This window comes from Arachis hypogaea, chromosome 9 (genome assembly GCF_003086295.3).
Source record: "Arachis hypogaea cultivar Tifrunner chromosome 9, arahy.Tifrunner.gnm2.J5K5, whole genome shotgun sequence".
NCBI classification, from domain to species: Eukaryota; Viridiplantae; Streptophyta; class Magnoliopsida; order Fabales; family Fabaceae; genus Arachis; species Arachis hypogaea.
Window position 1 is genome coordinate 59,309 of NC_092044.1, and position 144,179 is coordinate 203,487.

Consider the following 144,179-nt stretch of genomic DNA (forward strand, 5'->3'; position numbering starts at 1 on the left):
AGCGTGAGTCCATAAACCTTCTTCCTACCAAGTTTGTCACCCAACCAGCCGAAGAAGAGCTGGCCTGCTAGAGTGCCGCAGAGCGCAACGCCGTTAACTGCGCATGAGACATTCGGAGGCAGAGTCCCGGGCTTTGGCGCGCCTTCATGTGTGTAGTATATGCGTCCGAGCAACTTTGTGACGTTGGCTATGCTGAAAAGATCGTAAGCATCGGTAAAGAATCCCATGCCAGCGATCACGATGGCCGTGAAGTGATACCATTGCGTCTTTGCTGCGTCAAGTGCAATAAGCACTCCCAGTTGATCTCCACCTCGAGCCATCTGCGTCCAAATTCAACTGCTCAACTGCTTCTCTTAACACCTCTGCAAAAGTAATATCAAGTTACACAACATATATAACTTTGGAAAAATATAAAGTCCTGTTCAATATATAATCAGCAAAAAAAAATGAGTAATTTTACACTATTAAAAATATCATTAGTAATTACTTGATGACTATAAATCGTAAAAATTACTAGCCTCCTAGTGCTTCTCTATAACTTTAAAGCTTTCAAGTCAAACACATCCTATATAAGTTAAAATATGTTAGATATATGAACGATAGTTTTGCATATGAAAAAGTATGAGGAGCCAATGGAATACTTATATAATGTGTACAATGGAGGTTTATGGAGTATTAGAAATATAATTATTAGTGTTATTTTTTTCCATCAGCTAAAACTTTTGAGACGAGTGGTATCATGACATGCTATTAGAGCGTTAGATCCAAAAGGTCAAGAGTTTGATCTTTAGTGAACCCAAAATTAATTTAATCTTTTGGGAAGATGTTTATTATTTTTAGTAATTGGATGGTTATTCTAAATAATATGGGATGTTCATTTTGTAACTTAATAACCCAGTACATATTGTATAAATAGTTCATTGTCTCCCTACAGCGAGATCCTTTGCATATATATCTCTTTTATTTTTATATTAAAATCAACAATAAAAAATAAAAATAAATTATCTTCTATACCGGAAAAAATTATGTAGGAGCATCTTTTCTCTAAACTCAACACCTCTAGCTAGTAGCTACCACCTGCTGCTGCAGTCTTTTGGCTTTAATTGAACCACTTGCACTGGTATCACACTATTACTAAAAAATCCAATTAACCGGCTACAATACTTCAACTCTTATTTAATTATTTGGTCTTTTAGATCTTTATGCTCAAAATAGTTTATTCGTTGCTGACCCTACTGCAATTATTTGATTTTTCCTGTATTTCTACGTCGCTTTTGAATACTGATTTCAACTTAATTATTTATTCAACTATGTCCGCTTGTGTTCAAATTTTCTAAGCAAGTTGTTTTCAGTATTGTGACATCTATACTAATGTTCAAAGCCTACTAGAAACTTGTGTTATTCACTTATTTGAACTACTTTTTAATATATTTTCTAATTTTAGATATAAAATTAAATTTGGTGGAGGAACAAATTAAAAACAAAAAATGTAAATTATTTTTGAAAAGAAAGATGTATATTTTTAAAATTTGCTTGTATTCTTTGCCTTATCTTTATAGAAGGAAAAGGGAAAAAATGGAGGAAAATGTTATATGGGAAATAGTCATTTGTTGATTCTACATGGAATACAAATAACAATTCAATTAAATAATTTTTGTAATAGTTTTAGAGGAATAAACTATCATCTCATCCCCTTTGGTACCAAGTCAGTTTATCAATAAATGACTAAAGTCACTAAACTGTTTTGTGTGAGTTCATAAGAGGGACTAACCTGTTTCACTTCATGAATATGAATACATAAAGAAGTTACGTTTGGAGCAAAGAATTGAATTGTCTCTGTTATGCATGAAAAGGAATCGGTTGAAGTGGTTATATATATCACATATCACACATTTATAAACAGCAATCAATCTCATCTTCGTCAAGGTGATAGAGTCTCGTATGGCATCTTTGGTATATACCATGATTCTTTAGTGGAATAAAATAATCAAAGTCGACGCTTACACAAAATGTTGAACATGGTGTATTTTAAACGCTAATTAATTTTCTATCTGCGTTCCATTACATAATGGTAATGTGAAACTAGGAAATTAAGATGTCAAAATTTGAAGGTTAGACACAAAGACTTGTATCTTGTTGCTTCTCATTATTTTTCTTTCAAGTTTCCACCGATGTTAACTTTTATTGGCTTCTAACATAAGAAAAAATATAACTCAAGCCTTTGGAATAGAAACATGTGTAAATTTTTTTTTTCTTTTCATCTTTTACTCTTTTTCTTCTCTTCTATGTTTTTATTTCGTTTTTATTGATTTATTAGCATTTCTCTTCTTTTTCTCTATCTTCTTTTCTATTCATGATCATTATACACATACTTTTATCTTAAAAGCAACATACACTCCGTTAAGATTTTATAGAATAAACTATGATCATGATTTTAATATTTTATAGTCACTTTTTTTCGTACTCTACAGTCACAGTTGTTAAATAATTCAAAATTGTGACGTTTATTTTTTTAAAATTTAATCATATACAGAAATTATGATAATTAATCACAAAATAATTCTAAAACAGACATAAATTCAATCATCTAAGTTTATATACTAAATAATGTTTTAGTCCAGACAACATGAATCAAAACATATTATATTATCCATTACATGTAATATACAATAAAGACCCATAATAAAAAAAGTTAGAAGACATTAAAATATTACAATTAGATAACTAGAATATATATTAGATTTGTCCCATCTCATATAATTATCAAAAATAATATTCTTCACATCACATCTTTTTATTAGTAAAAGAAATAAATATTTTAGTAATTTTTACATTCACATTGTCTGTTGTTAAATGAAAAAAAAAAATTAATTATAAAATATGATATAAATATCATTTGTTAGCATAACATTTGATTTAAATAACTAAATGAATTTTGAAAGAACCTAATGAAAAGTGATATTCACATTCACATTTTTATACATGTAGAACAAGCAACGTCTCATATTTTTGTCTTATTACCACAACAAGAATTAGGCACTACTAATTTGTATAGTATTTATTTTCAAATCTTTTGGCATATCACTCGATCCCGATAAAGGAGGAATGTTTCGTCGCGCGTAACTTGTTCCACTATTTGCGTCAGATGGAGATTATCGAGAAGTTTTTATTATAACTTGCACTTGTTATGTACTCAGACTATGATTAACTTGTTGCAACAATACTTTAACTAAGTTTATTAAACCATCCAACTTGCAAGTTAAGTTATTTTTATTTTTGTTCATAGTTGCAACCACTCAGTATACTGTTATTGCATTTGTCGGATTTTTTTTTCCTTTTTAAAAGAGGATTTGTTATATTTGTTGGATTTGTTGAATTGGTTTCCGTGATGAATTGATAAGTCGGATCAATAAAGAAGAGTCTATATCTCTAGAGGTGTTGTCGTCAGTTGAAGAAGTAAAATAGACAGTATGAAATTGCGAGTCAATTAAGGCATAGACAGTAATGATTACAATATGAATTTTATCAAGAAGTGTTGGTAAGAGATTGGAAGTGAGGTTGCTGCAGCTGTGATAAATTTTTTTGAGACAGCAAAGCTACTAAAGGATTCAAACGTTACTTGGGTAGCTTTGGCACCAAAATTTATTGAAGTAAAGGAGATTAAAGACTTACAGCCGATTAGTATGGTTGGTTGTGTATATAAGGTGATATCTAAAGTATTATCTAGAAGGCTGAGAAGGATAATTTCTGGATTAATCGGAGAGACACAAAATACTTTTGTAAAAGGTAGGAAAATAGATGATGGGGCTTTGATAGCCTCTGAGACTGCTCAACGGCTAAAGTTGAAAAAAAAAAAGCTTCTGTCATCATTAAGTTAGATTTTCAAAAAGTTACCAGAGGATATATCAAACTATAACTTTACCAAAACTGTTTGAAAGGGGCTGGTTCCACCTCGAGTTAAAGTTTTTACTTAATTTGTATTAATTGGTAGAATTAATACTAAAAATAGGTTGAGTATGTTTGGTGTAATTAAATTTACCGACAATTTATGTGTGTTATGTGGTAAGAATGTAGAAAGTGTATACTATTTGTTTGTTGTTTGTGAGTTTGCGTGGCAAGTGTAGTGTGTTTGGACTTGTGATGGTGGCTCTTCATAAACTATCTCAAGTTCAATAAAGAAACATTTTAAAAGTTGGATAAAAATAACAATAAAAAGGATTCTAAGAAGAAGTGATTGATAAATTTTTTTGTTATTGTTTAAAATATTTGGTAAAAAAATCAAATGAACTTTTAGTACAAGACATCAGAAATTGTTGATGTTATTTAATCTTTATTTAAAAATTACAAAAAATAGAATTATACTGATTTCTTTAGTTATTGATAATAATGTTAGAGATGATAAAAAAATATAAATTATAAATAATTTTTTTATTTTTATTATTTTTTATTACATTTTATTGTGCTGAGTTTTGTGTTTAAAAAAAGAAATTCAAACAATTAGATTGTGATGTTGGTCAAAACCATGTATAATTGATTAATTGTCCTCCTATTCATAATTCATTAGTGTAAATCAAGACGCAATCTTATCCGTTTGGGACACCTGTTTAAATTGTTTAATCGGCATCATTACATCAACACGGCTAATAGCCTAATACATGGGATTTAAAAAAATTATGGCACGCGCACAATCGAAGACTCCAAATATATATCACATTGCTTCTAAATAATTGCTCAGATACAATTATACAGTATACACACAAATTAAAGAAATAAAATAATTAGAAATTTATTAATTTTCAATAAATTAAAGTGAAAGAACTATGCGCATCAATTAAAAAAGTAATTATTTTATCTTTTCACTTACTTTTTAATTGTAAACAGAATTAGTAGTAAAAATAATTAATTAATGTTCTATACTATATTATAAAGAGAAAAGTATTTGAAAATAAAAAGTATTTTGTGATCTTGATTCTTCATGCCCAACAAGTCTACCTGTTCTTTTGTGACAACATAAGCCCGTCTATTTAGATTAACTTCTCCGAATTGAACAAGAAATTATTAAATTTCAATAAAATATTTTCCCATAGTCATCTTTTCTGGAAACCCTTTTTGTTTGTTGAAAAGAATAATACAATAGAGTCAATGGACCGTGATGGATGGTTACTGAATAACGATCTGATCTAACCTAATATAATGTAATATATGAATAGCAAAAAAGTATGTTTATTCCCCTAAAAAAAAAATACTCGTATAATTACTTTTAAAAAGTATAACTAAAAAGGATAAAAAATAATGTTTTTGTTAAAATCTACACTCATTTAATTTTAGAGACGTTTTAATAGATATTGTCTATTTAAACATTGTCGATTCTTAAAGACATTATTTTTCTATATTAAAAATTAGAATAATCTACGCTTTAAAAGTGATACGCTAAAGAACCAAACACTATATACTTTTTATCACTTATACTTCCATAATTAAAAAAAGTAGGTTATATTTATCTTTACTAATGCATCACCTTTAAAACATAACAATATTATATACCTATAACTATTTTATATAAATATATATAGTCTTATGTTTTTTACTTTTTTTATTTTAATTATATATAAATATAATCTTCTTTTTTAAAATCTAATATTTAATAATATTTAAACATATATCTTAGAAATATGATTATATATATAATTCTGTATTTTTAATTAAATTAGTCAAATATTATAAAATAAAACTAAATACATAATAATACTATATATTTTTTAAATAATAAAGTTATCCTTAAAAAAATATATTTATAATGAACTAACAATATTAGGATTATGATATAATTTTAAATACTCATAAATCTCACACTAAAATAAATATACACATATTAAAATATGCATAAGATTACTTTTAATTTAAGTATCTTCTAATTAAAGTCATTATCAATAACCATCTTTAATATTTCCAAGCCAAATATATAAAAACATTAATTAACCATCTTTTAATTCTTAACACTTAATCTTTGTCAATATAATATTATGATAAATATTTTAGATTTGAATTCTCTAAAGTTTGAATTTCATTTTAAAGAGTAAGGTGTGATCTTCTACCCTTGAACAATTTCTCTTTCATATTTATTCTTGGTCCTACCTATGAAATAAATGGTGAGAGATAACACTTTACTCTCTAAAGTGAAATTTAAACTTTAGAGAATCCAAATCCAAATATCTTAATCTTCATTAACGTCTTTAAAATTATCCTGTATAATTATATAAAAAATAATTATAATGATATGTAAGCATGATTATAATTAATCTATATATAATTAAATTATCTTTTTACTATTTTAACAATCATAATTAATTAATTAATAATTAACAAACTGAAATTGTAACTAAGTGATGAATTGTAACAAATCAACAACAAATGAAATTAGATTTGCCATGCTTAAATGTATAAAAAGTCATAATCATGCTTAGTGTTGCTGCCAAACTTTATATATTGTATGTGCAGTTCCAATCATGTGCCATTCATACTTTTTAAATAGACAATATACAGGAGCAAAATCAATGTGATTATTCTTATATTAACGGCTACCATATTTATATTTGGAACATGAGTTGATCCATGATCATTATTTATATAATTATATCAACTAGAGAGCGTTGAGCAGTTTATAACAAAATTTCGATTTTTTTGGTCTCATTTTAGGTTCAGATTATTAAAGTAGTAATTTAACTATATTTCGTAGTTAATGAATCTCTTTTTTTGTACTGTTGTCACTATTAAAAAAATTATTTTTAGCAGCTATTTATTTTATTTTTAGTGACAATAAAAATAGACATTAATATATTTACTGACAATTAAACATTAGTCGTCTTATGTTTTATGGCAAAAGAAGTTTTAGCAACAATTATATAATTATCGATAAAGATATTTTTAATGGCCACTAAAAATTATAATTTTTTGTTATTATTTTCTCAAAAATTTATATATCCACCAAAAATAATTATAAGATTATAATGTTATTCATTTTTAACTGTTGTTAGTATCACTAAAATCTTAAGTTATTTTTTAATTATATTATACTAATTTAGTTATAGCTAACAACCTATCTCTTTTTTCTAAATCTCAAATTATTTTTATGACATTTATTATTATTTGTACGGAATATAAAATATATTAAAATTAATTACTATAAAATAAAATATTTTATTAAACAAAATATCAATAACAAGTCTACATATCTAATCTAAGAAGTAAGTTTTAAAATGTAGAAAAATTGAAATAGTAACCTCCAAAAAAATATATTTTGTAATTGCAAAGTTACAATTAGATGTGATTGCATATAATATTTGAGTTCTAAATCTTAATATTTACAATGATAATAAAACCTATCACAAAATTTTAGAGAAGAACTATGATAAAAAGCATGTTGTCTTCATTTTTTTAAACTTCCTCATAGAGAAGTCTTTTGATCAAAGTGCCACATATATGCAACAAATTTTTTATTATCAATATGTTAATAATGACTAAAGACTTTACTAGATAGAAAATTCAAACTTATTTTAAAGACTAGTTAGTATTGGTTTACAGGAATTTAATAATAAATACAATGATATCAAATAAAAAAATCTTGTGGCATTTTCAAAAAGATTATATGTAAATTTAAAACATGTACGATGAAATTCTATGAAAGCTTACTAAGGATAATTAACTGAATGGTATGTTCACTAATGATATTATTCCAAACATGCTCGACTGTAGAAAGCATACAGCACCATACTGGAGGTATATCTAATGGAAAAGTATATGAACTAACAGTTTACCAGCAAAAAACTAAACAAAACTACATTAATTTATATTAATTTATTAATTTTAAATTTTAAATTTAAAAAATTTAAAATTGATTAAGTAAACCTAACTAAAACCTATAAAAATCTTCCTCTTCTCTCTTACATTAACCTACCCACCTCCAACAATTACGCACACTGACCTTTCTCTCTCACCAATACTATTGGAAGCGCCGGCTACTTCCATGCTCTCCGCGATGTCCTCAACAAGCGCATCCAAGACAACTGCTTCAACACAAAGTCCACCTTCGACTTTGTCACCGACTGAAGCAACGTCCGAAGCGAATTCACGCGCTTTGGTTCCCGTTCTGCCATCTTCGTCGTTGACCGGCTCCTTCGAAGCGCGTGAGCAAGAAGAAGGAGTTAGTGAGAGTCTCCGAACTCAGCCTTCACGAGCAGCTTCATTTCCGTGAGGTCGTGAGGCGAACGAGAATGATCTACGACTCGATCCGCGTTCTCTGCACCATCGAGGAAGAGAAGCGCGTCCAAAAGGAGAAAAGAGCTGCCGAGAAGAGAGCTGCCGCCGCGAGGAGGAGAAGATATGTTGGCGACGTGTTTCTCTTTCGGATGGAATTGTGTGTCCTTGGATTGCACTGTCAGATCCAAGCTGGCATTGATTACCTGGCAGCTTCCATGAGCCCCATTGTCCCAACAATGAGCCAATTGTAATGAGTGTTATTGTCTCCGATGGCTGCGAGGATGATATGGACGAAGGAGATGTCATAATCTACACTGGACAAAGCGGGCATGCCATGAATTATTAAAAAAGTATTTATTTAATATAAAAAAACATCTTAATACTTAATAAAAAAAATATTCAGTTATATTTTAGTAAAAATAATTAAATATTTATAAAATTTAAAAATAATATGAAATTTTTAAAGAAATAGAGACATTCACATTTACAATATAAAAAATTTTGAAAAATATATAAAAGAACATCTATTTAGTATGAAAAAAAAATATTTTAATACTTAGCAAAAAAAAATATCCATATATATTAACTTGTAGAGATTTTAGATTCATCCAAAAATATTTGACTAATTTTTTACTAATACCCCTTTAGTTCCTAGCATTGTTGATATCTAATTTAGATTACGGTTGAAAATTATAGCATGCCTATATGTACACTAAATAATAATTAATACAGCATATAGGTTCCTGCCTGTTATATGTGCACTTAGTCAAACCCACATTTAATTTGTTGAATATAATGAAAGTGAATCTATATTTTCACATATGAAATGTGTTGGTTCCATTAAAAATTTACTTGTATAAAAAGAATATTCATCGACATCTTGAGGTATACATGTTAAAATAAATTTACACAAAATTTATCTTAAAAGATAATTCAGCTAATATTTTATTTTAATTTTCTTTCATTAACTTTATTTTTTTTCATATTTCTCGTTTAGTACCTTAATTTCTTGTTTTAATTTTTGAATAATTTTATTAGCTAAACTATCTGAAGTGAATTTATCAAAAGATAATTTATTATCCACAATAACAAAAATATTAGACCAAATCTTAAACTACGTATATAACTACTTCTATCACTTCTTAACACTTGAGAATAAACATCTCCTTTTCAAGCAATACACAAAGTGATTATAAGTCATCGTCTAATCCACTACTAAATAGTGTAACACAATTTTTTTACAAAAATAAGTAATTGGTTTTCCATTATTATGATAGAAGGCATGATCTAAAAACTTTTTTAATTCTTCTAAGATCCTTTTTCAAATCTGCTCCCATTTCGAGTCAAGAGATAGATAAATAGACACATCCCATTGCATTGATCGGGGGCGTTCGTAGTGACTGAGGGGGTCGAAGACCAAGAAGTGAGTTATTTATCAGCCAAGCATTCTATTCTTCTTACGGCTAGATCCAATCTCCTGGTCCCTGCGAAAAATACATTGCATTTACCATTTATTTTTAAAATTGTCCATCACTTTTTAATAGATATTTTACATCCTAATTAAAACAAATAAATTAAAAATATATACACATCAAACATTAAATACTAGAAAATAAAATAAGCATACATATCTAACGTAGATAAAAATAAAAAGAAAATATTATTTGTACACTAAAATTAATCACTAAAATCAACTATCAATATATTTATGTATAAATACATGTATAATTTAATTTATTTTCAACGTATATTTATATTTCAACATATATTTTATACCAGTAACTAACTTTAATAGCTGATTTTAGTATACACTTAATATAATTCAAAATAAAATACTTATTTATTACTGATCTTAAAGTTGGCAAAAATTAACGCCTGAGTATATATAGCATAAGTTTTAGGAATCAATATGCGATAGATGCTGTGGAATTAGTGCCTAGCTCATTAAAACCAGCAGTTAAAAAATAAAAACCCAACAATTTAAAATTAAAAACAGACTAAAATTCATTAAGATCAACAAAATTTGATAACATTAGCAGAACATTACACAAATAAATTACATAAGAAAGTGATGATAATATGTATTATGTTAGACTAAATTTTTCATTTACAGTACAAAATTCTTTATCATAAAAGCTATATTTATTTATTTATAATGTTGATATTAATTATTAGAATCAATTACTATTAGAAAAATAAGTCTTCTTAATAAAAAGTCATAAAATAATACCCATATTTAACGGATATTTTCAGTCTTTTATATAAGAGTCTTTTTTTTATTTTTTTATAAACTTATTTGCATATTATTAAAGCTACCTAGCAAGCTAAGTGATACTCAAAAATAATATATTTTATTTTCAACTTACCATTATATTAATACTAACAAATAAAGCCAATGCCAAATAGATGAATTAGTGAACACGTAATAAACTTCAACTGTGGTTGGAACACTAACCCAGCAGGACTTGTTTTCCTATTAGGCCACCAAACATTTAAATGAGATGTAAAGACTGGTAATGTTATTCACTATTACACAAAGTTTGTTAATTGTCTTCAATTTTAATAATGATAAAATCAGAAAGTAAATATACATAAGTCAGCATTATATGAAAGCTTAAATGTTCTGTAATGTTGTTTAGTGAGATTATAGAACATTTTAAACTTTTCTATGGAGACAAACATCGTTATTATTATGATATGGTTAAATGAACAACAAACTACATTATCACTATAAATATTAGGAGAAAAACTATCATTTATATCTATAAATTTTATAAACGTTGATAAAATTATCCATACAAGATGGAAAGTGACTTTGTATCCAATAAAGGCTAGGTTCGTTTGTCAAAAGTACCCAGACGTTATTAACTCATTTGCTCCGTTAACTTAAAGGCTAATATGGCACGTTAAGTGCTTACTTGACTATGAAATAGCAATGTGACATGTCCAAACATGTTGTTATTGTTATAACATCACTCATTTTCTTAATTTATCTTCAATTGTTTTCTAAATTTGAAATTGAAAATCCTAGAATATCTAGGAGAAGCAGAAGCAACCATTGTTCTTCGAATGGAAGCTTCAGCGGAGAAGGGGCTTTGTCTTCCAAGAAGGATGAAGAGAAGATTCTGTCTGGAAAATGCTTCTGCAGACAGGATGTAGTGTTGCTACAATCTAGAACCTTAACAAATTCTGGAAGATGGTTCGTTAGGTGTCCTCTATGGAAGGAAAGTCTTTTTGTTTTTGTACTTCTGTTTAGGTTTCACGCTACAGACGATGGATTGTAAATATTTTGTATGGGTGGATGAGATTAACGGAGATTGCGGGAGGGATTGGCAAGAGTCCTTGTTAGAAAAAATCAAGATAGCTGTTATGCTACCCATGAGGTTAATTTCATTGGGCAAAAAAGAGAGATTTTAGAGAATAGTTTGAAGATCTTGTCAAAGATGGGGAAGTTCCAAGATGAAATTAGAGCTATTAGGTCATGGACTATAACAAATTTCTTTGGTTTATTAATTTGTGTAGGCTTGAATCTGTTCCAGTTAATGGATATGTAATAGTGCGTATGGTGTATGTTGTTCTAGGGTCTTTTGTGGCTATTTGCTTTCAATGACGATGAACTTTAAAATTCTGTTAACATCTTCACTTGCTGTGAAAAAGTCAAGTTGTGTTATGATACTAATGCCCATAATTGTTGATATATTTGATATCTGTGACATTGGATGTAATACGTTTTTGACAAAATAAGACATATAAATGTCATGAATTGATGAATTTACCTGGGAATCTGGTAGTGTACACTAAATAACGAAAATGTGACCTGAAAACAGAACTAAATAAAATATGTTCATTCCATACGCTATAATAAACTTGGAAATAATTTTAACATAAGCATTTATCAACAAAACCCTCAAAACAATTTTATGAGTTTGATGTCAAAGTAGCAAATCCAAATTATTTAAAAGTACCAATACAAACAATGAACATGAAAGCATCAGGTAGTGCAATATAAGCACTAAGCATAAGTTACAAAAAAAAATCATAGTATCATAGTTTTAAAACTCTCATTACAGTAAGTCCTTGATAAAAAAAAAAGTCACACTAGAAAATCCTATTTATTGGATGTGGAGTTTCTGCTACCACTAGAACTCCCATTATTGTTCCCACTTGAAGATGCTCCTGTTGGTAGACAGAATCCGGGTATTAGCCATCTGCCTGCTGTTTGAATTGTGGATGATGGAGTTACCATGAATTGTATAAGCCTTGAACTGGTCCCTCAACTTGCACCATGCATTGTTTGCCTGGTAACTCTTGGAGGAGGTTGGTTAGTTGGTGGTGTAGGCCTAAAATGAGATGGTTTGGTGGGGCAGGTCTGGGGGAGAAGGTTGTGAATTGTGATGGTGGTGGCCTCTTAACATTTTTTTCCCTAATTGGTCGCTTGGATATGGTTGGCTTCATGATAGGTCTAGGTGGCACATGTGCAGTAGAGGACCTGGAAGGTGGAGGTCTTACTACCATAGGTTCTTTAGTAGGGTTAACATAGTTCACCACATCGACATGCACATATGTAGGATAATTAAGTCAAATGTTTAATGCGAGATAAATTGATTTTCATACTATTAATTGGAATAAGAGAGTGAATATAAATAACTCACATTAGGTGAATCTGAAGTTGATGCTTCAGCATCTGCAGCCTCCAAAGTCTCTTCTCAGTATATCTCCTGCTCCATGGCAGCATCCTCATCAAGATCATCAACAGCCATACCTTCATTTGTTGCTGTTGCACCCTGATGCTGACTACCACTACCTGCTATAGTTTTTCCGCTAGCCATAGCTTCTTTCTTCTTGTTACATCCTTTGCTGTTATGACCAGTTTGAGAACATATGAGCAATTTTTACAATTTTAATTTTTTAAAAAGACAATCAATATGCACAAAGTAAACAAAATGAAACATGGAATGTTAGGTTATACATTCAGATAATATTTACATTTAATGGGACTATATCTCTTCTTTGCCCTATGAGGATCAGGATTCTCTCTAGGATCATCTCTATGAGTATCTCTTTTTTTGGTAGGTCTCCCAATACATTTCCTATACACAGGAGGCAACAGTGGATAGTGATTTTTATTCTCCCAGTATTCCTGGCTTGGGACAGGTTGACCATTCCACTGATATGCTAAGTTGTATGCTCCCATAGTAAGCCAGTTGTGTGCAAACTCCTCGGCCCTGCAATTTTGGTATGCAATGGTAGCACAAATATGCCTACATGAAAGCCCAGTAAGCTACCATAACCTACATGAACATGTTCTTCTGCCTAAGTCCACACTCACCTTCAAAAGTAACCTTTGAACTTCATACACATTTCCAGCTTCATCACCAGATGAAAAGGGCCTCCAATAGTTGCTCTCTTTTTTCTCCCTTTCCAATCAGCTTTGTTGCACATGGGTTATCCTACCATGATATTCGACAAGTGCCTTTTTGTTTCTTGCCAAAATTCTCATTACATAACCTCTCATTTTTCTCTAACATGGTAATAATTGGCTTTCTCCGCATCTTTTTAATTTTGCCATTGAAGATTTCGCAGTTGTTATTTTTATAGAAGTCCACTTTAGGGTACTAACTGAAGTGAGACCTTGACCACTGTTGTGGTGAAATTTTGTTGAGATACTCCCAATCGTGCTGGTTTAGTCTCTTGACCCTCCTCATTGCACCTTCAAATTCTTGTAGTGTAGTAGCCTTTGCGCATGCCCACGTTGCAGCCTTCATTTTCAAGTCTGGCCATTATTTTCTATAGTTCTGATATATATACATGGCGCAGAATCTGTGATTTGCATCCCACATGGTATCCTTTACTGTTATAATTAGTCCCTGCCTATGACGAAGATGAATGAATTAACTAAATGAAAATCAGACTAATCTTACTGAATGAAATCAATTAAAATAACTAAATGAACTATAGTACTTGCCAATCAGACTATACTATTAAATCAGATCAATTAAAATAGCTAAATGACTAAGAGTACTGAATAAAAACAAACAATTAACCTTACAAAATGAAAATCACACTAAAATTACTAAATGAAATCAATTAAAGGTACTAAATAAAAATCAGATAAATTAAAATAGCTAAATGACTAAGAGTGTTAAATGACTAAAAGTACTGGATAAAAACAAACAATTAACTTTACTAAATGAAAATCAGATTGAAATTACTAAATGAAATCAATTAAAGTTACTAAATAAAAATAAGATCCATTAAAATAGCTAAATGACTAAAAGTACTAAATAAAAAAAAAATTAACCTTACTAAATGAAAATCAGACTAAAATTACTAAATGAAATCAACTAAAGTTACTAAATAGAAATCAGATCAATTAAAATAGCTAAATTACTAAGAGCAGTAAATAAAAACAAATAATTAACCTTATTAAATAAAAATCAGACTAAAATTACTAAATGAAATCAATTAAAGTTACTAAATAAAAATCAGATCAATTAAAATAACTAAATGACTAAATCAAAACAATTTGAAATGAAAACAACATAATCAACCATGGTTACCTTTTGCATGTCCGACATCAGGTTAAATTCATTTGCTGCATGGTCACTAACATCATCTTGTAGGAGCTCCAAGAACCACTTCCAACTATCCTTGTTCTCGGACTCAACAATTGCATATGCTATTGGGAATATATGGTTATTTTCATCGGCTCCAATAGCAGTAAGTAGCTGGCCTCCGTAGTATTTTCTTAGAAATGTGCCATCTAATCCTATAAAAGGTCGACAACCCTCAACAAAACCTCTCTTCCATGCATTTAGACAAGCATAAACTCTCCAACCCAAGCATAGAAGAAGTATATATCTATCTTTACTATACTCGATTTGTCTTCAATATCTCAATGGAATAGTCACGAATTCTAAGATATTGTGTGGCCTTTGAACCCTCGATTCTTTCTCTTGCCCTTGCCATTGACCTATAAATTTTTCTCTCATTTACAAGCACATCAAACTCAGTTCTAAAGTAGTTTTCAGCTTTCTTTACTGTCATATCAGGCTGATTCCATATTCTATCTTCTAACTCATCAACTATCCATTTTTCATTGGCAGATTTGCAATGCAAGTTTCGAGGGCAAGTATGCTCATTAACAAAGGTTTTGACTTGATAACTCACCGGATATGATCTCTTGGCACAGTAAATTTGCTACAGGCATTTTTCATCATAGTAAATGGCTTTGCATCTAGTTGAATCAACTCTTGAAAAAAAATACTTCTTCCAAGGTCAATATTGAACTTTCTTATGACTTTCTTAAACTGTTGCAGAGTCTTAAACTCCATTTCAAGCTCCAGCCTCACCTCCTTAATAGGTGCATCAGTATTGCTCTGTGGAAATGATCTCTTTTGATCATCTTCATCACTTGCAATGCTGTGGAGATCCTCTGACTCATAGCAGTAAACACCAAGTTCATCATCTGAGTATTTTCCTTCATTTACCGGAATAAATACTGATGGAAGTTGATTTGGATCCTCATAAAATGTTCGTCTAGTTGGAGGAGGTCTCTTAGTAGATCTCCTTATTTGTTTTCTCCTACTACTTTCAATAGCCTCTTTTGTGTTGTTATTTTGTGTTTTTGGATCATTGACTGTGGCAGATGGATTGGTAGAAGGAGTATTTGTTGGGGGGGGGGAGGGGTTGGCTGTGGTTTAGGCATGGTTTGAAAGAGGGGCTGATTATGTGGTAGAGGGACATATTGGGTGAGCAATTCATCTTGTGGATTGTCAGAATTAGAGGATGGTTTTGTGTATGTTGATGACTTTAGTTAGGAATTGTTGTCAATGTCAAACTATACAGATATGTCCCCTAAGTTGCCATGGTCAAAGGGAATAGATGTTGTTGGAAGTATGTTTGGTGTAACAGATTCTTCAGACACAGGTTGTGTAAGGGGCTGCACATTTGGTTCAGGGGGTTGGGAAGGTGTTTCTAAAGGATGGGAAGTGACGTTTGGTGGTGGTTGTCTATTCATAGGGTCTTCAAAATTCTGCTTGTTAGGTTCAGGTATGGTAGCCAAAGCTGATAAATTTGGACTGGCATCTGATTGGGACTTATCTGTAACATGGGTCTCCTCTGCACTTTAGGCCTTAGTTTGTACTCCTCCCAATTGAAGAGTTCTTCCAGGACCTTTTGCTTTCTTTGGAGTTAGAGTTCTCCTAGCACAAGTTTTCACCCTCTTCTTTGATGCAGTAACGTTAACCTCATCAGCTGCTTCTACACCACCTTTGTCATTCCTATCTATAATATTTGCTTGGCTGATGGGGTGCTTCGTGTATAATTCAATCCTATGCTCATTCTCCACAGCAACTTCATACATCTTAACAATATCCATGTCAAATCGTGGAAGTTCCAAACCACCGTCAATTTCCATTCTAGGTTGTCACCAGTAGAAATCAGAGATAATTGGATATCCAATGTCTTTCAGTAGGTCACTAATGAAGAAGTCATTCAGGGAATCCATGTTAACTCTCTCCACGTCAGTAGTTTCACCTTGTACATAACACAACTTGCCATCTGATCCCCTTTTAAGTCTACCTCTATGGTGTATCACTAACATGATATGCATGGAGGTGGCCAATTATGTGAATAACAAAAAGTTAATAAACCATCAATAAACATAATTAGTTTATAACATTACCCAACACCTAATTTTTTTAAAAATTAAAAAGACATGAAAAAACCATAAAAAAATGAACAAACCATAAAAATACACCTACTATTTCCCTAAATTTTTTAAACTGAAACACAACCTCCACAATGAAAAAACCCTAACTTCAGTTAACAATTTCATGGTGTATGAGTTCAGTGAAAGGAAAAATTGGTAACTAAAATGAGAAATTGGGCACCAGAACTATAAGAAGTTGGTTTACCTCTCACCATGAGAGTGATGACTGTCTTCCAATCGTCTTGGCATACTCACACGACGAAAGGATCACCACCGGACCACGATTGTGGATTTTGGAGTGGCCACCTTCAACCTTCTGATCAGTTTTGTTAGAGCCTAGTAGGTGGTTCACGTCTCTCTCTTCTAGGGCATGCAGATATGTGGTGAGGAAGAAGATGGAATGGCACGAAGTGAACTCTAACTTCTCTCTCTCCCTTTCTTATATCCACCTGGAACGTTTTTAAAAAAATAAAAAGTAAAAATCAAAAGCCAGGTAAGCACTTAACGTGCCATATTGGCCTTTAAGTTAATGGAGCAAACGAGTTAATAATGGCCAAGTAGTTTCGACAGACGGACCCAGCCTTTCATTGGTACAAAGTCACTTTCCGTCTTGTATGGACACTTTTGTCATCATTCGTAAAGTTCATGGATACAAATGGTAGTTTTTTCTAAATATTACTACTTACTCAATCAAAACAATTAAAAAAGGCACCTTTAAAGTTGAAGCTCACCAAATATTTATTCATATAAATATGTTCAATTTGAGATGCGAGCTTTTGAAGATTCATGATAAATACCTTCCTCCTCAGGACCTTTGACAATAATGGAATGGAGTTTAATTACTTGTGTGAATGGAATATACAGCAGAAGTTGCTCATCCACATTGCTCTCCAAATACAATCATCTTCTCTGTACCCCTGTTTGCCAATACACACATCAATAACATAACACACCCATAACCAATCAAAAGTTTTCTTTAAGAAAAATGGCAGCAATTCTAACAATAAATAAGGACTTTCAGAAAAGCACAATAACTTGCTACAGAAAAAGATAAAACTGAAAATGAAAACTCAGACTTTTGAATATTCAAACCAAACAATTAATTGAGTAAAAGACAATTTCAACAACTACAAATAAAATTACAGGAATCGACAATGTACAAATTACAAACAAAATGCAGTTAATTGCAATACAAGTACCAGTACAAATAAAAAGAAAAAGATGCCAAGAGAGAGAAGTAGCGATTGTTACCTACTTCAAACGACAGCCATGGAGAGAAAGTTGAGCAACGAGTTTGGCCACCAGAGAGAAACAGAGGAGTAGCAACAATTATTGGCAACGACGACAACAACCCAAAATCCTACTGAATTTCAGAATTAGTAAAAATATAAAATGAAAAACAAAAAATCAAAAAAAATAAATAAATAAAGGGAGAAGATCTACTGGCAGCTCCTCACTGTTGACAGAGCTTATGGAATGAGCATAGGTATCCCTAAATCCATCCATCTTCAGCCATTGATGCACATAACCATTTGGTCTATCTCCTTGCTTTGCTATTGTAGCCATTGCGTGCACACACGAGATGCCTAGCATAGCAAGCATATTTGCATTATAATACATTTATCAAAGATATTAAGATGATTTCATTATCAGCTACACATATGAGTAAATATTGCCCAACACCAATGAATATGAATGTAAAGTTTGTACTTGTAATTTGCCACATATTACAAGTACATGTGTTGTTCCCTAGATGCACTTTAACTTACTTCATATGATATTGTACCTCAAAGATATGTCTAGCATCATCACCAATCCATTGAGCAGTCTAATACTTGCACTCCTTCATGATGTCTTTCATCCTCATCTATTGCACTGGTGCCACCACGCCTGCGTACGTGCTCTGGACCCTTTTATGTTAGGTCATCCTCCTCATGATGTAGCATCTTAACTCTAGCATTATTAAAATAGGCTTTTCCTCTGTAGTGGATTATCTTGGGATTCCATGCTTCTGTCATGTTGTTTGTGATGTTATCAAGTTTAGGTCAATGGCTAAAATGTGACTTGGTCTAGCATCCTGAGTTGAATTTAGCTAGGTAAGCCCATGTGTCCTCATTGACCCTCTTCATCCTATCCATGTTCTCCTTGAACTCTGCATTCGTACTACTCTTGGCACAAGCACAGACCACATTCTTCAACTGCTTGCTCTTACACTTATTAGTGAAATTCTTTCATATATGCCTTACATAGTTTCTATGATGTGCATTCGGCATAACCTCTTTCTGAGCCGACAGCATACCCTGCACAAGATTGCTTGATGTTGTAACTAAATTAAAGGAATTAAAAAGTATAAGAATTAACGATATTAAAAAATTATATTGTTGATACCTTTTGTTGATCACTAATGAAGTTCCACCTTTCCACAGCAGCATTTCCCAAGTCATTTTGGCTAGCTTTAGTCTCACTATCAACTGCTTCATATGCAATCACATAAAAGTGAATGTTAGCATCTTGTGCTATAGTTAACAGCAGTTATTTTCCGTAATACCCCTTTAGAAAGCAGCCATTTAATCCTATCAATAGTCGGTAGCCAGCCTTAAACCCTTGTTTACATGTATATAAGCTGACATACAACTTGTCAAATAGTGGAGGTGACTCCATTGATAAAAAGAAAGTTGAACCAAGATTGCTTTTATGCAGCTTCAGCTGGTAGTCTCACAACTTTCCGTATTGAGCCTTCTCATTACCAACATATTTCTCTCTTGCCATCTTCAACCTCTATACAACATCTTGTCACTGATTATGACATTGTAGTCAATTTTGATATGATCCCATACCTCTACATGAGTTAATCTTAGCTAACTTAGAAGTCTTTTTGACAATTTGTTTGCAACCCAATTTTAGTTTGCCATATTGTTTCCAAATTCACTCCCCCAAGTGTGCACAAGATTAAAAGTCTTAATCTAGTAGCCACTAGACCTTGAGTTTCTTGCATAGTAAATAAGCCAAGGATAATCATTCTTCTCATGTTATTCTTTATCACTCACTGTCATAAATCTTACTTTACCTGTATTCTGATTAGTTCCACCGTGTACTCCATCATCTACCACAATATCAATCCATATGTCAACATTAGAACAAACTCTTATTTGTTTATTCACAAAACGAATGTATAAAGCGATTCCAACCAAATAAAGAAATACAATCCTGTCAAAAAATATACAATTTTTCTATTTCAACCACTACCACTATCTATCACAATGCATGTACACATACTAAAAAATTCAACAAAATTCAATTACTAACCTTGATCAATGACAAATCGAAGCTAGATTCTTTAACCAACTACCGTCACGACCTCCGTCACAACCACTTTTATGGCAAAGTAGAGCAATGACTATGGTCAACATTAATGGATATATGAAAGATTTCTCTTTAAAACCTAGCAGAGATAATGGGATTTGGAGTAATTTCACGAATAAATTGAATATGAGAAGACTCCTTCAACAAGATTGTCCCCCATTTAAAACAGCAACGTTTCGCGCCTCTGGCCTCCAAATTGTGCTCCATGAAATGACGTCGTTCTTTTCTCATCTGATACCGTACGGTGTCGTTTTGGCCACGTCGGCTAGAGACTAAATTGTCCTACCGTGACAAGTCTCACTTAATTGGATACATCAGCAAGTTACCCTCCACGTAGGATGTCAATGTTAGTCTTAACGGGGTGAAACTGGGATGGGAACATATCTGGTGTATAATTAAAAAACTCAGGCCCAAAATCCTAGTTAAATTTTGTTGGAGACAAATATGTCAAATCATGAATTCTTTGGGAATCTATTTGGGGTATTACTCTAATATTTTTAAAAATTATATAAAAACTCATTTAAACAATGTGTTAATTACAATTGATCCTATTATGATTAAAATATTAATACTAGTTGAATTTACTCCGCTCGCATTATTAGTATGAGCAAATCACCAATTTCGCACTCGAATTATCAGAATACTGACTAAAATGATCTTGAATTCTATTAACGACAAAAGTTCCACATATATTTTTTAAAAACAAAACAAAATTAACCAAAGATGAATCTAGTCCATCTCTATTAATGGTTTTCATTAAGGTGGCTAACGAAGTTGCTATTGTGGCAAATAAAGGTGCCTATATGGGATTTCTTTGAGATTGCCTCCTTTAGGTTTCCAAACGTACGACCAAATGTGAAAGGATAAATACGTCTCTAATCTTTTATCTAATAGATATTTAACTTTGTAAAAGATAAAAAATATGTAAAATTCTCTTACTTTCTTAAACATAAGACACCTAGATTTTCCTGTTCATTTAGGTTTGTGAATTATTATTCTACAAAAGATATTTTTTTAAGTAAATTTTTTAAAAGATTGTTTAGTGAAATACAAATAATTTTATATTTAAATATTTCATATAAAAATATATTTTTATCTAATAATTATATTTGTATATGATAATATAAAAAATAATTTTTATTTAATGTTAAAATGTTTTTTTAAGTAAATTTTTTTAAAATATGTAAATTATAATTTCTAATGACACTAAAATATGTTTCCTCTCAAAACTTTTTGGGAAATGATTTGGGTATTAATCTTCTTTTGCTTCGGTAAAGGGAGGGATAAGGAGAGCAGAACGGTAATTTCCATTTTCATAGAAGAACACCCCTGGCTCGCTCGCAGCTCTTTCTGAACTACCGTCATTGCTTATAGGAAAGCGGAAGAAGATGACTGACGTGGCAAGTTCGGTGGTCCATGAGGTTTTGGGACGAAGGGTTCTCGACGTGGATCAGCCAATCGTTGATTACATCGTGAACGTCCTCGCCGACGACGACTTTGATTTCGGACTCGATGGCGAAGGCGCCTTCGAAGCCCTAGGAGAACTTCTTGTTGCCGCTGGCTGCGTCGACGATTTCTCCGAGTGCCGCACGGTCAGTCCCAATCAAAACCACGATGTCAATTTGTGCGTGTTCATTAATGATTTTTTTTTTGTCGAATAATTCCAAGTGAAATTGGTATAGGTGTGTAGCAAGCTGACTGATAAGTTTGGGAAGCATGGTTTGGTAAAGGCGAAGCCAACGGTGCGAAGTCTTGCGGCGCCGTTTAGGATGAATGAGGGAATGGATGAAGGGCAAGCTAAGAAGAAGAAGCCTGAGCCTGTTGATGGCCCTTTGCTCTCTGAACGCGACCGCATGAAGCTCGATAGGAGAAAGAGAAAGGAAGAACGCCAGAGAGAGGTTCCAATTGAAAATTTCTCTCTTCTTGTATTTAACTTGATGATTTTTGTTGATATGTCTGTACCTAGTAAGCCACAAAAACCTTAGCAGCTGATGAGGTTTTTACTTAGGTATGTTTGATTGGGGGTAAAATAGGTTTGGAACAGTTATGGATGAATTCCACGTGTAAAAATACGGACAAAATGATTAAACTTATCCATGAATTTGCTACCAACCCATAAATAAACAGACCCTCAATCTAAATTTTTTTGTACCACAAAGGGAGGAAAAAAGAAAAGAAGAGTGGATAGCTAGTTGATCACTTGCAGTTCAAAGATTCATTAGCTAGTGGTATTGTGTTTTTGTTACGTACAGGCGCAATACCAAATGCACTTAGCAGAGATGGAAGCAGCACGGGCAGGGATGCCGGTTGTATGTGTTAGGCACGAAGGTGTTGGTGGAGCAGCTGTGAAGGACATTCATATGGAGGGCTTCAATATCTCTGTTGGTGGCCGTGATCTCATTGTTGACGGTTCAGTTACACTTTCCTTTGGAAGGCATTATGGTGATTGCTTGCTTCTTGTCCATTATTGTGAGTTTCTGCAATCATGAACAGGAATTTGATTGGTGTTCCTGATCTTTTTCTTTGTTTTGGTGGTGCAGGCCTTGTTGGAAGAAATGGTACAGGCAAAACTACTTTCCTCAGGCACATGGCTATGCATGCCATTGATGGTATTCCAATGAACTGTCAGATATTGCATGTGGAACAAGAGGTTGTTGGTGATAATACAACTGCCTTGCAGTGTGTTCTCAATGCTGACATTGAACGAACTCAACTTTTGGAGGAAGAAGCTCAATTGCTTGCCAAACAGGTTGAATAGTTGAATATACTGTTCTGTTTAATCATGTCTCCATTCCCCTCCCCCGTCCGTATTGTGTTGTTTGTCTTACAAGTTGTTATCCCCTTAAAACTGGACAACTGATGATGTTGTGGCTGTTTGCCAGAGGGAACTTGAGGAGAAAAGTGGACAAAGCAATGGGGAAGTTCATAAAGATGGTATTTCACAAAGACTCGAGGAAATATACAAGAGGCTTGAGTTAATTGATGCTTATTCTGCAGAGGCACGTGCAGCATCGATACTCGCGGTGAGTTCATAGTTGAACTAACATGTATTGCAGTTTATTGAAGATTAGAAAGCTCTGATAGTCTGATTTGACTTATTGAGAGTTTTTATTATCTTATTAACCATGTTGAAGCTTGTAAAATTCTGAACTTTGGTTCTTTTTTTTCTTTGGTGAACAAAGATACAAAACGGAAAAGAAAATGGAAATAAAAAACCTAAAGAAATAAAAAACTAGGTTCCTAAGGACTACAATCACTCATCATAGCCGAAAGTATTGAATTATTTGGGCAAAGCCACTCCACCATATCTGAAGCTCATTGAGCACCTCCTTTCACCATTAGTCTACAACTCTATTAGCCTCCTTTGAATCAGACCAAAACGGACAAGCCAAGCTTTTCACTGCTTCAATTAAAAAGTGTCCTTGATAATAGCCTTCTCTTCATGATCATATGGCACTTTCCAACTGTTAGCTAGAAAGAATACCTCTACAGAGTTAGTTTCGCAAACGACATTCTTGAACCGAGCCTCCTAGGCCATTGTCAATCCCCTCCAAATAGCAAAAAGTTCAGCTCTCAGTATACTGACACTTGGAACTCGGCTAGAACACCCTCTCAGCCCATTACTATCACAATCTCTAATCAGACATCCAAATCCAACTCTTCCAACATTTTCAAAAATGCTCTCATCACCATTTTGATTTGACAAAGAAGCCATTTAGATACATGTGTCACTTAATAAGATTGTGATCCCTGCCTGACCCTACATAATAGTTTCGCGTAATTATGGAGGGTGGACATACTTTCCCTTCCTCCCTTCCTCCCTCCCTCCCTCCCTCCCTCCCTCTCTCTCTCTCTCTCTCTCTCTCTCTCTCTCTCTCTCATATATATATATATATATAGCAAATGTCCAACCAAAATTTTCTTATAAAATGGCTTGTATTTAATTTTGGGTGTGCCCTAAAATTACTACAAACTACAACTAAGCTTTGTCCCACTAGGTGACAAGCTACATGGATAAAGCTCTGATAAATCAGTGCCTATCATGTCTCATGTAAATCAGTGCCCTAAACAAACTACATGTGTAAATCATTTATTTTTAAATCTCTTATAGTAATTTTCTTTATACTTCTCTTAGATCTTCCTCTACCTTTATCCATAGGGCTGCAATTGTTTGTAGTAAATGTAGGTAACGGGGAATGTTTTGGCTTTTGTTAAGTATCTAAAAAAAGTGGGAAACCACATCTTAAAAGCTAGCTGATAAGGGGGAAGAACCACTCTCCTTATATACAACATCAAGCATCCCATACTACCCGATGTGGGACTTTGAGCACCCCCATAGTACCCAAGTCCCTAACAGCTTATTGGAATTGAAAATTGCTGGGGTGTATAGCTGCTACTGCTTTTAATGTTCACTTTTTCTGGAATCTTTTCTTCATATTTAAGTCATTGATGTAGTCTTACACTTTTGTAGGTTGATCCACATTAAATTCACGTCTGTCTCGCTTCTACTTATTTGTTGTTTTGAACACTTGGCAACAATGTAATTGAGTCTGATAGGATCAAGGAACTAGCAGAATTAGGGGGATTTTATTGTTGAACTAGGGATTGTAAATCAGAATCCTTTATTGGAGTACACTGTTGGATCTAACCAACTCCGGAGAGAATTTTCCTCTCCTGAACTAACACACTGAACAGAATTTTATAATTAACTAAAAGCTAACTAACCCCTAGCATTTATAGGCAGCAGCTAGGCCTAGCACTACTGCTCCTAAACCTGCTGAACTAGCTTAAAAAGACCAACAAACAGCCATTCCGCAACAATTAGGAATTAAGCAGTGAAAAATCAGCCCATCAACTCCTTACCATTCCTCCTATAAACCAAGCCAAACCTGTTTCTATCAGAGTCCCTGAAAAATTTGTGAAAATTCATTATGACATGAAAAGAATTTATTTTTGTGCTTAAATGATTTTCACTTTGCCTTATTAATTGGATAATCAGTTGTCCAGAATTGTTATTGATATCAACTGTATTTTCAGGGTCTTAGTTTCTCTCCTGAGATGCAGAAGAAAGCAACAAAAACTTTTTCTGGAGGATGGCGGATGCGCATAGCTCTTGCTCGTGCACTGTTTATAGAGCCTGATATATTACTTCTTGATGAGCCTACAGTGAGTCAGCATTCTATATTTTCATTCATCCTGGAGTAATAAAATTTCAGATTACTTACTTTATTTTTATTACAGAATCATCTTGATCTTCATGCTGTCTTATGGCTTGAATCATACTTGGTTAAATGGCCAAAAACATTTATCGTTGTTTCTCATGCCAGGGAGTTTTTAAATACGGTAAAATGTTGATTTTATCTTTATATCTTTGATTTTGTATTTTCTTCATAAGTTGTTTCTCTAACTTAATTTGTAACTTACCTCAGGTGGTTACTGATATAATTCACTTACAAGCTCAGAAGCTGACTACATACAGAGGGAATTATGATACTTTTGAGAAGACACGAGAAGAACAAATCAAAAACCAGCAAAAAGCACTAGAGGCAAACGAACGTGCAAGATCTCATATGCAGGTATCACTTTTTCTGTTTCAAGATCTCATAAGGTAGTTTGTTTCTTTTTGCTTAATGCTTATTCTTATTTATAATTCTAAATAATAAATTACATTACATAGATGTCACTTCATTCGTGATATGAGCTTTATATTCATGGTCTTGCCATGAATAATGTGTTTAGTAGTTTACACATGACTTTATTATTTACTTTTGTCTTGATGCTTTGAGGTGGGGGATCTGGTGATCAGTCTAAGTGGTCATTTAATACTTTCTGCATTAATATGCAAATTTATACGATAACTACCTTATCCCACTACATGGTGCAAGTTTGTCAAATTATTCTATTAAATTTACTGGATAGGCTAGTTTGTGTTAACCGTTAAGAGGAATTTGAATAGCAAACTATGATGGAAAACTATAGCTTACTGTATGTTTGCAATGCTGTATGGAAATTCTGTTCCTCAATGTGGTTTCTTATATCAGTTTAAACTTATAATTTTTTTAATTGAACAAAATTTTGATTATTTGACTTCTCAATGTAACTTTTTATTGGTTGTATTTGATATTTGAGCTGTGTTGGTTTCTGTTTTGTTCTACCAGTCCTTCATTGACAAGTTCCGCTATAATGCCAAGAGAGCATCCCTTGTTCAATCCAGAATCAAGGTACTTGATAGCATCTGTTTTTTAATTACCAATCAAATGCTCAAAAGCTTCATCAAACACACACACACGGAGAGAGAGAGAAAGATCTTATGTGGTTGGTTATTTGAAGCTTCTAATTAAATCACTAAAATTGAAATTTATTTCTTCTCTGAACAATATTCCAGGCTTTGGAACGAATGGGCCATGTGGATGAGATTATTAACGATCCTGAGTATGAACTGCTATTTTTTTTCTTTTTTTTTCTCATTAAATAATTCTCTTTCAAGCTGTCATTAATTATGTTTCATCTGGTTCAATATAGTTACAAATTTGAGTTCCCCACCCCAGATGATAGACCGGGCCCACCCATCATAAGCTTCAGGTAGAAGAGCATTAACCCTTCTTTAACTCACATTGTTGACAAAAGACATCTATACATAAATGAATCTGTGACACATGATTGGCCTATCTCTAACCTTATTTTATTATCTTTTCTGCAAAATTTTACTGCAGTGATGCATCATTTGGTTATCCTGGGGGACCCATTCTATTTAAGAATTTGAATTTCGGCATTGACCTTGACAGCCGTATTGCAAGTAAGAAGCTTCTCCATCCCTATGCATGACTTTTCTCCCCTTTCTTTTGAATCCTTGGTAAATTATTGTATCATTGTAATTCACTATATTATCAGCCTATATTAACATAGTTTACTATTCATATTTTGTAATGAGTGTAAATGGGCTTGAGTTATGTGATGAGTATAATTGAGTTAGCGTAATAAGTAGAAGTCTACTTTGTAGAAGTAGAATTAGATATTAGTAGAAATAGTATAAATAGTATTGTGTGACGCACCACAGCAACCAAGAAGTTCAGGGGCAGAAAGGAGAAATTACCCCTTTCAAATAGACGTATTACATATAGGAGGAGAGGCAAGAAAACTAAATGAATGACTGATGGAGATCGCTGTGCTTTTAGGAGTTAGTTAGAAGGGAGAGAGATATAAATAGATGTAATTAGCAATTGTGGGGAGATGAAAAAGAGTGGAGTGGAATTGGGGAGAGAATTGGCCGAAAGCCAAATTATCATTTCTGTTCCTTTTTTTATCACACAGTTATTCAATACAATCCTCACTGAGGAATTATCACACTGATATTCTCTTATCTGTGATTGTACTTTGTTCTTCTACTCTCTGTTTCTATCTTCTATATTCGCCATATTATCTATTTGGTTATGCTATTCTACTGTGATAGAAATTGTAATGGAATATGGTGAATTTATTGAAGGCTCTCGTCTGTCTGGATTCTCTTTTCTCTATTCTAATTTTTTATCAATAATTCTATTCTTCTTAGTTATATTCACACTTATCACACTCATATTCCTATACACATCCATATTACATAGAAACCATTAGTCATCATTTTCTCTCCTAGCTTACGTACAAAAAATCCAAATGTTCTATTGTAATCACTAATAGAGTAAGCTATTGAAGTCTAGAGTAGTAGTTAGTTAGTATAATAGAGCCAGCTAGGATAGGACAGCTGTTAGTTACAGCTTCCATAACTAAAGTATGAACTATGAAATGACTGTTCAGATTTTTCTTATCTTACACCACAAGTTATCTCCTCATTGTATATCAGCACTAATCTGTGCTTAGCTCATTAAGGACATACATTACACAATTCAAACCACCATTGCTTCTCTTTTAACTCTCACTTTCCTTTTAATCACCGATCTTAAATTCCTACCTATTACATATTGATGATTGCAGTGACTTTTATGATGCCAATGCATGGTAGATATGCCAGCCTGGTTGCATCTTTTCTTCAAACTTGTCTTGAATACATGTGCTCTACTGCTGTGTGAGATAATGTTGTTGAAACTAGTAAAGGACTGCCACATTGGTTGTCTCATGTTATAAAATATAAATTTTATCCTTTGTTTTTACAGTGGTTGGACCAAATGGTATTGGCAAGTCGACCATACTCAAATTAATTGCTGGGGAACTAAATCCTAGTTCTGGGACAGTTTTTCGATCTGCTAAGGTAAACTACTAAATCTGCCAACACTTTCATAATTGCAAGTCAATTGTCCCTCACCTTCATGTCATGCTATCTTTTGCTTTCATATGTGACCCCTCTAATTGATGTTTTGTGTTAGTGCACTATATATTTATTCATCCATGATAATTTGGAATGTCAGCTGCCGAGAAGTACGCTTCTTTATTTTTCCAATTATATACAAATTTAAACTAGTCTACGCATGATTTGCAAAGCTAATGTTGGAAAGATAAATAGACTTCGATATGCAAGGACTACATATTATAAGAATGGCGACGTCTCTCCTTTATGCTCTCTTTTCGTCATCATTGTTTTGTCTTGTTTTGAAATTTGGGTCATTAGTTATGCTTGCTGCCTGTTTGTCTGCAGGTTCGTATAGCAGTGTTCAGTCAGCATCATGTCGATGGACTGGATTTATCTTCAAATCCTCTTCTGTATATGATGCACTGCTATCCTGTGAGTACTTTATAAAAACTGCTGTAATGTTTTTCTTCAAGAGTTTAACTACTATTTAGTTGTCATTTGTTAACTGAGCCATAGTTGCATTGAATTTATTTTCTGGTAAGAATGAAAATCGTTAAATGCAATGTTATTGAAATGTTGGGAAGAATGCAAGGATGTATATGATAATAGCTGCAGTTGCATATATTTGAAAAGTGATCATTTTCAGAAAACTAATGACTTTGAATTCCAAGGGCACAATTTATTTATTTATTTGTTTATTTATTTATTATTGTTGTTATTATTATTATTATTATTATTACTATTGTTATTGTTATTGTTATTGTTATTAACAATAAGTTCTACACATTACGATGTACATTTTTTAGGTACTTGTATTAACAGATTTCCTTTCTGAATCTTGTGCAGGGCGTTCCAGAGCAGAAGCTTCGAGCTCATTTAGGATCTTTTGGTGTAACCGGAAATCTCGCACTTCAACCGATGTATACTTTATCAGGTATTATCACTTATTTTGGTACCTGTATCTCTTAAAAAGATTCTGAATATGGTGATATTCAAAAAATGCAATAAAAGATGCTAGGACACATTGATTGTTCAGAGTGGCTATTGATATTTTCATGCACCTTGCAATTATTTATGTTTTTGGCTTTTCTGATTGCTTTTCTAGGGGGTCAGAAAAGCAGAGTTGCATTTGCTAAGATAACTTTCAAGAAGCCACATATAATATTGCTTGATGAGCCATCCAATCATCTGGTAGGTTCCCTGTCTCTCTTACGTTGATTTTTTCTTAGTGGGGTTGCTGCATAGCTAGCTGGTTGCTATATTTTTTTTAGAGTAATTACCCAAATCAGTCTCCAAGAATTTTAAAAGCGGACATTTTAGTCCCTAAAATAAATTAATACACAAATCAATCCAAGGTTTTACTCCAGCAGACAAATCAGTTACTTGTTTATTTTCCGGCAGAGTAATTATCCAAATCAGTCTCCAAAGATTTTAAAAATGGACATTTTAGTCCCCAAGAAAAATTAATACATAGATCAATCCCTAACTTTTTCTCTGTTAGACATAATAGTCCTCTGTCCAAAAATTATTATTATTATTATTATTATTATTATTATTAATTGCATAATAATATTATACCATAATTTTTTGTATTTTTTGAACAAAGTAATAATAAATTTGTCTGGAAAATGAACTGGGGATTGATTTGTCTGTCGAAGTAAAACTTTGGGGATTGATTTGTGTATTAATTTTTTTGGGGACTAAAATGTCCGCTTTTAAAATCTTTGGGGACTGGTTTTTGTAATTACTCTTTTTTTATTTTTTTTATTTTGTTGGAGGAAAGTGTGCTGAAAACATTAGTTATTGTTACTAATATCATTATCATAAATGATTTCGTTGCCATTGTGGCCCTATTTTTCAACAGTTAAAAGTATCGCTCTAATAGCCTATTCGTAAACAAAAGTTTGTGGGTTAATTGTACTTTACCTCTCTAAACTTAAGCCCCTGAACTTTAAAATTGTGGTAATCAAGCCTTTGAACTTTTGCAAATATGCGGATTGCTCACTATTAATTTTTCCATCAATTGTTTTTGTTTTCAAAAATAGCATTTACCATCTTCTAGGGTGTCAGTTGCATATTTAAGAAAGTTTAGCAGGGAGATTTGCACATAACAAGAAGTTGAAGCATATATTGCACTTATTTTGAATAAAATGCACATTTAGGGAACTTTATGGGGTTTATTTGCGCATTCTTAAAAGTTTAGGGGCTAAAGTGCATATGGCATATATAGGCTGCGTTTGTTTACACTGAAACACAAAATCGTGTTTGACAGAAGAGACATGGACAGAAACAATGTGTCCAAAGACATTGAGTTAGTGTATTTTGTGTCCATTCTGACAGGAAGGACACAGAGACACTAACAAGGGACACAATTTATTTTTCATTTTTTCTTTTATTATTCTTGTTAATTTTTTATAATTATATTTTTTATTATTATATTTTTCATCTCAAATTTTTTAATGAAAAAAAATGAGAATAAATTGGATTTTCATAATTTGTTCTAATTTATCCCCAAACAAAATACAAGAACACAAAATTTTGTGTCTCTGTCTATCAGTGTCTTGTCCTGTCCTGTTCTCAGTGTTTTGTTCTGTCCTATTCTCAGAAACAAACGCAGCCACCATAAAGTTCAATGGCTAACTTTTTTTTTTTTTTTTACCTTAAAAACTGTTCGGTAAAAATGAGTCCTGTTTCTAGATAATGATCAAAAAGGTTGTGGTGCAACCTGCATCATGACTTCGACAAAATATAAACCCAACATTGACTGCAAGTATATGATGATGTAGGACTTGGATGCTGTTGAGGCGCTAATTCAAGGACTGGTGATGTTCCAAGGAGGCATTCTCATGGTATGTTGATGCTTACTTCTTGCAATAGTATATTTGATGTGATAAGAGAACAAAGTGATGTAAACCCTGATAAATGTGTTTTGGCAGGTGAGTCATGATGAGCACCTCATATCCGGAAGCGTGGAGGAGCTATGGGTTGTATCCGAAGGAAGAGTGACGCCATTCCAGGGCAACTTCCAAGATTATAAGAAGATACTCCAATCTTAGGAGAGTTATAATAGTGCAGTTTCAGATTATGGTTTCATGAAGTGAAGATTGGATTTCTGCTGTTCATTTCAGCCCTGTTGTACAATTTTGCACCTTACCTTTTCAACAACTATGTACAAGCTACATTTTTGTTTCTGCTTTCAAGGGAAAAAAGGGGGGAAGTTTATTAACGGAGAGGACAAGAAGTTGGAGTAGAAGAAAACATAAGATTCCATGAAATTGAACCGTGTAGCATCTATCTATCTATTAATATATAAAAGTAGGTACATAGGTTTATCCACATTACTTCTAAGTTATTTCTGTTCTTCTACTAACGCCATATCAGCACCAACGCTTACTTGGCAAAATTTTAAAATCTACTACTCAAATCTTGCCAATCAACTTTTATTTTTACATAAAAAAAATAAAAAATAATTAAAAAACACAATAAAAACCAATAAATTAATTTTTTCTAAATTAATCCTTATTTCTAAAACAACAAAAACACAAATTAACATTTATCCCAACAAAAAGCTCTCAAAACCAAAGAGCTTATATTACATTTCTCAAATCTTCACCCTCTTAGCACCTCTCCGTACCAAGATCCTATTTCCTCCATTCTTTTCCGGTCCCATTCTATTTCCTCCATCCTCTTCCGGTCCCATGAGCCATTGTTTTTTCCTCAAAACAAATTGTACATCGCGATGTCCATCTCCGGCGGAGCCGCATTGCATAAATTGCATAAACCAGAGCAAACTCCATTCCTCCTCTTGCGGTTTTTCTGCAGGGCTCGATTCTGGGATTCAGACCAACATCACCATTCGGCGCTGCCAACGTAAAAAATTTGTCCCAGGTATTTTCCTAAAGATTTTTAACTTTGCCGTTTTCTCTTCTCATTGTTCAATATCATTTTCAATAGCCCCATTTATTTGTTATAAATAATAACATTTTAATTGGTGAACTCATTGCAAGTAACACAAGTTTATGTATTCCTCTTTTGTAAACGGTTCTGTCCAACCGTCACAACCAAAATTAATGTGCGTTTAAAATTATTGCTCCTTATATACTATCGATTGCAATGTTTCATCATAAATTATAAATTGTTATTTTACATGTGGAGTACTTCTTCCACAATTTACATTCACGTGTTCCTTTTTTTTTTTTTTTCAAATTGTTATTCCAGATGTGCAGTATTGCTTCCACAATTTACTTGGAATGGATTATCATTCTTTGACCATGTCTTATTCTCTTTGTTGTAGAATGATTTGCAGTGGTAATGACAGACCGGAAGAGTTAATACCCAAAATTGCTAGATGAAAATCAACCAATCACTATTTAATAAAATATTTTTAAAAAATTAAAACAAAAAACTGTTATTTATTATTATTCACTTGAAACGTCAAGTATTAATTAAATGCAATAAACATACATTAAAAGTGTCATAATAATAATAATTATAAAAAATTTCAGTTACAAATATTCAAATTCTACAACTTATACATATTAAAACTCTTACTATTCTTCATTTCTTAATCTCTTATACTAATTGTCAAAAATTTTCTAAATTTAATATAACATTTTACATATTTTTCATTCTCATTCATTTATTTTTTTCATTATTTACAAACAAAAAAACCGCAAGAAAAGATAAAGTGTAGCCATTAATGCAAATCGAAAAATGAAAAAAAATGCAGTTTTGTATAATTCTAATATAAATAACCTATGTTTTTTTAAAATAAATAAATTCAAAATTTATTTATAATATGTTCTCTAAAATATTTTTAATATAACATTTATTAAAATACACTATATAATATAAATAATCTACTTATCCGCGCATTGCGCAGTCTCACTCTAGTTATAGTTTACTGCTAGAGATAAGGTGCAAGTTGCAAGCTTAAAAAAATGTCCTATGAAAAAGACACATACACATATTTAAATACCTAAAAGGAATGAATATGAAATTCACCATGCCTTTAAAGAAACCACACTTAAAGAGTTAACATAATGATTTTGGTTAATTAAGAAACAGAAAATCAAAGACTGGGAGCTTGACTTAACTAGATTGCAAAACAAGTAAAGGGGTCATTCCTATTCTTTTCTTATTGCTTTCCCTTCATAAGCAAAACAGTGAACCCTATGTTCTTCATTTGTCTTCTCATATAATGGACAGGGAGGAAGAACATGTCGTGCCCTCTTGGTTAGAACAAAACTGGGAACGACTAGAAGAAGTGAGGAAGAAATTAACTGGTGGAGCAGTTAACAAAGGTTCAAGGCCTAAAATACAAAAAATTCCTCTGTACATGGCTGAAAGGGTGGAGTTTAGAAGATATTATGAACCACAACTAATATCCTTTGGTCTATATCATCTATCAAAACAACAACTGCTTCAAGGGAAGCCATATAAGGATTTATGGACAGCAATGTATCTTCAGCATACTAATCAACGGGTGAGGGATTTACATTTCAGAATTCTTCGACACAATTGGAGGCCGTTTTATCAATATGTTGAATTATCCAGAGACAGAGATACCCAGGAAACAATTTCTGTATACGGCAATCCCAGAAGCAAAGATGACTTTGTTGCAGGTGTGCTGGTATTGGATGGATGTTCTGTACTTGAATTGCTGGAAAAATCAGACTGCTCAGTTGATTCAGAGCAAGAGCTAAAGATTAGCATTGACAAGCTTGTGAGAGTGCACCAAGATCTGCTTGTCATGGACAACCAAATTCCTTTCCAAGTTCTCAGGCTCTTGTGTCAGGATGAGGCCAGGCTCCAAAAAAGCCTCCAAAACTTCCTTCGAGTGCACGGTATTGAGACAACACCCAAGCTTGGCAAAGGGAAACTATGTTTTCGAATGGAAAAGGAGAATAACGGCACACAAAGTGGACAACAAGAAGCTCAAGAGATTGAGGTAATTGTCCAGGGAGATGACCAACAAGACAAAGATGAAGACAAAGACGAGCCAATCCATCTTTTAGATTATCTGCGGAAGGCCTTATTGATGAGAGACTGCAACACAATCCATAAGGAGATCGTGATCAAGATCAAGAGGAGATCACTGCACCTCAGAAAGTATAGGATTGGGACCATACAGGAGCTCAAGGCAGCAGGGATTGGTGTAAGAAAAGATTCCCACAACAACTCAGTGTACCCGAGCTTCAAAGATGGGATGCTGAAGCTTCCTGAACTCATTGTGGATGGCTCAACAGCTCATATATTCTTCAACCTAGTAGCCTATGAGATGTGTCCTGATTTTCACAACAACTTCGAGATCAGCTCATTTTTAGTCTTCATGAGCTCTCTCATCGACCAGCCGGAGGATGTCAAGGAGCTGAGAATGGCTGACATAATTATCAATGAACTTGCAAGTGACAAAGAAGTAGCAGATCTGTTTAATAAGATGGACAGCATTCTTGTGCCTGAGACACCATTGTTCGCCCACATTAGAGACCAAATCCATTCACATTTTGAGTCCAAAAGAGGCAGGATCACAATGCTGTCTTGGATGGGAGAGGCCTCTAACACCTTTTTTCGCTCGCCATGGACCATCATTGCCTTGCTTGCCGCCACGCTTGGCCTTGTTCTTACATTTATCCAAACATGGTTTGCTATCCACCCTAAAGCTTCGTAAGTCAAAACATGTCTTGTTCGGTGTGCTTGATGATGAATAAAACACTATTCATATCATATCAGTATGTGAGCTGCAATCTGCTTCTCTTATGTTTATTGTTGTCATGTTAAAATCCATAGTTTGCTTTTGTTTCTAAATTTTCATATCTGTTTGTTCAATGATTATCTGCAAGGTTTTGATTATTGTTTGTATTACTATTAGCTTTATCTGCAAGTGGATAATTCACATTATATGCGAGGATTCTCTATTAAGCGGCACATGTTGATTTATCCCGATAAGCACAAGTGAAAATATTAACATAGAAGGAATATGTTCCAAAATTTTTCCTTTTTCAGTTCAAAATGTAATTCCTTTGTTAAAGACGAAAGACCCACGAAAGCATGTCTACCATGAATTCGGTGGTCAACATGTTAAATGGATTAAAACTTTGGATGTATCGGACCTGCTATAGTGCTAGAATGCTTGTGGCAAGGTGCAACTTGCAAGCTTAAAAAAATTGCATATGAAAAAGACATATGCATACATATATACGAATACAGAATTAACCATGCTTTTAAAGAAACTTCACTTAAACAGTTAACATTAATTAACAAACACTAAATCAAAGACTTTAAGCTTGACTTAGTTAGATTGCAAAGAAGTAAAGGGATCATTCCTATTCTTATTGTTTTCCATTATGCACCAAGTATTCAACAGTTGTTTGACGTGGCGAAATTCTTGTATGCATCAATTTAGCCCCCAATAATTTAAAAAAAACCCTAGCAACCCCCATTTCCCCCAAATCAAAGTCGTTTCTGGTGAGTCGGAGAGCAGCAACTAAACCTTAGGTAACTCCACGAATCCACGCTAATTCTCAATTCATCATTCGCGCTTCGGTTCTTCATCAAGAGTCATGGCGGTGGAGAACTCCACAAGCTTTCCAATTTGTCCGTACACTTCTCACGATAATCCACATTATTCTCCCTCCGAAGAAGGGTTCTGGGAACAGCGACGTCAAGGGTTCGAAGTAGGACGGTAGTGGTTCGAAGGGGAAGTTTAAGGCACTGGCTATTGCAGATGATAGGGATAGGGTTAAGGAGCTGCAGAAGGAGATTGAAGCTGAAGCCAAAGAGAAACATGGTGGTGATAGAGACAGAAAAATACACGGTGAATATGGGTACAGAGGAAGAGACAGATATAGAAGGGATAGAAGAGATAGAAGGGACAGGTATGATAAATATGATAGAGATGAAAGTCATAGAGATAGGAATAGAGATAGAGATAGAAATAATGATGATTATGATGATGAAAAAGGGGATTTTAGGAGAAGGGGAAGGGATAGAAAGAACGATAGAGGTATGGATAAGGATAAGGATAGATATGAGAGGCAGAGGAGAGATGGCTGTGAAGAAGAAAATGGTGGTTATGGTGAAGAAGATGGTGGTGGTGACAGGAAAGATAGGAGGGATCTAAGGCATAACAGAGGGGGGTGAAGTTGAATTGTACAAGGTTTATAAAAGAAGATGTGAAGTCTGATAAGAAGACTTATGTAGGTTTTTTTTTTCAAATTATTGGGGGCTAAATTGATGCATATAAGAATTTCGCCACGTCAGACAACCGTTGAGGCTGATAGGTGTCAATTACATGTGCCACGTTAGCTTTTCGGTGACGGAAGGACCAACTTGAGTCACGTCTTAAAATTTTAGGGTACAATTTGAGTCAATTGATAATTCAAGAGTTAAATTGAGTTGGAAGTCAAATTTCAAGAGTAATTTTGAGTATTAACTCGATAAGCACAGATAACTTTGGAAAGTTTACTGTGAGGATAAAATGAAAAATTGACGTCCAAAAATTGACTCTTATATTGTGGGCTGTGTACCAGGCCAACAAAAATATGGAAAACACTAGACTTACAGACAAAAATTAGAAAAAAAAAGCTTGGGTTGTTTTACCTTTTTTTTAGATGAAGATAGTAAATAATCAAATTTATAATACATGACTTCAAAGAAAAAATAAAATTTATAAGCAAAAAGGAAAAAATTAAAAAGAAAAAGGACTAGAAAAATACCCCATGACACTTCTTCTCTATCTGAAAATCTTTCCTTTCTTTAATGGTTGTCAAATATTTTTTTTTGTTTTTTTTGACAAAATTTTAATATTTATATTAGTATTCATGAATACTATCATATCTGACAAATTAAGGTCGTTTAATTTAAATGTTGTAACATTAATTTAAAATTATATGAAAATAGTAATTTCTAAAATTGTAAATTTTAATTATGTAATACATTTTTGAAATATTATCCAATAACATTAGATATTATTTTATCTATTTTAAAATATTATCAAATTGAAAAGAGACTAGACCGTCTAACAATAATAAACGTTAGATATTGTTTTATCTATTTTAAAATTTAAAAAATTAAAGTCTAACTTTAAAAACTCTAATGATTGATTTAATTAATTAATCTACATTTTTATTTATGTAAAAGAATTTTTGTTTAATTATTCATGTTAATTAAATTTATTTGTTTTTTTTTAAACCAATATTTTTTTTAAAAGAAATTTATTTTTTTATTTGTTTATTTTTATAGGGGTTTAAAATTCTAGTATTTGTGAATTTTTAGTGTTTATAAATACCAACAAAAATCTATTTTAATTTTTAAATATAATTTTGGGGTGAATCACCCAATTAAATTGGTTTGACTTACCCAAGATTGTATTGTCACATTAAATCAAATTATACACGTATGTCCAGTTCTAATAAATTCTTTTTATTTAAAATAATTTATTGTACATTTATACTCATTTATTTTAAGTCATATTGATTATATAAAGACATTTTTAAAATAAAAGTTATAATAGAATTAAGAAGTAATATTAAAACCAAACCAACGCAAAATGCTGATTTGTCCTCATTTTAAACTCCTGTTACAATATCTTCGGTAAAATTGCATAGTTCAAATATATAATTTAGTATTTATGGATATTAATAGAACAATCTACTTTTTTATATTGCTTCCGTTGTGGCAATGTGTAGGTTAATAGATCGAGCGGGTGATAAATTGGCAGGTAATAGGTCAAAATTTTTTACTACAGATAAAAATCTGATACTAAAAGTTTAGTAACTTATAAAATGCGAGAGAAAATATTTATATAAGTTATTTTACAGAAATTTTTTTATATATAAAAAAAAAGGAAAAATATAGGTAATTAACAATATTTTTGAACAATGTGTGAATAATGTGAATTAATAGGGTTAAAAGAGTAAATTAATCGTAAATTTAATTAGTAGCATTAAATTAGGGTGTAGTATATTTTTATTTGATTGGTGGTTGTTCATATTGTTTAAGATAATCATTGTTTATCTAGCACTCTCGGAGATCTTCTTTAATATTAGTGTTATAGGTGCTTTGCACAAATGTGGGACATCAGAAATCTTAGTTTCAACACGCAAACCATAAATGGTGTACCCTAAACCATAAAACTTAAATTATAAATCATTAATCTTAAACCTTAAACCTTAACCATAAATTCTAAACCCTAAATTCTAAATTAAACTTTAAATCTTAAATCCTAAATTCTATACCATAAAATCTAAATTCTAAATTCCAAAATCCTAAACATTTAAACCCTAAAATGACAATATTAAATTTTAAACCCTAAGGGATAAACCCTAAATCATAGTCTGAAAATCCTAAATACTAGAATTTTTTAATATACGTAATAAACAACAACAACAAAGCCTTGTCCCATTAAGTGGGGTCGGCTACATGAATCAAACAACGCCATTGTGCTCTGTCATGTATCATGTCTACAGAGAGACCGTTTACATGTAGATTTCGTTTGACCACCTCATGGATGGTCTTCTTAGGTCTTCGCCCTTTGTCCATCTTCCATCTTATCCACCCTCCTGACTGGATGTTCTATCGGTCTTCTTCTCACATGTCCAAACCACCTGAGACGCGATTCAATCATCTTTTCCACAATGGGTGCTACTCCAACTCTCTCCCTTATATCTTTATTCCTTATTTTATCCAATCGCGTATGACCACTCATCCATCTCAACATCTTCATCTCTGCCACACTCAGCTTATGTTCGTGCTCCCCTTTAGCCGCCCAATACTCCGTACCATACAGCATAGCCGGTCTTATAGCGATGCGATAGAATTTACCTTTAAGTTTTAGAGGCACTTTTTTATCGCATATAAAACCAGATGCACTCCGCCATTTTGACAAACCTGCTTGGATCCTATGATTCGATCTCTCCATTATCCTGTATGATGCACCCAAGACACTTAAAACTTTTAACTTTTCGTAGGATGTTTTCTCCAATCTTCACTTCTATATTGGGGTTTTCCCTTCTCAGACTGAACTTACATTCCATATATTCCGTCTTGCTACGGCTTATGCGCAGACCATACACTTCTAAAGCTTCTCTCCATAACTCCAACTTCTTACTTAGGTCTTCCCTTGACCTCCCATAAGGACGATATCATCGGCAAAAAGTATGCACCATGGCATAGGCTCGTGGATGTGCTCTGTGAGTACTTCCAAGACTAATGTGAAAATGTATGGACTTAAGGATGATCCTTGGTGGAATCCTATACCAATAGAAAATTCCTCTGTCACACCACCTTGAGTCTTCACACTAGTTGTGGCCCCATCTTACATGTCTTTAATTGCCCGAATATATGCGATCCTTACTCTCCTCTTTTCTAAAATCTTCCATAAGATCTCCCTTGGTACCCTACCATATGCTTTTTCCAAATCAATAAATACCATATGTAGACCCCTTTTATTACTACAATACATCTCCATCATCCTTCTTAATAGGTATATCGCTTCAGTGGTAGATCTGTCTGGCATAAATCCAAATTGGTTCTCTGTTACTTGTGTCTCTTTTCTCAACCTCCATTCTATTACCCTTTCCCAAAACTTCATAGTATGACCCATAAGCTTAATCCCTCTATAGTTTTCGCAACTTTGTATATCCCCCTTATTCTTGTAAATAGGTACCAATGTGCTCTTTCTCCACTCATCAGGCATCTTTTTCGACCTTAAAATCTCATTAAAAAGTTTGGTTAACCAGTTGATGCCTTTTTTTCCAAGACCCTTTCAAACCTCAATTGGGATATTATCAGGTCCTACTGCCCTGCCATTTTTCATCTGCTTTAGAGCCTCTTTTACCTCGAAGTCTAGAATCCTTCAATAGTAGTCAAAGTTTTGATCTTCTTCCCTTGTGCATAATCGACCAAGGCTCGGAAGAGTCTTCTGTCCCTCATTAAATAACTCGTAGAAGTAGCTCTTCCACCTTTCGTTAATCTTCTCCTCTTGAGCCAACACCTCTCCATCCTTATCCTTTATGCACTTAATCTGATCCAAATCTCTCGTTCTTCTTTCCCGACTCTTTGCGATTCTATATATACCTTTTTTCTCCTTCTTTCGTGCCCAAAGACTGGTAGAGACCCTCATATGCTCTTGTTCTTGCTTCACTTACAGCCACTTTTGTCTCTTTTTTAGCCGCCTTATATTTTTCCCAGTTATCTTTATCTTTATCTTTAGAGACCCTCATATGCTTTAAGATCACTCTTTAAAGCATTTCCTTTTTATCTTTATCTTTTCTTGTATACTCGCATTTCACCACCAGGACTCCTTGTCTCTTGGTCCTATTCCTTTAGATTCACCAAAACTTTCTTTTGTTGTTCTTCTAATAATCTCTTTCATCTCCCTCCACATCTTTTCCGCGCTTCCATTCCCATCCCACCTTGCCTCTTCTCCTACCCGTCTTAGGAAGCTTCTTTGTTCCTCACCTTTCATCCGCCACCACCTCGTCTTTGGATTCTTCGTATGATGTCTTTTCCTCAACTTTTGCTCAACGCGAAAATCCATGACGAGCACCCTATGTTGTGTTGTCAAACTCTCTCCCGGGATAATTTTACAGTTAATGCAAAATTTCCGGTCGACTCTCCTCAACAAGAAGAAGTCGATTTGAGAGCTTGTCATGCCACTCTTATAGGTTATAAGATGTTCGTCTCTCTTTTTAAAACATGTATTTGCGATGAGAAGATCAAAGGTTGAGGAAAAGTCCAAAATAGTTATACCCTCGGCATTGATCACCCCGAAACTATGACCTCCGTGAATACTCCCATATCTAGTCACTTCTCTCCCAACATGATCATTTAAATCTCCTCCTAAGAAAATCTTATCTCCCAAAGGTAAGCATTGAACAAAATTCTCTAGATCCTCCAAAAACCTTATCTTGTGTTGTTCGTCCGAACCCACTTGTGGTGCATAGGCGCTAATCACATGGAAAGCACCTCCCTCCACCACAAGTTTGATAGAGATGATCCGATCCCTCACCCTCTTGACATTCACTACGTCATTCTTCCACTGCTTATCCACAATTATTCCAACTCCATTCCTATTCTTCACCTTTCCTGTATACCAAAGTTTGAAACCAGAAGTATCCAACTCCCTAGCCTTTGCACCAACCCATTTCGTTTCTTGTAGGCACATAATGTTAATCTTCCTCCTTGTCATGGTATCCACCACCTCCATGGACTTTCCTGTTAGAGTGCCTATGTTCCATGTCCCAAATCTCAATCTTATGTCGCTTTGACCTTTACCTTTTACTTTGTGAACTAGCTTATTTACCCTCGTTCGTTCACGAAAATGCGAGAACCCTTGCTCATTTAACACTACATTCGGGCACCGATGCAGCGGCTCTTGCTTTGACACCGTACTCGAGCCATACGGCGCGTTGCTTCCGGGCAACGACCTAGCTTTAGCGCAATAATGTCTTTGATTCATGTCATGGGAGTTCGACTATATTTTTATGTTGGTTACCGAAGACCTAACACAACCCTCCTCCTTTATCCGGGTTTGGAACTGGCTATGTACCGCAAATGTAACATAGGCGGAGTTTAATATACGTAATAAAGAATAAAAAAATTTATAGTTACCATTACTTAATCAATTAACTTAGCCCGTTGAAGTTTATAAGGATAAATTCATTTACTTCACTTTAATATTTAATAATAAATAAAAAAAATTGTTACAAGATATTTATTGTGATATTTAATTCCCAAACATAAATTACAGCAAAAAACGTTAGTTTAAAATAAGGAATCTTTATATATGGTACTTTTATATAAGGCAAAACATCGAAATAAACTAAAAATATGTCAAAATTATGTGAATCACCCAAAGCCAAAACTATTATGTGCATTTCCTTAATAGTCATTTTTTAAATAATTCGATACAATAGCTATATTGGATTTAGCAATGTTAGCACTAAATCGAATCAGCCTGATTCGAGTTAGTAGATATACATGTAATTCTACGGGATTGATTCGATTTATGTGTGATTGTTTAGACCTCCTAACCAATCAAATGAGCTCAATTCGATTTACGCAATGCTACCGGCAACCAAGTAAATCGATTATATGTCTAAGTCGATTTACATGCACGTAACCTAATGAATAAATTGACATTCCAATTCGATTTATTATGTGTTTACCAAGATATATAGATTCTTCTTTATAAAATACAAATTGCGATAACCACCTGTGAGATAGACAAAAAATCCCATGATTTGGGTTGTCTGAAAACCTGCTTCGTGCAAGCTATGAACATGGACCTTGTCGCCTTCCGACATGTGCCGATGCGGTGCCATTACATTTGTGTGGTCTGTTGGGGCTAGCGTAGATGAAACGAGTAAATACCCATAGTAGTCCCTGAGATTCACGTAATTACTCATAGTAATCCCTAAGATTTTGATTTTCCTATTGTAGTCCTCCAGATAGAGCTCCGAGCACTCAAACTAGTCCCTGGCCATATTTCAGGTGATGACTCATCACCGGAGCGCTGACGTGGCCTAGGATTGCCACGCTGGACTGCTGCCAACGGCTAGCTGAGTTGGCTAAGTTCCAATTTTTACCCAGATTGGTCCCTCATAGTATAATTAACCCTAAATTCCCAAATTCTCATGCACCTCCCCTCTTCGTCTTGTTCACCTCTTCTTCTTCCTCTTCCATACACTTGTTCCTGTTCATGCACTCTCATCTGGGGCTGCTACTCATGTCGATGATGGGTGGAGGTAGAACTGCAGGTGGAAACTCTGTTCATTCCCCATCTAACTGGAACCGGAGTAGAACGCAAACGAAGAGCAGAAGATCGGTCCCGCCAGAATGGTGCGACTGTGGCTGTAGGCCAGTTCTCTGATGGTCTGGCACAGATTCAAATCTGAATAAACCGTTCTATGGCTGCCCCAATTATAATGTAGGTTAGAGTAATCACTTGTGTTGCTGTTATTCTCCTCCCCTGACTGTTCTTGTGTTGTTATGCCTCCCCTGACTATTCTTATGCTGTTCCTCTCTAAACTTTGATCCTTTATTGGTTGCAGACAAGTGGGAAGAGATGGTGCGGGCTTTTTGTGTGGGCAGATTCTATGAATGAGGAACAGGTTGAAAAGTCAGAATCGTGTGGTGATGAAGTGAAGATCAACGTTGATTGGAGGCTTCGAAGGTTAGAGGAGGATGTCCAGATGCAAAAAGTGATGACCCAGTTGTTAGTGTTAGGTGTGTGTGTATTGACAGTGTTGTTGGTGATCTTGTATTGTAAATGATGAATGAATTGGTGGTTTTGGGTTTCTTGTTATCAACATTTGTAAAAATCTGCTTCTTGATGGAATGAAAAGTGTTATTACCTCTGAAATTGTTGTTAATTTAAATTCCATTGTGTATGAAAAAAATAAAGAAACTGCTTCTTGAATGGTAAACCACATAGCATAGTATATTAACATAAATTCCATTGTCTATCAAGAAACAACAAAAGTTGACTGTAAAAGGCAGCCGAGAAACTATGTTGCTGCTATCTGTAGTTTCATCAAAAGCAAGGCCAAGGCATACCAAAAAGGCCTTTGCATCACAGTTCACCATCTAGTCATTATACGATGGAAAAGACTAATAACAAAACACAAAACAGAAACTCCTAAGTACATATATCTAAAGTATTCAATTCTTCTTTCTTGGGGGCCTAAATCCTGGCGTTGGGATGAATTGCATCAAGTTGGCAAACTTTGAAGATGTTGCTGAAGATGCACCCTGCAAGGGATTCACTGTTGGTGCGGTTGGCTGATTAGAGGATCGTCTTCGTGGTGACAGCTTGGAAGGTCTTTTCGGTGCAGGATCCTATAGGAGAAATAAGTGGCGTTAACTATTATTTATGCATGGAAATAACAACATACTCATATGTAAAATTTTAGTTACCTTTCCAGAATCCTCTTACTCAGAAGCAGAAGGCTGAGTTAATTCGATCTCTTGGGGATTGCTTCCCAAATCTGCTTGGCCAGAAACGTCTTGGGGCTGCTGAACCGGCTTCTCAAGCACAATATGAACTTCATCATTTTTCTTCTTCTCAGCTGCCTCGGCGGCAGCGGCTGCTGCTGCAGCAGCAGCAGTAGCAGCATCAGCATCTCTTTTCTTTTTTCAGCCTCTCTTTGTATGCCCCTTATCACCACAGTAACTGCATGTAAAGGCACTCAGCTGTCTCTTTAGGTGTACACCATCTGCAGTGTTGCCTGAGAGTTTTGGGTCAACTTTAGGCTTCTTAGTTCCAAAAGCACTCTTCTCGTCCGCATCCATCCTCCTCTTCATCTTTAGTTTTCCAGGTTTTGTCTTGATTTTAGGGGCATGTGGCCTGTTACAGTCCTCTGCTTTTTCCCACAGTGGTTGACCCGGAATTGGATTAATGTGGTGGTTATAAGTTTCCTTGTATGAGTCCATGGTCAGCCATCTGTGACAGAAGTCTTCTGGCTGTTTATTCACACGAGACAGGGCAGCACAAGCGTGCACACACGGGATACCTGCAGGTGCCAAATAGTGAGATGAACTATGATAATAGTTATGGCTGAATAAAGTAAAATGCATAAACACAATTAACTTACCCGTTAGCATCCAAAATTGGCATGTGCACAATTTCTTTCCTATGTCCACAACATGGTTGGTTGAATGTCCGTGCACCTCAAATTTTTCGCATCCGTTATCCCCAGTCCAAATAGGCTTCCAATGCTTGGATTCTTTCCTCACCTTTTCCAGCCTGCTCTTTATAACAGGTGTGAGCTTCCCAATGTGATTCTGCAGCTTCACCTTGTTTTTCGCTATGGTTCGCATAACAAACATCCTTACCTCCTCCAGCAATGTTATGATGGGTTTGGCTCGTGCATCCTGGATCTTAGCATTGAACACTTCACAGGCGTTGTTACAGATGCTATCTAATTTCGGCTTATGGCTGAATAAGCTCCTGGTCCAAGCATCCATAGGCCACTTCTCTAAGTATGCCCAGGCATCCTCGTTTAACCTTTTGATCTTCTCCATTCCATCCCTGAATTCTTGGTATGTTGTTGCCCTTGCACATTCCCACAGAAGTCCCCTTAGCTGTAAGTCCTTCCAGTTCTTGTTGAAATTTTTCCATAAATGCCAGACGCAGAAACGGTGATGCACATCAGGCATCACCGCTTTCACTGCTGATATCAGTCCCTGCCCGATTCATTAAATGTTAGACACATAATCGTCCCTGACATTATAATCGTAAGACATAATAGTCCCTTACATTTGATTACCATCCCCATAATAGTCCCTACAATTGATAGTCGTGACCCATAAAAGTCCCTAACGTTTAATAGGACAGCTAGATTAATGAGAAAACCAGTAATTACAAGTTCTCCGTAAAATGCACTACAAGCATAATGAAAGCACAATTCTTCAAGCAAGCATAACAGCACAATGGTTTTCCTAATAAGTAACTATGAAGATCCAATCATCTCACAGTCTATGCAGATAAGCAAAACAGCAAAATTCTTAACAAAATAACTAACCATCATACTCGAATGGAAGCTACAATTCTTCAAGTAAGCATAACAGCAGAATTCTTTTCCTAATAACCAACCATGAAAATCCAATAATCCAATGATCAAAGGTCTTACACTAAAAACTAACCATCAAAATCTAATGAAAGCACAATTATTCACAGTAAGCATAACAACACAATTCTTAATATAAGATCACATAAAATCAAAGCGAGACATTGAAATTAAATCACACCTTTTGCATATCCGATATGAAGCACTAGTCATGCTCTTTATAATGCCTCAAGTCCTGATGAAGTAGCTCGAGAAACCATCTCCATGTCTCTGTATTCTCCATTCTGACAATAGCCCAGGCTATGACATAGATACGATGATTAGCATCTAACCCCACGGCTGACAAAATCTGTCCACCAAACCGGGTCTTCAGGAAAGCACCATCCAGACCTATCAAAGGTCGGCAACCAGCCTTGAACCCGTTTTTGCAGCCACTTAAGCATATATACATTCTTTCAAAGGTAACTTCATCACCTGGTTGGGGGGTGGTGCATATTTGTACAGTGGAACCGGGATTAGTCTTCAACAGCATCATTACATAATCCCTAACCATCCTATATTGTTCTTTCTCATCCCCATACACTACACTTCTTGCATCCATTAATGCCCTGGATATTGAGTTTTTATTCAGAGTCAAGTCAAACCGTGTCTTGAAGTAAGTTGCAGCCTCGCAGTGTCTAAAATTTGGATACTTTCTTACCTTCTTCACAAGCTTGCTGCATACCCAATTCCTGTTAGCAGCCCTATTCTTGTCCTCTCTTGGGCAAGTGTGGTCATCATTGAATGTCTTAATTTGCCAACATGTGTCTTCATGGTCTCTAGATGCATAAGCCACCCATGGGCACTCTTTCACCTTACACACCGCCCTGCACCTAATGTTATCATTTTTCACTATCTTTATGCTTCTTCCCTCTTGGATTGTATATTCTCTCAAACCTTCTCTAAATTCCTATTTAGTTCCGAACTTCATGCCTACCTCAAGGTGCAGCTCTCCAAACCTTGCACCCTCCCTAAACAGCGGACTTGCCTCTTCAGATTCATTTCCTTCCTCCAGCTCATCTTCTGAGTTTGGAGATGTCTTCATCTCCTCCGAGTGCCAAGAATTGGTGCCATCAGAGTCAACACCTGGGTCTAGTCCATACTCTACCCCTTCATGAACACAACCCACAAACCCAAGGTCAACCTCAGCGTCGCTCACCTCCTCCACCAAACCATCGTCTTCATGTAATATCTTCTCTTTCCCTTTACCTAGTGGACTAATATTTCTCTTACCCGCCGTAGCATGTGTCATGTTTCTCCTAATCTTACTCCCAGTTTTAAGATCTCCCTGTAGCCTCAGAATTAGAGGAACTACCCTCATCCGGACCTGGCTTGAACATGCTATCCTCTTCACTATCAGAGGAGTCAGAAGATAAATCAAAGGGAACTTCATTGTTAAACACTTTGCTAGTAAATCCTCTAGCAGCAGACCGTGTACAGGGTCTCCTGGAAATACTTGGTCTCTTGGACAGTTTCTGCTTCTTGCTCCTATCTGATTTAGTGTTCTGACTGGATTTCGTGGGCTGGCTGATTTTGGTGGGCTTGGTGAGCTTGGTGGGCTTCGTGAGCTTTGTGGGCTTGGTGGGCTTGGTGACTTTTGAGGAGTTGGTCTTCTTCACAGGTTTGGTTGTTTTGGAAGGATTGGCAGTTTTGGAGTGTGATGGTTGTGATTGCCGTGGAGATGTTCTGTTTTTTTTTTGGGACTGGATTTGCAAGAAGTGTTGGGTACAACCTTAGGGATAGGAGGAGCAACTAGGGGTGCACAGACCCGGACCGGCTCGATGACCCGGCCCGGCCCCGAAGGAATTTGGGCCGCGAAGACCCGGACCCGAAGTGACCCGGGGTGGACCCGGGAAAAAAGTGAAATCAAAAAAGGGAAGTGAAGCCGGGACCGGGCCATGGCTCGGGTCACCCGGACCCGGCCCATGGCCCGGCCAAATAAACATTACACACACACAAACGCGTTACTGGGCTAGGGCAACACAGAACACGCATCAGTCATCACATTCACTGCCTCGTGCCTCCTTTAGCAGCTCAGCGCCTCAGCCCTCAGCCATTGAGGCTCACCCCCACACCCCAAGTCCCCACTCCGGCACTTCCCACGCCCCACTCCGGCTCTGGCAGTCGCCACTCCCCACGGCGCAGGCTGATCCAGTGACCCTGACCCCATCTTCTCTCCCCACGGCCCACTCCAAGTCTCGCGGCACCCAACACGCAGTCGCCGACTCCTCCCTTTCTCATCTCTTCACAACCTTCCGTGTTTCACCCCAGTCACCGCCGAAGCTCTTCGTACGGTGCTACCCTGCTTCTCGGTGAAGTTGCTCTGCTATGCTATTCCTGCTTCCTCTGCTCTGCTCTCTTCTTTGGTCTTCTTTTCAGGTCTTCTGCTCAGGTAAGTAATTAATTTTATTATGTCATTAATATTTTGATTAAGGATTAGGGTTTTTGATAAACAGAATTTGTGAATTTTGGTTGTAGGTGTTGATTTTCATTATTAGAACTCTGATTAGGTGTGTGTGGCTGTTGATGTGTGATTGTGTGTTTAGCTTATTTTTTGTTCTGATTCACTGTTTACTACGCATTCACATGTTCATATATTGAGAGTATGAAGCAAAGCTTGGTTTAAGATGTTTGGCATTGTTTGGCCATTTGTGACTCTTTCAAGTTGCATCATCCCCTGCATACAGGACAAAGAGGAATTGTTAGTGTAATATGCTGAAGAGAAAGATTGGATATTGTATAATCCTTATTCTGCCTTCTAGTGTTTGTTCTTAACTAGTCTAAAAATACCCAGCTAAGCAGTGATAACAAGTTTGAGTCAAATTTTTGCTCGTTTTTGGTGGGTCAATTTTGAGTTGTCAGATGTTGATCATTCATGAAAATATGCAGAATGGTACTAGTTGGTTTCTCTAGTTATTCTTCAACTCCTTAGGAGAGCTGTTTTCTTATCTGCATTCTTTTTCACAAAACTCATATTGGCATAGCTAGAGACTTATGTTCTACTTTGGCAGGTTAGCTTTAACAACCTTGATCATTATCTCCTATCAACTTCATAATTAATATTGGTCCCTTTCTTAATGTATGTCTCTATCAGGGAGAGAGTCTATGCAAGAAGCTTCGATGTTTCCCCAAAAGCAAATGAGCGTATAATGCACTGTATTTCCTAATTTAGGATCTCACCTTCCTTGTCTACTCTCTTTAAAAGTTTCTTTTTTTTTTGGTGAAAGTCTACTCTTAAAATTAAAAATAGTGTTTGTTGCTACTTCTTGGAATATATGACACGAATATCATGGGTTCTTGGCCTAGTTTGGTTGATGATTAATTGTATGTAAGCATCTTTTTTTTTCTTTATTGTATGATCATTTTTGTTTGTTTGGTTGATTGCTTAATCATTACTTGTATGTAAGCCATTTTATATGTTGCAGTTGAACTTGATCTTTGCCCTCTAATCCTTACAAGAATCTGTTATGATAATTAGTTACTGATTTTCTGGGTTTACTGATTTTGTACTGATTTCTAAATTTTTACTTGTGTTTATTGTATATTTACTGATTTGTTTTTTCATGTTTTATTATAAGATTTCTATCTTTCTGATTTGCTGATTATTGTTGAATTTGTTCTTGATTTTGTTTGCTTAGCCAGTTTAGGTAACGAACAATGGAAGGAGGAGATAATTGCATTCCTTCAGAATTTATGGAGGAGAATAAAACAATGGAAATTGAAGCTGAAAATGTTGCTGATCCTGCAATTGATGCTGCCACAACTCCTGCTGAACCAGAAGCTAATGAAGAAAATTCTGATGAAAAAATGGAGAATCTAGAAGCTGCTCGAACAAGGGGAAAGAAATCGTATGTTTGGCAGCATTTTACTCAACTTCCATTAACTGAGACAAAGGGACTGCACCAAGCTAAATGTAATCATTGCCAGAAAAAATACGGTTGTCATCCTACTAAACATGGCACAAATTCTCTAAATAAGCATTTAAAGAGTGCTCATAAGTGGATATTTACTAAAGCGGGGAAGAAGGGTACACTTCATGGGTACATGCCCAAAATTGAAGAAGAGAATCTATGCAATGCTTTTAAGGGTTATAACTTAGAAGATTGTAAGAAGTCTGTAGCTGAGTTTGTTGTACTTGATGAAATGCCGTTTAAATTTGTCGAGGGGATTGGGTTTCGTAGGATGTTAAGTCGATTTGAGCCAAGATTTACGGTACCATCTAGGATGACAGTCTCAAGAGATTGCTTTCAACTTTATTTAGATGAGAAGAAAAGGCTAAAAGAATGGTTGGCAAAGTCATGTGCTCGGGTTTGTTTGACAACAGATTGCTGGACATCAAATCAAAACTATACTTATATGAGCTTGACTGCACATTTTGTTGATGAAGAATGGATGTTACAAAAGAGAATTATAAATTTCTGTCAAATTGAGAACCACAAGGGTGACACTGTTGGAAGAGAAATTGAGAAATGCTTGAGAGAGTGGGGAATTGAAAAAGTCTTCACAATCACAGTGGATAATGCAACTTCGAATGATGGAGCTATTACTTATCTTCAAAGGAAATTAGGTGCAAGAGGTGGGTTAGTGTGTGGAGGAAAGTATATACATGTGAGATGCTGTGCTCATGTTCTTAATTTGGTAGTGAATGAAGGAATTAAAGAGCAACACACTTCAATTGAAAGCATTAGAAATGCTGTAAGGTATGTTAGGTCCTCTCCTCAAAGGACTAAAAAATTTAAAGATTGCATTGAGGCTGAATTAATTGAATCTAAAAGTCTTGTGTGCTTGGATGTTCCAACTAGGTGGAATTCTACCTATCTAATGTTGGAACATGCCGAGAAATTTGAAAAAGCTTTTGATAGACTTTATGATCAAGAACCTGATTTTCTTAGATGGTTTGGAGAGGATAGTGGGGGAAAAAAGAAAATTGGTCCACCTACGCCCCTTGATTGGCAACATGCTAGGTTATTCATGGATTTTTTGAGAGTTTTCTATGAGATAACTTTGACTTTCTCATCTTCCTTGCATGTTACATCTAACATATGTTTTCATGAAATTGCATCTGTTGCTTCTCAATTAACATCTTGGAGCCACAATCAATCTGATTTGTTAGGAAGTATGGCATGCTCTATGAAACATAAATATGATAAATATTGGGGACCAGTTGACAAATTTAATCCATTGTTACTTGTTGCTGTTGTATTGGATCCTTGGTACAAACTAGATTATCTCTGTTGGTGTTTGGAGGATGTCTATGACAAGGAAGTATCTACTAGCATGACTGGTGTTGTTAAACTCACATTAGATACATTGCATAAGTTTTATGAAAAAGAGGTTGTCGATGATAAAGGAAGGGATGATGGTGGAGATTCATCTAGTATTGTATTGGATGACAATATTAAAATCTCAGCTGGTGCCAAGGGCGTTTCTGAAAATCGAGTGAATATGTGGAAAAAACAAAAAAGAGAGAAGGCTAATGCAGATAGCAAGTCAGATGTGGAGAGATATTTGGCCGAGGATACTGTGGAAGATGAGAATTTTAATATATTGACTTGGTGGAAAGTGAATGCTTCAAAATACAGGATTCTTTCTCTCATAGCCCGCGACATCTTGGGTATTCCGGTTTCAACTGTTGCTTCTGAATCATGCTTCAGCACCGGTGGACGTGTGCTTGATGTCTTTCGTAGCTCTTTGTCACCATTAATGGCTGAAGCTTTGATATGCACTCAAAGTTGGTTGTGCCCTTCTAAACAAGACGTTGGAGATCAAGAGTTTGATCAATTTGATAACAGTCAGAAGATTGTTGAAGGTACATTTATGATATCTTTAGTATTTGTGACTTATTTATTTCAAGTAATAATCATTTATATGAAAAATGAGTTATTTTATATGTTTTGTAGGTTTCACTAATGCATCCACATCACAAGGAACAAGTTGACAACATTAATGGCTATTGATAGAGGATGATTATTCTTATGTATTGTAAACCTTAACATTTTATTTGTATTGACTTAAATATTATTGTATTATTTGTATTGACTTTAGACTAATGCATATTATTGTGTTATTTGTATTGACTTAAATATTTAGTGTTATTAGACAATATTAGTATTGGACTATTGATTGTGATGATGCTTTGGTATTGATTGTGATTATGTTTTAATTTTGAAGAAGGGTTGGTTATGGCCCGGTTTTCACCCGGTTTAATTGTGGTCCGAAAGACTGTTGGTTTCATCGGGTCTAGGGCCGGGTCTGGGTCTAATAAATAGACCCGTCTATATTTCGGGCCGGGTCTGGGTCACCTAAAACCCGGCTTCACCCGGCCCATGTGCACCCCTAAGAGCAACTATGATTGCATGAGTCTCTGTAACTGGGGGACTCGCATCAGTATCTGTACCTGCATTACATCCCTCTCCACCATGATCATCCAAGTACACAACTGTGTTATCTCCCTCTAACACCTCCGGCACTGACACTGTATGCTCGAAAAATATATCAATCAATCCCTCATTTGTCCTAGCACAATTCACCATCTCTCTTATCTCTTTGTCACTGTTTACATTTCTCAACCCCTTCTCCAAACATTTTCCAGGAACATGCCACCAGCACTGTTTAATGTCATTGTACCCAAGCTCCTTATGGTAGTTCCGTATGTAGAACACATCCAGAGTATCAGTGTCTAGATCACCTAAACAGGCCTTATTGTCCGGAGAATATATCATAATTCCTTCTGCATTTTTTTTGAAGTCACCCCCATGATGAAACATGATGTCCAACTTCTCCTCCATCTGCAAGAAATTTAAAATTTTTACAATACATAGGGAGAATTTGAAAGCCTACTCATGCATTAAAAAGGAAAAATAATCACCACAAGAAAACATTTTTTTCCAAACATCCATACTTCTCCCTGTTTCTTCCCTGTTTCATTCGGGTATTACAGCAACCCCACAAACCCCAACCAAGATTCAAACCCTAGACACTACAATGACACCAAAACTCCAGAACCTCAACAACACTGACCAATGCTATCATCAACCAACACTGTATTCAAAATGCAAAATAATAAAAAAAAGTTACCTTGAGTCTGATCACAACGTCAGAACCTCGTCTTTGTGGTGAAGGAAGGGAAGGGAAGAGCAACAACAACTTCTGATCAGATGACTTCTTCTCTCAAATTTTTGTTAACCCAGCACATACAACCCTACGGCTACGCCATTGTTGGGGAGATGAAGAAGAACTCAGAGGGTGAAAGAAGAAGAGACGAAGTGTTTGTGTTGGTGGAGAAAACTGTTTTTCATATTAAGTAACACCTATACGGCGTCGTTTTTGGCTTCCAAGGGTGCCAAACCCAAAACGACGTCATTTTGGACATGTCCCACGTGGTAATCCTAGGCCACGTCAGCGCTCCGATGATGAGTCATCACCTGAAATATGGCCAGGGACTAGTTTGAGTGCTCGGAGCTCTATCTGGAGGACTACAATAGGGAAATCGAAATCTCAGGGATTACTATGAGTAATTGCGTGAATCTCAGGGACTATTATGGGTATTTACTCGTAGATGAAACATACAATTTTGCACTTTACTTTTTCTATACCTATGTATAAGGTAAATTGTTTTTGCTTCCAAGGAAAAAGGATATTTTATTAACAGTAATACAAATCAGAGTAGAAGATCCCATGGGATTGAACCTTGTAGCGGTACAGATTTTTCTGCTTATTTAAACAAACGAACAAAATGGAATTGAGACTTCGAAGTCCAATGATAATCCGCAGCGTCACATTATATTGATGAGATCAAATTTAGCTCGTTACCAAGAAGAAAGGGGAAGCTCTCAATGAGGGAAAACTCAAAATTCATAATTTTTATCGTGTCGTTTTACATCATATCCTGTTTATAGTGAAGCTGAAGATAACATTGTAGTTCATCCAATAACCGACTAAGGCCTAAATCGACTAAGAAAGGATACCCCATCATTACTAAGAATAATCCAACTAAGAAAAACATCCTGCCAGCACAGTTTCTTAAAAAAGAGTACCATTATGCATCATAATGGTCTAGGCCCTTAAATATGCAAATCTGAATAGAAAATCAAAATGCTCTTGAAATTGAAGTTATTGGAAACTACACAAAAATCACAAGAAAAAGGACAATAATTCCAACCATTTCTGTTATCATTTTGAATCACTTAAATTTGGCTTCATCTTAGGTCTCCAAGTCACTTATTCATGCTGCATTTGGCTACTCTTAAAGCTGAAGAAGGATGGTCCATTTTCGCAATTCACATACAATCTGATTACTCTTGGTCTTTTCCTCCATGGCTAGTTTAGTCTTGCAAAAAAGCTGCTTTTTAGTCTTACTCTTTTTGCTCTAGCTCTAGTCATGGACCATTTACACCTTATAGTTATTTAGTATCTTTGGTGTACATTGAATTCTCATCGGGAAGAACCTCCAGTTTGAAAACGAAGAATATGAAAGGTAATTTGCAAAATAAAATGACAGATACTACGCGATTTACAAAATAGAATTGTATGTTGACAATTTTGCCTAAAGTAAACAGATGCTTTTACAAAAGGTTAACATCCAAAAAGAAAAAACGTCTAAATACCAAAATTTCATGTCATAGGACATAGGATAAGCAATACTTCTTTCATTGAAATATGATAACGCAACAATAATTAAAAACCACTATTGAATACCAGTATATTTATAATTATATCTATATACAACTACATAGACCCTATGACAACCAAAATTCCAAGATAACTTGTTGAATTAACTAATAGCAATGGACAATATGCTCCAAAAATCATTTTGGGGCAAGTTTTATGTATCTCCACACTAAAAGCTTGTGGCTACATCAAGAAGTGAATCATTGTTGCATTTGACAGATTCCAACACATTCTTTGAAGTTTCAGTGACAACTTCACTGTTAATATAGTGATATCGGCACACTGGCATGTAGACATCAGAACCAGCAATCAGTTCAGTTTGTGTCTCTTGTGTCTTCCTGAGAGTGAAGAAAGCACGCTTGCAGCATAATTCACATCGAGCTGTCAACTTGGTTACAGTATCAGCAAGCGGTATTATGTGAAGCACAGAACCAAAGCTTTTCCTGAAGAACATAGATAGCAGAAAAAAAGGTTTGAAAAACATCCAGATTGGTAACATTTCCAGCGCAGTAAAACAAAGGTACTGAACACAACAACGATTAGAATATCTGCATAAAGTACCTCAAGTAATCACCATCCAGGCCAGCAACAATCACAATTTTACCATCTTCATCAGCAGCCTTGCAGCAGAACTCATATAGGTCCTCAAAAAATTGAGCTTCATCTATACCAATCACATCCAACTGCATCCAAAATACTACTAACATTCAGCCAACATTACATCTAGCTAAGGGTATCGCTTTGCTCCTCTATAAGAGAACTAAATTACTATATCAACTATGCAACTATAGCACCACAAATTCAAATAAGCAATATACCCTAAGCAATAGTCAACTGTAACATAATGAAATATCAAGACTACCTTTCGATAAGCATCATGACCATATTTTTCTTGGAATGACATCAGATCTTGCAATGCCCAACAAGGAAATCTAATCCCATCATGTGTCACAACCGAGTCAATGGCATATCTTGTATCCTTGCTTGATTTTAACATAGCCACGTTTCTTCACAACATAACATAATTTAAACATAAAGAGGAATTAGCCCCCAGCAGAAGATTCTACAAATCACTATCAGATCACAGTTTTTCAGTTTAAAGAGTACTACTCTTTCTTCTTTTATTATTCGTTCCAAGAGAAAAAAATTATGTGGTGAAGCATGTATAGTCAGCAGTAACTGAAAAGGAAGGGATTCCCCACCAAAACACCAAAGTTTCATCGTGATTCAGTTTGAGCCGAGGGTAACAGAATTCCCACTCAGATTATCTCATTTCAAGTTATCAAAATTTTCCAGCCGAGTAGAGCAACAAAAACAAGATACTATTAAAGACTTCAAAACGATTGTTAAAAACCAAAAAACGCACAACCCATCCACTAATTCACTTAAACAGAGCATGTTAGATTCATTAATACCTGCCATTGTCAACTTCGGATTCGATACGGCGAAGAAGGGAAGAAGTTTTTCCTGCAAACATGGGACCAACAATAACATGGACCTCGCCAGAAGGGTAACGATCCTTGCCGGAGATAAAGGGAGTTGGGTGCTTGAAGGAAGCCATTGAATGAATCGAGGATGAGAATTAAAGAAGGATCTTTGATGGTGAATGGTGATGGGTAAGTTTGGGGATCATGGATTGAACATTTATAGAGAGAATGAGAGAGGAACATCTTTTGGGCGGGATCTATGAAGGTATCGGTGGTTCACTGGCTTGGCATTTTGATTTTTGGGAATTTGAAAAGCCACTGAAATTTTGGAGGGAATAAAGGATTTTGAAAGACAAGCGCAATTTGGAGGTAAGAAGAGTACATGACACGCAAGTGAAATTGTTGATTAAAGACGGATTCGAATTTTGGACATTTAAAATTTGAAAAAGTTGATCACGCCATTCAATTTACCTTAGCTTAGACTACGTTTGGTAGAACATTAAAAATAAAATGAAAATGAATAATTTATATTTTATTTGATAATAAACTGAATATAAAATAAAATAAAATAAATAATAAAAAATTTGATTTATCTTAATTTTTTTATACAAAATTTAAAAAGAAAAAATACAATAATAAAACATATAATTATAAAAAATTGATGTTGACAATAAAAAAAAGTTACATCTCTATCTATGTGAAAACTCAGGTAGAATCAACTTCATGTAAAGTTAATAGCTGAAAGTCGTTAGATGAAAATTTAGTCAAATCAGTCAAATCATTTAACAGCTCTCATTATCAACTTCATGTAAAATCGACTGCATTTGAATTTTCACGGTATGTATTTATGTCTGAAATCTGAATTGTCATATGCTTATAAATAAACGCAGCCTTATATACATACATTAATATAACGATTCAAATAACACACCCCTAAATTAATTTGCATCGTTGCCTTTTTCAATCATACTACATAATCAAATCCTACCTACTAATATTCAATGGTGCTTCTAATTGTCACCTTCATTGAATGTAGATTTCAACGTTCTTCATACTTTATTAATAACAGCAGAACTCTAATACTAATTCATGCATGGCAGGAATAAACCACAATACTCAAGTAAAATCCTTTCTCTCCTTTTTTTACTACATAGGCGGATAGGCCCATCTCCTTGTTTAAGTATGGAACACTCGAACAAAACAAAATGTGATCTAGAAGGCAGAAGCCACCACCCGGAGAGTGGATTAAGGCAAATATGGATGCTGCTTTTCGAAAGGACTTGGGGGAAGGTGCTACAGGCGTAGTGATCAGAGATAAGTCAGGAAGATTAATCACAGGGACAACTGAGAAAATTGTAGCCTCGTCAAGTCTAGCAACAGAGACCTATGCCATAAGGAGTGCACTGAATTTAGCAAAAAATTTACAAACGGAAAAAATATTTGTTGAATTGGGCAACCTTAGAGCAAGCATTGAAGTCGAAATAGATCCTATTCTTCAGGACATTCAATGGCTTGCGGCTTTAATGGCCTCTGGGATGGTCCATTCTCATAGACCATATCCAAGAGACATCCAACCTCCTTGTTTGACGTTCAAGAAAGGACCGACAAATACATCAACATGGAAGAGACTGCACAGTTACGAAGACCTCATCAGAACAAAAAAAGTTGGTCAAAGCTATAACAAGAAGGATCAAAAGAAGAATGACGACTACACTGGTTAGACTGAGAGGTATCACTCTTACACCCCACTAAGAATATCTCTTGTTGAAGTTTATAGGGACATTTGTCAAGTGAAGAAGTTACCACATCCACGTCCAATCAGAAGCAAGAAAGGAGGCAACAGGTTGAAATATTGTAAGTATCAACGCATATATGGCCACCACACTAATGATTGCTATGACATGTTATGAAATAGCTTGCGCGAGATGGAAAGCATGATAAATACTGGGAGTCCGATAGGAGATTATATTGTCTAACAGAGGTAAACGTTAGAGACTGTTTTATATATTCTAAAACTTGGGAAACTAAAGTGTCGGATATTAAAATTCCCAAGTATTCATTTAGGTAATGACTTGTTATCAGAAAGTTGCTATAGAAATTACACGACGGTCATAATCTCAATTGCAACAAAAGTAAACAAGGGAACTGAAGTCTGAAATAGAAACTTTGATAGCACCTTTCTCCTTTCATCCTTCCCACCTCTCTTGATTCCTCCATATACCATCAACAATCCATCAAGTTCTTGAAGCTCTGGCTGCATATATCAATTATTCAAAGTTCAAACAGAAGTGAAATTTTCCCCCTATAATAGAACCAACTGTAGCAGCACTATGAAAAGGAATTCAAGTTAGTCACTTACGTTACTAAAAAAAATTAGGCCAGGACTTACCAAAATGGCAGAAATTTTACACACAAGAATCTCATATAGAATGATTCAGCATCTACACAATAGGTCTTTCGTAATTGCTTATTTTCCATTTTAATAGATTCCATGGAAACCTACATTACTATCAAAAGGAAGCTACTGAAGAATTTATGAAGAAAGAAGTTTAAATAAAAAAACAAAACAAGGCTAGATAGTTGAAATAATAGTGTGTGAAGAATCAACCAAGAATAACAAAAACCCAAAGGTGAACTAAAAAAATGATCTCATCTATTCTTTTAAATCATAGATGCTCATCCAACTAATTTAGAAGCAGCAAATACAATAAGCAAACAAATTAGTAACACTAAGACTACACCAAAAGTGGATACTATATCCTACATGAAATGGCTAGGATTTAAAATAACCTTAATGATATACTATAAGTTAAGATAATCAAAGCAAAGCTTACTGTCACAGAGGCAGAACCAAGCTTTCAGTATAATCTTTCGGTTGGATCCACACTTCTCCTCTGGGAATTGCATGCCGTTCTACTCTATCATCTTTGAAATCATACTGAATTACTGCTATATCTTCTGCGCTTAAGATCAGCACAACATCACCATTCTCAGACATGCACATGGGCACGAGTGGAAACACCTCTGATACAAGGAAAAAGCTATCTAGTTGAAGATGCTCATTTGTAACATTGAGCAATAGAGTCCAAGATCTCGCATTTCCAAACTCCTTCATTTGCCACAAAACAAAGTTGGTGGTGTCGTAATCATGACAGAGGTACAGATATTCGTTCAAAACCCCAAGAACAGGCGTAAGTATGGGGCGTTCATCAAGACCATCAGGGAGCGCAAAATGTTTGTATGTCTCTTCCCCCAAATCAAGAGAAACTATCTCCACTTGATCAAGAGCGGTGACATCTTCCCATGCATTATCACCCTCGAAGTTGCGCAACGCCAACCAATTAAGGGTGCCAGTTATATATATTCCATCATTTTTGTTCCTAATTCTTCCTGCAATTGGAAGAGCAGGGAAGCTTCCCTTGTCTCTCCAACCAGAATCTCCCATTGTGTAAACTTTCACCTGACATTTCTCAGAATCCTTTTCAGCCTCCAAACTCGTGATGAGAGCCACCACCTTGTAAGCTTCATTTTTGTAATCATAACCGAAACCTAACTCTAACGACACAAAGGAATTGCAGGGTAAAATTGGAGATCTTCCAGATGCAATTCGTGTTACCGGGTTCCAAATCTTGACCCAGAACTCATCAGTGGAATCCTCCGAGTCCCAAATAGGGCCAGCGAGACAGACCAAGCCATGGCATGTACCTACAACCCAGTAATCATCCATTATCGGGAAAGAACTGTATACGGAAGCGGCTGACAGGCGGGAATTAAGCAAAGAAGGAACGGAGCAGGGGACTGCACGGATGATATGGTGTTGAGGATCATGCAAATATTCTATGGTTAACATGATGTTGGCGCCTTTCGGTGATCTGAGATATTTCAGTTTGACGAACACCGGGCTGGAGATGAGGGAGTTCCAGGAACGGCAGACGCACTTGAACTGCATCAGGGTTTTGAGAGGAAGCCATAAGAGGATCAACATTATCACATTCTCAGGGAGGTATGGTGGTTGCCGCAGCTGAGTGGGGGGACGACGACTCTCCATGAGCAACGCCGATCAGATGAGTGTTCCTCTTTGCTTTTTCTCGTTTAGGGCACACTCTACTCTTTAGCAACAGCAGCAATGTTGGCCGTCGATTGTGTTATTTTATTCCAATCTAACGGCTGGAAAGCCTTGGCGCGAAAAAGAAAAGAAACATAATAGAAAGCGGGGGCCGGGGGTGATTGAATTGTGAGATGGCGGCGAGAGGCAAAGGGAGTGTGAGTTTAGAGGGACAGAAAGTCATTCTTGTTCCGTACATGGAGTCCCACGTGCCCAAGTATCACTCCTGGATGCAAGACCCTTCCCTTCTTGAGGCTACTGCCTCAGAACCTCTCTCCCTCGACCAAGAGTATCACATGCAACTTTCCTGGTCTCAGGATCTTAACAGTTCTCTCTCTCTCTCTCTCTCTCTCTCTCTCTCTCTCTCTCTCTCTCTCTCTCTCTCTCTCTCTCCATTTTTGTTGAGCAATTTAGGGTTTATGGCTGATTCTGTTCTTTTTTTTTTTTGCAGAGGAGACGTTTATTGTACTCGATAAAGATTTGCTTGTTGGAAATTTCTCTCATGGGGAACCCCATGTTGAAGGTATCTCTCCTGTTGATTTTATGACCTTATCTCTCTGTGTTTCTTCTTCTTCCCCTCTTTTCTATTTCAGTAACCGGAAAATTTGGGAATCTTTTGGAACCTAAGAAGAACAGAAAAGAAAAAGTTCTTCTTTTACTAGCTGTTATTCTGAAAATCCTCTTTGTTCAAAATTTTCTATTTCTCCTTATATTCTGAATCTTTACTCCCCTGATCGATAATGCTTTTCTCTATCATTTATTTTATTGTATGAATATGAATAGTTTCAGTTTTTGCAAAATAGAACTTGCTTTGGGTATTTAATGAATAGGTAGCAGGGTTTGTTCAATATGATTAAAGGGATGCAACATGATTTCGTTAAGGACTTAGATTTGATTAATTGACTTGGGGCTATTCAGATTTTTAATTCTTTAATCAGTGTATGAGCATTAAAATCTGTTGTCGGGTAGTAATCTTGTGAACACCGCCATGCTTCTTGCTTCCATTAGTTTCAACTTGCAATCCTTATGTTGTTAAATATTCGTGGATTCAACTTGTTCAGTTGAACAGCAATTTAGTTAGGTATGCTTGCAGCTACATGGGCAATTTTCTTGATTCCAAGTAATTTGGTTAGATTGGAGACTAATATATGCTATATTGCAGCCATGGTTGGTGATGTAAATATCTTCATGAATGACTTGGATAATCCTCACATGGCAGAGATTGAAGTAATGATTGCTGAACCAAAAAGGTAAAAGCTTTAATTTTCATGTCATAAACTAGTTTTTAACATATTTGGTTCAGAGTTCACCAGTTTTTTTCTAGTCCTTTTTACTGGATATGTTTTATAGATCATTTCTTATTGAAAATGAATGGCATCCTTGAAAAGCTCAAGATAACATATTCATCCTAGAAATAGACAGCAAGTGATTAGTTTCCTAAACTTTATATCATGGACCAGTTTTGTTAGAGGGCCAAACTGTGTTTTGTGATAATGTGACTAAATTACAGGTTTTTCTAGGGACAAATATGTTTATACCTCGAGTTTTCAAGGATGAGATTGTAGGTTTTGTTTTCCCTAATAATAATAATTGGCAGTTTAGATGCTGAAGAAATTTAGAAATTTTACTAGCACAGCCAGCTAAAGTAGTTTCTTTGGAGCCCCATTCTTTATGGCATCAAGTTATTAGTAGTAAGTATGGCTTGAATGAAATGGTTGGGAGGCTTATATTGCTATCCATATGCTACTCATTCTGATTCTATCCCTTGGAAATTCATTTCTCGTTTTTTATTTTTCCTACCTCCAAACCTGTGCTTTCCTTGAAGGTGGGTGATTGTTCTCACTTTCACTTGGAGGAGGATCATCATGTAGGTGCTGTCTTTTATACTAACCTTCCTCATCTATATCGTCTATTATTCTTGCATAACTCTCCTATCTAGAACTTTTATACTGTATATGGTTCTTCCTTTTCTTGGAATTTTTACCTTTACTGATAACCTAAATGTTAGAGAATCCTTTGAGAGTCACTTTATTGGGTCTCCTTGAAATTGCTCCTTTGTCATCTAACCCTGAACAAAGGTTGTGTTAACTTGATATATTTGGTATGTTTAGTTGTAAATCTTAGATCAGGTTTTGTTGATTACTTTTGCTGCTTTGGGAATAGTGAAGGCAGAATCTTTTTGGCAATATCCAGTATATGCCACTATATGGTGTATTTGGTTGAACCACAATGTAGATGTTTGGCCTCGTTTGGTGTAATGCTTATGATCTTTTTAGAGTTCTTACAATATCAGAAATTCAGAATATTGAGAGATTGGAAAGCTATGCTTCACTTATCTTCTGACACCATTTCTTTTTTCTTTTTTTTCCCCCCCTGTAAGGACGACATCCTAACCTTCCTTCTTATAACATTCTTTACTCTGTGATATTCTTTTATCAAAAAGAGAAAAAGATACCCAGAAAAAAGTTAAAAGCGGTAGGCATAGGAGAATATAGGTGAAAACAAGTTAAAATGGGTTTCTTTGAGTTAGGTAGATTACATCATTTAGTTTATGAATTTCTATTAGTGTGAATCTGCTTTCCTCTTTTAAATTTGCATCCCTAAAACTAATTGGCGAATTTGTTTCTGTTCTGAAATAGCTGTAGTCTACTCTGGAATGGTTCTGGTCTATTGTCAATATACAAGCATTTTCTCTCGGTTGCATTTCGATAACCTTTGTCCTGTTGGTGTATAGTATAATAACCCATCAGACCAGAATAAAATTTTAGAAACTGTATTATTTCTTAGTTATATCCTCTAACATCTTTACATCAACTTTTTGTTTATATGATGATCATGGAAGTTTTAACAATAAAAGCCATTTCTGGTCCTGAATTTAACAGCAAGGTTTTGGTTTTGATTTCGTCTGAGACAGCCAGTATTAAAGCTCATCGTTCTCTTGGTCTTTGCTAGCATAGCCGTGGAAAAGGACTAGGAAAGGAGTCTGTTCTGATTATGATGGCCTTTTCTATCGAGAGCTTAGGAATCAATGTCTTTCGTGTCAAAATTGGAGAATCAAATGAAGCATCCCTTAACCTATTCAAAAAATTGGTGTGTATGCTGCTTTCTCCATTTTTCGTTTTCTTTTTCAGATTCAAATGGTTGTTATAAGTTCTATTTAGATTGACTAAGCTCTTAATTGCTTTGTAGGGTTTTGTGCAGACTTCATATAGCAATATCTTCCGTGAGGTGAGCATATTTATTACTTACAACTCCCTCAGCTATCAAATAATTGTTCAGTATTGAAATTTCATTTGTTAACAACTAATTGGCCATTTAGAACATTTATGCACATTAATTATCGTTTCTGAATTATATCCCTATTCAATAACATGAATGGAAAAGTGGAGGAGGGAGACATTGGTTGAATAGGGGGAACAAATAATAAGTAGGGAAATTTTTTTCTTTTTCTTTTTGACAAAAGAATTTCATTAAAGTGAGAAGAGAAGGACCAAACGTTATAATTGCTGTTATGATTAATTGATAACTTCGTGCATGCATGTATGTTCCTGTACAGTGTACATTAGAAAGTTTCTTTATTATCTTTTTCCATTCTTTTTTAAATGTTTTTTTTTTTTACAGGTAACTTTGGAGTGGCAAGTATCAGAGCTCAAGAATGAAGAGATGGTTGGTTTGTCGGCTACTATGATTAAACATAAATAAATGTTACATTTCAGATCATCTTGTTAAATTTTAATAGCGGATGCCAGATATTCACTCCTCCTTATATGACCTTTCCCATTAATCGTTATTTAGTGAGATGGAGGAGGGTTTTCAAGCCTTTCTATGGATAATGTCTCAGTAACACCGATACAATTGAGTCACAAATATTAAATTAGGGGATCAAATTAAATAAATTGAAATTTTGGGGACGAAATTGAGCTATGAATATAATTTTAAAGACTAATTTGAGTATTAACTCCACATAAATATACAAATGTGTAAGCTCCAAACAGCTTGAAAATGCTAGTAATATTAGGTGATGGTGCAAAAATTAAATCCAAATAAAATATAAAGTAGATTGATTATTGAACTGGTAAAACTAGTGAAGTCCAAAAAATTAGAAATTTCTAAGTTTAATTTTGGTTGAATTAGATATAATAAAATAATATAAATGTATATAACATATGTCTATTTATAAAGAAAAATGATGGAATAAGGATGGAATGATGTAATTATGTGTGGACTATTGTCAGCTCAATAAAATATCTAGAATGATGTGATTATGTGTTTATGTGTGGACTATTGTCAGCTCAATAAAATATCTACTGCCAAGTCTTAATGATTAGTTTGATCAATTTCAAAGAATTACATGTTTTTCTAAGATTGACCTGGGTTTAAGGTACCATTAATTAAAGATAAAAGAAGAAGACATTCCAAAAATTATCTTTGGTATTCGCTAGTCACTACGAGCATTATGAGTTTTTAGTAATGTCCTTTATCTTGACGAATGCACTAACAGCTTTCATGAATTTAATGAACCAGGTCTTTAAACCTTTCTTAAATTGTTTTGCTATCGTCTTTATTGATGACATCTTGGTATATTCGAAAAGTGCTATAAAGCATGGATATTATTTGAGGATTGTGTTGCAAACCTTAAGGGACCATAAGCTTTATTCCAAGTTCTCTAAATGTGAGTTTTGGCTCGATCACATGACATTTTTGGAGCATTGCGTATAAAGAGATGGAATGATGGTGGACTCAGAAGTTTGAAGCCATTTAGAAGTGGTCAAGGTCTACTATGGTAATAGAAATCCGTAGCTTTCTAGGATTTGCTTGCTACTATTAGCGATTCATCAAGAATTTTTCGAGGATTTATACGCAATTAACTAAGTTAATCCAAAAGAATGTAACGTTTCAATGATAATAAATTTATGAGAAAAGTTTTCAGACGCTTAAGACTTGTTTAACCTCAACAACTGTTCTTAATTTACCTTCCGGGTCTGAAAATTTTAGTTTTTTGTGATGCATCTCGGATATGACTTGGATGTGTATTGATGCAGCATGGTTAAGATATTACTTATGCCTCGGACAACTCAAGAAGCACAAGTAGAATTATCCAACTCATGACTTGGAAATTGTAGCTATCATTTTTTCCTTAAAAATTTGGAGGCATTACCTTTATGGTGAGACCTGTGAGATCTATACGAGTCACAAAAGTTTAAAGTATATTCCAACAAAAGAATTTGAATCTAAGACAATAGAGATGAATGGAGTTGCTAAAGGATTATGATTGTTCTATTTTATATCATCACGGCAAGACAAATATTGTGGTGGATCTCCTTAGTATGAAGTCTATGGGTAGCAAAGCACATATCACTCTTGTAAGGAGACTAATTGTTGAAGAAGTCCACCAACTTGAGGCTAGTGGAATCCAATTTGACCTTGGAGAATCAGGAACTCTCCTAGCACATGTTTGGACTCAATCTTTTCTCATAGAACAGATCAATGTTGCACAAAGTAATGATCCAAAGTTAAGAAAATTTACAGAAGATATTTGCAATGGGAAGAACTCAGACTTTTCTGTTGAGTAAAGTGTTTTGGTTGTGGTAACCTTTTATGTGTGTTGGATAGCCACAACTTAAAGAAAACGATTTTTGAGAAGGCTCACAATTCTAAGTACACAGTTCATCCAATACTAGCTCACAAATATTATTATTATTATTATCATCATCATATTTCTAGAGTTGTAAAGTTATTGAACATTATTTAGTAATTCAGTGACACGCTCAGAGTTACTTCCGGTTCTTTAAAACCAAGTTGCGAATGGATATTATGTCTATTATTATTTTTAAATGTATTACTATCAATATTTAAATTAATTTATGATTTTTAGCACTTGAAAATATTTGATTGATGTGAAATTTGAATTATTGAAATGAATATTGATTTTTGAGAAACTTATAATTTTATAAAAATACACATGAGACGATATTCATATATTTTATAAAACATACATATTTTTTTTAATTGACTTTATTATACTTTAATTTGACTTTTAGTATGCATACATATATATATTTGATTTATTATGATATTTAGTAATATATTCAAGAATTAGATATTTGTTATACATGAATTATTTTGGATTGTTATGAGAGACTCTGACTAAAATATCGTAGTTAACGGTAGTTATAACGTTAATCTAGATGCATTTGTTTCAGACCTCAATTAGCAGGGGTGTTGCTAATCTAACGTGTAGGCCACACGTTGGATCTGTTATACCGTACGGACACATTAGAGGAAAAGACTATCCTTAGAGGTGAAGCCGCCCAAGTGTGTAGCATTCGATTTGATTTGACTTCTAGAATGAGAACTCTCATTTCACTTTATTCATTTAATTACTTATCTATTTATTTACATATTTACTTAATATGAATTTCTTATCTCTAGAAAAAAAATATAACTTTTAAAGTAAAATTTCTATCGTCTTGTATGGGTTATAAATATAATGTTTGTTCGTTGCGTTGCAAAATTCTCCTATCATATTTTCATTTTTTTAGATACAAGTGTCAATTCAGATTCTATTATATCTGCCCCATAGTAGGTCTTAGTAATTTTGGTGAACCTTTCTTCTATACAAGGGCTATGTTTGTATGTGATGAAATTTTGATGCTAAAATCTAGATTATGTCAATGCTCCATATATCATAGACAGGATACTCGTGTGAGTTATGTTATTTTGGATGTTAAATTCTTTGGATAATAATTATGATTTAATTATACAAGACTATAGATTCAACTATATGTTTTAGTTATCAACTTAACATATATGATGCGACTTTTGATATGTTTGTGTTTTGTCGATTTGGTGGTTCGATATTTAATGATCTGGGAGTGAAATTTACTCCTCTTTGTGAGTACCAATTTTATTTACATCAAAATCCATACCTTTGATAATGACGAAGAAGAATGAATTAAGCTTTGCAGAAATTTGAAATAAACAATAAAATATAAAAGATTTGAATAAAAAAAAAATTAAATTACAGAAAGGAAAAGTGTTTAGACAAGTAAAGGGCAAATTAAAAAGGTAAAGGCTGGAAAAGATAAAAGTTGCTGAATTTAAAGGAATCAAAATGGCATTGCAATGAAGATAAATTGCATGGAAAAAAAAGTGGCAGGAAATTTAAATGAAAAGTAAAGACATGGAAGGAACCATTCAAAGAAAAAGACTCTTGACTGATTCAGTAAGTTGCTGGCGATGTGAGTGAGTATGAGAGTTTTCTCTGAAAAGATTCCAACCCTTATTCCTTCAAGCCTTCTCCTATCTATAAGACTCTTCAACCAATCTGATTGAAATATAACTTCCATGTACATTAATCCATGAATAACCGTTCCCGCTCTTTGAGTGTTGTATGTAACTGCCACCAACTTATCTTCACATATTAACTTTCTTCGATTGTCTCACTCTCTCTCAATGAGTCCTGGTCGATCAACATTCTCTCCTTCATCGATTGACTATCCTCAATGAATCTAATGTAGTTATTCTCCACTTCAAAGTTCACAACTTGTTATTTTTTCTACTGAACTGCTGACCTCTTCTTCGACATAGTTGACCTCCGTCGGGTCTGTCATTTCGACTTTCATATTTGTATCAATTGATTAATAGAGAGTACCTAACAGAGTATGTAATTGGCTCCAATCCAAAGCCAATTCTAACATGTATTTGAAAGTTGATCGAAATATTTTGACACTTAGCAATGATTGAAGTCGAATTTGTCGAACATTAGCCTGTCAAAGAATTTAATAACATCTTTATCGAAAATATTATTTTTGATATAACAGTTTAGTTTTTGGATATAATTGGGATATGCTATTATTTTGTTAGATATGGATGTCTATTATTGATACATGAAGATAATATTCATTTTGACAAGAGTTCTAAAATTAAAGAAACTCTATCCGTTTTTTTGTAATTTGGTTGATTGGTTTGTTAAAGAACTTGTCTCTTGAGCGCCAATTATGAATGGACTCAGACCATGACATATTTTTTACTAGGATGGATTGATGGTCAATGTATGTAAGATTGTTTGTTGGATGCCGAATCCAGTTTAATGTTTTTTTTTCCGCAAAAATACTGAGATGTTTTTTTTTTCAAATTTTTAAACTTGATTTTCACTTGATATAGAGCAGGTTTTAATGTGGTCCAAAAGTAGTACGATTTTATTGGATCTAGAATCGAACAATAATTTTTAAAATTGATCCAATAAATATTTAATGTTGAGTCTAAGACAAAACAGATCCAGCTTCACCGCTACTTTTTTTTATATAAATTGTGTGTTGCATATTGTTCATATCCTAATCTAACAAATAAAGTCAGGCTCAATAAGGACAAAAGGTCCAACCCTAATAGGAGGCCTCTACTGCATATCCGACTTCTTTGAAGAGGTCGGACGTCGTGGAAAGGGCTCAACTCTGCTTGTCTAAACAAGTAATTGCCTCCGTGAATCTCTCCAATCATCTCTATCTCCACTGAAAGATAGATCCTAACAAATTCCCAAGACAAAGAGAATGACTATCCATCAATAAAGGTAGAACTACTCCAACAAAAGGTGGTTAATGACTCTACTATAAATACACTGACACCTCTCAAGTATACACACGTTCTATTCTACTAAATCCTGTCTAAAGTCCTTGCAAATTTAAACATTGGAGTCTCTTGCAGATACCACCCCCCACATCCTTACGAAGAACTTGGACGGCAACTTCTCAGTACCAAACAAGTCGGACGCTATCTTACAAGAGATCTAAATCTCAGCGTTCAAGTCCAAATCAACGTTTCAAATAACTCTCAAAACACATACTTTTTTGTTTTGGAAGATGTACCCAATCCTTGTGTACCAATTCACTCGCAAATAGTTTGGAGACCAATTATATGTAGAAAACCTTAAATTAAATTAAATGAAAATTGGGAAGTAGAAGGTGGTATTTACTTGACTGAAAATGCTTTATGTACGAGAGAGACAAATGATGCATTAGGTCGATTTTATCTTCCTCGATTTTATTTAGAATCCTCTATATTCTATGCTGTTATGCAAAAGGGACAAGTGATACAAAATATTCTTTTGAGAAAATATTTAGTTTGATTTCTAAAGTTATACTCGAGTCTCAATTTAGTTTTTGAAATTCCAATTACCTCAATTTAGTTCGTAAACTTTTTAAATTTTAATCACGTTAGTTCCTGCGATAATATCTATCACAGAGTCATTACTAAAGAGATGATGTGTATAACAGAATGCCACACTAGACATCTAATGAATATATTACATGGCATTTAAAATTTTTGCATCAATTTAGTCCCTAGCAACTATTTAAATCTTTAATTCCCAATTTCATTTGAAACTCGTTAGCTTCTTCTTCGATTTACACTCTTTTTTTGGAAACCTTTTTATGAAGTTCATGATAGGTAGCAACAGTAAATTCATTGGGAGTTCCAACAACCAACGCTCTGATAGAGGTTGGAGAACCACTCTAAGTAGAGAAGAATGGTTTCCAGAGTGGTTAGACTTGCTAAAACATAAACTGCATTATTGTTATGAGACAAAAACAGACCAAAAAGAGTTCATTTAGAAAATTAGATCAACTACTCTATATACGATCAATAATTAAATCTTTTGGATTAATTACTTCATGTTATAAGATACAACAAGCAGTTGATTTAATTAATTTGGCTACATATAGAGATTAAGACTTTGATAAAATTGCACCTCTCTTCTAAATAAAACAGAGAAAGAATCAAATGTAATATATCACATATGACAATGTAATTCCATCTTTTTATTTCTTAATTCATTGATTATCAGCAAATACACCAATGTTGAAACCCTAACTCAAAAAAAACTTCTCTAAAATACTTAAAATCAAATTAATGGTACAGAAATAGGGAATGATCGAACATCTAATTAATAAGTCAAAAAATTAAATGGTAATCACTGAAAACATAAACCCTAACAGAGAACAAGCACAAAAATTAACATATACTAACATGCAAAGCAAAATACATTTAGCTAGAATGCATAAAAAAGAAAAAGAGGAGGAACCAAAAGTGAAGTAAAAAAGCAAAGTATCATCATGGGTATAGAAGTTTTTTTCTTCGCTATTTTTCTGACCTCAAATGTAGTCAACGTAGGTGAAGAGAAGGTTGCCAGTGCAATGCGAAGTGGTTGGAGAAAAGAGAATCGCAACTTCAATGAATCTGATAAGTCAAACTCGCAACAATGCTATTGAAAAGAAGAGAAAGAAGATCAGTCCTATTATAGAGAGAATATGGTGCAGCGCTTGTTTAACTAAAACGTTTGCTATCTCAAGACATGATACGACGTCGTTTTGGGCTGTTTGAGCGCCAAACCAAAACGACGTCATTTTAGTGGAGTCCAGCGTGGCATTGTGACAGAAACCACTACAGAGATTAACGTTATTAAAATTTAAAAAATTTAGAAATTAAATTGAGGTAATTAAAATTTTAAAGACTAAATTGAGATTCGAATGTAACTTTAGAGACCAAACTGACTATTTTTTCTATTTTATTTTTATATGTTTTTCTATTTCTCTCTTTTTTTTCTTGCTTTTCTTTGTATTCTTTTTGTCTCTCTTTTTTCATTTTTTTAAATTTTGATTGAATTTAGTTTTCAATTTTGAGTTAGAAATTTGAAATTAAATTAAATGGTGATTGAGAAGTAAAGATGTGGTATTTATCTTAAACAAAAAAGCTTCGTGTATAAAAAACTAAAAAAGACAAGTGATGTATTAGATCGATTTTGTCTTTTACTTTTATTTGGAATTTTTTGTGTTCTTTGCTGTGATGCAGGAGAGATAAGTGATTCAATGTGTTCTTCTACACATTCTTTTATTTTTATCTTTTCCTTTTTGTTCATCTGTTTATCTTCGACGCTCTTTTTTTATTGTATCTCTTTATTCATTTTTTTTAATTTTGATCAAGTTATATTTTTAGTTAAGAATTTGAGTTAAATCTTTACCAGATAAAATATATAATAATTAAAAAATATTTTTGTTAAAATTTTAATTTCAATTTAAATAAGTTAAGCTATAATTATATATTAGATTAAAGTAAATAATATAGTTAATTTTACGTGAAATTGATAATTAAAAATAATTAAATAATAATTTAGTTAAATCTATTAAATTATTTAACTACTTTTAATTATTAACTTCACGTGCTGCATCTAAATTTTTATCTTAAATTAAATGTAAATCAATCACATAATGTTATGTAAAGAATTATTCTATATATAACAAAAAATTCTAACATTTTGCTAATTTTTAAAATTAAAATTAAAATTTATTTATAATTATCTTTATATAAAATTAATAATTAAAAAGATATTCTAATTTAAATCAAATCATAAATTTATAACCAAATTTTAGAAGTTTATGAGCCAAACTCGCAAGTTTATTATGCGTTAAGGATTAATTACGTATTTACTTTTATGTCATTTCCCCCCGAAATGGAATGAAGCGAGGGAGATTGGATTAGTGCCTTAACCGTCAATCCACGCAGCAAAATGTAAACTCCTCCACCCTTATCAATACGGGAGACATCAGCCATCACCCATTTCTAATTTCTTTAGGGGTGTGTATGCCTCGATCCGACTCGAAGATATGGCGTCTCAAATATTTTAGGGACTAATTTTGTGTAATTCTATCATGTTTAGGATTGGATAAAAGTCTCAAAAAATAGACCTGGTCATTATTTTAGGTCGGGTTCGAGTCATGATTTGGATTGCCCGAAGTCGATCAAGTGATCTGGTCATTATACACAATTAATATTTTGTGTTATTAGTGATGGATGATGGTTATTCTTATGTGAAATTTAAGTATTGTAAACCTTAATATTTTGTGTTATTGTTATTATAAGACTATAAGTTAATGTTTTATGTTTAAAATACATAAAATTTTAGATTAATACATAATGTGTGTAATTTATATTGATTTAAATATTTAGTGTTATTATACAATATTAGTATTGATTATGATTTTGCTTTAATTTTAGAGAAGAATTAATTCTTAATATATTTTTCTAATTTTACCTTGTCAAATAATAGTTAGAGCCTTGAAAATTTGGATATTTTCACATGTTAGTTTATAAGAAAGTATCAAGATAATATAATATTAATGGTCCAATTTTTAACCGATTTTTACCCGATATAATCGTAGCCTGAAAATGTATAAGTTTCATCTAGACCAAGTTCGAATTTAATAAATAAGTCCGGTATATATTTCGGACTGGATCTAAATCACATCAAACACAATTTCACCCGGCCCATGCACACCCATATATTTCCTCTTCCAGTCTTTCCTTTCAGTCTTTCACACGAGACACGACGCATAAAACATAACAGATTCACAGTTAGTCACACTACACATAGAGATATTAAGATATGCTTAGGTCTTTTTTGGTTCGTTCACCCAAAATGGCTGCTCCCTTTGCCATTTCCCCTCTTCCATCCTCTACGCCTTTCCCTTTCCATTTCCATAAACCACACTCAACGCCGCGCTTCGCTTCACTTCACGGTACCTTATTCTCTCCAACCACTTCCAGCTCCATCCTTAACCTCTACCGCGCCAAAAGACAAAAATGCCCCTCATTTATCACTCTCGCCATTGCCACCGATTCCTCCATCCACCAGAACCAGAACCAGAGGGGGAGCGAGGACAAAATTGTTCTTCCAACTAACGAATCTTCTGAGACGCTTCTCAGGATTCGCCACACGGTAATGTGACTTCTTCGTTTCGCATAAGATTGAAATGAAAAGTTTTTGTTGACTGCAAACTTATAATTACACAGTCACCAAAAAAAAAAAACTTATAATTACACTAATTTCTTATATATTAGTTTAGGACAGTTTTACACGTGCTTTTAGTTCACACCCTCAAAAATTACTACTTTGTATGACTTTTATCTAACCATGAATAAATAAATACTTATGATAACTACAATCGATCAATTTACCTAAAATGAAGATGTTTCTTTATCAATTCCTTAATTGCTGAGCATAATTAATTTTGATCACTAATTTTGGACTTGAGGTAGTGAGGTATTCGTTAGTAGTGCACTAAGAACATTTGGTTGGCCCTGAAGGGACATGATGGTAAGGTAAGAATGAAAGATATATATGAGTATTTTTGGCGATACCTTGTGCTGTGGATACCAAAATGTATTGCATCGATCTTTTATCTGTGATTTTCATTGTTCACTTATTATTTGTTTCCTTACGTATTCATTTTTAGTGTAAGAGGTGAAAGCAAGTCAAGCAACATTCGTAGATGTTATTAGCATTAGCGAGTTCAATTTGAAATTCAGATTTCTGTTGTTCATAATTATAAATAAAATTTTGATGCTTTATAATAAAGAAAACTGACCATGAGTATGTAGAATTTCATGAGAAACAGGTACTTTAGTTCTTTCATAAATAGTGAAAGTTAATTCTGTGGTGTGACTCTTAGTTGTTGTACAGGTTACTGAATGTTTTTTTATGTCTAGATTCAGCTGTTTGACTAACAAGCTGCAGATATACAGTGTGCACATGTGATGGCAATGGCTGTTCAAAAACTATTTCCTGATGCAAAAGTCACAATTGGGCCTTGGATAGAAAATGGGTTTTATTATGATTTCGATATCGAGTCTTTGACTGATAATGATTTGAAGAAAATCAAGAAGGAGATGGTAAGTTGAGTCAATCTATTAGTTTTATATTTGGGATTTATTTACTTGTTATGGTCACATTCTTCTCAAACCATCCATTAGGCTGTGTATCCACAGAATATAATTAATGTTTTCTTAATTGACTGTAGGATCGAATAATTGGAAGAAATTTACCCCTTGTAAGAGAAGAAGTTTCAAGAGATGAAGCTCTCAGGAGAATAATGGCTCTGAATGAACCTTACAAGATAGAGATTTTGGAAAGCATTAAAGAAGAACCCATCACGATTTATCATATTGGTAGGCTTCCAGCTCTTTTCCCCAGTGTCTTCTGTACGTATTCTTAGACAGAGAGAGAAAGAGAGTATACTGAAGTGTGGATTAGGTGCATGTATGTTTCATATAGACAAGTATGTTTTAGTATAGTTATTCTGGTGAGACTCTAGTCTAATAAAGGATTGCTGTATAGATACACCAGCTTCATGATTGTTAGTCAAATTGTATGTGTGTATTTATATTAGTCATTCTAAACTGCTACAACCTAAGCCCAAATATAGAATTCTAAACTGCTACATGTTTTATATCCCACATAACAACCAAATTGTGGCAGACCCGTTTTCTCTAATATAGTAAGCTAGCATAATCTAGAAGAGTCTAGAAGAGTTAGTTAGAGTCCTCTTTCAGCTATGATATGACAACTACGGTTAGTTACAGCTGTCATAACTAATATATGAAAAGGCTATTCTGCCTAGCTTACACCACAAGCTACAATCTCTCCGTATATAATAAGTCGTACCACTGTGATTCAGTAATAAAAACAGCTTTTCAGATTCAGAGTTTCACTCTCTCCAAATGCTCTGAACTCTCTAAATTCTCCTTTCTCTAATATTCTCGCTTTATGTGTTTCCTTTGGTTTACAAGTCAAACTTCCTGAAAGGGCTCGTCAATATTGGTATCCATCCCATTTTTTTCTTTACAAAGTCAAAACCTTTAACTTTCCTTTACATTTCAGTTCCTAACTCTTTGTTGATTGAGTCGGTTGGATATTATAGTTTGTAATAAATTATTATTCCTCAATGCTAATAGGTTAACCGCTTATGGGTTTTCTATGTTGCTGCATTTTCATATGGATTTTATATTTCAAAAATATGACCTTTTAAACTAGGGTCCCACCTTGTGAGGTTTTGAGAGAGTATATGTATGTGGCCTTGTCTATCCCACAGTTGAAGAGGTTATAGTATTGCGGTCAAAGACATTGTCATCCACATAAGATTTCTCTTGAACAAACTCATTTGCCAGTTTAAATCTCCCTATGTTCAAAGCTTTTTCTTGGAATGTTGTTCTTAATTGGGTTAATTCTAATGATGCTCTAGAAGTGCAGGTCCCTCATTGCTTTTGTCTGCTAATATGTGTAAGTGTACCGTTAAGACTCTTAATCTGCACCCAATATTTGGAGAATGTTGGGTTTGTCCCATGGACATGGACTTGCATAATTTTCTACTCATTAAGCTTGGAGGTTTTGGTTCATGTAAAGATGCAAAGTTTCTGTGGCAATGTTAGGCTTTTGTAGTGCTTTGGTGTATTTGGTTAGAAAGAAATTCTAGGAATTTTAATGATTCCTTTTCCACAATTGATTTTGTTTGGCAGAATTGCCTATTTGGCATCCCCTTGACATGCAGCTACTGGTTTTCCTTTAACTGATATTAAAAGGGATTGGTATACACCGCTACATTATCTATCCCTTTTGGTCTTAGCTATATCTTTTGCATCTATCTGATGATTACTTATCCTCCCCTTTTGTACATTCTTCAGCCACATAAGTTTAGCATAATACCTTAATTCTCTATCAGACCACAATGCTGCATTTTGCTTGTGAACTCTTACTTTGACATGTTATATTTCTTGTTCTCGGATCCTTTAAATTGGTAAAAGATTATTTCTGGTTTTTTGTTTGTCACCTTCAGTGGAGCAGAGGAGCTCTATTTCTTTGTTGTCTCTTAAGGGATTGTTTGTAAGCTGAATTTTTGAAGAAAAGGGTGGGGAAGGGAAGACTTGTAGTGTAAATTTTATACTATATGCCCTCCATTTCCCTGCCATTCCCTTAAACTTTCATCTTTTGTGGGTTGGAGGCTTTTATATGTAGCCACTAAGCTTGAATGTTTTGAATCTGCACTATTTTGCATCTTTAGCTTGATCAATGAAAATCCTTCAATATAAATGGATAATGTAGGATGTCTGATATTGGTACTGTGAATTTGCAAGTGTAAAAGCGTGTGCTTAGAAGGATTGCCTTGCAGTTTTTGACATTGCATTGAAGAAGAATATTGCCTGAGGAGTAACTTTATCCTTTCTTCCATAAAGGTGAGGAATGGTGGGATCTTTGTGCCGGACCTCATGTTGATTCTACTGGTAAAATCAACAAGAAAGCGGTTGAACTTGAATCTGTTGCTGGTGCTTACTGGAGAGGAGATGTAAGGAAACCTATGTTGCAACGGATATATGGTACTGCATGGGAGAATGAAGAACAATTGAAAGCTTACCTTCACTTCAAGGAGGAAGCTAAGCGTCGTGATCATAGGCGACTAGGGAAAGATCTTGATTTGTTTTCAATTCAGGTGCATGTTCTTTGCATTATGGTTTCCTTTCTTATTTGCTTCCATGATGAAGCAGATTTGTTAGGATATCTTATTATTCATAATTTTGTGGGTAAGTAACCTATTGATTCATGATGAAATCTTGCCTGTGTGACTAAAATTTATTTATGCAGGATGATGCTGGTGGGGGTTTAGTTTTCTGGCACCCAAAAGGCGCCATTGTGAGGGACATAATTGAAGATTTGTGGAAAAAAATTCACATGGATCGTGATTATGATCTTCTGTACACACCACATGTGGCAAAAGCTGAACTCTGGAAGATTAGTGGTCATTTGGACTTCTACAAGGAGAGTATGTATGATCAGATGAGCATTGAAGATGAGATCTATCAGCTTCGACCAATGAACTGTCCTAATCATATTTTGGTATACAAAAGGAAGCTGAATTCCTATCGAGATTTTCCTATTAGGATGGCAGAATTGGGAACCGTTTATAGATATGAGTTATCTGGAAGTTTACATGGGCTTTTCCGGGTCAGAGGTTTCACTCAGGTTTGCCATCATTATACATAGCTCATTGTCTTCTGAACTATTAAATACTATAACTGATCCTGTTTTTCTAAAAGAGTGGAAGACAAATCTCTGGCTTTTACTTACTGAGAGTTTTGATTTAGTGTTAAAGGTTGTGGACATCTGATGTTCCTGGCCCATATTTCTGAAAGCCTCATGCGGAAAGCACCCATTTTAGATTTTTTTTTTTTTTTCACAGGGGGGAAAAATTGTGGCATGTGATGTTGTTAATGTTAAATATAGGATAGCCTTGTTGTACATTGTATGCTGATAGATTGGCTGTGCTATCTCGATGTCATTTTTACAGGATGATGCACACATCTTTTGTTTGGAGGATCAGATTAAAGATGAGATAAGGGGTGTCTTAGATCTCACTGAAGAAATACTGCTGAAATTTGGTTTTGACAAGTATGAAGTAAATTTGTCTACAAGGCCTGAAAAAGCTGTTGGGAATGATAATATATGGGAGAAAGCTATCTCTGCTTTGAAAGATGCTTTGGATGATAAAGGTTGGACATATCAAATTGATGAAGGGGGAGGTGCCTTTTATGGGCCAAAGATTGATCTCAAGATTGAGGATGCTCTTGGTAGGAAGTGGCAATGTTCAACCATACAGGCAATTCCTAACTTGATAATTGTTTAAATATAAAGAGAAATAATAGTTGGCCATCAAAATTTATTATTTTCGGCCATCACTTAGCCATCAACTTGATTTCTTTAGTCTAGTAATCCAACAACATACTTTTAAGTATTGATGGCTATCTGATGGCCAAAAACAATAAAATTCTGATGGTCATCTAACATTCCTCAAATATAAAACAACTCATTTGTAAATTATACTCATTCCTTTGGCATGGCCCTATTGGGAAGAGCTTATTTTTACCCTTATCAATCCATGCCACAACACTAATTTCAACACTTAGTATAACTGGCGGGTTTGTTTATTGTCAATGTTTTAATTTTATGCTCAAATTGAGACATAAAACCATTCTTGTGCCTCTATCCAGTTACTTGAAATTAATGACAGATTGACAGGTGTGAGATTCATTCATTAACAATTGTATGCTTAAGCTTCATCTTTTCTCAGAAAGTATTCGCTGGATAGTTTTTTATATTACTCTTTGCATTAAACTATTTCCCCAATTGTTTGACTTCACTTAAATTTCAACAGGTTGATTTTAATTTACCACAGCGTTTCGACATCACCTATGTTGACTCGGATGGTGAAAGCAAGAGACCTATATTGATCCATAGAGCAGTGCTTGGATCCTTGGAAAGATTCTTTGGTGTTCTCATAGAGCATTATGCTGGTGATTTTCCATTGTGGCTTTCTCCAATACAAGTTCGGGTGTTACCTGTTACTGATGCCCAGGTAACGTAACTCAACTTTGGTATATATATGTTTTCTTTATGCATGCATGGTAAATGGGTTATGGGGAAATATTCCCACATGGAAGAAAACGAAAAAAAAAAAAATGAAAGGGAAGATATATGATTCATGGTAGATATATGCATTTTCTGTTTTTCACGCAGCTTGAGTATTGCAATGATGTGATCAATAACCTGAAAAAGAAAGGCATCCGTGCTCAAGTGTGCCATGGAGAACGCCTGGCAAAGCTCATAAGAAATGCAGAGAAGCAGAAAATTCCATTGATGGCTGTTGTTGGCGCAAAGGAAGTTGAAACAAAATCAGTTACAGTTAGATCTAGATTCGGTGGGGAGCTTGGAACCATGTCAGTTGATGATTTGATTAGCAGAATAAATTTGACAACAGAAAACCCATCCTCAATTCATCATTTTGATATTTCAAATTAAGCAAGGTCGTGGGCCTACTACCATCCGAAACATCATGCTTTGTAATTGTATATTTTACAACATCAAGTTAGCATGGGCTCAACTAATAACGTGATAGATTCTGGAATAGCTGCAGACGCAATAAATCGATTTAGCTCGAGAATTGATATTTGGGTACAAGTTCTGTGTTTTATTTTTTATGCTTTGGTATTTTTCTTATTTATGCAAAGAAGAGAGTAAACATTTTATTTTTTTAACTGTGTGAGGTATCAGAACTCTTCAGAGAAGAGAATGAGAAACAGCAGCGGAGAGAGAAAGAGAGAAAGATCTAGAAAACTCTTTTCATAGTGTGTGAATTAGAGAAAATAATTTCATTAGCTAATTGTTACATTGACTCTTAGTCTTATATAGTAGTTTGGAAAGTTTTCAAATGATCCAATCACCTTTACTGGAATTCTGAAGTGGCATGGTATAGTGCCATTGAGATATATAGTTAAAAATATAGAGGATGTAGATTTATTGAAATTATTTTGTGGTAGAAGCACAGTAGAACGGTGTAAGGTCTTCCCTAAACCTATTCAAACGGTGAGCTGAAAAGTAACGGGTATATTAATATTGAGGGCAGATGCGGTGCGATGTAAATTTATGGAGCCACAGCTGCTAACTCAGCTCACGGAACAAATTTCTATAAATAAACATGACACAAGCACACTCACCTGACCTCGACCCTACTAACGGCGACTCTTGATGACCGATTGGACTCACGACAGAGGCAACACGACATTAACTCCCACCGCCCCAACGACCGGAGATTGTTTCTTCTACAACTACTGTCCGAAAATACACCGCAGGAAATGGGCTCTTGACCTTCGGAAGATGAAGACCCCGCACTACGACGATGAAACGGTACTTGTGAATCCCTACCTTTACATACAAATCTGCTGTTCTTGGCGTGATGGAGTGAGCTGCAACCACAGAAAAGCAACACGACGACGGATTAGGGAAGCCTCCAAGACTCCACCCGTGCCTGCTCACCCTAACCTTGGTCATTGGGGATTTTGGAAACGACAACGTTTCCTCTTTGTTAACCAAAATGATTTAACCTTGTCCCACTCCGCGCTCTTCTAAGGTCCACTGCATCCCCGACCAAAAAAATTTCAAAAAAAGGCCCATGGAGCCATATTTTACATTAGCTGGCTTCAATTTTTGTTGCAGCTCATGCCAGCTACCTGCCCTGGCCCCTATGGTCACTTTTCGATTTTTTCCAAAGACATGATGGATATTACACAATTTGGTACAAGACAAAATTTTGACCTGTTACTTTACCGTACATAGCACTTCAGAGTTCCAGTAAAGGTGACTGGATCATTTGAAAACTTTCCAGTAGTTTTTATAATAACTACTAACAATCATTAACTGTTTTCAATAATAGCTAACTAACTCTGCCATTTTAACTTACTGGCTCAATTGCTATTTATCCCTAACACTATGAATGTTCAGAAGACAAATAAATTTATTCCAAAAAAATAAAACAAACTTGTTAAAAATGGGTTCTAGAAACTATCACCCCACTTCACTTGCAGCCACCACCGCCTTATCAGGAATCAGCCACTGTCACCTCACCTCTTCCCAACCCCACCTGTAGCCACTGTTACCTCACCTTATCCCACCTAACCCAACTCCCTTTCACTCACACCATTTGCTCTGCCTTCATCGGTGTCATTACTGCTTCCTCTGCCATTCTCACTATTCTTCCTCTTTCTCTACCTCCCATCACCGTTGATGGATTTGAGCCCTGTCACTATTGGTTCTTCGTCTGCCTTTAAGGTTCCTCTGGCTTCGTGGTGATGGCTGCTCTTTTGCCTCCCGTAGTCGTAACACCTCCACCCTCGTTCTTGCACTTGCCTTTTCCCCTTTCATTGGCTCATTGTCACTCCGAATGGATCCAGAAATTTTAAGCGGCGAGGCAAATATATGATACATAAAAATAACAAAAAAAAAATCGTATAAACATATTAAATAATATAAAAATATTAAATATTAAATAATTATTTATTTATTTATTATCAACTTTTATAAATATATTATAAAAAAAATATTTTATAAAAATTAATTTTTTATATTTTTAATATATTAAATATATCAAAAAAATTATTATTATATTTTTAAAATGTATTCTTATTGCAGAAGTAGTTAAATTAAACCAAATTTCATCGAATTTCAAACCGTTGTCACTCTCAGCAAACACTCCTAAGCTCGCTCCGGTAGTCTCTCAGTTTCTCCGCTCTCTTCTGTTCTTGCCGGAGTTCGTGGGTGACTCGCTGGAGTCTTCCCTCTGCTCCATGCGTCTACTCTCCATATCTTCACTGCCCTCTCCACCTCGGCCTTCCATGCTTGCTGCTGTTCTAGTTCTGCCGTCGCGTCAGTTCAGGTAGCCCTCCTCCTTGGTTCCTCCCTCTCAACCTCAATTCGTCGTTGGTCACTGTTATTTTGTTTCTGCTCTCTTTTTATTTTCGAACGATTGATTCTGTTCTGTGAATGATTGAGGTCTAAGTTACCTGTACATTTGGTCCCTGCTAATGGGTTGAAGCTTTGTGGTGCTTAGAGCGTAGGTCATGTTTTAATTTAGTGTTTAGGGATTATGGATTTTGTAGCTTTGTTCTTGTTTTTTGAAGCATTGATCTGTTGATGTGGATGCTATAAATGGGTAGAAGTATCATATGATCATACGCTAATATGATCATATTGTTTGATTTGTATTTCATCTATGCTAAAGCTGTGAATTTTAGCAGCAGATATTTGTTAGTTCATAAATTTGATTAGGAGAATCCCTTCAAGTTGTGGTAGCTCAAGAAAGGGATGGCTTCATTTAGTTACTTCATATTGTTGTGCTCTTTTGAGCATTACATGTTTGATTAATGGCTTCTGGAATCTCTCAGCGGAATCTAATAGTTCCAATCAGCTGAGTTTGATTTACTTTATAAGATCACTGGTTTTGGATTTCCGTATCTTTGCTTGTTCAGAAATTCCAAGACAAAAATTTAAACCACTATTTGGTGCGTGTGTTCATGTGCATTGGTTTCAACACTAAACATTGAAATTCTGGTTAGCAAAAGCTTGAGAATTATGACATGATGATATGGCCAGTACATATTCTACTTATAATCTATGATAATCAAAAGCCACGGAGAATGGGAATTGGTTTGTTTGATTTGATCTGATGTATCTGTGTAGCATCTGGATTGCTTGATTGGGCCATTTGTAAATTTGAATGAGATTTTTGAGTTTGCTTAGAACATGGGAGGCTACTTTATTTTCAAGGGAATATGGGATAATACTACTTCCCTGTATTCTCATCTACTGACATGATATGACTATTGGGATCTTTTTTTTTCTTTTTCCTTCTCAATTTGTTCTAGTTTAGGTATGTTTTATTTTGCTCATATGATCATATTGCATATTTATTGTAATGGGAACAGTTACAATGATGATTAGTCTTGAGACTTTTGATTAAATTTGTGTTACAAATACGTCAATTTGGTGTTAATGCACTCATATTTTATTTTATTAAGGAACAGTGATATGAATGATATTTATTTGTCAGTAGTTATATGATATGTGTGACTTTCTTTTATAATAGAAAGTTGAATGGGTAGATGTAAGTCGAAATAGTAAGACACAATGACAATATACTATTGCAGCCATAACTAACTCCATTTTCTATTTATCATGTATGCTTTGGTTTCCACTATTAGCTTATTCTTCATTATACCTCTTGCTACCTTCTGTTTCTCAATCCTAAAAGGTTATAATTCCCTTTAACTTTCTTTTTTCTCTCTTTTTACTCATCTGCTTCCGCATTCAGTTCTATCAGAAAAAAAAAACTTTGAAGTTGGAGCTAGCTGTTTCAAACCAGTTATCATCTTGAGTTCAATTCTTATTTCAATATATTTATGTCAGTTTCATATGTCTTGAAGTGTTTTTATTCTGGTATCAGTTTTTAGCAAGTTTGATGAATAAGAAACTGCTGTTTGTAATTAAAATCTAACAGTATGTTCTGTTTATCCTATATAGTAGGTTCTGCATCTGTTCATAAATCATAACTACAATATGTATAATTTCCTCCTTTTTCCTATTGTAAATAACCTTGTGTCTCATTATGATATTCTAATCCATCAATAAAGTAGTATTTTATAAGTTAAAATTGATTTTTCAAAGTGCTAAAATTTAATTTATACGTTAAAATTGATTTTGTATAAAACTGGTTTTTAAATAATAATTAAAAAAAACTGGTTTTAAATAGAAAGGAAACGGTTATTTTTTTAAAACCAGTTTTTATTTTTTAAACCGATTTATTAGTTTTATAACCGATTTTAATATATAAAACCAGTTTGGTTTACTAACCTAAACCAAATTTTTGGTTAACCAAAATCAGGTTTGATTTTTTGTGAGGCAATAATTTACAGAACTTGCAATATTTATTAAGGCAATTTCAGCCAATTCATTCAGCACCTTAAGTTATAAGGCACTCTCTTACTGCCTAACTAATTCACACTTTGAACCCTTATGCGGTTATGCCTTAACTCTTCCCTTCTCATTCTCTTTGGCCTTTGCTGCTTCTTAGGAAGTTGTTCATTGCTCTTCTCTCTCTCATTCTCTCACGTTCGCGGATCAGGAAGGTATATTATATATTTTTATTGTTTATGAAATCGTTATTGATAATAGAACCGAAAAATGTTTTGACTAAATGAGTGATAATATGCATCTTTTAAAAGTGAAGCTAAGACATTGGTGAATTATGTGAGAACAAAATATTTGAAAAAAATCCCATAAAACCAGCAAATGTTTTCATTTTCTTTTCGTTTATTTCTTTAATTTAACCCTCTCTATTTAATTTCTAATAATCGTTATAAAACACACATTTTATTGTTTTAGTATTGATAAATATTTTCTAGTAAAATTAAAAGATGCTTTTTTTTAGTTAACTAGGCAAACTGCCGAAAGAAACTACACAAGAACTATTCTAGAGTGAGCAATGCCCAAAGTTGTCTATTTTGTTCATTGATGATTCTCCTTATAAAACATAAGTTTTATTGGGAATAATTGGTCACATGCTGGTTTGAGATCTTCCTCAAGAGGCCAATGTTCGAGTGATAGTATATCATCAGTTTGACTAAATTGTGGTGTCTTATTTTTCTTATTGTTTGCTTAAATGCTTAGCATACATGTATTTGATGAGATAGTTTTCAATACTGAATATTTCTGTGTTTCAGTTGGTTCATTATTTCAAGATTTGAAGTCATTTCGTTATTTTATTATCATATTATGTGTTATCTATGGTTATCAGGGTGGGACAAGGGTCCTTAGGATTTTGTTCTTGGGTATAACGATTTAATTTCAAGATTATAGTTATATAGATACTTTCTGAAACTGGAACTTTGAAAGTTGATTATTGAAGCTGTAATATGACTTGGAATGATATTATGGACTCCTATTATGATGAATGCTTATGATATTTGGAACTTTGATTTTCTAGCACAGGTGAGGTTCGAAACTAATATTCTAGAGTCTGAAGTTTGTTCTGTTGGGAACTTTAAGGAAAGGTCATTTTCCTGTATCCTATGATGTGTTGACCTTACTAATGAGGTTGGAAAAAACAGAAGTGAGATGAGCGCAAAGTGCTCTTAACAAGTTGCCTTGAGTTGCTGCCCTGTTGAGCAACTAGCTGCTCAAACCTCCGTGGCTAGAGACCTCTCTTCCATTCAATTGGGAAATATTAACAGAATTGCCTCTTTGGTTAGCAAGAAAAAGGAAACCATTAGGAATGAGAATGGAGGAAGGCGTAAGGAGATGGGTGGTGGACATCTCAAAGTGGGACCCACAACCCCCTGACTTATCCTTTCCCCTCTCTTTCCTTCCTTCCCACGAGCACTCCTCTGTTACCAGGTACATACATTCAAGTGCTTTTGTAGTTGGTTGCTGCACAAATTGATTGGCTTTTGTTAAACACTTAATGGTGTGTACTGGTGGGTACCAGGTTTGTGAAAATGGAAGATAGGAAACGAGCACTTGTCAGCAGAATGCTTCAGTATGCTCTTGTATCTGATGTTCTGCGAATCCCACTTAGTGAAATTTCCATAAAGCGAACACCCGAGGGCAAGCCATATGTGGTATGACTATTACTATTCATACACCAAACACACCACACACCTATATTAGTATACCATATTTATTATTAATATGTGTTTCAACTATTCTTCAATAATTAAAATAATACATGGTGCGTGTACGGGTTTTTTTCCCCCTTTGGCTTCCTTACTTTTAGAAACCAACCCATTCCCCCTATTTTGTAGACAACCTTTGCTACTTAGTTGCAGATTATCTTTTTTAATTAACAATGAAGAATTGCTCATTTTCAAGCCAATCACACTCATTCCATGCTTTCTTTTCCTCATTTTCACTCTTTCAATCACACCATTGAAAATTTAATCATGTAGCATTGTCATTCATCCATAATTTACTTCACCAACCTACTGTGATTTTTCATAATATTCCCCTTTTCAATCTTGCTATTAGAAATTCTTGTGATTTATCTTCTGTTTTATTCTCTAACAATTGAGACATTAATTGATATTGTCATGGAGGTTAAACGTTTTTTTTCTTCCACGACACTGTTGGCTCTTATAAAAATTGTGATGTTGAAAGTTTCTAACTGAAATTGATTTTTGATTTTGAATTTGATCAATAACGAATAATATTTAATGGATCCTACGTATTTTTATAGTGTGTCAAATCGGTGTCTGGTACAAAGGGTGTACGCGTAGCAGGATTGTTTCTTCAATTTGATGAAAGTCAAACTTTGTTTCTATTTCCATTTCATTGATCTTTATTTTGCTGTTATTTTCCATTTCTTTTAGAACATGAGGGATATGTGATTCTATATATTGCTACCAACTCTTTAGGACCAACCTTGGGAAGGACGAGGAATAACCTAAGCCTTGATATATTAGCTTGGCATAATAGTACTTCTCTTACCTTTTCATAAAACTATGCACATTTAAACCCACTAAGGAGCATCACTCGCAAGTTTATAATGCCTATCTCGAGTTTTTATCATGAAAATGACCCTGAACCTTCTGAGTTATGCCAAAAGTGAGGAGCTTGTATCTCGCAGATGAGCTTTATGATTATTGTTTGGGGCCCAACATTATTTTAAATAAGGATTAGTACTTTTGCCTTTTCTATCACACCATATGATATTGTTCTAAAACCGATCATCTCAATACCTTGTTTGCACGATATGGAAATTGGGATCAAAGTTTCTAGGATTTTCGATAGTTGTATCTTCTCTGCGCACATTCATGGGTGTATCAAATTTCTTCATTGACAGTTGCATTCAAAATTCATGCATATTACATGGTTAATTCAAGACAAATTCTGAGTGATTGAAACAACGTTGTATAACTTGTTACTTGTATTTAACATTATGATTGTGAATAACAAGAATTAAACTAGTTTCCAGAAGTGCTTGTCTCCTAAGTGTTGATTTGTTTTGCTTCCTTAAATCACGTAAAGCTTTGCAGATTCTCTATTCTTCATCATAGGTATATTTTTTCTATCCATTTTGAATAAATGGAGATGCTTGTATTAAGATGTTGGCATATATCTTACACTCATACTATCACTCTTTATATTGTGATACTATCACTCCTCATATTGTGTTCTTCTGCCACCTTTTCTATTTGCTTCCATGTAGCTCTATTTATTCTTTACAGTTTAAATGGTTTTGCTTCAGGATTATGATAAACTTGGTCTCGGATTACCTAATTTTAATTTCAATGTATCTCATCATGGTGACTATGTGGCCATAGCATCCGAATCTGTATACCTTGTGGGGTTAGACATTGTCTCCTATGATATACCACAGGGAGAAACAATTACAGAATTCATACATTTCTTCGCGTCATACTTTTCCAGTTTGGAATGGGACAATATAGTTAATGCTGGCACATCTTATGATGTATTAATTGAATTTTACAGGTATTCTCGTGATCTATTTGTATATTTGTTGAGGAAATAGTTTAGTTACAAAATGTTCATGCGGTTTGGATTTTGTTGTTGCTGCTGTTCCGGACTTCCAGTTTCTAGAGAGTGAACAACTTTTTCTTAAGTATTGAAAATTTTCTGCATCTATTTATTTATTTATTTTTGGATTTTTTTCGTTACCTTGAAAGAGATTTTGCTCTCTCTTTAGTGCTATTTTCCTTCTGTTCTATCTTTACATAGTTTTTTTTCCTTCTGTTGCCAAAATAAAAAACCTCAATTCTGCATTTTCAAAATTTAACACGTTTGAAATGCCATAAAAATTCAATGTTGTCATTTGTTTGGGGAAAACCCGATTGCAATATACAAAACATAGAGTGCTTCCTATCATATTTCAAGAATATGAGCACACTGTTTCCTCAACTACTGCGATGCTTTGATAAACCTGTTGGTATGCTTGCCTAGGTTTATTTCAAAGAACTGTTATCTCCACCCTCTTGATGAAAATTCCATGAATGACTTGATCGATCCTTAAGATCTTCATCTCTGTATAATGTAGACGTAGATTAAAGATAGTCTTTGAAATTATATATTTTATATTTGTTTTGAGACAATCACAGATCTCACAATATATTTTATCTGCTTAATATTAAGAACTCTTTATCGATGTATCATGACATTTTCCAGGTATTGGAGCCTAAAAGAAGCATACGTTAAAGCCATAGGGAGTGGACTGACTGAAGAGTTGCATAAAGTGGAGTTTACTCACACATGCTGGACTAATATTACAGCTAAAGTGGAAGGAATGCCTATGACAGAGTGGAGATTTTGGCTGTTCGAGCTTGGAGAAAGGCATTGCGTAAGTTCCCTCCAATTTTAGATGAAATGATTTGTTGAGCTGCATAATTATGATTCTACGAATCCCTGAGTGTACTTTTTCTTTGGGTGGTTATTATTTTACATCAACAACAGCAGCAACAAAAAAAAATAGGATTTTGTTTTGGGTTGCTAATACAAGACATGAATTGTTCTTGGAATTGATTTCTTTCCAATTGGGATGAAATTTTGGATTAATTTAGATAGTTGGATTCAATAATCTGATATTGTATGTCTTCTCCTGAAAATTTGAGCACATTAAGGCCCAAATGTTGATCGGAGGAAAATCTTTTTCCAAGATACAATACTACCTAATCTAAACATGTGAATTTGTGCATCCTACTAAGGTGACATACTGACATGATGATTTGTCTTGTTTTGCAGGTATCAGTTGCAAAAGGTCACCCAAGATCAGCTGCTATGAACTATAAAGCAACTTTGAATAAAATTGACTTTATAGAAGACGAATATCATCAATTTCTTAATCTTCCAAATGTAGACTTTGTTGAACTAAGTATAGAACAACTGCTGTTGGCTCTACAAAAAGCAAGGGTAGGTAAGCATAGAAGTTAGGTGTTAATGTAGGTTGGAAGAAAGGTTTGTGTATCTCTTGAGCAAACAATTTTTTCCAATGACTATGCAATTACACTACTACAACAACAACAACATCAACAACAATAACAACTATCCCACTACATGACCAGACGATGTCATTGAACTATAACATATATGATGAACTCTATCCTGTATCATGTCTATAATTTTCATGTAAATTTCCTTTTGTTACTTCATGTATGGTCTTTTTAGGTCTTTTTTTATTTTTCGCCTTCTGATTACCTTTCATCTCATCTATCCTCCTAATTGGATGTTCTATTGATCTTCTACATGTTCAAACCATATGAAACGAGTTAAAAAGTAATGCCCTCAACTAATTTGGATTGGTTTAGTAGTTAGCTCACTAGTTCACTTAATCAAGTGGCGGGAGGCTTGAGTGCATACAATAATTTATTTGCCAATGACAAATTCTTAAATGGAATTTCGATTATTAATAGATTAGTTTTCGACTTGTTGGGTTGGGAAATACTATGGAAAAAAAACGTGTACTAATTTGGTGTAGTTGAAAACTATAAAAATTGTTTAGCATGGAGCTCCCTTCAACACATGTTAGTTCCATGAGCAACCCTTTCCTCTATATAGTAGGCAAAGTATTTAATAGAATTCCAATAAAGAGTTCTACATAATGGAATTGGCCAAATTGTTTTAATTTTGTCAAGAGTATTTACTTGTTTTAGTTTTCAAATAATTTCGGATGAGGCATTTTACTCTCTAACTAAATTTAATTACTTCATTAGTCCCCGAAACTGTCCTACATGTCGTGTTAACTTGTTTCGTCAAACGTTAAGTGTCCCTGGCCTCCTCTGTGCGGTCATATTAGAACATGGCAACCCTTGGAAGCTGGTCAACTCCATGTCGCCTGCGAGGGAGAAGTGTTAGAATTGATCAAAGCATTGGCAGCGCATCCAGTGGAGGGAGGAATCGGACAGCTAAAGGTGACAACCCAAGATGTCATTGTGGAGCATATGCCATTGTGGTGGAGTCTGGCACAACAAAGAACCTGAAAATGCTATTCTTTGATTTTCCTTATTTCAAGGTAACAATGATGTTATTGTAGTGATCCTTTCGTTAGTTAAATTGCTGTAATGTTTAATCTTTAGAGATCCTGATGTGCTGTTTTTTCTATAAGGCAGCATGTAAATAGAACAGTCAAAATTTTCAAATTATTATCACCGAAAACCTTATCAGGCTAGCATTCACAGAATAGATTAGTCTTCACTGTCAAAATCCAATTTCCTAATTTATTTTTGGGAGCGTCTGCAGTTCAAGTAAAGGATTGCGTGAAACAAAGGTATCTCTACCTGACTCAGTTTCGTCATCAACCGTTGCAAAACTTGTTTCAACCGAACCACTTGCTGCGAGTACAGACCCCTCATCTGCAGCAAAATCAGAAGACAATGATGGTGTTGTAATGGCAACGACAGAGTGATCACCAAAGTCCCCTTGGCCCTTATTGTTAACTTCCCCATTTGTCCAACAATTTATAAGATTTGTTAGAGAAATTGCCCTTAACAAGCACAATTCGAGAAAAGAACAAAAACAAAATAGAAAAAAACAGACGAGATATTTGAAGTACTAATAGTAATCTAACATATATAATTTACCAACTATACTACGTGTACACCAAAATCAGCCACCAGTAAAAAATACATGTTGGAATACAAATACAAATAGCATTTTTGATAATTTACTGAAAAGGACGGCGTATTCTGCTGCAACCCTGGTGAGGATGGAGCAGGGTGGATCCGCCATGAAGGTTCCAGCAACCTGACCTGAAGGAGACGCAGCCTCTGAAAGCGAAACAGGAGCACAAAGAGGAGAAGCTCCCTCTGGCTCGATCAGAGAAGATGAGGGAGCCGTGTCCTGTGAAGACAGGGCGAACAGATGTCACGTGGAAGGAAGCTGCAGGGATGCTTCCGGACAGTATCAGCCACAGGTGACAAAGACAACAGCAGTCTGGTATCACAGCAACCGTCAACTTCAGTGGCAGTGGCCATTGATACCGATGCTAGGCCTGAACGGTGAATCATGGAGAGTATGTAGAGTAGCATCTAAGGTCACCTGATGAGGGTAAACTGAGGTCGGGGTCGAGTGGTCCTCATCCCGGCTAGACAGTGACCAGAAATAAAGACACTATGTCTATATGCATAGCATTAACAACTTACTTTGGTAACAAATAAACAATTAAACATTTGTTTTTATTAACTTATTATATATCATACGTGAGATCAGCCTCTTCTAATTTCAATATTTCTCATGTTTTCTGTTTTTGAAAAAGAATACCAACTTAATTTCCTTTGAGCCATACATAAGGGTGTGTTTGGAAACATAATAAAGTCGATATTGAATTGATTTGTAGATCACATGAAGTTACTTTATAGCACAATAATTTCACCCCCTGAACTCGGAACTCTATTTATTACGCTTAGGTGCAAATCTTGCTTAAGGAAAAGTACAAGTGCACGCACTCACTCGTATAACTATAAGAATTGAAGATGTCTAAGATTACCTAGTGATTATGAAAGAGCCGTATGAATAAATGAATGCTCGAGCAACAGAAGTTACAAAAACCCAACTTAAGAACTCCGAGCCACCTAACTTACTATCTTTGACAAAGAAAAGCTATACATCTTATTCCAATTAACTTATCACAGTTCTTTCTGCATCACCTGAAATTAATGTGCTGTCTGGAGACAAACCCAACGTTTTGAGGTCATCCATACCATCAGCATCAGCTTCTGAATTATCGGATTTTTCTTGCTCAGCAACAAGCATAAGCATCTCGAGCCGCTTATCAAATTGCAACGCACTCTCATCTCTCTCGTCGAGCTCAGCAGCTTCAATTTCAAGCCATTTCTCGCGCAAATCATCGAGAAGGTTTCCTTGATCCGATTTTAGATCAGATCCAGGCATGCTTGGGACAGTAGTACGAAGAGAGGAGTCTCCAGATGGTGGAGGGAAAGTCAACAGCATTGCCCTGAACTCTTTGGTATCAGCAAATGTTTCAAAGTTACAAGCAATGGTGTCCAGACAATATTCCCGAAACTTGAAAACACCATACCTGGACAAGGAAATTCTCAGTAGTATTATAACTAAATCAAAAACATAATCTAGCACGCTACATGATTATTAGATGTGAAATCACAAGAACAAATATCAATTATGACATCATAAATTACAAATACATAAGTTACCACAGAAGGCGCACAACACTTCCAAGACAGACAATTTAATTTTATAACAAATGCTTTTAACCAAAGAGTAATTTCATCCTGTAACAATTTTAAGGCCAATTACACCATTTGTATCATGACATTCAGTTCTTCTGATAGTGTGATTCGTCCAAATAGTTAAGTGAACATAATTTCCATACAACACATTTAAGGTTTCATTCATATCTAGATATCCTTAGTTTTTTACATCTTACCAGTTGCCACCACCTAATAGTCCATGTTACAACAAAAAGCATAGTACAGAATATATGACATAAAACACTGCCTAGTACTAACCAAGATAGATTCTGCACAAAGGAATTAATATCACTTGGGTAATTCTTATTTACACTCAATCATATTTACAATTCAAGTTTGTAATTCCAGCTCAAGAAATGGCAGGAAATAATGAAATCTGAGGAACAAGCACCACAATATATTAGTTCAAATTCCACCATATTTTCAGAAAAATAGCTTAGCAAAGTACTTATTATGATAAAGCTTGCTAAGCAAAGACTACTTTCATAATTTGAGCCTAAAATGTTTTGAACAGAATTAAAAAAGCATACTAGTGAAAAATATTGAAACAAGCATTATAGGGCCAAATGGTTAATATTTTTATGGAAGAAAGGATAGCTGTCTACAAGTCAACCACTGTTACAACAACGCAGGTAGGCAGGAATGTATAAGCTATGAATCCTATTAAAGGAAAATCCAGTTAAACTGGGGATTAATATAAGGGGAGGAAGCTGTGAAATATCTCTTCATTGCATTTTCATTGTTTGTGCAATCTATAGAGGGCTAAGTCTGAAACCAAGGAACTATTCTCTGTATAGTTAAGTGTTATTTCTATCAATATGTTAACAGAATAAGGGGGAGAAGCATTCTGATATCAGAATTAATAAAAATGTGATGGAGACATTTGAGCATTGGAGGTAAGAAGCATGGCAGGATCATTTGAAGATTACGGTATATTACGTATCAAGCTAATTAGAAATTAGGGACCAAAATGTAATTGAGTGAACGATGGGCTGGGGTGGGTTTTGTAACTAACCTGCCACCTGGTACAGTTAGTGAGGGAAGAATGAAGAAGAGGGGTATTAATAGTAACCGAATGGGGGAAGGGGAGGTAGGCATTAGAGTAAGGAATCAGATCAGAATTAGAAGAGGCTGGCTCTCCAACTCTCAGTCAACACTTCTACTTTTTCCTTGTGATTTCGGCACTTTTCCAATCCGATAAAACTATAGCAGGAGAGAAATCATCCTGATTCACTTTCTTTTCATTCAGTACTATGTCTGCTGTGTTAATTTCACTAAGATAACGATTAAGGGCAAATTGGAAAAAAATGCTGACTAACTATTGACAATAAAATAACTAGCAGTAAAGATAAAATTGAAATTTATTTCAAATGTTGAGAGTGAAATTGAATCAAATTAAACATTAGTAGTATTTTTAAAGAATTTCAAAAACGCTAAGGACAAAAAGCATACTTTATCCAATAGAAAATTCTCTTGGTTTGTATAAAGGGATTCCTCTGAGAGCAAGGAGTTGCTCTCTATTAGCTATAGAAAACATATTGAGAAAACAATATAGAAATGTTTGACAGATCCCTTCCCTCCACCAAAGTGTAATATCAAACAAGGAACAATAGTTGCAGCCACTAATGTAAAACAAAGCAAGCATGACAGAAATGCAACATACAGGTCTGCTAATATTAACCAATGGCACAGTTCTTCGGGTGACACCATCTCCAAGTGTGGCAACAACACATCAGCCACCGCACGCTTAAGAGGAAATAATAAGTATCTAGAAGCAACGTCAAACATTTCCTCAGCCTGTTCAATACACACTGTCAGTGTAAAGACTATACAAGAAGAAACCAACAGAAATCTATATAAACATTATACATACCTGATCTGGGTTTATATCCTGCAAGCCATCAGTGTACCTGAAACAATAAGACAGCAGAATAAGATTTACAATAATCAAATTTGCAGCAAAAACAGAAATGTCATCATGCTATGAAGGCACCCCTACAAGGAAAATTCTAGAAACATTTATTTAAAAAAAAATACACAAAAAATGGCCTGCAAGAAAATAATAATAATGAATGAACTCAAAACAATCAATCTTCACAAATTAGAATCACTCAACCAGAAACTACTTAAAACAAGCATGATGTTTGAATAAATATTGCAACTAGAAAACAATTGATTGTGTTCATTCAATAGAGATTACATATTCTAACTTGGTATGGAAGATACAAGGTGAAACCAGGCAAATGATTGCATATCAGAAAGATTACATATTAGGTTAATATGAATCAGGAAAAATCATGATTTACAAGATAACATATAGATGATAATAAGCAAACAAAGAAAAGTTATCAACTACTGTCCCTCCACTATTTCAAAGTTCCAGATGTTACTGTGTAGAAAGGAGACTTACATATATTCAATCATTTTCTCAAATGCATCTGTACTCAAATCATGCTCTTCAATGCAAGGAAGTAAATCCAAATATAACTCATCTTCCCCTTCATGGAAGTCCTTCATACGCAACAATCTTGTCTTAAAATATTCAGACCTTGATGCAAGAACCACTTGATGGCAACGGAAATTTTTCCCATCAACTCTTACACATACATCAGCAAGATCATCAATAGATCTACCCATTTTCATAGCACCTATCCCAGCAATCAATTTATCAACTGCATCATCTTGACCGTTTCCAAGGGTTGAATTTGAAAGGGCAGTTTGAAGGATTAGGTGCAAGGCTGCAGGAAGCCTGTCTTCTACAGGAAGGGACAGACCTTGCAAAATGTATCGTTTCTGTGAATTATCTACATCCTTCAACGCTTTATATTCCGCATACTTTTGATGAATGACTTCTTTCTCGAGAATTTTCTGCAGTGATTCGAGGTTGCATACTTTACAGATTCTCACAAGATCTTCCATGTCATCCACGGCAATCTCTAATCTGTCCGAATAAAAGAAGTGTATAAGGCTGTAGAGCGCAGGATATGACAATTTTTCCCGTGGCAATCTCACTTCACTGCGATCTTTCCAATCAGTCTCAAACTTTTTCTTAAAAAATGGTGACCTTGCGCTTAATATGACTCTGTGAGCTTCAATAGGCCTTCCATGTACAATAAAAACTACATCTGGAGGAAAATAGCCACGGCTGGATCCCTGGGTGGATGAAATACCTACTCCAGTAAGATCACTATTGAGTCCCACACAATATCATTATTTGGGAAAAACACAATTATAATCGTTTGCTCTTTGCAACATTAAAGCATCAACTATGACATACCTATTCCACATTAGAAAACAAGCACGGAAAAGAGAAATACAGTACTATTAGAGTGGCTCAAGAATCATTATTGTATGCAGTTGATGATATTGTCATATCTTAAAATTCCAAGCTCGTAATTGGTGGTCTAAGTAATTTAAATTAGTCCAATATGATTGCCATTCAATTTCATAAGTAGCTCACAATTCTTCTGACCTAACACTTTGAGCAGCTAAAAACAAAACTATTTTCTTTAGGTTCAAAATTCTGTGGCACAGAGGAAATTAAAAAAGAAAGGGCAAGGGGATATCATACCCGGAAGATGAAAGTCGGTGTCTGAGAGGTCATAGAAGGAGCGGTTAGCGGGGGAGGAAAGGAAGGTGTCACGGAGGGCGGCCTGCAAGGGGGCCAAGGGAGGGGGGCGGGCCTCAAAGGCCTTGAGGAGTTTGCGGACTTTGAGATTAAGGGCGGCGTAGTGGCAGCGGTCGCCGTCGAAGGTGTGCTCGGAGCAGATGGCGCCGCTCTCGAGAAGCATGCGGGCAGCGTCGAGGTGGCCGGCAAGGCAGGCGTAGTAGAGAGCAACGGAGTCCCACTGGTCGCGGGCGTTCACATTGACACCAGACTCCAGCAGGTAGCGCAGCCGCTCCACGTCCCCCGCCCTCGACGCCTCGAACACGTCCCCGTTTGGGACCTTCTTCAGCGGAACTGACGCCGCGAAGTCCGACGCGTCCAGGTCGATGCCGTCCTCGATGAACGCCATTACTGCCTCAGGATTCTGTTCAGAGAGGGTTTTACTTCTCAGAGGGACTCAGACTCGAACTCTCTAACTAAACTAAATGCCACCCATCCACGTTTATTTATGCAAAATTTTACTTGTTAGGGCCAAAGCCTAAACTACTAGTATTATTAATAATTATAATTATATATTTATATTATATTATCGTTTTCTATAAATATTTATATTCTTTAGAGTCCATAATTTAGAGATTAATTCTTTATTTTTATCTGTCTAAGTTTAAGGTTTGTGTTAAATTAAAATAATATGGCTTCAAATGTAGATAATGGTACATCCAAAAAGATTGCTAAAATATTGCTTCAAGAAGTAAGAGTAACAAAGCTTGGAAGGATGGTATTTCACTATTACTATCGATGAAGATGCCAAGGGAATAAAGTGTAACACAATTCAACTCTTTTTCATGTTATTTCATAAACAAGTACAATGAACTATATATAGTCAAGATTATGACAAATATTGATGGGGATAATTTTATATCTATAAAAAAGATAAAAAAGAATAATTGCTAAGTATTGACCTGAGATATAACAGGAGAATGAACTGCATTGACGTTATCAAACTCCAGTGACCAACTTTTACCACTTGTCCTTTTATTTGCTGGTCAACATTTCTAAAAGTTCGGCACCAGTAATGCATTAGCACAATGGCAAATAAAAAATTAGCCATTGATCACAGCTTTAAGAACACTTTATAACTCCACCCCGAGAAAGAAAATGTTAAAACTAGTAAGGTGAAAAGCATATATATATTCTCAATCTTCGTCTTTGCACGTCAAAAGTTTTTTGAAGACGCATTGGAACATAATAACACATTATCAATGGCCAATATTGTTACTAGTTTGCTTCTGGTATTATTGATTCGCATTACACCAGTGCATGGGAGAAAACCACTGCAAGAAAATAATGAATTGCCAGCATCGTCGTCTATTGCTGCAGCAGATACCGGTATTTGCAAAATAATGGTAGAGAAAAACGGTTACACTTGTGAAGAACACAAGGTGCATATTATTACTTACTGTATTAAGTTTATTCCCATGTATACCATTGGAGGTATTTATTTTTTGAAGGAAATTTCTTTTTTTTTTTTTTGTTGAACTCGATCAGGTTACGACAGAAGATGGTTACATCCTTAGTCTGCAGAGGATGCCGAAGGCGCGATCCGGTAAGGCAGCAAACAAGCCACCAGTTTTCTTGCAACATGGACTCTTTGTGGTAAGTTGTGTTACTGCAATAGAGATATGAGAAGTTGGGTAATGTTATAAAGACAAAAAAAATAAGTCAGACTTATCTTATTTAACATTCATTAATTATAGACAATTATATTTATTTTGTTTTAATTATATTTTTTCCAGGATGGTATAATATGGTTGTACAACAATCCAAAAGAATCATTGGGATATATCTTAGCGGACAACGGCTATGATGTGTGGATTGCCAATTCTCGTGGGTCAAGATATAGCAAAGGCCATACATCACTTGCTCCTGATGAAACGGTTAATTTTTATTTTTTTTATATTGAATAAATACACTTAACTAGTCCTCTTCATGTTTCATATAAGATATAAATTTACATTTGATTTTGAAATTCGACACCAAACAAGACTGGAGGAAGATAATGGAACTTGCTTGTTTGGGAAGGTCGTTCACTTTGTCAGATTATGAAACTTCTGTCAGATTTAAAATAAGTATAGACTTGAAGATAAATCCAGACATAATTTAGTATCGAATTTGGAGAAAATCAAAGCGACTTCATTTGGCACACGAACACTCTTACAGCTTGTGTAAATTTTAACTACTAGATTTGAGCTAATTTATTGTGTTATTAATAGGCATATTGGGATTGGTCATGGGATCAGTTACTGAGTTACGATCTTCCTGCTTCAGTTGGATATGTATTCAAACATACCGGTCAAAAAATGCACTACGTGGGTCATTCCTTGGTGAGTTCTGGTTTTTACTTTTTTGTTATCTTATTTAAATCATCCTACTATACATATGTGTGTGTATGAATAACCATAACATGGAATTTCAGGGTACTTTAATAGGTTTAGGTGCATTCTCCGAAAATCAACTATTGAATATGTTGAGATCAGCGGCATTACTTAGTCCAATTGCTCATTTGAATCATATTACTTCACCACCATCAAAGATTGCTGGTGACCTTTTCATGGCAGATGTAAGATACACATAAATCACACAAATTAAATATACTCTACTTGAGCAATGAAAATGTCAACAAATACAAAATAACAAAATTATTCTCTTTTCTTGATATTTTTTACAGAAAGCTTACTGGTTAGGCATTTGCAAAATCGTTCCCAACGAGTAATAAAAAGAACCTTATGTTGAGTTTTCACTTCTTATCTTTTTCAAAACTTTTCACTACTAATATGCTCTTCTAATGAATAGGGCAATTGCATCCAAACTTTTGAAGAAAATTTGCAAAGCACTAAAACCGAGGGACTGTTCAAATATGTTAGATCTTTTTACAGGTACTTGTATCATTGGAATGATGAATTTCAGACACTTTATTCATATATATGTTGATTCCACTAAAATAAGGCGTTATTTTGAAGTTTATTAATCAAAATTTTAGGTCCCAATTGCTGCATAAATGGTTCAAGACTGGAATTAATTGCTACTTATGAACCACAAGCATCATCAACGAAGAATTTGATACATCTATCACAAAGTAAGTATTTCAAGTAGATAATAATATTTGAGAATTTTGTTATTGAAGGGTATTTTTTATTAGGTATTCTATGTTGAAAGTCTTATCTTATTGATAATTTTATTTTATAAAATTTAAATAACAAGATATTGTTTGATTTGAAGCATTTTATTTATATTTTTATAAAATTCTAAATTGATGAACTAATGTTTCTTCATATATGGCTTCAATTTGAATAGATATAAGAACAGGGAAAATTACAAAGTATAACTATGGACATCGAGAAGAAAATATACAACACTATGGACAACCTAATCCTCCTCCTTATGATATGGCTAGCATTCCAAAAGAATTCCCACTTTTCTTTGGTTATGGAGGGACAGACATGTTAGCTGATGTAACGGATGTCCAAATTTTGCTGTCGGAGCTCAAAGATCATGACAGGAATAAGCTCGTGCAGGTGTTTATCAAAGACTATGCTCATGGTGATTTTGTTATGGCTGTCAATGCTCACAAACTTGTTTATGATCCCCTTATGTCTTTCTTCGCTGCTAATTGATATTGTACATCAAATCTTGTAAAAGTAGGTTTCATTTCAAGGTTTCAATAAAGCAAAATACTCATTCAACAATGCAAAACTAGTTAACTACTTTTGACAACCACAACTACGGAAAAGAAAATACGTATAAAAAGTATAAAATAGAAATATATACAGTAAAAGAGTCATAAGGCTAGCTTGTGGAAAGACCATTAAACTGGTTTTTTGTTTTTGAAATAAAAAGCTCAACATAACAAGGTGGAGTATCAACATCTCAAGAGAAAAGTATTAAACAGATAAAATAAACTAATTTTTAATCATCTTTGACAATACCCATCGACCTGTTAACTACTCCTACAATACCTGATTCTTGATTCCTGAAAATTCTGTCATTCCTACGTAAACTTACAGCCATTAAATTGGTTCTAAGGCTAAAACGACCAAATAAAATAAAATCATGTCTTTCAAATCAAGACACATATAGTAAATATATTAGTAGTGAGAAAAAACAAATCTTATCAGAATGAACATAGAAAATAACATAAATTTGTCAGTAATGTGATGATGATGCTGGTAGTGATGAGTAAGCCGTAGAAGAAGGGTAATTTGAAATTTTTGGATAATTTTGTAGAGTTTGAACAGTTGTCATATTGAGCCAATTTTTCATGGGTACAACTTTAATTCTCTTGTTTTGTGGATAAATTTATCGTGTCCAAATCTTTTATAGTTAGAAATGACTATTTAATTATAGAGAAATCTTAGAGAGCTATCAGAATTTATTATTTTTGTCCATCACTTAACCATCAACTCAATTCTTTTAGTCTAGTTTCTCTAGTTTAGTAATCCATCAATATACTTTATCCCATACTTTTAAATATTGATAGCTAACAATGATAAAAAATAATAAATTCTGATAATCTTCTAACATTCCTCTTAATTATATTTATAAATTAAAAAAAAATTATTAATTACAATATATTTTTTTTATGATTATGATCTTTATTTCCTTTTAGGAGAGTAATCAAACTATTTAGGAAGGTATGCGTAACTACTAATAAAAAGTATATAGAAAAAATGATGCCGTTTTAAAATAAATTAAAAATGTTATATTTTAACATTTGATAGGGACAAAAGTATATAATTTAGAAATAGAGAACACAAATAGTATTATATAATTATATCTGAAGATGGAATATATTTCCCTCTAAATTATGCTCCATTCTAGTCTAAAGGAAAACATCTGCAACCTTTACAAAAAGCTTTGCATTACATTAACTTGAAGGTTCTTGTGTAGAAACCATTGCGCAACGAAGTTCAACTAGTGCGACTGCTTCATTAATTGCATCCATCACTTCTAGTTTGCCTCTAGTAACAGCTTCATCCATTGGAGTCCTCTCATGACTGAAAACATGATGCATTATGAAAAAGGGATGCATGAGAAAAAGTAAAGCACCGCATAGATACATACATACATTTTGAAACGCTTCAAACTCAAGTAACGTGACAAACCTGTTCAAAACACCAACATTAGCTCCAGCCATGATTAACTTTTTCACAACCTGAAACAACACTTGCCTGTTATAAGAAAGAAACCATCATATGTGAAATAAGGAGGGATGCTCTTATTACAAAACAGTATTACCTCAACATGTCCATTGAGACAAGCCCAGTGAAGAGGTGTATTCTTTTCCTCGTTTGCAACATTAAGATCCTGTCGTTCAAACACCCATTTTTAAACCCCCATCTTGTGCAAGAGCATAGGTGGAGAGGGAAACATGAGAGAAATATAAAAGGATTCGAGAGTCAATTTCCACATTTCATTTACCCCTTACTTTAGACGAATTGATTCTTAAACTCTCATAGTTTGCAATCTAATTCTCATTCCTTTCAAAGCAGTGTGGATACTTTATCTAGTTAATTGATGTAGCACATCCCATGAATGACATTCCCAACATTTAAAACGGATTCTTTAAGTCTTTCCTAGTGCTACTTTATATGTGGGATTAGGATGAATTACATGCATTCATCAACAAGTACAGTCAAATAGGGTAAAAGATGAAATAAATATCAAGTAAATCATGTCTGATTTTTCCTAGACCGAAGCATACCAAAATGTACAAGCTATAGATTGATCCACTGGAAACACTCTAATTAAACACAACAGTTACAAACATTGGTGTTTTTATTTGCAGGGAGTGGACACAAAAATTCTCATATATATTATTTGGTAAAACAAAGTAAAAAATTGTTCGAACTGCTTTCTGAAAGTGATAACACTATTACTTGTAAACAAGGGAAAAAAATTAATTGTAATGAACAAAAGTCACACAATTAGTGTCTGATAACATCGTTCTTAAAATCTAAAATTACTACAATAAACGTAATAATATTAACAAGATTGAAACTCAGAATCTGCAAAATCCTCAAATAATGAAATGTTATATAGTTTTTTGGATAACGTTTTGTTTAAGTCCCTAATGATTAGATTAAGCCCTAATTTTATCCCTAATGTTTGAACCACCTTATTTTTATATCAAACATCTTATTATTGTCCTCCAGTCAAAATTCAACCTTTTTCTTCCAAAAATACCCTTTTTTATCCTTCATCATCATCGACTATTTATTCTTCTTCTCCAACCAACCAAGTACCATATTACCACAACCACCAGTCCACCACCATGCAACTGCCACTTCATTCTCTTTCTCAAATCCAACCCTCATGGCTTATCTCCCCCCTATCTTTCTCCTCTCCTTTCATTGAACAATATGACCTTAATTTGATAATTTCCTTCGCCTGACAGCCATAAAATGTACCATTATCCATTCCATTACGTATTGTGGTCCTTCTCCTGTACCTTCATGTTTCATGAACTCACGCTCAAACTAAAGCCACCACCATGCAACACCACTGTTTTGAACACGTTCACCCATTTCCCATAACACCCTCCTTCTCGCACATCCCATACTTTTCCTCCCCCTTCTCTCCATTTTGGAACCTTGCTTCACCCCCTCGCCAACTCCAGGTCCCTCTCGGCTCTCATGGCCAAACAACTCCACTGTTATGTCATCATCTGCAATCCACAACACCTACTTCAAAACAAAGCTTGCTGCATTCTACGCTTCATATGGCTGAAATGAGAGAAGCAAACAATATATCTGACGAAATTTCGTCAAAGAACTTGTTTTTTCTGGAACTCAATGATCATAGGTTATGCTTGTAAAGTTTTCTGTTGAGGTTTAAGTACAGGGATATGTTTGCTAAGTTTGGTGAACTGGGGATTGAGAGGTAGTGTTTGATGAAATGCCTTAAAGGGATTTGAGTTCATGAATACTCTCATGTCAAGGTATGTGAAGAATGGTGAAGCAAGCTGAGGTAACAAATAGGACAGCTGAAAAAGTTAGTGGGGAGGGCACGAGTGAGGGATGAATTCTGATATAGGAGAGACGACTGAGTGTATACAAGGTGGGACAAAGGAAATCAATAGGGCAGAAAAGGATCTAGGTTGGGCATGACCTTAGGAGAGTGGTAGTCTCTCAAATGCTACCTTGTTTCTTTCCTTTCAGTACTTAGTTCTTCAATGAATACAAAGACTGGGAAGGTATCACCTAGAAATCTTCCACCTGCTCTGTTTATTATCCAGTCTCTCTTCCACTCTTTCTTCCACTCCCTTCCATCATTCTATACTACATCTTCTACTCTTCTGCTGCTACTACAGCAGAACATCACTGAACATGATTTGACACCACTAAATTGGAAAGTGCAAAGATAAAAAGTGGTGACGGCCAATTGAGTGATTTGCTATAGGACAGAAAACAACTTTCCATACAGTGGTAATTGAACAATGACTTAATTGAGATGATAAAAAAGACAGCAATAAAAAGAATATTTATGAAAAAGCCACTCACCACACCTTGACCAATTAAGTACTCCACAATTTCAATATGCCCATTAGCAGCAGCCATATGAAGAGCTGTATTCATATATTAAAGGAGCAAAGTTAACTACAAATGGAAGGTAAAGTGCATCATAACCACTTCGTTTTCTTAAATTTGGTTATCCATGCCAGAGTTACTAATTTTGTATAACCATATATATACCTGTCCTACCCTGTTCATCCTTGGAATCAAGAGGAACACCATTAGATGCTAAGATCACAACATCATCCATGTCATCATACCTCGCGGCCTTCAAAACATTCAATACTTCACATTCAGATTCATGCTAACTGAAAGAGTTTATGTGTAGCAAACAATAAAATGGTAGAAGTTTGTCATTACCTCAAGCAAGGCTTCCACATTCGCTGACATCATTTCAGGCAGTGCTTGCACTGCTGTATTTGCCTCTGCCTCATCCATTTTCAGTCCACTTCACTGTTCAAGCCAAAGAAAAAACATGAATCCAAAAATCTATATTGGTGTGTTTGGAAGGTGGGCTGAATTTTATTTGACCATGTTGGTAGGTACAAGGTTAAGAATAGCATAAAATTCCTCTGACTGAATTTTATTTGACCATGTTGGTAGGTACACGGTTCCTTGGAATTAACATTCCTGTGTTTGGTAAAATGGAATATTCTTGGGCATTTTATGCTATTTAACTAAAATAGCCCTAATAATTTTAACTAAAAAATTAGCATCTGCCAAAATTAACATTATTAAGTTAAAAAATACCATCCTAAAAACATGACAACACTAACTCAAAAATCAGTAACTTAAAATCAACAATTTAACTAGAAGAAAATGATATTACCTACAAAGGCAACAATATTTACTACATAAATAAAACTTTAATCTCACAAATTATACCAAGGTAAAGAATTAACAATTAACAATAATATTATATAAATGGACAATTCTATTGGAATTTGTTAATTTACATGTTTATGATGATGTTATATAAAAGGACATTTTCTAATTAATCTTACTAACTATTGTGACCCTCAAACCTATATACTTAACTTAATTTCCAAACTATGCCCAAAACCCACTTATCCAAGATTGAACCAATTTCCTATTTATTCCATAACTACAAATTACCTAACTTTATTCTTTACCCATTCGTCAACTTATCTCCTAATCTCAGAATTCACTCACCTTAAAACTCAAGGATTTAGAAACAACTAATCCACCTACCAAGGGGCAATGGGCCTCAACCAGCATCATTATAATCATTCTATCATCAATTAATCATCACCAAAATCATGAGATAACCAAGTCCATCACACATAATCCCTACTTACTTTCATTTAAATATTAGAAAAAATTTGACATAACCTCCCCTAAAACTTGGACATATTTCCTTTAAGGTTCCATTAAAACCAACCATTCCTCGACAATTTCTCAACCTCTAATACGTTAAAAAGATTTTCAAATCAACTTTCATTATTATAATCATGAACCATAAACAAATTCCTTTTGGATTTCCAACCTAGAAATTTAGCACCAATCATGATCTCAACACCACATTAAACTCCAATTAAACTAACATAACCATCAATCCTCAACCACCACCACAATCAACCATAATTAGGCTTTCTATATTCATAAACTTGAGTAATCATAAACCATTCATGACCATCGTCAATCATAAAAATTAGATCAATCAAACTCTCATTAAAGGTAAACAATCCATAAAACAATCATCAACCCGTACATACTCTTTTATTAAACTTGCAATTGTAAATAAAAATGCTTTAGTTTAAAAGAAACCCGTACCTCAATTTGACTAATTTTTTGTGTGTGGTGCAGAAAATGAAGGTGGCTGCAGTGGTGTTGACCAGCAGTGCAGCTGTAGGGACAGCTGTAGAGGTGTGGAATCCGGCTCTGCAGCAACAAGGCAGAAGCAGAACAGAGAGGGCAAACCGCAGTGGCAAAGACCAAACAGTGTGGCCGCAGTGGTGCAGCAGCTCTCTCACAGCCGTCATCCTCACCTTCTTCCTCTGTTTCCCTCCCTTTCCATTCTTTTATTTTAGTTCTTTCTTTCTCCCTCTACTCTCTTAGGGTGTCTGTGATTTAATGTGATTACAGTTTGAAGTGGGTCCAGCTACTCTTGGAGACTCGTGCCTCGGTTCATCTTAGAGTAGGGATGTCAACGGGGCGGGGCGGAGCCGGGGATGCCTCCCTGCAACCTGTCCCCAAACCCTGATCTGCTCCCCGTCCCTGTCCCCGTTCCCAATCCCCATTGTGGGGGAATATTTACCCCCATCCCCATTCCCTGCTTCCCCGCAATCCCAGCAGGCCCCATTCCCCATCTCTATAATGGATCATTTCTATGAAATTTTTTAAAAAAAATTGATAAAAAAATCATAAAACAGTGAACAACATACAAATATATCTTGACCAATATTACAAAATACAAATCAATTGAAATTCAATATCATGTCCAAAAAGATAAAATAACACATCATAGTATTTCTCAATAGTTTTAACACAAATTAAATTTCTAAAAATGTCCATAAAACAAAGTCTTCACCTTCAAACATTGTCTCATTACCAAAGTACAACTTCCAACAAACAACTCCAAATTCTCTTTTAAAACAACAGAATACATAAATATGTTAACATATATCATAAACAAGCCATTACCGACTAAGAAGCCTTAGCCACCCAAATAATTTCAAAATAATATTTACTAGGAGCACAGATTTAAAAGGAAAAGGGCTAAACAGTAACAGAATATTAGGCATAGCATTAATCTAGTGAGGCAATGACTACCACCATTCTTATTCCTTAATGTTTATATTCAGGAGAAAACATTGGGCAACCTAAGACATGGCTAAGACAAGCAAGTTGCTTACTCCATTTATTTTTTACTTAAATGTGCAAGTTGTCATTTGCACTTGATTCAACCCATTTCAAATATATCCGTACATGATTTTTTTTTTCTTATCCCATTTTCTTCAGAAAAAATTTAAAAAAGAGAGGAAAAAAGATAGGGGGAGGGGGCAGAAAAAAGAAGGCATGGAAGAAGAATGCAACACAAACCTAACAACAGAAGAAATAAATATGCTACAAGTCTCAGGAATCCTGAAGATCACTAATACAAACATTTTTCACTTCACATGTAAATCAAAGTAGTGTATTTTTAGACCCTGTAACTTCCACTAAGTTTCACTTTCACATTTGAGAATTGAGATACCAAGTGTAAAAAATTTAACCCAAGAAGAATAAACCCGAAGTGTAATAGATTACAGAGAGGGAGAAAGTATCCAACCTGAAGTGGAAGAGGAGGAGGAGGTACGACCGGCGGCTTCTTTCGAGCGGACGCGAGAACGGAGCAATGGCAAAGAGGAGAGCACGGAGCAGCGGCAGAGGAGAATGGACGCGGTGGAGAAGAGAATGGACGCGGCGGTGAGTGGAGCGGGTAGCTGCAGACAGAGGGAACGGACTGATACTAGATCTAGGTTTCTTCACCAGAATTTTATTCTCCAACATAAAATTTGAAATTTTAATAATATTTTAAAAAATATTTGTTTAATATAAATATTAAGACATAATTTAATTTAATTTTGATTTTTCTTTTAAATGTAGCTTTAGAGATAAGAAAAGAGATAAATGAAAATTAGAATAAAGATTTATATATGAAATGACTAAAACATCTATAATAAAAAAAAATTATTTAAGGTAGTTAGGCAAATTTACAAATTTTGAAAATTAATGAAAACAGGATGGAAATTTTTACGTGGATTTCTAGACTAATTTTGATAGAATTTTGTTTTATATTTCTATTTTTACGTTAATTTTTTTAAATTTTTATTTAGAACAATTTTCGCATAAATTTTGCACATCGAAGAGTTTTGTCATTTTTTTAGATTCAATTCGGACCACCTTATTTTGTTAAATAAGTAGAATTTGGTTTTTTTTTAATTTATAAAATTATAAGATTAAAATTAAAAAAAATCTACAAAACTTGTTGTACTAACCCATGAAAATATTATTGTGTAGAAATCAATTATTTTTAATTTAAATTTTTAATTAATCAATCATAATAAGTCTCAAAAAAAAATTAACGAGCCTAAATTATTTACCCACATTTCTTAATTTCTTATCATAATTCATAACCTAGCCACCATTAAACAATGAACATTGATATTAGAAATGTTCCGCTGTGTTAACATTGTTCTCTTGAAAAAAATTAGTTTGGCATCTTTTATATAGCAAAGAGAAGTTTTAAGTTCAAATGATGATAGCTAAATATTTATCTGATACTTCACTTTGAGAGTTGTGCATAACCCATTTTATACTTGATCAAAAAAGCTAGCAGATAACTTAAAAAAGAGTATTTTTGATGTATTAAACCGTTGGATTAATATTTTTAGTTTAACAAATAAAAATTAGAGGGCCCTTTGCGAATGAATGTTCCTTATATTTATATTAGTAATTTAGATTTCAAGGTACAAGATGTTTGGAAGGATAGGAGGTGATGTTTAGAGAAGTATTATTCTTCTATTTTGGATAATGTGTAGATTGAACTCGACAGATACAATTTTATTGTTCAATGTGGACCACAAACTGATTGGATTTGGAGATATTCTAACTTTTATACCGCTAAGAATGAATATGAATGGGTTGCACAAATGATTTTTTATAACAATAATTGATCGTGAATGTGGAGATTAAAAATTCTGAAAAAAAAAAAATTTGTGTGTGGCTTGTTTTTCAAGAGACTTTGCCTACTACGTTATTTCGAGCTAAAAGAGATCTTGGTAATTTTGATATTTATCTTCGCTGCTACAACAAAGTGGAGTCTGTTTTTTATTGTTTGCATGATTACAGTATGGCTAAAATTATGTGGTAAAGAACGGTTTTTTTTCTTAATCTTTTTTCTTGAACTATAACTTACAGGATTGGTTTTGTTTTAAATGTTCAGAAGAATAATTTTCTTTTCTTGACTGCTGTGTGAATTTGGCGAAGCCGTAATAATAATATTTTTAATTTTGATCAATTTTGGTCTCATGATCTCTAACTAAACTTCAAATCCTTATATATAATTTTTGTCAAAATTTCAACAAATTAGTTTATGTCCAAAAAATTAGTGCACCTCCTTTTTAATTGATTAATTGGGTAGTTTCACCGCTGAATAATCACCTAAAAAAATGTAACACACATATGCATCTCTTTGAAGTGGCTAAAGTTATTATATCATAAATTAGAATAAAAATAATTTGTGACCGTGAATGCATGAACCCGCTCCCTAAACTTAGTGATAGAACTAAAGAATAATAAAAGAATAAAGACCTCAAACTACCAAAATACAACAAAAGAGAAAAAGATAATAGTAATAGTAATAGTTCAAATGATTAACATATGTAAAGAAGTAAACAACAGAAGCGATAAAATAATTAACAAGCAAAAACTAAATAGTATTAAGAGATTTCAAAAATTAACATTTGGTTGTTTTATCTATATCCTTAGCGACACTTAGATTAATATAATCCTCCTCTTATTACTACTCAATATTATCTCATTTGTTCTCATCGAATTATTTTTTTTTTTCATTAGACTTATTGTTAACAAGAAATTTATCAATTGACATTGTAGCTATTTTTTACACTTTTTCCATTTTAGTTGGATTTTTTTGCAAGTTATCACACTCTTCAACATCATCCACAATTGTGTTTGTGGTCTTCCTTTTCAAGTCTTGCTCCATTATAAATTAAAATACTTCTTCAATATTCTTATGAGTCATAGCAGTAGGCTTAAAAGGAAGACATTTATCTTGTATAGAGATAGATCCTTGAGATTAAGTCAATTATAGGCATATGTACCTTACTCTTTAAATTCTACTCCTTTTCTTTTGTAAATGTATCTTTTTTCTCTAAAACCAACTATTTTTCTTTTGCAAGAGTTTTTTTTTTGTATAATCTCCTCTTTTATTTCCTTTTGCAAAAATGATGGTTTTTTTTTTTTAATTTCATTCCCTTTTCCTATTACCAAGAGTTTTGATCAGCCTCAGTTTTGATCAGCCTCAATTGTTATTGTTGTCATCGTTATTATTATTGTTGTCGTCGATAATAAAGCATCTTTTCTCGCTTGACTTATATCCTTGTGAAGAACTTTGCATGCATTTTAGCACTTGACTTTGAATTTATTTTAATATCAATAATTTTTTGGTTTTTTTAAATAAAAAATAAAAAATAAAAAAAGTATGAGAGGAGTATATATAGAAAGTTATTGACATAACGATAGCATAACCCAATCTCAAACATTGCTTAAAATTTATCAAATATAAGAAATTCACCTTATAATGTTTAATTATGAATGATAATGTCGAAAAGTTTTTACAACCAAGATATAAATCATGTTTTGGCTCCTCCTCAAACAACTTATATCTTTGCATTTTTGTTTGGCCCATCCTCATCTTTATTTCTTTTATGAACATGCCTAAACATCTGCCTTAGTAAGCTTTCAATGTTATCAACAATTTTTTTTTTGGATTTCAATACCGCCAGAATTAATGTCCATGTGATTTATCTTCTTGACGTGATAAACCTATACAATGTAGCATTTTTGAAATTATAAATATACATATGTCTAATTCTAATTAATATTAATCAGTTAGCTATTATATTTAGTGTGCAATATATTTCAAACAATTTTACTCAAGTGTTGGTAGCAATATAATAGTGAAGCATGATGATTTAGAATTTGAGGTGTCAAATAGGCTGACTTGGCTGTTTAAACTCGCACATTTAAACTCACAAGTTTAAATAAGATGGCAATTATGTATGAAAGATATAGTTATATACAAGCCTCCAAAATGGTGTCCTGGCTCATTTAAGGAAATCCCAACTGGCTAAATAGATCAACTTGTGTTTTTTGTCTAAATAGGTCATTTTCAATTTAAATTAATCATGTTTTAGATTAAAATATTAACTTCACAAAAAAAAAAATTTTGCCCTTTTAATTATTGGGTTGAAACTTGAAATATTTTTTGTTAGAACTTAAGATATATAAAAAAAAATAATAAGAAAAAATTAAACGAGCTAAACGGGTCAGCTAGTTTATTTTGCAAGCTAGCCCATTTAATCATGAGTTAATTGGGTTAAACCTATTTAACATTTTACTTTTATAGGCCTAACTTTAGAACAAAAAATCTACTCATTTAAGGTTGTTAAATGATCCCGTCCGATAGACTCGACCCATTGTGACGGCTTTAATTAAAATATTGTAAAATTATTATCAATTAATATGAAATAATTCGATATCTATTTTAAAAAACAAAAATAGAGCGTGAATATAAATTTAGCAATATATTTTTTTTTTTTTGCCAAATGGGTAGACTAAAGAAACTAGATTTGAGCATTGTTTAAATTCTTTCCATGGAAGAGCAAGTCACGGAAATGATTTTAACTACGACGAGAGAAAATGGAGCTAATTTTAAGATTAAGATCGAGCAATTCAATTATATTTTTATGAACAAAAAATATTATTCTATAACACATCTAACTTGATATCATCTGTATAACTTGGCACGAGGTAGATATAAATCGGAGAATGTTCGCAACAAAGGATAGATTAAATTGCCAACTATATTATACTCAAGCTACCACATTTCCTTTAAGTTCCGCAACAGATAAAGTTTAAATAAGTCAAGTATAATGGACTAAAGAGAGTCTAAAAGAGGACCATCCACCCAAGGGCAAAGGAAGATAACAACATAAAAAAACTATACTTTAGAGAAAAGGATTATTATTATTTAAGACATTTTGTTGACTTAAGTGTCGAAATCCTTTTTACAGATATTTTGATGTGCCTTTTTGTTCACAAAAAACCAACGTATATCTCATTCAAAAAGTAGGATGAAGTTACTTCTCCCTTCATCGGGACGAATTATACCTCGACCAGTCTTCTTACACAAAAATATTTGGAGTCCACCATGAGCCGAGTTATTATACTCACCCCATTATTTTTTGTTTCCATATTCTTTTTTGTCTTTTTGTAGGAATCTAACCATGGTTGATGAATAATCCCCTCATGTTGATGCCCAAGGAGTTATTGACTATGGTTGTTGCACTACAAGCTAAAAACCAGAGGATGGACGAGCAGTTAGCTCAGTGTAATGATGATATGAAGGTTAACACTAATGGCAACGTGAATGATGACCATACCTTCAAGACCAACATTGTAGAGGCAACTCCAACTAAAGGAGCTAAAGGACCTTCTAATCTCTTTTCTAAGGAGATCATGAGTTTCTAAATGCTCATGAACTTCACTCTACCTACAACCTAATGTCATATAATGGGCTCAGTGACCTGAACTTACATATCACCGAATTCCGTTCTATAATGTTACTGAACACTGACTTTGACTCTATCTTATATCGTTGATTTTTAAACTTTTTAGATAGTGCTGTTTTACTGTGGTTTTATTCACTGATTGCAAGTTCTATTTCTACATTTTTGGAGTTCGCTAATATTTTTACTAACAATTTTACTGCCTCAAAAATATATGTTTATGACTTCAACTACTTGAACACTATCAAGCAGGGCCAACATGAAAGTAACTAAGATTATATGACAAAATTAAGCAAAATAGCAATGGAATCCCCGATCTTAATCCAAACATCCACCTCCATGCTCTCAAAAGTGGTATTTTGTTGAGTTAAGAGTTGATTTGGTATCTTATGATGACAAATATAATTAACTATTTCCTATTATAACTAATCTTTATGATGAGCATCATAAGAATCAATCAAGGATGATCAATCAAGCAAGATGGAATGTGCAAATCATCAACATTAATATGCATATCATATCAAGCTAAGTTAGGAAAGAGATTGCACAATCAAAATAGCAAGAAACACTCCAAGAATCAAGCTCATGAGCAATTGAATAGCTACTGCATTTTTATCAAGCTAAACAAAGAATGAATTCTCATTCAAACCAACGGCTAAGAGCATTAAAAGTGCACCGCCTAGCTTGATCAAATTAGGAACGATTTCAACATTAAAGAAAACAATCAAACTCTATCAAAGAATATTCTATCAAGGAAGAAGGCAACCATTTTTGTGCATATTGAAGACCATAGAAACAACCCTTGTTTTTTCTTGTTTTTGAGTGTGTTCTTACTTCTCTTTTGTCTAAATTCAAGTTTCTTTTGAGAGATACAAATAGCAAAGAAAGTAGTGCATAAAAAAACCATTAACTTTTGTTTGATTGTTTTGATTTGGAAAGTATACTGGGTTTGAGTATACTTGGTTCCGTTTAACTAGGTTGGATTAGAACCTAGGTGATTTACTAAGCTTGCGATAGTTTATGTGGTTTACAAGAATGTGTGTCTCTTGGAATTGGTGATTGTAATATATCTTGATTACAATAAAAATTCTATCATTGTTGTAGTGGAGACTGGACATAGGTCACATTGCACTTCGCGGTTGAACCAGGATGTGTCACTATTCTCCTTTCATGTTTTTTGTATTTTCTGTTACACGTAATCAGGAAGAAAAATCACAAATAATATCCTGATTTATTAATCCGCTGCATTATCTATAAAAGTGGTTCTTTGATTCAATTCCATTCTCAACTCACTTGAGAACCTTCAGTCTCCGACCAGAAAAATTTTAAGAAGCCCTCGTTGTTTGCCAAACCAAAGACTTTAGCAGAATTTCGTGACAAGGCCAAAGAACAAATGGAGATAAAAGAGGTTCCCCAAGCTAGGAGAAATGAGAAGCACACTTTCAACCAGGAGGATGATAAGCGCAACAAGTCTCAGGGTTCTTGCAATAATCGAAAGCCATTCAAATTGACGCCTTGATATGATTCATACACACAGTTCAACACAAAAGAGAGAAGATTATTAAGGAAATCCGACATTCAATACTCATTAGACCTCTGAGCAAGCAGACACTTATCAAGACCAGACGTACATGGACACATTAAAGTATTGCAACTTTCATAAAAAATACGAAAACACTACTTATGACTATGTAGTAGCTAAGGGCCTCTTTGAAAGGTTAGCTCGGCAAAGGCTCCTGAACAAGTACATTGTCAACCAAACACACTGAGCACCTCATAACAGCACATACCCAACAACACGAGGCACAGTTTCAGTTGGAATAAAACATAAAGACAAAAACAAATGGGTTATCTCTGATACACCAACACAACCCTGAGGTATAATTAATTGTATTTCAAGTGATTTTGCTGTCGAAAGTTGCACTAGCTCGACAAGGAAACACACTTACCAAAGGATTTTTGTCATGGAAGGAGCTAACATTTGTCAATCAAGTTAGCTTGATATGCCACCCATCACTTTCAAGCCTACGAATTTTAAATTTCCAACTCAAACCTCGAATATCTAGTAGTTATCTCAATACTGGTTGAAAACCAATTAGTCAAAAAGGCATTGTTAGACCTAAGAAGCAATATCGATGTCTTGTTCCACTCATCATCTGGAGAGCTGGTAGGATTTTTTAGTGAAAGTGTCCATTTACTAGGTTATGTATAGTTAAAAGCAACCATAGAAGAACACCCATACACTAAGGCGACAGATATACAATTTCTAGTGGTTATTCGCCCTAGTCCTTACAATATAATACATGGCAGACCTTTCCTAAATTGACTATTGAACCTTTGGTAAAGGAAAAGGACTCTCATCAATTTTATACACAATTTGAGCTCAATACCCTCCAAAGTCAAAGTAATGTTAAAAGAATGTGTAAGACAAGTTAAAGTCAATTTCATGCATTACATAAGAGTGTATGTCTAATAAGGGATCATTTTATTTTCATGTAAAGAAAAGTTAGGAGAATGTTAAGAAAAATCAAGTCAAAGTTCATGTATTTTGCATTTTGGATGATTTAATGTTATAAACATTCAGTCATGAGTCACATGTGTCATAACATAAGTAAATAAGAAGCCTTTAAAAGTCACACCATTCCGATTAACAAAAACTTTTGAAAATAATAATTGAACAACATTACATCGTCACTGTTTTTATTTTAAAATTTGGAGTGTTTGTGGATGGATACGATGATACCATATAGATAAACTACTAAAAAACTTTTGTTTCTCACCCCCTCTCCCCCTACCATCTTCAGGAACGACACAGTGCAAAATAATATGCTACTCGATTGAGTTGAAAAGATCAGTGCACTATAAGATGATTAAGAGCGAGATATCAAGGACATAGATACAGAATGTTAAGCACTTGTTCAAATTCATATTAAGAATGAAGAATAGGCGATTGTTTTTAGTCGTAGTTATGCAAAGTGAGAGAATTAGAATTTTCTGTGTGTCTTGTTTTATATTTATTGACTACAACTGTGGCTATGCTATTTGTTTTTTATATGATTAGTTGATATGGGTAAAGTTTGTCATTGTTTTTAGCTTTATAGTTTAGTACGTCCATTTTCCATGTTAGAATCACGAGGTCCATATTTCTATTTTCCAACTATTAATGATTCTAATAATTTATTTTCAAATGGCTTTCAAAAATAAAAACTATTTATCCACTATTTTTTTTATAAATTATTTTTTATAAATATTTTATTTCAAAAATTTCATAAAATTTGAGTATCAACAACCAATATAATCCAAATAAAACTTAATTCTAGTTCGAAAATATTAGGGTGCTACAAAACTCCCAACACATAGTGTATTTCATAAGCAAAGTCTTATAGCATATGCTGAGGTTAGATATTCAAAGCTTGAAAAGCTGGCTTTAACATTAGTCATCACAAGCCGACAACCACAGCACTACCTCCAAAGCCATACCGTTATAGTGCGAATAGACCAGGCACTAAGACAAGTTCTATCCAAACCTGAGCTAGTTGGCCGATTTATAAAGTGGTCAATCAAGCTCTGTAAATTTAACATGCAATATAAAACTCGAGGAGCATTAAAATCACAAATACTTGTTGATTTTATCGTCGAGTTCACATCTCATCAGGAGTCAAACATAAGAAACTGGTTGCTTCATGTAGTCATGTAGATGGAGCATCAAACATTGAAAGATGTGGGGCAAGCACTTTACTAGAAGATAATTATTAACTTGTCATAGAACAGTAATTACAATTTGCATTTAAGGCAAGTAATAACTAGGTCGAATATGAGGCACTGCTCGCAAGGCTACGTCATACTAAAGATTTTAATATCTCCAACCTCATAATGCATTATGACTCTCTACCAGTCGTCGAACAGGTAAATGGTAACTATCAGGTATGCGATCGTTTGCTTCAACAATACTTAGCACTTGTTGAACAATTTATTTCGTTTTTTTTTTTGGTTAAGTTTGAACTCATCCATGCTACCTTAACTTGTATTTAGGAAAAACAACAACCAAGCAGGCATTTTATCTAAGTTAGCTATGACTAGAAAATAATACAATTTTTCCTACTTTATCACAACTAACTTTAGCTGAGTCAAGCGTTAGTCACATGTCTATTTGTATAACAGCACGACGAGGTAGTTATATAACTCAAAGAATGTTCATAACAAAGGATAAAATAAAATTACTAACTAAATTATGAATTCACACTATCACATTCCTTTTAAGTTCGACAACAGATAAAGTTTAAATAAGTATAACAAAATAAAGAGAGTCTATAAGAGGACAATCCACACAAACGCAACGGTAGATAACAACTAACATACAAAAAAAACACTTAGTAGAAGAGGGTTATTATTATTTTAAAATGATTTGTTTATTTGAGTGTTAGAATCTTTTTTGTAAGTATTCTGACAAATTCTTTTATTTACGAAAGACTTAGGTATGCCTCATTCATAGAATAGAAAAAAGTCACTTATTTTTTTATGAAAACGAGTTATACCTCAAAACGTCTTCTTACGTAGGAACATATTTATTTATTATTTTATATGCTTAGTATGTCTTTAGACCAAAATTAATTTTTTTAGGATAGATGCATGATAGAACTTTATTATTAAAGACTATCTTATTATTATTATTATGGATAATATTATAAAAGAAAAATAGGAAATATATTTTGTATATATTTAAGTTATATTTGTTATAATCACAACTTATAAAAATTCTAGATTAATAAGTTATGAAATAAGATCAACATTGAGCCCCTTGCATTTGCACAGGTCTTTTGCTAATAAAATTAAGAGGGGGATTAAAGAAATTTGGTGTAACTGTCATTAATTCCACATATATTCTATTACGCTAGATGTTAACGTGTTTCGAAAAATAAAGAGCCCAATAATTGTTTGAAAATTAATCTGTTATTAAAAATAAAATAAAAAATATTTTAAACTTTTAAATTTTGAATCATAAATTTTAAATTCTAAATTATAAATTTTTAATTTAAAATTTATTTAATTAATAAAAAACATATGCATCACTCCTTACTTAATAAAAAGCTTTTAAGATTAAACTCATTGTCACATGTCACACACAAAAAAAAAACCCACTATCAACCAATATCATTTTTTAACAACAAAAGTATAAAAAAAAAATTATAAGAAACTAACTTTCAATTATTCAACATTAATTTTTTATTATAAAAATATTTTCTTAATCTTTATTTTTTAAAAATTTAAGAGTTAAGATTAAAATTTAGAATATAAATTTAAAATTTAAAATTTAAAATAAAAAAAGTTGACTAATGTTAACTTTAAAAAAAAAAACTTTCTAATTGAAATTTTTTAATATCAAAGATGCATGAAGGATGAACCGTACTACCCACAAAAGCACGCAAAAATTAATACCTGGTTTAGTTACTATATTTCGCAGGATTTATTCGTATTTAATTGTTTATATATTTAATTTTGAGATAATTAATTTAAGTCAAAAAATTTATATTTACTTTTTTGCACAAAAATATAATTTTGACGAAATTAATACTATTGGAATATAGCACCCGTTGTAAAAGGAAAAATTTATAGGTTTTGACGAACCCACAAGTTATTAAAATCAAACATATAAAATTAATAAATAGGTCAAAATGAAATTAAATAACGTTTGAATATTCAAACTCCACACGTTGAGTTCTTCCATCATCTATCCTAATCATTCCTAACTACGACTCTTGTTCCGGAGAACACTATTATGCACCCACTTGAATTTGGTATATCATATAGTATGCAAATTTAAAGATATGATAGTAGGTTACGTAGGTTAAATCAATTCAGAGTTCTTTTCAATTCTATTAAATTTGCAATTAGGTATCTAACATTTTAAAATTTTATTATCGAGTTCCTAACATTAAGAGTTAAGACACGTTAAAAAAAAAAACGAAATATTTTTACATAACCTCACCTTGATTTTGTTGTTAATAAAGTTGTAAACTACATTGCAGGGAACAAGTAAAGATGAAAGAGTAATGTTAAATGTTAATGAGCAAATATTTTAATCAATATTAGTTAACCTTTTAAAAATTATTTATTTATTTTAAATTTTAATTTTAAATAAATTTTCTAAAATTTTAAAATCGAAATTATACATTCTAAATCTTATTTTAAAAAAATATAAAATTAAAAAAATTAATATTAACTAATTAAAATTTGATTTTTTTATAAATTTTTTAACATGAACAAAATTCATTTTAATCATTTTAGTCGTCTACCGTTTTTTGGTGTACTGGTGTATAATGTGGCATTTTTTGCACACATTGCATGTCATGTGTCTATTACATATTACTTTTAGCACAAGTGACATACCATATAATTATCCATGTTATTTAACATGATATATTATCAAAATTGTAAAACCCAGATTAATTACAGACAATAAAATGCAATTTCAAATATCAAAATACTCATTTCAAAATTTCAATGAAAACTAAAATGGATCTTATAAACAAAATGAAAAACCAAAATATATAAACCTTTAGCACCAAATGTACAAATTAAAACAAAAAGTTGACAAAAATATCATTCATATACACTAAAATTAGTCATTAAAATCAGTCATCAATGTATTTATATATAAATATATATGTAGTTTAATTTATTTTTAATGTATATTTATATTCTAATATATATTTTATACTGAATTACTGATAGCTGACTTTGGTAGTTAATTTTAGTATATATGTAACATAGTCGTATATGTTAATATTATTATCAATTAAAAAATTTTTCTAAGAAAATATACAAAGTTTAGTTTTTAATATATTTGTTATATATTTATTAAAATAAAAATTTTAAAAATTCTACCAATAATAATCTTAACATGTGTCTAAAGACATATAATAACTAAATCCTATTTTTTTATTTATTTTGTTTTACTGAAACAAATTTGATTTTCAATGATTGCATGTAATTTAGCCCATAATTAATTAACTTTAGTAAAAGAGATTTTAAATAAAATTTTATTAAGTTTAATCTTTGACTTTAAAAAAGAGAATGTTAGGAGATAATATTTTTAATGAAAAAGTAAAGAATTAACTAATGTTGACTGGAATATAGAATAAATATAAAAAAATATTGATAACCTAATTAATATTTCTCATAAAACAAATCAAATATCCAATTATATACGTCAACCAAGAATGATTAACACAATTAATATAATGAAGAAAAAAAGATCGACGTCTCTGGGTGCTTAAAGAATGACAATGAATTAGAAAATAATTATTTAATAATAAATATTTAATAAATTAATTACTAAGTAAAGGGTTCTCCAGAAAGCAAGACATACATATTATAAATTGTAATTTCACAAACCACGGATATAATCGAAAAATAAAATTTTACGAACCAAAGATATTACAGCACATTAAAATAGCAACGGTTTTTAGTCATTTTAAAAAAAAATAATATTTATACACTAAAATTAATTACTCATGTCAGCTATTATATATTTATATATAAATACATATATTATTCAATTAATTCTCAATATATTTTATATTCAAATATTTATTTTAAATTAGTGTCTAATTTTAATAATTTATTTTAATATACACGTAATAATATATTCATTTTTTAAATACGAATTAACTTTAAAATTTTACAAAATATAGAATAAGAAAACTATCGCACACATATATTTAAGTATATAAATGTTAAATGATTTTGCAAAAAAAAAAAATATTTTTCTCTTTAGAATTTAAGGTTTAAATCTAAAAATTTAAATTTTAAATTTTAAAAAAAAATTGAAAATAATTTTATAATAAAAAATTGATTAATATTAACTAATAAATTGATTCTTATACTTATTCAATAAACAAAAATTAATAGATTGAGATATTATTATAAAAAGAGAAAAAGTGATTTTAAAAATAAAATATAAATATTAATTACTATTTAGTTAAAAAGAAAAAAAGATGTTGATTTTTTCTTTCACCAATAGCTAATTAATTAGTTAAATTTGGCCTATTAAAATATCCATAAAACATGTATATCGCACTTTTACTATTAAATTATAGAAAAATGTTATTTATATACTAAAATAAGTCACTAAAATGTCACTAATGTATTTATGTATAAATATATATGGTTTAATTTATTTTCAATGTATATTTATATTCTAACATGTATTATGTATTTTATACTGGTAATTGACTTTGGTTGTACACGTAGCATAACCCTAAATTATACCTGCTGCTGTTACAATAATACTATTATTACATATAATTAAACTTTATGTCGAATCTAACATAGAATCTTTTGGAAATATGACTTAAATTCTCACGATTTCTTAAGTTAATAGATTTTTCTTTTTTTATAAACTTTAATATTGACGAGATTGACATGTAGAATATATTTTTTAATATATATAATATTATAATTTTCGTTAAAATATATGCACATAGATATATCTATTATTTATTAAAAGATAAAAAATTTGATTTACCTAATAAAAAAATATATAGTTAATAAAAAAATTTATTAATTATTGAATATACTTTTTAATATAGATATAATATTAGAATATCCGTTAAAATATATGCACATAAATATATCTATTATTTATATATGGACTCATTAAAGGACAAAAAAATCGAATTTTTTTTATAGATAGATGTATAGTTAATAAAAAAGTTATTGATATAGGGTTTATATATATAGTCTGATTGAAAAATAAGTATTTTTAAAATTAAAAAATTAAATATAAAATAACTTATTTATAAATTATTTTTAATATAGATATTTATTATTTAAATTATTTTTTCAAAAGAGTTTAATTAAACTATTTACACATATTAAAAATTTAATTAAAAAATAACTTTTTCAGTTAATATTAAATAAATTTTTAAAATGAACTTTTTTTTACCTTAAATTCAAATATTAAATTTTAGTTTCCAAACTCAATTCTACTTTTAACTCTATTTCTAGAAATTAAAAAAAGTATAATAAAGAGGGATTAATATTTAGCATGAAAAATAATGAATTGTTTGTAGTTTATGTTAGAGAAAGAAGGCAAAAAGGTGCATGGGATGAATATGAGTTTTTGACACAAATGAAATAGTATAATTTGAGAAAGTTGATGTGATATATTATTATTTTGCACTGCTTTGTTGACCATATAGAAGTTAGACCTTTGAATTTGTTTTCTAGTGCGTAAAAGATCTAGTCTAAGTGTACTGACCCCACACCTTCATTTCTTTCTGCATTGAACCTTCTTTCCTTCGTGAAACCCCACGGACCCACACTCACTCACACCTCCTTTCCTTTCTTTTCTCCTGACTCTGACTACTATAAATTCTCCTTCATTATCTTTCATCCATCATCCTCTCTTCCACTCTCTACAACAATGGCTGACCATGGCATCACCATGTCACTTTCCCACACCTCCGACGACGACTCCTCCGACCACAACACCCCTGCCACCGCTGCTGCCGTCGTCTCCAGGAGGCTGCCACCCTCGTCCTCCACCGGCAACCATTCATACCACCATCACCTCTCCGAGCCCCCGCCCCAGAAGAAGCCACGTGGCAGGCCTCCGGGGTCCAAGAATAAGCCGAAGCCACCCGTGGTGATCACTCAGGAAAGCGACCACGTGATGAAACCGGTGGTGATCGAGGTTGCCGCCGGCTCCGACGTGGTGGAGGCGGTGGTGAGTTTTGCCCGCCGGCGCCAGGTAAGCTTGTCAGTGTTGAGTGGGTCAGGAACCATTGCGAACGTCACCTTACGTCACCCTTACTCACATGCTCCTGCATTAACCCTCCATGGACCCTTCACCTTGTTGTCGTTCTCTGGAAGCTACATCGCTGGCCCTTTCACTCCTTCACCTCGTCCTCTTCCTCTTCCTCTTCCTCTTGCCTCTCCAGCTTCCGCTTCCGCTTCAACGGATGCTTCCTCAGCCAGCCCTACCCCCACCTGCTCCAGCTTCGCTGTTTCCTTCTCCGGTTCCCAGGGACAGATCTTCGGCGGGGTTGTGGCTGGGACACTCGTGGCGGCCAGCACGGTTGTGGTCTCGGCCTCCGTCTTCAAGAGGCCTGAGTTCCACCAGGTTGGCGAGGGTGTGAGTGCTGGTGGGCGTGACGGTGATAATAAGGACGATGGTGATCGTCATAATAACTACAGTAATGCAGGTGGTGGCGATCATCACGGTGGTTGTGGTGCAGTTGTGAGTGAGAACCCTCTTACTGTGTTCAATGTGGGGAATGGCGGTGGTGGAGGAAACGGCATGAATAATAGCCACCCTGCTGATGTGAACGTCATGCAATGGGGCCACACTCTCTCGGCTTCTCGCGCTGCCAATTACTGAACCCCCAAGATCTAGCTAGCCAAATCCATATCTCTCAGCATTATTAATGAATTCCCCATTTTCTGTTTTTTTTTTTATATTTTTCTTTTAGTTGTCTAAATTCTAAATTGTTAAGTATGGGGAAAACTGTTAGTTAGTCAGTCATTACAGTGTCACAGAGGCTGAAATAATAGGGTTTTCTCTTTCTTTGCTTTTTTTTTTTTTATATATATATGAGCATGCTTGTCTTCTTGGTCGCTCTTTCTTATTTAATTTAATTATTCTCGGTTTTCCTTCATAAAAAAGAATATGTGTTTTGATTATGGCGGGATGAAGGTGGTGGTGGATGATGATACTTATGGAATTCCATATAGCATAGCATAAAATTACAGGAGGGTGGTGTGGTTGTGGTGCTGCCGCCTCGGGAAGGACCCAATTTTGTTGTCTCCAATACGAAGCATGGAGACAAATGAAAGGGAAAGAGAGAAAGGCAAAGTCACAAGTCCCTTTAAATTGAAACATGACTCGTCTAATCCCTTCTGATCTCTATTCTTCTGCCCTATTGGAATTGCTTTTATCTCCCAGTTACATACATTACTACTACTATTACTTAACCTTCATCTCTTCATTTTTACATTCTTCTTCTTCTGCCCTTCTGCCTACTTAAGATATCATTGCATCATCATGAACTTTTATAACATGCATGCTCATCACCTTATTAATTAGAGGAACCAACTCTTGGTCAAATATTACTTATTTTTAGAGTTAGGTTTATAATTTAGAATTTCCAATTAAAAAATTTAAAAGTTAAAATAGTTCTAAAAACAAAATTGCCTAATATTAACTCTCGGTATAAGAACTCAATTTATTTAACCAAAGGCTTTAGCTAACATTGTAATCAATTATAATTATAAATACAAAGTCTAAAGAAATCAAAAGTTATTTTTTTTGCATTCTTTAATTACTACTAGAATAATTGCTAATTTAGATATTACATATAAAAAATAAAAAATACTAGGTTAAATAAGATAACTTTGAATTATTATTTTCTTACCACATCAATAGTAAAAAGATTTAAAAGACAATAAAAAGCAAAAAATAATTTTATTTTGCACTCTTAACCATCATTTACTTTATTGCATGTTAGGAAGACAATAATTCAAAGTTATTTTATTTAACTTGCATCTAAAATTTATGTATGTATCATCTAAACTTATATACTTATTACACATAATATTACTCATTTATTTTAGCTATTACAAAAAAAATATTTTTATTGACAAATTTTTAGTGATAATAATATAATGACTATTATATATTTTATTTAACTTATATTTTTATGATAATTATATAATTTTTATTATTATTACATGTTATAATAATGGAAATTATATATTTTTTGGGACCATTAAAAAGATATTTACTAGCAATTGTGTAATTTACGCTAAAATTTTTTAGCGACAAAATATAAGACGGTTAATATCTAGTTGTTGCTAAATATATCAATGATTATTTTTATTGTTTCTAAAAATAAAATAAATGACCGTTAAAAGTGATTTACTAATCATGAGTACAAAATGTAGTAATTTTGGCTGTTATCTATTGTCACCCAAATATTTTTGGATCTTATTTTGTATTTCTTAATTGTTGTTAAAATAACTATGTAATATGATAGGTAATAAATATGTAATTATTAATATTACATACATAAAATTATAAAATATTAAATTAAATAAAATTACTTTAAATTATTATCTTTTATACCTGCATCGAAGCTTAAACATGACTATTGATCATAAACTGGTTAAATATCTAAATTAATAAATCAATAGCTAAAACGATAACTAATTCGATTTCTAAAATCTTGCCTATAATAAGCTATAACACGTCTGATCGATTGCAACAAAAAAGAAAAATACCTAATGTTTTGTTGCAACAAAAATATAGGATTCTTTTTTAAATAAATAAATTAAATTCTATATATGCATTAAAATTTTTAAATTATTTATATTTTTACATTATATCACTTATTTCATTTTAAATAAAAAATTTAATTTATTTATTTAAATTTTTTTTATAATAACTAAAAAAATATTATTTTAAGCAATTTTTTAAGGTTATCATCTCAAAAATATTATGTTAATAACTGTAAAATGACTTTATTCTTAATTTTATTTGAAACATAAAATTTGATTATTTTGAGTTTTACCTCATTTTTTTGTGATTATATTATGTGTACACTAAAATTAACTACTAAAATCATCTACTAATATAAAATACATATTAGAATACAAATACACATATATTTATATACAAATACATTGATAGCTGATTTTAATGATTAATTTTAGTATATGAAACTTTTTTGTATTTTCTATTCAAATTAGGTAACTACTTAAATAGAGATAGCAAAAACATCTTTTTATAAATATATATTATTTAAAAATATGACTTATTTATTTAGTCACATGAAAAAAATTATAGAATTTTTATGGTAGTATCCATCTTCAAATTATGTAATATTTATTTATAAGTTGATAAAAATATAAAATAAGAAGGAAAATAGAAAAAAGGAGTAGTAAATATATGATTAGTTTTTCATTCTTTTACTTTCTTTGATTTATATATTAGAAGAGAATGGGTGAAAGACGGACTCGAAGGAGTCCAAAATGGAGTCAAAATGCTGAGCAGCTGAGACATGCATACTACTTGGCTTTAAGATGTGACAAGGAGAGGAGTCCAAATCCACTGCTCTCATATTTATGATCTTTTCGTCCTCTCTGAATTTCATTTATTTAAATGAAGCATAATAATTAATAATGATAATGTATGTTGATACGATCATTTGATGGTGTACTCAAATGTGAGGGATATGAGGCCATCTGGTGAGTGCACGCGAGGTCTGATCTGTGCCACAAGAGAGGCAGATCAGAGCAGTAGTCTTCATACATATATAAGTGTGAAATGACGTCCCATGGCTTCTTCGGCGAGAGTAAAAATTAAAGCTGCATTCACTTCTTTCCCTCTTACATACCACACACCGACCTCAATTTCTTCTTTCTTTGCACATTTACGACTTCTCTTCTGCCTGGTCAAACGTAACTTCGCCTTCATCACACCACATATTTTGTGTTTCTCTCCAATGCATGTAATTAATCGTTTTATCTCATAACCTAATAAACATCTTTTATAAATTTAATTTAAAAAATACATTTTGATAGAAGAGATTTGTCATTTTCGTGGAACGCAGAGAGCGAGGGGGGGGGGGGGGATGAAAAAGCAAAAGAGTTGAAGGAAAAACAAGGGATTAAAGTTGGAAAGTGAGGAGGGAAGAGGGGTACGTACGTGACTTTTTGAAGAGTAGGGGTCAGTGTCACAAAATATAGGGGCCTTCCAAAACCCGTACACTGCTAAAGCAACGTAACAGAAGGCCCTTTATAGGTTAGACTTTAGGATAACATTCTCCAACGCTTAGGTTATTAGGAGTAAAGTTGTACCAAACACTTGGGAGCTGATATATTTTGCCTATGGGAGACAAAGACAACATATGTGATTGGGGTACGGTTTTATGATCCACCGGTTTTTCTTATGCTCCCTCATCTAGTGTCCAACGGTTTTTTTGTTTCACTCTCACAACACACACTCTTCACTATGTAGGGCTGCCTCTGTGGGGGCGTTCCTTTACAATATGCATACCAATGGATAATGGTACAACTTTAACTTTTCTTTTAGGCCTTCACACTCACAATATTAACACATTTTTCCTAATTCAGAATTTTTATTAAAGCATATCTTTTTTTTTTTGGAAAAAGAGAGTAAATTATTAATTTAATTCTTGAAATTTTATGTTATTTAGTTTTTAAATAATAATTATTTATAGACTTTTAGATATGAATAATTTTTGACAAAATATTTTAAAATATTCTCTTTTTCAAACATTGTTATCTTTAATGTGATTATTTTTTATTTTTTAAAAGCTAAATTATCAGTGTCTTAATTTCTCAAGAATTACACTAGTGTTTTATCAAGAAGGAAAATAAATTTAATGTTATAAGATAAATGGTATAAATTTAATAAAAAAATATAGGTGTTTATTATGTGGTTTTGTGTCTTTGCACTTCTTCGACACAGAAAATTTTACAAAGCATATAAAATTTGTACATAGCACGTAAATTTATGAATGTAATATAAAATTTTTTTGTACATAACACAAAAATTTATTAATATAATACATAATTTTTTTTATATTGTACACTTAAATTTTTGTGTTGTGTATCAAAATTTTTATATTTGTATATTTGTTGAACATATATAGAAGAAAAAACTCCGGCAAAAAAAGAATTAAATATCTAAATATTTTGGCTATAATATTAAAGATGATTTCATATATAAATAAAATAGAATTTTTATATTAAGGAGGGTCTGCTTGTGTTGAGATAATTTTTTTATTGTAAAATAAATCAGAGGATCCAATTTATATATTTAAAATATTTTTAATTTTAAATACAAATCTAAAAATTAGATTTGTGTATTTAAAATAAATCTGACTCTCAAATTTATATATTTTAAAAAAAAAGGACACAAATCTAACCATTAAATTTGTGACTTTCACATGTGAAGGTTCTTGATGGCCAAAAGAGAGGGGGATGTTGGATTTATAATCTTCTTTTAAATTTGATTTACTAATTCTCAAACTAGAAAATGAAACTTGAGTTCTGCTCTGATTGCAAGATAGATTATGCAAGAGACAATTTTATTTTGTCTCTTAATGAACAAAACCAGAAACAGATCAGAGAGGAGAAGAAGACACAGTCAAGTATCTTAGTTTAGCTACCAAGTGTAATAGTTTAGCTACCAAGTGTAATGTAATTTACATCTAATCTCTACCACAACAGTGATGAAATTTTCACTACATTTTCAAATTTTACATACACCAATACCCAAAGATTCAGCCTAATCTTATCAGGGACAAATCAAACTTCTTTTTAAGCTTGACTTGACTTGGTTCACTCTCTAGACTTACAACACATTAAGTGTTCACCCAACTTAGTAATGAATACCTCTCAGGTACAAGATATAAAACAAAAATACAATCAAAAGAGATTTGAAGTAACTTTTGGCTTTTCTCTCCAAGTTACCTCTCGCTGCCTTTTTTTTAATGGATTTTTCTAAATGACTCACATAAATGCCTTACCATTGAAGTGAAACGACAAAGAAAGATAAAACATACAAACTGAATATTCAATGATAGATTATGAAGGAGATGATGTTGAACAGCTCTGAAACTATAGGATGAACTGAATTCAACACTTTCATATGTAGCGCTCTCCATCTTGGCAAAATATTCCTTTAATTCAGAAATACTGTCCAAAGTATTGAGCAAGAACAGTAAAAAAGCTCTCAATGAAACTTTGATTTTAGTTCACTCTCCGTGAGTCATCTCTTGTTGAGTATTCCATTTTGTATTGAGTTCTGTTGCCAAGGCTAAGGCTTGCTTTTCTAAGTCAACTCATTAAATCTTAAATCAGCTGAAGTTTTTCCTTTTTTTTCATCAATCAGACAAAAAAATCAGGAATTTGAGATTAAAGTTAAACTATGCAGAAAAGAGATGAGCCGCAGTTTCGTTGATTTTGTTTTCTCAATAAGTTTGCTAAATTCACACCCTTAATCTTGTGTTTTGATCCCCAAATTTCAATATCCACCATTCAGAAGAAAGTAGCCTCCATTCTCTTCTTATTATCCAAATTGCATGTGTAAAGAGAAGGTGAAATTAAGGAGTAATTAACTTGTATGTTAATGAAAAATCTTTTATCTTTTTCTTTTGATTATGCTTGGTTTAAACCTTTTATTTTGGCTCTATCTTGATTTGACATCGCCTTTAAGATTTTGCTTTCCCATTTTTTCTTTGATGTTAGATTAAAAACATGGACAACTTTTTTCTTCTTTGTATTTTACTAGAAACCACAAAACTTCACCTTCATCACTTTGGATTCCTCTTCAAGAAGCAAGTGACTGGATTTTGGACTTAATCTCAATCAACAGCCTTGAATATACACTTTTTTTTTTATTGGGCTACTTGTTTTCTTTGTTTAGACTGCACAATAAAATTTAGACCTGCAAAATTAAGTAATTCATCACAATATTTTTGGACTATTAATTCTAACCAAAATCATGTTTATTATCATTAAAAATATTATTATTTGTTTTTTAAACTCAACAACATGAAAAAAATACTAAATCTCAATATTATTGAAATACAGTTAAAAATATAACACAAAAATTTAAAAGCACATAGAAAGAGTCACAAAAAAAAAAGCAGATAATATGGTAAAAAAAACTTACTAATTAGGAGAATCATTTGCAAGTTCTAAAGTACCCTCGGTTTAAGTTAGTATTATTTTTACTTCTAAGTTTTACAGTTTTCATTCTAACAAGAACACAAAATTACTAATCAACAAAATAGAATATCTAATCTAATAAACTTAACATAGAAAAGCCACCGAGAAAACATAGAAATTGACTAAAATAAACATAAAAACATCAAATGTTAAACTCACTCATAAGAATCATCTATTGAAAGTATGTGTTATATTTGTGTGTGTCTTTTTTAGTTGTTTTAATGTTTTCCTTCTAAAATATACATAAATTTGCATAAAGGGAACACACAAAAATTAAGACACATGAACACAGAAAATCAGATATAAGAAATATAAAAAAAATGATAAATATGTAAATTTAAGGGTTAAGTACGATTTCGGTTTCTAAGGTATAAGTCGAAAATTTTTTTCGTCCTTAACCTTTTTTTACATACAAAATCGTCCCTAAGATTTAACTTGGTTTAAAAATCGTCCTTACCTTAGGGACCAAAATCATACGGAAGTGACAGTGGAGACAGAGACAGAAGTGGATCGTGGACAGTTTCTTCTTCTTCTTCTTTCTTTTCCCCTTCTTCTTCTTCTCTTCCTCCTTCGAAGGAGTAGAAACACTCCCTTTCTCTTTTTTTTATTTTATAATTTTTTAGTTATGAGTAATTTGTTCAAAAATTTTAATATTTAAGTAAAAAAGATGATTTAAAACTTGGTTTTAGAACTTAGAGACAATTTTGCATGCAAAAATAAGTTAAAAACGAAAAAAAAATTTATCTATACCTTAGAAACTAAAATCGTACTTAACCCTAAATTTAATTAATAAAATAATAAATATTTATACAATAAAAAAATACATAAATATAATATAAAAGTAACAAGTAAATGGACACACAAGAAAAAATTTTTAGATAGACAAATGTACACCCCAATCATTTGAAATATCTAATGTATACACAAAAGATTGATAACAATGAACAAAAGTGATACGCTGTTAGTAGGACTCCATTTTCGTAAAGTTTATTATCTACTTGGCTATGTACCATGACAAACTGGACTTTTTAGTGAGGCTTAGATGGAAATGAGCTAATTTAAGAAATAAAATAAAAAATTCCAAAGAGTATTGATTACCTTAATCTCTAAGGAACGCTAACTCTTATTCCAATTGCAGTAGCTTGCAAAATCAAAGATGAGAGGTGAAGTTCAGTCTAAATTTGAGAGTAAATTTAGATTTCCATGCCAGGAGAATAGTTTTAGTGATATTGATGGGTTTTCTGTTGGAGGTGTTACAAAGAGAAAAAAAAAAAAAAAAAAAACCTTTTTAACGGTGGCTAATGTAAGAATTTGATTTTTGGTATATAGACTTTTTTTATTATTTTAAAATTTATTTTTCAAAATTTCAAATTATGACCCAATAAAAAATAGTGAGGCTGGTCCAATGGTAAAAAAATAAAAATTAAAGAAAAAAATAAAAAAATTAAATAGAAACAGATCATTAATAAGGTCAAAATTGACTTTATGAAGGTAATTAATCCCTCTAAGTCAAGTTTGACTTAGTAAATAATAAATATTAGTTTATTATTGATTTATTTTTTTCACTCGAGACTTTTTAGAAAATTCACTTTAGTGACGGTTTTGCATGTGCCGAAAAAAATCTTGTAACCGAAAACTTCGAAACCAGTGATAAAAATAATTTCTACCTTGGTAATTATGTCCCAAGATTAATATTAGTCATCCATTCATGATTTATTTCTTTAAAAATAAATTTTAACCATTAATTATTTTACCACACAGTAAAATTTACTTCGAACCGAATTTCTGACTAGTATTCCACAAACGACTCTTAAAGATCCCAAAACTTCTTACTTGCTACCCAAATAACTTGTCTCTCCTTCTCAGCTTTTGGGCCGAGACTATCTCATCCTTTCACCCCTCTTTGCTGTGTTTTTAACCTCGAGTAACTAACTACGGTTAATTGCGGATAAGCTCGACATGCAAGCGCTGACCAAGCTTCCTCATTTTCACGTCCTTTATTCATTAAAGCCCAGACCTTGACCATGAAAAATTCAGCCTTTTTTACCATCATAAGTTCATCAAGACTTGATTTTTTATTTAAAGAAGCATTAACCACAAAATTCACAAAACACTTTACACATTTTTACACTCTTTGGACAGAATTCTTGAGAGAAAAAGAGAGAAAATTCTTGCACTTGTTCTCTATGTCCCAACCCTATTTCAACTCTTCTTCCATTGTTCTTCATGTGTTCTTCAAGAACTCAAACCATACAAGTACAAACTCTTGTCCGTTTTCGCTAATTCTTGCATTTATATCAAAATTTTGGCTAGGTAAACTCTTTTTCTTTCTCCTTTCATTTTTTATTTTTTTAAAACAGTATCCATGATGAATTTTTACTATCTTCCGTACATAGAAAACTCCTCTTGAAATACCCATGGAACACGCCTAAAGAGTTAGAGAGATTTGAGCTCAAAATGATTGAATTTCGACGTTTTGCGACACTTTAGGCAAAAAACGAAAGGTTTAATAAGTAAATTACATAAGAGGTAAGGATTAGGATTAGTTAGAATGTGTTTGTGCTTGTTTTCAGTGTTCAGATGAATCACTTTGTGGTGATTTTGTACTTGATTCTTAATTCTGAAAATTCAGTGATGCTTCTCTATTTTTCAACTATTATTTGAGTGATATATAAAGTTTATTTGTCTCTAGAAATTGTTTGAAACCACTTAAATTATTTGGAGCACTTGGGGTTTAAGTTTTAAGCTATAAAAGTCACTAAAAGTGGATAAAAATAAAAAGCTGCACCCCTGAAAATTCAGCCACTAAATGATCATGTAAGTCACGTGTATAGAGGTTAAAAAAATGTATAAAATTTATTTTAATCCTATAAAAAAAAGGTGTAAAAGTAAAAAGGGTGTTATAGTCATTTTTAGATAAAAAGAGGGTTAAAAATGTAATTTAATTGAAAGATAAGTAAAACTTTGAACTTAGTGTTATCAAGGATAAATTAGTAATTACATAAATTAATTGAGTCAAAATTATAATTACAATAAAGTTTCGAACCTAAATAAAAATATTAGTAAAAAAATAAAACGGTAAAAACAGTAACTAGAATAAGTAAATAAATTAATAAAGGATAAAATGATCTTTTAGGTTCCTAAAAGTAGAATTAGCATTAACTAAAATTATTATGGATAATTTGCTCGTAGAAAAAGATTAGGATTAATCCGGTAATATTTTGACGCTAAATCAGGTTAAACGGTAAAAGTAGAGTACTTAGAGGCATATTAGTAATTTTAGGCATAAAGTCAAATTAAAAATTATTAATTAACTTAATGAAGGTTAAGAAAGTCTTTTAGAAAAATATATGAGGGTAAAATGGTGAAATATGAGTGGTAAAAGCGTCACTAAAAGCCTAAAGCAAATTAGAAAAACAAAGTTATGTATAAAGAGGGTAAAATTGGAAATGTACAAAAATACCAAGAAAAAATGGTAAAATATTTGACAAGGTTGAGATATTTTAAGAAGGGACCGGACACAAATTTTCAAAAAGAAGGACAGAAAAGTCCCTTAGAGATAGATTTTATTGAGATGTACTGCGGAAAAAGAACTATAAACCCCAAGGTGCTTGAGGTTGTTTGGAGGCGATTATTATCCACTGATTGCTAAAACTCCGTTTCCCCTTTGTGGGTATATTATGGTATCAAGCCTTGTGACGATTGTCTGTTGTCACGGACTAGTGGTATTCTTAACCACATCGACACGTATGCATGGACAGACACAAATCAGAAGATCGTATCTAGGACTAGTTCCTAGGTAACGTCGGGTTGCGGGTAATCAAGTGACGTATGAACTCATTGTCTGCATAGGACCAGGCATGCATCATGTAAGACTCCAAATTTTAAAAAAATAAATAATGAATTATTTATGTTTATATATATGATTTTATTTTTAGAAAAGTCGCCTTTATTAAAAAGTAAATAAACCAAAGTTATGATATGAATTCTGTTTGTTAAGAAAAAGAAATAATGAGAAAAGAGAACATGGCACGTGTGATTATAAAATGTTTAAAAGGTCACGAGAGGGTGACAGAAAGTAAATGGTTATGGTACCGATGGAAAAATGTTAAGCCGTGGGCTTTATATGTGAATGATTGTGCGGGGACGCCCGTGTGTATGGAATGGCTTACAGGAGAAAGGGGAACATGCTTCAGCTAGAGAATCAGCGCCTGCAAGAAGTAAAAACTTGCAGAGGTTATGCCGCTGGAAGGCCTTATCTGACTTGCGAGTCGGATTGCGTCGGGTGCGGGTCGAAATCGACAAATGAGCTCATTACTTGCGCTAGGGATAGACATGCATCATATTGTTTGCGCATTTGTTTTGGTTGTGTTTGTTTGTTGTATTTTTCTGTGATTGTGTATGTGTTGTGTTTGTTTCTCTTTATGTGCTTTAGTTAGTCTGTTTGTTACGGGTTTCGGTTGCTACTGCTGATTGGGATTTTCTTAAATGATTTAACTTACTGAGAACTAATCAAAGTCTTTAAAGTGAGTTTTAAAGAATTCTAAAGGTAATTTTTTTTAAAGTTGAAAAGCGATTATTTGCAACTTAATTCTTTACTCTCATGCCATTCTCTATCCCTACTGAGAACCTGCGAGGATGAAGTTCTCACCCTCCTACAGATTTCTTTTGTTCAGTGACAGGTTTAGGAATTCTCGGCGCGAGGCCGCGACCAAACTATGAAGCTTAACATATACATGTATTCCTACTTTCTGTATTTAGTTTAGTCATAGATTTTATTTTTCCCTCGCCGTTAGTTGTTTTGAATTTTAGAGGGGTAGGACTTGTATTTGACAATCTTTGAATATGTCTATATATATAAACCTTATAGCTATGTGAATATTTATACTTCTGTGGTTAAGTGAATTAAAATAAAGTTTTATTTCGATTTCTTGTTTAAAATTTCGGTTCGTATTTGCGAAAGCTCAATATTAAATAAAGATAATATAAAATATAAAGATTTAGAGGTAAGTGACGCTTTAACTTTTAGTACGATCATGAGGTGCTAAAAGTTAGTTTAAATTAAAATATCTTTTAAATTATTTATCACTATGTGAAAAATATATTAGTTATTTTAGTAACAAATTGTAATAAGCAAAAATAAAATATCTTTCAAATCTTTAGTTATATATTTTTGAATATATTAATTTTTAATTTTAGTTATATATTTTTAATTTTTAATTTTTAATTTTTAATTTTTGAAAAAAATGTTAAAACAATTAAAACAACATAACTTCTAGATATCAAAACTCAAAATATTTTCACAATTATTTTAACTCACTATAACTCATTAAGTTCTAGTATAAAAATTTAGATTTTTTAATTAAAAATCCTATTACATCTAAAAAAGAATTAAATTTTATTTTTATAAAACTCATCAAAATATATTTAAATTAATTAGTTTAAATAACTCTTATCTAACATAACAGGTGTTACTTGGTTGATCTGTTATCTCTTGGAATATATGTACTAATTCGGTATTGGAAAAAAAATACTAGAAAATCAATTTTTTTTAATTAAGTCCAACTAAGTCAAATCTCATACACACATTTTTTCTTTACGTTTTTCTTCCTTCTCTTTATCCTCTTTTATTATCATCATATCTTCTTTTTCTTTCTTCTCTCCCTTTTTCTACATCTTTTTCTCTTTTTTTTTCTTCTTTATTATTTTTTCTTTTTTTCTCTCTCTCTAAAAAAAAAAAACAAGAACAAGAGAAGAACAAACAAAAGAAAATACATGAAAAAAAAGAAAAAAAAAATAAGAGTAACAAAAAAGAAGAATAAGAAGTAAAACAAACTTTAACATTCTATTTTATGCGTTACGGTTAACAAAATTTTGGTATAAAAATTAAAAAATTTATGTATTGTGCTTAAAAAATTTCGATACTATTTTTCTGTTTCGTATTTTTTCTAAATACTTCCTGCTCCTCTTCCACTTTTTTCTTGGTGTTATAATTCTTTTTGTTTCACACTCATTTTTTTTTTATTTCATCTTCTACAAAGAATAAAACAAATAAGAAAAAACAAAAAAAACGAAATAATTATGCAGTTTTATATTTTATTTTTTAGTTTATCCTTTTTGACAATAAAAGCACTTATGTACGAAGAAGAATAAGAAACATAAAAAAAACTACTGTATCAAGTTTAGAGCTTTAAAAACTTTCGATGTTAAAGTTAAGAAATTCTTGTTTCACGATAAAGAAATTCTTTTGCTATTTTTTACGGAAAGAAGAAGCATATAATTTAGACACATTTATGTTAAATTTAGACCAACTTAGTTAAATTTAATTGACATAAACGCTTAGATGTGTATCGAGGCTGAAGCGATAAATAGTTGTACCGTGGTTTATAAGTTGTAACTACAGTGTTTCTGTTTATTGCATGCTGATGTGAATAAAGGTGAATATGTAAGTACACTCCTAACAAAATCATTACATTTTGAATTTCAAATAAACAACTAATGTAACTACTTGTATTCATTTTTCAACCAGAATAATCAATGTCTATAAAGTACAAACTACCTTGAATCTGAATAAGGATATAAATACATTGCTATGATCGAAACACACTGGCAGTCACTTCTCAATAAAGTTACCTTACCTCTGACACCATGCAATTCTCTTAACAAGCTATACACTCTGTTCCATCTCTAACTAAAACAGCAAATATTGGATGCAAGCTGTATAACAAATAATTCATTCAATGATCTCACAATGATCTATAATCCTTCACCATTAAAATTTCGCTGCATAATTTCCGTGGCACTTGCTCTATCTTTGTTCCCTCTTGCCATGCTTGACCTATACAAACCCCTGGACCTATATGACGGATATATATAACAAGTTGATCGTTGAAAGGGTAAGGATGTTTAACTGCAAATACCAGAGACAACTGAAATTAAATAAATTCGGCACGTGCCAGCACCTTAAGCGATGCATAGCCACCGTGTTTGTTATATGTTGTATAATCACATAACAGAATAAGAAACCTATGAAGTGGTAAAAGGGTCACCAAGAAAACAATGATACAGTAGTAGACCATGCTGAAATCTATCATAGAGATGTTTAGAGTAAAAATATGGCAAGTTTAGAATTCAGTTAATGGTATGAAGATGCAATATGAACGTACAGTCATAAACACATTGTATGAAAGAAACAAATGGTGCTTACCAGGTTTTGGAAAGCATTGTGGGAATTCTTTCACATCAAAAAGTCCATCCCCAAATTCATATGCTAAATCACAAGGCTGCTCAGTTGACATAACTTCCTTAATGTCTCTCGGTGCAAAATACAAAGGAGCGAAAGAGTCAGCAAATGGGGCCAAAATTGATCCACCTGGGTGGTTGTGAAATTCAGAAAAAGATGTTAATAGCAAGGACAATCAAGTATAACCTTGTAACCATGATGCACCCACAACCCATAAGGGCACCCCCAAAGAACAAAATAATAAAAAAGGTCGATCAACTCAAATACATTCCTCAAAGATCAGCATATTTAAAGGAAGACTAACATTTGAAACCTTCAATCTCCAACTATAGTTCTATAGCCTTTAAAAGTAGCAGAGGAATCAACCAGAGCCTTCAAATAAATTTTACAAGAGCAAAGAGCAAAAAGGAATTGTGAGTTTACCTTTCTGTAGGAATTTATCCAGGAAAGTGGCATCGGTCCTATGACACAAATGTTCAAAATTGATAACCTTAGCTTTTAAAGATTAAGAGGGGCTAAATATGGAAGGAGAATTACACACACAAACACTCTCTCTCTCTTTCACACACACACAATTTTTTTTTCTTTTCTTTTCAACCAAAAAAGATACATTCAAGTACAATAGTAGAAGAACTTTTGCAAGCCGAAGCTATTAAAAAGCAGAGAAAGAAACAGTTCCTAATTCAACTAGGAAAAAGAAAAAAGTCCATAGGCCTTTTCATGGGGACTGTATATTATAATTCATTTCCATTTTGCTCCTCTCCAAGAACAGCATGGAGTAATGGGGAACAGAATGCATTCGTTGCTCCTCTTCAAGCGAACCTGCTATCTGCCAAGCGATTGATACAAGTCTGCAAAAATCTCCCAAAGATGTATACTCTCGTACTTAGTAAAGATCAATTTGGAATACAATTTTAAGTTACTGAATATAAGTATTTCCATAAAGGAGAGAGTCTTTTTCCTGAAAATGAAGGTGACATTATTGAACCAAAAATCTAGTTGCAATGTATTGCCTCACACCAGCACACTGACATTACATAATCACAACTGATATTCATGGAATAGACTATAAAGCTGTGAAGCACAACTGTGATACAATAGAGTGATAAAGGTTCAGTACAGAAATTTCTATTATAATGCATAGCCTACATGAGTAACACCAAACAACATCAATCTCACATATGCATAAACTCCTAATTTTCACTTATTTCCATATATCACTATCATTGACATACTCTGCACAAAAGCATTGGATCTGCCTCAATTGTCTGGAGCTGCCAGCGCAGCAACTTCCTCTGCAGTAGTAGTCTCATTAATTTCGCACCCACCAATTAAGCACTTCGAATCCGCAAAAAAGTGTCACACAAGGAATCCTCCCAGCGTCAGGGAATTGCCTCGTAAAATTGGGATATTCCTATACATCCATAGCAAGAAACTGAACTTGACCGATCAGCTTCCTTATTTCTGTCATGAGGGAGTAATCCCTGGCCTCAAGAGGAGTCCTTTTGAGTAACAAAAAGAAGCGAGCATGGTTCATCATTTGGTTTGCAACATCAGGATTGCAACCTAATTCTCCAACTTGATTCTGCTCCTCCTCTTCAGAGACATTCTCCTCTTCTGTCCTTGCTCTTTTGTTATCTCTAGATTCTTCCTTCTCAGGGGATTCTACTTGGAATCCCTTGTCCTCCTTCTCCTTTCCTTCTTCTGAGGAGTCACCGGGAGACTTTCTTTTGGTGCCGCTCAGAGCCTTATTTCCCAGACCTAAGACATCGTCACCCGCCATCCTAGAACAAAACGAGAATTAAATCAGCAAAGTTAACAATAATCTTCACTTGACAAGCATAAGTTAACCCTCTTCAAAATCAGCAAACATTCAACCCAAAATTCACACATAAAAGATATTTTCGTTCTAAATCTAGATCCAACTTTATGACTATGAACCAAAAACATTAGAAAATTCAAAATTCATCTAATAATCTTTCTTTCCTTAAAAACAAGGCACACATAATGCTGAACTGTAACTAGTGTGAAACCCTAGCATATAACATGAAACCGAATTTTCTAAAACTAGAACAACACAATAGAAAAAAACGAATTAGAATTTAGGATTGAGCTGTTACAATTGTAAATAATGTGATAATGATTTGAAGGAGAACCTAAATCGCGAAGAAAATCCAAATTCAGAGCACTAACAATAGAAAAAAATGAATTAGCATTTAGGATTGAGCTGTTGCAATTGTAAATAATGTGATAATGATTTGAAGGAGAACCTAAATCGCGAAGAAAATCCAAATTCAGAGCACTAAAAACGAAGAGAAGAAGAGAAACTTACGAAGAAACAGAGATGGAGAAGAATTTCGCGCGAGTCTCTGCGATTTCAAATTTGAGTGTAATCCTTTAAGAATGTTTAAATTTAAGTGTGGAAGAAACGAAATAAAAGCCCAATATATTACATAAAGGCCCCATATATTCTATATGAGACAATGTTTTTCACTTTTTATGTTAAATCGTATAATATAAAGTTATATTTGTGTACTATTATTTTTCAATATTTATAATTTCTACTAATAAAGAATGGATGCAACACAAAAATATTAAACAAAATAAACTCAGGTAGTCCCAAAAAAAAAAAAACATAATAAACTCAGATTTATTGTGAATCCTATCATTTTTTTTGTTTAATTAAGTAGTATTATTATATTTGACACAAAAAAAAGTAGTATTATTATAGGAGTTAACAAATTTTTCAGTCTATGTGCTAATTAAGTTTAAACTTTATACTACTTTTTTTTTATATATCTTACTTTATACCACTAGCTAGTTAGTAATTATTTGTACTTAGGCTGTTAAACTAAAAATATATATATATAGGAAAAAAAAAGCACTAACAAATATTTTTTAAACAACAAAAAAAATTGTAAGAATAATAGTTTCAATAATCATTTTAAGGACTAATCTACATCGTATTATGAGAGTAAAATAATAAGATATTAAAGATTAAAAAATAATGATAAAGATATTTTCAAATCCATTGTCAGCAATGTTAGACCTACATATCAACAAAGTACACTCAGCCAATAGATCCACGACGCTTCTTTTGAACGATAGCAAAATATAGAATTTAGGGCATATGGAACAAAACGAACTCCAAACACAAAAGACAATAAGAATTAGGGAAAAGTAGAATCTATAGGATATGAAAAAAAAATATACTAAACAAAGAATTTTGTTAAATAATCCACTTACCAAATTATATTTAAAAACTTTCTTATACACAACATTAGATGTGGCGTTCCAATAGTTATCATCTTTATTAGACAATAATATCTTCAATTTTGATCGAATTGTCACTCTAGATATCACAACATATAACTGCCCATGAGAAAAAAATTGCTCGTTGAAGATAAATACTAACCAAAGATAAATTTTGCCCTTAACTCTTATTAATAGTCATCTCAAAGCAAAGACTAATTGAAAACTGCCTGCACTAAAATTTAAAAAGAATACCAGGATCACTGGGTACTAAATTCATCCAAGGAATAAAAACTTTGTGACTAATGTTATTTCCAGACACAATTTCAGCACCAATAATATTATCTCCAAGATCTTGAACAATAAGTCGAGTTCCATTACACAATTCATTTACCTGATTTATGTTCTTTAGCAAAATAATAAGAGCATCTTTTTTCAATTTAAGAACATGATTTGGTATCCTAAACATGTAATCTAATTCAAAAATTCAATTGTCAACCAATCAGTTTCAATCCCATCTTGACAAGCACTTCTACAAATAAAAATTAGAACTCAAATAAACCTTTTCTATATATATATATATATATATATATATATATATATATACCTTCATGATTAGATATTGACCCATGAAAAATTAGTACATTCTCGAATAAAAAGACCTCTTGATCTATACAAAAAAAATACAAATAAATTTATTATTAAAACTAAAAAAAAGAATCTACTACAAAAATAAATAGATACTTAAATAAACATGTATATGTGTATAAAAAAAAATAAAAATAAAAAGAATGTAAGATGTTTCGACTCATATAAAGGAATAAGAATTAAAAGAATTTGAGATGTTTCAAGTAATGTAAAGATAAATAATATATCATTAATCAAATAAATAATAATTACTAAGAGAATCAATTAATCGTTTTAATATTCTGGTCAATACATATTTTACGTATATCTATAATACAATATTATATCTTAAATATTAATATTTAATTAAAATACTAACTTTATTTTTATATTAAAAATAATTTTTGTTCCAAAAATATATTTTGATTATTTATTTCTTTTAATACCGCTTTTGTTTTCGCACCATCAAATATTTCACATGTTCAAATTGCAGTGAATACCGAAATTATCCTTAGATTGAATATTAGAAGTGGTTGGTTTTGGTTGAAAATGGGAAAAATATCTGGTTGAGCTGAATGGATCATAGGGCACTTCTCCACGTGGAACCATTCAATTTCCTTGATTAACTAGTTATAATTCAATTTTGGTTCATGTACGTACCAAAAAATAAATTAATTAATTAAAAAATAAAACCATTGATTAACTAGTTATAATTCAAACTAGAATACCATTTTTTTTATATTTTACTTTTAATATTAAAAGTTGCAAAAGATAGCTTGTTATTATTTTCTTCATTCTAATAATGTAAAAAAAGCAGATCGTGCAGACCTTTATTTTTCTTTAAGTCAGAACATACCTTTCAATTCATGTAACTGTTACTATATATTATTGGAATTTGGAAGATGTTCACATGTACCGTTATACTTTAGTAAAATATGCTATTCCTATTACTTTTAGCCATAGAGATATATATTAAAATATATAGATAGTGAAGATTTTGATAAATTTTATAGAATAAATTCTATTTTTTTAAGTGCACAGAGGAAAAGAGATGTGTTGATCCAGTATCCCATCTTATAAAAGTGAGAAAGACACTTTTGTGCTACTTGCTTGGCTAATGAGTAATGACTGATGAGCCATGCGCTACTTTATTAAAGAGAAGTCACAGCTTAGCTAAAATTTTAATAAGTTCTTGACCCAAAATAAAATAACAGATAAAATAGATAAAATTATAAATTGGATTAATACAACTTAAAATAATAATAACCACAAAAAAATATAATTCTTTTTTTTTTTTTTTTTTAAAGTAAAACTTATTAATAACTTTATGTGTCATGCATTTAAAAAAAAACATGAACATAGATAATATTAGAAAATTATTTTTTCAAAAAAAATCATTAGATTCTTTTAATTTGTTAGGTTGTGGTGAAAAATTTTAACGAACTTAGTTTAGATATTTTTTAACATTTTATAAGAAGTAAAAAATATATATAACAACTGAATTTGTAAATATAGAATTTAGGGCATATAAAATTATATTTTAAATAAATAAAGTGTTCATTAATTATATTACAAAATTGAATAAATATACTATTTGTTTTCAATATTTATATTTACTTTTATATTATTTTAAGAATTTTGTTCAATTTTATTTTGACTCTTTAAATTCACACATAAAAGGTATTTTCGTTCTAAATCTAGATCCAACTTTATGAATATGAACCAAAAACATTAGAAAATTTAAAATTCATCTAATAATCTTTCTTTCCTTAAAAACAAGGCACACATAATACTGAACTGTAACTAGTGTGAAACCCTAGCATAGAACGTGAAACCGAATTTTCCAAAACTAGAATAACACAATAGAAAAAAACGAATTAGAATTCAGGATTGAACTGTTGCAATTGTAAATAATGTGATAATGATTTGAAGGAAAATCTAAATCGCGAAGAAAATCCAAATTCAGAGTACTAACAATAGAAAAAAACGAATTAGCATTCAAGGATTGAGCTGTTGCAATTGTAAATAATGTGATAATAATTTGAAGGAGAACCTAAATCGCGAAGAAAATCCAAATTCAGAGCACTAAAAACGAAGAGAAGAAGAGAAACTTACGAAGACAGAGATGGAGAAGAATTTCGCGAGTCTCTGCGATTTCAAATTTGAGTATAATCCTTTAAGAGTGTTTAAATTTAAGTGTGGAAGAAACGAAATAAAAGCCCAATATATTACATAAAGGCCCAATATATTTTATATGGGACAATGTTTTTCACTTTTTATGTTAAATCGTATAATATAAAGTTATATTTGTGTACTATTATTTTTCAATATTTATAATTTCTACTAATAAAGAATGGATGCAACACAAAAATATTAAACAAAATAAACTCAGGTAGTCCCAAAAAAAAAAAAATAATAAACTCAGGTTTATCGTGAACCTTGTCATTCTTTTGTTTAATTAAGTAGTATTATTATATTTGACACAAAAAAAAAAGTAGTATTACTATAGGAGTCAACAAATTTTTCGGTCTATGTGCTAATTAAGTTTAAACCTTATACCACTTTTTTTTATATACCTAAACTTTATTACTTTATACCACTAGCTAGTTAGTAATTATTTGTATTTTGTAAGCTGTTAAACTAGAAAAAATATATATATAGAAAAAGCGTATAATGCTTTCCTCAGTCCGAAATAAAATTAATTCATGCACTAAAATAATTATTATATTTAGACATTTTAGTAACACATTATAACAGCAAAAATAAAATATCTTTTAAATTTTTCGTTATATATTTTTTAATATATTAATTTTTTATTTTTCAATAAAAAAGTAAAACAATTAAAAATAGCATAACTCATAGATATCTAAACTAAAAATATTTTCACAATTATTTTAACTCATTATAACTCATTAAGTTCTAGTATGAAAATTTTTAAATTTTTTAATTAAAAATCCTATTACATCTACAAAAGAATTAAATTTTATTCTTATAAAACTTATCAAAATATATTTAAATTAATTAGTTTAAATAACTCTTATCTAACATAACAGGTGTTACTTGGTCGATCTATTATCTCTTGGAGAGTTAGAGTATATGTATTCATTTGGTATTGAAAAAGAAATATTAGATAATTAAATTTTTTTTAACTAAGTTAAACCAAATCAAATTTACGTTACGAGCATTTTTTTTATGTTCTTTTTCTTTCTTCTCATATTTCTTCATTATCATTATCATAGTATCTTTTTCTTCCTTCTCTTCTTTTTTCTTCATCTTTTTCTCCTCTTCCTTTTTCTTTTCATTATTTTTTCTTTTTTTAAAAAACAAAAAGAGAACAAAGAAAAGAAAATACATGACAAAAAAGAAGAGTAACAAAAAAAAGAAAGAAGAAGTATTCTATTTTATGTGTCACGGTTAATAAAATTTTAATGTAAAAATTAAAAAATTTCTGTGTTCCAAAAAAAATTTCAATGATATTTTTTGTTTCGTATTTTTTTCAAACTCTTTTTCTTTCTCTCTTACCTTCTTTTTCGTATCATAATCTTTTTGTTTCACACTCGTAAATTTTTTTATTTCACCTTTTAAAAAGAATAAAACAAATAAAAAAAATATCAAACAAAGAAAAAGAATAAATAAAAAGAAGTAATTATGCAACTTTTTATTTTATCTTTTAGTTTACAATAAAAATATAGAAATTATGTATGAAGAAGGTTGAAGAAGAATAAAAAACATTAAAAAAACTGTAACATCAAGTCCAAAAACCTTGAAAATTTTTTATGTTAAAGTTAAGACATTTATGTCTCACAGTTGAAAATTTTTGTACTATTTTTCATGTGAAGAAGAAGGTGTAATTCAGATTGTGGTTTATAAATTGTATCTACAGTAATTCTTTTTATTGCATGCTGATATGGATCTATTATATATTTTTAATTTTACAAACAAAATCCTAACAATCTCCACCTTGATTGAAATAGTCACACATCTTCAGCTTCCATTGTCAACACCGACAATTCTTTGCTGCCATTGTCTATACTGACAATCATAGTTCAGAGAACTATCATACTCCACCATGAAAGTATACTCACTTGGAATTAGACCACTCCAAGCATTTCGCCTTGATACAGATCGAAACCTTGCTGAAAATTCATGGTGCAACTTCCAAATTGGCTTTTCCTGGAAGTTCTTCAGCCATCTACATAACTTCGCCACACACCTTGCATCTCAACGCCAACCAATATCCGTGTGCAATTGTGAATCCGATTGCCACAACTTATTCTTATCCATGGCAGTGCGGTAATACCATGAGGATACTTCTTGTCTTCTAGAGAACATCATCTTCATACAAGAGATCTTCTCCTTCAACACCTTTTGCAAACCTGATTGTATCAACGCATCATTAACTTGTATTTGCCACAAGCCAAAATTGATTCTTCCATTAAATTTTTCTATTTCAAGCTTCACAGCACTTGAATATCCTGACATTGTTGCAACCGTATACTGGAATAGTATAACTCAACTGTAGACCGTGCACTAGGAAGGGTCCCCAAGAAAGAGAGGTGGGTCACAATGGACACACTTAAATACCAGGTATTTCCTTAGCCAAAATCTTTTCAGACTGCACTCTCACAGTGTCACACTGCCTTCCAGTAACAACAACAGCAACCAAAGATCAACCTCAAGCTACAGGACAAAATTCTTTTCTGATGTGGAAGGTAAGACTAGGCTGCAACCACAGAGCATACTAAGAATAAATCCCACCGAACCGAAGCTCTGATACCACTTGTTGGGAATAATACACCATTCCCCTTGAGAAAATACCTTTCACAGAGAAATAAAATAGACACAATCACAACACAAGAATTTAACATGGAAACTCCAATTACTGGAGAAAAAACCACGGCCGTTGCCAAATGACAACCAGAGAATATCATTATGT

The 144,179-nt window shown here is 33.1% G+C and overlaps 11 protein-coding genes and 2 long non-coding RNA genes across 22 annotated transcripts in view; 6 read left to right on the forward strand and 7 right to left on the reverse strand.

Moving 5' to 3' along the window:
* Positions 1–1,912, reverse strand: part of LOC112709663 (probable inorganic phosphate transporter 1-5) — a 3,531-nt gene extending 1,619 nt beyond the window's left edge. Inside the window, exons 1-2 of one of the 3 annotated variants that reach the window (XM_025761548.3) lie at positions 1,772–1,912; positions 1–362 (exon numbers count right to left, since the gene is read on the reverse strand). The exon at positions 1–362 is cut by the window's left edge and continues 1,619 nt beyond it. In XM_025761548.3, the coding sequence (XP_025617333.1) occupies positions 1–320 (320 nt within the window). In that variant the 5' untranslated portion in view covers positions 321–362; positions 1,772–1,912. Of the gene's footprint in view, positions 363–487; positions 538–1,014; positions 1,175–1,771 lie in introns of those variants that run through there. The other 2 variants (XM_072203770.1, XM_072203769.1) reach the window with 2 other exon arrangements.
* Positions 1,913–21,534: 19,622 nt separating this feature from the next.
* Positions 21,535–31,949, forward strand: LOC112709664 (ABC transporter F family member 3-like). The gene is made up of 18 exons (XM_025761549.3): positions 21,535–21,924; positions 22,015–22,230; positions 22,585–22,774; positions 22,873–23,081; positions 23,215–23,355; positions 25,370–25,498; positions 25,574–25,675; positions 25,762–25,908; positions 26,491–26,553; positions 26,718–26,764; positions 26,855–26,914; positions 27,046–27,128; positions 28,480–28,574; positions 28,959–29,045; positions 29,460–29,547; positions 29,719–29,804; positions 31,400–31,462; positions 31,550–31,949. The coding sequence occupies exons 1-18, from the start codon at positions 21,721–21,723 to the stop codon at positions 31,667–31,669; spliced, it is 2,130 nt and encodes a 709-aa protein (XP_025617334.1). The 5' UTR covers positions 21,535–21,720; the 3' UTR covers positions 31,670–31,949.
* Positions 31,950–33,813: 1,864 nt separating this feature from the next.
* LOC112712725 (UPF0481 protein At3g47200-like) lies at positions 33,814–35,283 on the forward strand. Its single transcript, XM_025765658.1, has one exon. The coding sequence runs from the start codon at positions 33,814–33,816 to the stop codon at positions 35,281–35,283; it is 1,470 nt and encodes a 489-aa protein (XP_025621443.1).
* A 19,553-nt stretch (positions 35,284–54,836) lies between these two features.
* Positions 54,837–56,580, reverse strand: LOC112709665 (thymidine kinase a-like). The gene is made up of 4 exons (XM_025761550.3): positions 56,311–56,580; positions 55,758–55,902; positions 55,457–55,578; positions 54,837–55,338 (listed from the first exon to the last, which is right to left on the reverse strand). Exons 1-4 carry the CDS (start codon positions 56,454–56,456, stop codon positions 55,065–55,067), a joined length of 687 nt encoding a protein of 228 aa, XP_025617335.1. The 5' UTR covers positions 56,457–56,580; the 3' UTR covers positions 54,837–55,064.
* Positions 56,581–57,223: 643 nt separating this feature from the next.
* LOC112709666 (F-box/kelch-repeat protein At3g23880-like) lies at positions 57,224–60,370 on the reverse strand. 2 transcript variants are annotated; one of them, XR_011866159.1, is made up of 3 exons: positions 59,157–60,370; positions 58,499–58,576; positions 57,224–57,950 (listed from the first exon to the last, which is right to left on the reverse strand). XR_011866159.1 is itself a non-coding variant. In XM_025761551.3 (2 exons), the coding sequence occupies exon 1, from the start codon at positions 60,368–60,370 to the stop codon at positions 59,159–59,161; it is 1,212 nt and encodes a 403-aa protein (XP_025617336.1). In that variant the 3' UTR covers positions 58,321–58,576; positions 59,157–59,158. The 2 variants fall into 2 exon arrangements, 1 of the variants encoding a protein (XP_025617336.1); XM_025761551.3 differs by lacking the exon at positions 57,224–57,950 and having other exon boundaries at positions 58,321–58,576.
* Positions 60,371–60,490: 120 nt separating this feature from the next.
* LOC112709668 (GCN5-related N-acetyltransferase 9-like) lies at positions 60,491–64,343 on the forward strand. Its single transcript, XM_025761553.3, has 6 exons — positions 60,491–60,754; positions 60,879–60,950; positions 61,590–61,677; positions 63,385–63,517; positions 63,617–63,655; positions 64,049–64,343. Exons 1-6 carry the CDS (start codon positions 60,562–60,564, stop codon positions 64,127–64,129), a joined length of 606 nt encoding a protein of 201 aa, XP_025617338.1. The 5' UTR covers positions 60,491–60,561; the 3' UTR covers positions 64,130–64,343.
* Positions 64,344–72,786: 8,443 nt separating this feature from the next.
* LOC112709669 (threonine--tRNA ligase, chloroplastic/mitochondrial 2-like) lies at positions 72,787–79,262 on the forward strand. 2 transcript variants are annotated; one of them, XM_025761554.3, is made up of 8 exons: positions 72,787–73,196; positions 74,003–74,149; positions 74,278–74,425; positions 76,487–76,740; positions 76,893–77,270; positions 77,596–77,904; positions 78,460–78,660; positions 78,822–79,262. In XM_025761554.3, the coding sequence occupies exons 1-8, from the start codon at positions 72,864–72,866 to the stop codon at positions 79,101–79,103; spliced, it is 2,052 nt and encodes a 683-aa protein (XP_025617339.1). In that variant the 5' UTR covers positions 72,787–72,863; the 3' UTR covers positions 79,104–79,262. The 2 variants fall into 2 exon arrangements, with proteins under 2 accessions (XP_025617339.1, XP_072059872.1); XM_072203771.1 differs by having other exon boundaries at positions 72,841–73,196; positions 73,995–74,149.
* Positions 79,263–79,721: 459 nt separating this feature from the next.
* LOC112709670 (uncharacterized) lies at positions 79,722–88,792 on the forward strand. Of its 3 annotated transcripts, none has more exons than XM_025761560.3 (6): positions 79,722–81,513; positions 84,624–85,028; positions 85,120–85,252; positions 86,878–87,122; positions 87,813–87,984; positions 88,386–88,792. In XM_025761560.3, exons 2-6 carry the CDS (start codon positions 84,907–84,909, stop codon positions 88,572–88,574), a joined length of 861 nt encoding a protein of 286 aa, XP_025617345.1. In that variant the 5' UTR covers positions 79,722–81,513; positions 84,624–84,906; the 3' UTR covers positions 88,575–88,792. The 3 variants fall into 3 exon arrangements, with proteins under 3 accessions (XP_025617345.1, XP_025617343.1, XP_025617340.1); XM_025761558.3 differs by having other exon boundaries at positions 79,801–81,513; positions 84,743–85,028; XM_025761555.3 differs by having other exon boundaries at positions 80,584–81,513; positions 84,619–85,028.
* Positions 88,793–90,933: 2,141 nt separating this feature from the next.
* On the reverse strand, positions 90,934–95,970 carry LOC112709671 (BTB/POZ domain-containing protein At2g04740-like). Its single transcript, XM_025761561.2, has 5 exons — positions 95,439–95,970; positions 94,278–95,037; positions 93,741–93,777; positions 93,531–93,664; positions 90,934–91,677 (listed from the first exon to the last, which is right to left on the reverse strand). The coding sequence occupies exons 1-5, from the start codon at positions 95,881–95,883 to the stop codon at positions 91,257–91,259; spliced, it is 1,797 nt and encodes a 598-aa protein (XP_025617346.1). The 5' UTR covers positions 95,884–95,970; the 3' UTR covers positions 90,934–91,256.
* A 727-nt stretch (positions 95,971–96,697) lies between these two features.
* Positions 96,698–99,148, forward strand: LOC112712728 (triacylglycerol lipase 2-like). Its single transcript, XM_025765661.3, has 9 exons — positions 96,698–96,916; positions 97,023–97,130; positions 97,271–97,411; positions 97,748–97,858; positions 97,951–98,094; positions 98,203–98,243; positions 98,328–98,410; positions 98,515–98,610; positions 98,829–99,148. Exons 1-9 carry the CDS (start codon positions 96,737–96,739, stop codon positions 99,146–99,148), a joined length of 1,224 nt encoding a protein of 407 aa, XP_025621446.1. The 5' UTR covers positions 96,698–96,736.
* A 1,062-nt stretch (positions 99,149–100,210) lies between these two features.
* On the reverse strand, positions 100,211–107,250 carry LOC112709672 (uncharacterized). 4 transcript variants are annotated; one of them, XM_025761563.2, is made up of 8 exons: positions 106,338–107,250; positions 104,840–105,393; positions 103,406–103,498; positions 103,226–103,313; positions 103,034–103,098; positions 100,770–100,838; positions 100,637–100,686; positions 100,211–100,528 (listed from the first exon to the last, which is right to left on the reverse strand). In XM_025761563.2, exons 3-8 carry the CDS (start codon positions 103,481–103,483, stop codon positions 100,399–100,401), a joined length of 480 nt encoding a protein of 159 aa, XP_025617348.1. In that variant the 5' UTR covers positions 103,484–103,498; positions 104,840–105,393; positions 106,338–107,250; the 3' UTR covers positions 100,211–100,398. The 4 variants fall into 4 exon arrangements, with proteins under 4 accessions (XP_025617348.1, XP_072058319.1, XP_025617349.1 ...); XM_072202218.1 differs by having other exon boundaries at positions 103,235–103,313; positions 106,338–106,576; XM_025761564.3 differs by lacking the exon at positions 104,840–105,393 and having other exon boundaries at positions 103,235–103,313; positions 106,338–106,579.
* A 27,374-nt stretch (positions 107,251–134,624) lies between these two features.
* Positions 134,625–135,493, reverse strand: LOC140175416 (uncharacterized). Its single transcript, XR_011866161.1, has 2 exons — positions 135,329–135,493; positions 134,625–135,031 (listed from the first exon to the last, which is right to left on the reverse strand). It is a non-coding gene; the product is annotated as an uncharacterized lncRNA (long non-coding RNA).
* An 826-nt stretch (positions 135,494–136,319) lies between these two features.
* LOC112709673 (uncharacterized) lies at positions 136,320–141,470 on the reverse strand. The gene is made up of 2 exons (XR_011866160.1): positions 141,359–141,470; positions 136,320–137,148 (listed from the first exon to the last, which is right to left on the reverse strand). It is a non-coding gene; the product is annotated as an uncharacterized lncRNA (long non-coding RNA).
* Positions 141,471–144,179: the final 2,709 nt, after the last annotated feature.

Bases quoted from the DNA above. Each gene is read 5' to 3' on its own strand.
- LOC112709664 (XM_025761549.3), top strand. From the start codon at position 21,721: ATGACTGACGTGGCAAGTTCGGTGGTCCATGAGGTTTTGGGACGAAGG. The intron at 25,499-25,573 runs GTGAGTCAGCAT...TTTTTATTACAG, and splicing joins TACTTCTTGATGAGCCTACA to AATCATCTTGATCTTCATGC. The intron at 26,765-26,854 runs GTATGAACTGCT...GGTTCAATATAG, and splicing joins GAGATTATTAACGATCCTGA to TTACAAATTTGAGTTCCCCA.
- LOC112712725 (XM_025765658.1), top strand. From the start codon at position 33,814: ATGGACAGGGAGGAAGAACATGTCGTGCCCTCTTGGTTAGAACAAAAC.
- LOC112709665 (XM_025761550.3), bottom strand. From the start codon at position 56,456: ATGGCTTCCTTCAAGCACCCAACTCCCTTTATCTCCGGCAAGGATCGT. The intron at 55,903-56,310 runs GTATTAATGAAT...TATGTTGTGAAG, and splicing joins TCCGAAGTTGACAATGGCAG to AAACGTGGCTATGTTAAAAT. The intron at 55,339-55,456 runs GTACTTTATGCA...TATGTTCTTCAG, and splicing joins CTGGATGGTGATTACTTGAG to GAAAAGCTTTGGTTCTGTGC.
- LOC112709666 (XM_025761551.3), bottom strand. From the start codon at position 60,370: ATGGAGAGTCGTCGTCCCCCCACTCAGCTGCGGCAACCACCATACCTC.
- LOC112709668 (XM_025761553.3), top strand. From the start codon at position 60,562: ATGGCGGCGAGAGGCAAAGGGAGTGTGAGTTTAGAGGGACAGAAAGTC. The intron at 60,951-61,589 runs GTATCTCTCCTG...GCTATATTGCAG, and splicing joins TGGGGAACCCCATGTTGAAG to CCATGGTTGGTGATGTAAAT. The intron at 63,656-64,048 runs GTGAGCATATTT...TTTTTTTTACAG, and splicing joins ATAGCAATATCTTCCGTGAG to GTAACTTTGGAGTGGCAAGT.
- LOC112709669 (XM_025761554.3), top strand. From the start codon at position 72,864: ATGCTTAGGTCTTTTTTGGTTCGTTCACCCAAAATGGCTGCTCCCTTT. The intron at 74,150-74,277 runs GTAAGTTGAGTC...AATTGACTGTAG, and splicing joins AGAAAATCAAGAAGGAGATG to GATCGAATAATTGGAAGAAA. The intron at 74,426-76,486 runs GTAGGCTTCCAG...TCTTCCATAAAG, and splicing joins CATCACGATTTATCATATTG to GTGAGGAATGGTGGGATCTT.
- LOC112709670 (XM_025761560.3), top strand. From the start codon at position 84,907: ATGAGAATGGAGGAAGGCGTAAGGAGATGGGTGGTGGACATCTCAAAG. The intron at 85,029-85,119 runs GTACATACATTC...GGTGGGTACCAG, and splicing joins GAGCACTCCTCTGTTACCAG to GTTTGTGAAAATGGAAGATA. The intron at 85,253-86,877 runs GTATGACTATTA...GTTTTGCTTCAG, and splicing joins CCGAGGGCAAGCCATATGTG to GATTATGATAAACTTGGTCT.
- LOC112709671 (XM_025761561.2), bottom strand. From the start codon at position 95,883: ATGGCGTTCATCGAGGACGGCATCGACCTGGACGCGTCGGACTTCGCG. The intron at 95,038-95,438 runs GTATGATATCCC...TTACTGGAGTAG, and splicing joins CACCGACTTTCATCTTCCGG to GTATTTCATCCACCCAGGGA. The intron at 93,665-93,740 runs GTATGTATAATG...TGTATTGAACAG, and splicing joins AGGATATAAACCCAGATCAG to GCTGAGGAAATGTTTGACGT.
- LOC112712728 (XM_025765661.3), top strand. From the start codon at position 96,737: ATGGCCAATATTGTTACTAGTTTGCTTCTGGTATTATTGATTCGCATT. The intron at 96,917-97,022 runs GTGCATATTATT...GAACTCGATCAG, and splicing joins ACACTTGTGAAGAACACAAG to GTTACGACAGAAGATGGTTA. The intron at 97,859-97,950 runs GTGAGTTCTGGT...ATGGAATTTCAG, and splicing joins ACTACGTGGGTCATTCCTTG to GGTACTTTAATAGGTTTAGG.
- LOC112709672 (XM_025761563.2), bottom strand. From the start codon at position 103,483: ATGGATGAGGCAGAGGCAAATACAGCAGTGCAAGCACTGCCTGAAATG. The intron at 103,099-103,225 runs GTATATATATGG...ATATGAATACAG, and splicing joins GGATGAACAGGGTAGGACAG to CTCTTCATATGGCTGCTGCT. The intron at 100,839-103,033 runs GTGAGTGGCTTT...TTTGAACGACAG, and splicing joins ACTTAATTGGTCAAGGTGTG to GATCTTAATGTTGCAAACGA.